Source organism: Scardinius erythrophthalmus (genome assembly GCF_964197995.2).
Source record: "Scardinius erythrophthalmus genome assembly, chromosome: 19".
Classification (NCBI taxonomy): Eukaryota; Metazoa; Chordata; class Actinopteri; order Cypriniformes; family Leuciscidae; genus Scardinius; species Scardinius erythrophthalmus.
The window spans coordinates 4,076,381-4,185,376 of NC_138239.1; the positions used below are offsets into that span (position 1 = coordinate 4,076,381).

Below are 108,996 nucleotides of genomic sequence, written 5' to 3' on the forward strand. Positions count from 1 at the left end.
AAAATGTATTTTCTCAAATGTTTAAGTGTTTTTTAAGTGTTTTTTTTTTCATATTCGTTTTCATCTCATAAACATGAAAGCACATATTGTTCAACACAGATACAAAACATATGTTTGTAAAGTCAAATGTTTATCATATGTATATAAAAATGTCACCTGGATTATGAAATTTTCTCGCATGTATCAATGTTGCAGTTTTAAACTCAAATGAAGTTGAGAGTCTTGTTTTGCATCAAGAATCAGTGATGTGATGGTTTGATATTTAAATGGTTAAATGAGTATATGAATTATATGCAGGACATTCCTCTCACCAGGTCTCTGTAATCCGTTTATTGAAATGTACTCTTTAAGGGATAGTTCACCCAAAAATGAAAATTACCCCAAGATTTACTAACCTTCAAGCCATCCTAGGTGTATATGACCTTATTCTTGGAGGACAAATTCCTGGCTCTTCCAAGCTTTATAATGGCAGTGAATGGAGGACAAGATTTTGAAGCCCAAAAAAGTGGATCCATCCATCATAAACGTACTCCACATGGCTCCGGGGGATTGATTAAGGCCTTTTAAAGCAAAGCAATGCGTTTATGTAAGAAAAATATCCATATTTAAAACTTTATAAACTAAAATAACTAGCTTCAGACAGACGGCCGTACGCATCAATTTACGCCAAAAGAGTAAACCTCCCAGCAAACATAATGTACCCAACCTTCTAACAACGTTTTAACAACATGGCCAAAAGGTTGCTATAACTACGTTGTGTGGTGAAGGTTGTTACAGCATTGTCACAATGTTGACATTGAACCACCGTTAAGGGCCATTGTGCCTAGGGTTTTAATAAAGTTGAATTAGCTAACCTTCTATGTCATTTTTACTCTTCAAAGTGTACACTTGCAGGTGTTGATTATAATGAATTTACTGTTAGGACCATAAATAATAATAAGGATAAACAATATTTAAAAAGTATATGATTATCTAACATATGACTAATTAAAAATTAACCACAAAACATAACATGCTAAATGGGGAATAGCATAAAAAAATGTCAGAACGTCGTCTCTCAGTTGCTGAATGTCACGCAGTAACGTTGCTACATCCCTGTTGCGTCTTACAATTATACGTTGTTACAATGTTGCGAGCACGTAGACAGCGACATTGCCATAGTAGAAATGCAACGTGCCACAGACGTTGCCACAACGTAAATGTGTTTGCTGGGCTTGACCTGACGTATTGACGATCGTAGAAGCGTAGAGGATAGAGCAAAACAAAACACTGGTCACAAATTAGAAGTCTAAACGAGAATATTTAAAGAGAAATGTCAGAGGATTTCAATATATAGATGAGAAGAGGAGCTTGAGTTTTTGTTGCCCAGCCGTATTTGTTTGAACCGCAAGAGGCGTCATCCATCGCGTCAGGGGTTACTCGTTTGGCGTAAGTTGACTTGCGTAGGCCATAGGCCATAGGCCATCATTAGCTTCTATGCCTCAGCAAGCGCTCTTCTGTCAGTTCTTACTGTCTGTCTTATTAATTGATGTCTGTCCTGAAATGGTTCAGCTCCAATTCAGTATTATGGCGATCAAACAATCATTCAAGTCGTGTGTTTCTTTCTGCCCTCGTTTCCGTACGGGTGGGGTTACACACAAGCTTTGTGTGATGTGGTTGTGTGAGCATCGAAACGGGGGAAGAAGATTCGCCATCTCTTTCCCCTAGATATGAGGAGCTGGTGGAGGTAGTTTCTCACGCTGTGTCAAAGTTGAACATCAGGGCACTCATCCCAAAAGAAAATTGGAAAAGTACTTTCTTACACCAAACACAATACCTCCACCACAGGGCCTTCCATTCTTTCCCGACCTCCACAGAGAGCTTTCGAGGTGTATTTAGCCCTCAAGTGCATGAATATTCAGATAATAATGGGGCTAAAGGAATATGGTTTGCCAAAATATACGATGCCAAAAGTGGAACAGACGCTCACAAGCTGGTGCATGTCTTCATACTATGTCAATACTACAGGCATATCAGGGCGACCTGCTGAGGGACCTGGACAATACTGAGGGGGTGGGGCCTGACGCGGTTCGATAACTGCATCGAGCCACAGATTTTTCTCTTCGGGCCACCAAAGAGACCACCCACGCCATTGGCCGGTCTATGGCAGCATTGGTGGCCACGGAGAGGCATTTATGGCAAAATTTGTCTGATATGAAAAAGAAAGACAGAGCCTTTCAGCTGGACGCCCCGATATCGCGTCCTGGCCTCTTCGGCGATGCTGTAAACACTGTAGTCGGGAGGTTTCAGGTTCTCGTGCCCCCCCTCAAAAGCAATGGGGTTCACTCTCAGCCGAAGACTTCCAAGCAGAAGACCGATCCGAGGAACGTTCTTCTCGCGAAGAAGTAACAAGAAGTGAAAACTAGCAAAGGAAGCTATAGAACCAGAGAGCAGCATATGTCACTGATGCCTAGTGTATTCCGGGAGTCTCTGAGCGCCACCTGGAGGAAGATTTAGTTTCTTGCTCACATGAAACAGTTCTGAGCAAGTGCTTGCTCTGTTACTATGGTAACTGAGGGTCAATTAGAGGTCATCTTCTAATCACACCTCATTACAAATCGTTAGCCTCATAGCATAATTGCCTACGTCCTATTTAAAAAAAAACGGACTTAGGCAATTATGCTATGAGGCTAATGAAATGTTAAAAGATGTGGAACTGTCTGTCTTACAATCACAGTCAAACTGATTGTCCAAATGAGTTGAAGATGTGGATCAAACTCGTGTCAGATTTAGTTTTTATAGAGACTCAATAATCAGGAGAGTTTTAAAATCTCTCATAGTTGTAGAGCTTGAAAACATTCAATGATCAGCTCGTGTCTTGAGCTCAACATTTTTATGAGCTGATATTTTATCCTAATATAAATTATATATTTTGTCCTGATGCTTCCAAATACTTACAGCCATTTAATAGAAAGTTATGATTAACATTGTCATTTTTAAATTAATGAGAAATAAAATGTATTTTGTCATAAAATGTTTATTTTTTTCTCTTCATTTATTTATCACATAAACAGACAAAATCACACATGGGTCAACACTGTTATAGTAAACAATAATGTTTGTAATGTCAAATGTTTATTATAAATATATAAAAATAATGTGTCAAATATGGATTACAACCATTTTCAAATCAAGCATTTATCAATGTGTCTGTTTTAAAATCTAATGGCAGGTGAAGTTGTGGCACTAAAGTCTGTTTGTTTTATTCTTTGTTTCTTTTGTTCAGTTTCTCGCCATTCATTTGTTCCCATGGTAACCCTCATCATTAGTTCTTTTGGTTCAGCTGTGTGTCAATTATCTTGTCAATCAGTTCCTCCCTGTCACCTGTGTCTTAATGCAACACATGAACAAAGCAACACAATTCAATATTCACATTATTTAATATTTATTCATCAAATCAAATCAAATCAAGTATATTTGTATAGCGCTTTTTACAATACAGATTGTATCAAAGCAGCTTCACAGTATTAAAATAAAATAATACAACAAAGTTTGTTTCTAGTGGAATTTATTGATTGATAGAATAAAATTAAATATCCCCAAATATCCCCAACTGAGCAAGCCAAAGGCAACAGTGGCAAGGAACCGAAAAACTCCATCAAGTGACCTAATGGTGTCCTAAAACTCCATCAGGTGACCTAATGGAGAAAAAAAAACCTTGGGAGAACCCAGGCTCAGTCGGGGGCCAGTTCTCCTCTGGCATTTATGAACTAGAGGCCGGATTGTAGTTTGAAACTGTGAGATTAACAATATTATATGAATGCCTGGCTGAAAAGATGCGTCTTTAATCTAGTTTTAAACTGGGAGAGTGAGTCCGAGTAACGAACAGTATCAGGAAGGCTATTCCAGAGTTTTGGAGCCAAATGTGAAAATGCTCTCCCTCCTTTGGTTGATCTGGATATCCTAGGTATGACCAAAAGCCTCGAATTTATTGATCTTAAAGAGCGCGATGGATTATAGGGTGATAGAAGATCCGTTAAAAAGACTGGAGCTAAGCCGTTTAGGGCTTTATAAGTCAGTAGCAATACCTTATAATTAATACGGAACTTTATAGGTAGCCAATGTAGTGATGATAAAATCGGTGTTATATGATCATATTTTCTTGATCTAGTAAGAACTCTAGCGGCTGCATTTTGGACTAACTGTAGCTTGTTTATTGAGGATGCAGGACAACCGGCTAATAAAGCATTACAGTAATCTAGTCTCGAGGTCATGAATGCATGAACTAACTTTTCTGCATCAGAAACTGATAGCATATTACGTAGCTTAGCAATGTTTCTAAGGTGGAAAAAGGCAGTTTTTGTAACATACGAAATATGATTTTCAAAAGACAGGTTACAATCGAGTATAACACCCAGGTCTTTTACTGTAGAGGATAAAGTAACAGGACATCCTACAATGTCAAAGTTGTATTGTGAGAGGTTCTGTGGGCGGTTTTTTGAACCGATAAGTATTACCTCTGTCTTGTCTGGATTTAATAAAAGAAAATTACGCGTCATCCAATCTTTTATATCTTTAACACACTCTGTCAATTTGGATAAATTAGCGTTTTCATCCGGCCGTGATGAAATATATATTTGAGTGTCATCAGCATAACAATGGAAACTAATTCCATGTTTCCTTATAATATTTCCAAGTGGCATCATATATATTGAGAATAACAGAGGGCCTAACACAGATCCCTGCGGCACTCCATAGTTTACTGGAGTTATGATCGATTTTTCTCCATTTAAATAGACAAAATGGTAGCGGTCAGATAAGTATGATCTAAACCAGCTTAATGCTTGTCCTTGAACACCAGTATAATTTTGAAGTCGATCTAAGAGTATTGTATGATCTATAGTATCGAACGCAGCACTTAGATCAAGTAAAACTAGTATTGAGATACAGCCTTGGTCAGAAGCTAAGAGTAAATCATTTGTGATTTTAACGCGCGCAGTTTCAGTGCTATGATGCGGCCTGAATCCAGACTGAAACTTTTCATAGATATCATTTTCTTGCAAGAAAGAGCCCAGTTGAGCGGACACAACTTTTTCTAGTATTTTAGACATAAAAGGTAGATTTGAAATGGGTCTATAATTTGCTAGATTATTATGATCTAATTGTGGTTTCTTAATGAGAGGTTTTATAACTGCCAGTTTAAATGTTCTTGGAACATGACCTAAAGATAAAGACGAGTTAATAATATTGAGGAGACCACCTTCCACTACAGGTAACACTTCCTTCAGTAGTTTAGTTGGTATAGGATCTAATAAACATGTTGTTGTTTTAGATGAAGTGATAAGTTTATTTAACTCTTTTTGTTCTATAGTTGTAAAGCACTGTAATTGTTCTTGCGGGGGGGAAATTGAGGCTGAATTATAAGGCGCGATTGAGGATTGAACATTTACAATTGTGGTTCTGATGTTTTCTATTTTCTCAGTGAAGAAGTTCATGAAATCATTACTACTAAACTGTAACGGGATATTTTGTTCGGGTGACGTCTGTTTATTTGTTAGTCTAGCCACGGTGTTAAATAAAAACCTAGGATTGTTTTGGTTGTTTTCTATTAGTTTGCGGAGATGCTCAGCCCTGGCCGCTTTTAGGGCCTTTTTATAACGTGACATACTGTCTTTCCACGCGATTCTAAAGACCTCTAAATTAGTTTGTTTCCATTTACGCTCTAAATTACGGGTTTCTCTCTTTAGAACATGCGTAGTATTATTGTACCATGGTGCTTTAATTTTCTCTGTAACCTTTTTTAATCTAACGGGTGCAACAACATCCAATGTTCTAGAGAGAATGGTGCTCATAGTGCTAGTTAGTTCTTCTAGTTCATCTGTTTGTTTGGGTTCAGGCAGCAGCTGAGACAGATCAGACAAGCAACTCGAGAAATTATCTATGGTGGATGGAAGGATTGTTCTGCCTGGTCGAAAACGCGGCACCGCATGACATATTACAGCAGTGCGTAATATGCAAGTTACCAAGTAATGGTCAGTGACATCATCACTTTGTGGAATGATATCTATATCGGTTGGATCGGTTCCATATGATATAATTAAATCGAGTGTGTGATTAAGACGATGAGTTGGTCCGGTGACGTTTTGCTTGACCCCAAAGGAATTTAATAAATCTATAAACGCAGCCCCTAACGCATCATTTGGATTATCTACGTGTATGTTAAAATCTCCAACAATTAATGCTTTATCTACATTGACCAATAGATCTGAGAGAAAATCTGCAAACTCTTTTAGGAAATTAGCGTAAGGCCCAGGCGGTCTATATACAGTAGCCAAGGCTAGAGATAATATGGATTTTTTTCTAACATCTAAGAGCGTAACATTTAGTACAAGTATTTCAAACGAAATAAACTTATAACCCGTTTTCTGAGTAACATTGAGAATATCTCTATAGACCGCTGCAACACCGCCGCCACGACCAATCAGACGGGGTTCGTGCTTATAGGAGTATCTTAATGGAGTAGACTCATTTAGACCGAAATAATCATTAGGTTTAAGCCAAGTTTCAGTAAGGCAAAGTACATCGAAGCTATTATCCGTGACTATTTCATTTACAATAACTGCCTTAGGTGTGAGTGATCTAATGTTTAGAAGACCTAGCTTTAGAAATTGTTTTTGGTTACTAATAGCAACATTTTCTGGTTTAATAACAATTAGATTTTTTCTAGATCCTGAAAACCTCTGTCTGTCGCAGCCTGATGTCGATTTATTATTTGATCTCACTAAACGAGGAATAGACACAGTTTCTATGCAATATTCTACACTATTTATATCAGTTAATTTGGTGCAGCAGAGACTATGATTTGAACTTTTGGTTACTAGTCAAAAGTTATTTAACATTTTAGAGATGTTATCTGACAGAAGATCCGATCCGAATCTGCTTGGGTGTAAGCCATCAGCACGGTAAAGCCTAGGACGCTCCCAAAACAGATTCCAATTATTTACAAAGAACAGTTTCTGCTCATTGCACCATGATATTAACCATTCATTTAGCGCGAATAATCTACTAAACTTTTCATGACCTAGTCGGTACGTGGGAAGCGGTCCTGACACAATGATCGTTATATCAGGCGATGTACTGCGTACCGTATCGATCAGATTCCTGAAGTCTTTCAGAAGACATCGCGTTCTGTTTCGCGAAGAGGGGAGAAGCGGTTTTGTGTGGATATCTCGAAAACCGGGAGGGTCGGAGAGAGTTTTCTTGGTCTAGACGAGTCAAGTGTATGGTGTAATTGCATATGGGTCACTTTTAAATTAAAAAAGCTGGTCCAAAAATATAAAAGAAATTCAGATATGGTCAACAAATCAGAATTGGGCATCAAGACCTGCAGTATAAATGTGGCCTTACTGAACTCAATTGAATCAACAATGAACTGTCAACTTACAGTGAAGTTGCTGAAGAACTTACTGTCTTAAGGTGGAGCAAACCCAGACAGCAAACTGACTACGAAACGCATCCGCCGCGGAGGTACAGTGAACTCCGGAACGGATCCAGAAAGCGGATCCGAAACTGCGTCCACTTGCACACCGCGCCGGATCCGCCGCGGTGGCGGCTCGCGGATCCGGTCTGACACCGCTGCGGTCCCTTTGCGTATCCGTACATAAATGGGTACATCCGCCCCGGCTTCGCTTTGGATCCGCGAATGAGCCGCATATCCGCTCCGGGTCCGTTTTGGACCCAGTCATATGCCCGGCCCCTATGCCCGGCCCGGGTCCGTTTTGGACCCGTTCATAAAATTCCGTCTACAATGCCACTTTTTCCCCACACTTGATTATCTGGCCAAAACTATAGCTACAGATATATTTAAAATCTAATGGTGGACGAACATTAGATAGACTGGACTGCTCTATAAAAGCTTGAATAGTTATTAATGTATGTGCCTTTGAATAAAACATGAATCATTAAACATTAATAATTTTTAGCCAACTAACAATAACAAAATAGGTTATTACAGACTATAAATGTATTTACTAATTTTTTAAATAGTTTTATTCATGTAAACATTGAATAGACATTACAGAAAAAAATGAAATCAACCATGAATTGTACCAAGAACATCATTTTATTTAGTGAAAAACATTACACTAAAATGATAAAGTATTTTTTTTCACTACTGTTGGGTCAAGGTTTGCTGACAGGGGCTCCGGCTCCTTGAGCTTCCCCTATCTGATGCCAGGTTGAACCACCGGATTACATGTTTTGTAATGTCGTCATCGGTGGCGGCACAGGAGACATGGCTCTTTCTCACAGCACCTGTAATACATAAGCAGATTTCCATTACATGTCATGAAATCACATTGAAGCTACCAGGTTGTTGTTTTTTAGAGGATAGACATAATTCCTTTTTTAACTTAAAATAATGTCAAGTCGTAACAGGGTGAAAGGCACTTCAGCCTCCGCTTTGCGGTCCTTTATCTGCTATAACCACGCTATGTAAGATTGCCAGATCGGGTCGCGTTTCTGTAGTTCTAATGAGACATAAGAAAACTACAGACTTTAATAGACTCCCTAAAGAATTTGGCACAAACACAAACAGAAGTTCAACTAAAATGACTAAGTGATTATAATTTTAACCATTATACAGCGTGACAAAAAAAAAAAAGTTTTCCTTGAATAAAACTTGAATGCCCATAAGTTTAGTTGACTAAAAAAAGAACTAAACAAAAACAGGATAAGGTTGACTAAATATGATAAAAGTTAAATAGTAAATTTGACACAGGACTAAGCATGCATAAAAATAAAAAAGCTGACAAAATATACTCTATTTGAGTCTTGTATCTAATGAGGTATTGCTCACCAGAGCAGGCAATACTGTCTGATCCACATCTTTCCCCCCGCCAGGTAGGTCTGTAGACCCTGCTTGCAGAAGGGGTTTGCTCTTCTGCTGGTCTCTGTGAACAGTGAGGTGGAGAAATGGGTGGAGGTGGAGCAGCTGTGCCGCTACTTAGGATAAAAGGTGGTGGTGCAAAAACAGGAGCTGATGGTTGTGTTAAAAGTTTGCCTCTTTTTATGAGCATCTTCCTCCTCGCTCTCATCAGAGTCTCCCAAGAAATGACTATAAATTAGGGTGGAAAAAAACAAGCAGTTAACATCTTATTAATTACTCTTATTAATAATAATAATAAATGTAAAGCCTTCCTGTAGTTCAAACAGTAGAGTGTTGGCGCTTGCAATGCTAAGGTCATGGGTTCAATTCCCAGGGGAAGCAAGAACTGATAAGAATGTAAATGTGTACCTTAAAATGCAATGTAAGTTGCTTTGGATAAAAACGTCTGCCAAATGCATAAATGTAAATGTAATTACATAAACATTTTCACTGGCCTAAGAACTTAAATTGTAAATCAATGTAATTGGTTGAGAATGGTTTCTCTGAGAAACCATTTATCTATATTTCAGCTGGCTTTACGTGTGGTGGTTGTCGGGTTCATCATATCCTAAACACTAAATTATGTTTTTGAGAAAATATAGAGGCCAAAAAGTTAATGTAAAATATAAAGGATAATATACGTATACTAACATCGGCTTTGGCCTTCTTTTTGGCCGAATCTCCTCCTCTTCCTCTTCAGACTGTAGATCTGATGTGTTGCAATTTAGAGCTTTCTTCAAGAGTTGTTGTGCCACAAAGTAGTCATCTATAAAATAAATAGCCTACATGTTAAACTTCAGTAGACCTTCAAATTAATAGAGTAGAACTATAGACAACAGAACAATATGAGAATGTAATTAAAAGGATTTTCTTCCCATATAACATATTGGCAAAATACTTTGATATTTGCTTACAAAAGCCATTTAGATTATTTAAAAAGAAAATAGCATACCACATGACTCTGGCATCATATTTTTTCCAGTCAGGTCCAGGTTCCTTAGAATTTTTCACTGCCCCGTTCACTCTCTCATCATTTTTGTAGTTTGGCCAATAGGTAACTCCATCACTGTACCAATTTTGTGGCACCAAACATCCTTAAACGAGAAGGAAGTAACAAACAGCACCAGATAAATTTAACTTCCTGTTTCAAGAACAGGTCAGTATGTCTACCTTGGGTTATTTCACCAAGTGTATGGTGTAATTGCATATGGGTCACTTTTAAATTAAAAAAGCTGGTCCAAAAATATAAAAGAAATTCAGATATGGTCAACAAATCAGAATTGGGCATCAAGACCTGCAGTATAAATGTGGCCTTACTGAACTCAATTGAATCAACAATGAACTGTCAACTTACAGTGAAGTTGCTGAAGAACTTACTGTCTTAAGGTGGAGCTGGAGACAGGTACAGTTTTTCTATTCATTTTATCTAAAAGAAACGTAACAGAAACACAAAATACACATTTCAACTAGTGAGTTGTGGAAAATAACCAAAATTTTGAGTGTTTTCAAAAATAATTATACAGCAGGGCTCGACAATAAGGACTGCCTGATGGCCCGGGGCCAGCGTGAAAGACACTTGGGCCAGTTGCAGGAACTTTCACCTGCCCCATTGGGCCAGTGCTGCATCTTCAAGTTGATAATTTGCAATTTTTTAAGCCTTGACAATTGAAATGCTGTAGTGTGGACCAGTGTCAGTATTTGACAACATATCTGGCTAAATCAAGTTAGAACAGTATTAAATCTTACTTTACTCTGATGTCAGGAAAAGATGAAACTCCAAAATAAGACTGGTGGCACTTGAACAAACTGTGAACTGTAAGCTGCAACAGAACACACACACACACACACACACACACACACACACACACACACACACACACACACACACACACAATCTTAATATGATATGAAATAATTATCTGAAACAACATTACATGGGGAGGTGGTGGAGAATATATTTGTCATGATGTAAACAAAAATGGACTCAAACTAACCAAACCAGTACAGTATTAAATGCTGTAGTGTGGACCAGTGTCAGTATTTGACAACAAATCCAGTTGGAACAGTATTAAATCTTACTTACTCTGATGTCAGGAAAAGATGAAACTCCAAAATAAGACTGGTGGCACTTGAACAAACTGTAAGCTGCAACAGAACACACACACACACACACACACACACACACACACACAGTATCATATAATATTAATTATTTTTTTGAAACAACATTACATGGGGAGGTGGAACTGTCAAAATGTAAACAAAAATGGACATGTTATACCAGAAATTCAGTGAAAAACGTAAGTTGGGTAACGTTAGGCCTAACATGATAATATTGCCTGACATTTTAACGTTACTGGAGGGGAGAAAATACGCGATCAGGGTGTGATAAAAATCCGGACAGCTAACGTTAATTAAATCACCTAACCTCCCAGACAGAAAGAATATACCATCCAAATAGCTTTTTACTCAAAGTTATTAATTATCAAATACATTTTTACTCAAATCTACGCTAATGACAATTTGCTAACTTCGTTTGCCACAATCATTTCAGAAATAAAATCATCGGTATGTTGAACGGTATGAACGGTAATGTTTTACAGCTAAGTAACTGTACAAATAAAGCATATTTGAACCATTCTTACCGTGTTCCGTGCTTGTCGACCTGCCGGTTAGCTTTTCCACAGAGCGGAGAATGATTCTGTGACGATGGCGACAGTTGAAATTAGGCGCGTTTGGTCAGCGGGTCCGCCCAGCGTCTGTAGCGAGTCCGCGAGGTGACAGTGCGTTAGGGGGCGGGGCACATGTTAAGGCGCGTCCGAAGTGCGGATCCGTATGTGATCCGTTCTGGGTCCGCCGATTAAAACCGCAGGCTGGGCCGATCCTGGAGGCGGGGCTGATCCTGTTAGCGCAGCGAAAACGAATCTGACAGTCAGGCGGATCTGGCGGCTTGAGGGCGGGTCCGCCACGGACTCCTTTGCTGTGTGGGTCGCGTCTTCCGCTGCGGAAATATCCAGGCTTCGTGGTGGCATGTTGGAGCCGGCGTAAACGAGACCATAGCTGATCGCGGCCTCGACGCTCGTGACCGATGCTGAGTAACGCACGGAGTAGACGAGGTCGGAGTTTGTGTTGATTTGTGTTCATCGGCTCGTGATGTTTCAAGAGCTAACCGCCGGTCTATCAGCTCGGCTTTTCTCACTAAAAGGTCGTGGATCTGTTTTTCAACAGCTTCCAGCTCAGACTGCAACGCGTGTAGCTCAAATGTATCCTCACCTGCACCAAAAGGTAGACTACTTACATCTGATATATTCGCCATTTTAACAGATGGACAGTAAGTTAAGTTAGCAACGACGCTACCAGTGATGCTATCAATATTAATACTAATTTATGGCTTAAGTCTTGGATATAATCCGTCTTTTTAGTGGTACGGGTGTGGAGTAGACGCACGATAGGCGAAAAAAAAATGTTTGTTTATAAATGAGTGCGGAGAAGACGCGTTCAGCCGTGATCCACGGACGTAACCTATAAGAGTATCCAGCGTTGGATCACTAGGCTTGAGACACGTCTGCTCAACAGTCCGCGTTGTAACTATGAGGTGAGGAAAAATAGAAAATGTTCGTTGTAAGTGAGTTTAAAGAGAAATCAAGAATTATAAATCAATCGATGGAGCTCCAAAGACAACAACTATTCATCACGTCTAGTTGTAGTATTGCTAATGTTGCAGTTTAATGTGTTAATCTATTTAGATAGCATATAAATACAGAGATACTACAAGAAGATTTATTTTATAAAAGCCTATTCCACTGTACATAAGCTATGTTTTGTAATTTCTGTTTTCCGTGATGTGATAAAACCTGTTCTACATTAGTGTTTTCTCCTTACAAACCAGTTGTTATATCTGTGCATTTCTGAATGTATAGTTCTACTTTACTTACTTACAACTTACAACATAATATCTTACAAAATGTACTAAATTTATTTAATGTAGTAGTTACGTTTATTTTTTTAACATAATAACGAAGAGGTCTTGAATTGAATATGTTGAGGATGAAAGTTAGAGGATGAAGACATGAATAAATGATAAAAAAGAACAAACCATGAGAGTTTATGACATCTGTGATGCTGCTGTTGAGAATGTATTTCATCATTATTTTGTGTCTTCATTTACATTATGTCCTCGGCTACAAGCATTGATCTGAGTTATAAAACCCTCTGTAAGTCCTTCCTTAGGGTTGTGACCTCTGACACTCTTAAGATCAGACTCTCCTGAACATTGATAAAAGCTACAACTGGACGAATATGTCAGCAGTTCACACTGAGGGTGAGTTGAACATCTGCATCTTTACAGGGTCTGAAATCTTCACAGAGAAACATTTTTTTTTTTGCTCAGGAGGTGCCGTGACGTCTCAGTGCAGGTTCATTCAAGTATCAACATTGTCTCAGATGTTTCTCCTAAAACACTTTAGGTGAAATAAATTAGACACAACCGACTCAATTTTTGACAGTTATAGTTTAGATCTATAAAATGAATGTAGATAACGGCTCAGATCATTTGGTTTTGTAATAATTTGATGAGAAATGTTTGAGATCTCTTCTGAAACTCTCCAGGAGACACAATAGATTATTGGGGGAGAGGTTATTATTCACATATTCCTATGAGATCAGTTTTCATATTTGCAATTTAAGAATGTTACTTAATTTTTTTCTCTTTATGATACAAAATTACCACGAGTGTTTAGATGAGAGATTCCTCTCCAATTTACTGCCTATTTAATTGTTAGCTTGCAGCTCGTGACATTCATAGTGACCAGCAGAGGTCGCACTAACCAAATGTACAGGAACACTAATAGATCGTTACAAATGCGGTGTATGAGATACATAAATGACAGAAAACCAAGTTTTACCATCTTTATGTGGTATATACAGTATCTCTATGAGCTCTATAACAGCAGGAGAGATCTGTCCATTAGCATTCCCATTCATCTCAAGGGGTTTCTCAGCTGGTGGATAAACACAACCTGAAGGAGACGATTTCATTGACCAACAACTTCAATTTCAACTGAAATGTCTGTCTAACCCTTTTAATGATGTAATATGGATAATAAATCCATATAATGACCTATATAATGATGGGCTCCCATAATATATGATCCGTGTTTGAACATTAAATGTGAGATCTATATAAATAAAGGTGACTTGACTGCATAAAACACAATTATTACTGCTGTAGTGCAGTTTAAATCTTTTAAAAGAGCCAATATTTCTCATTCATTTTCATGCACTGACTTGTATTGTTGGTTCACTGAAGTCTGTGCTTGACTGCTTTCCTGCAGTCTGATTGGAGCAAATATCAATCATATCAAGTGACACAAGTGCTGTCTGTCATTGCCAATGCTATTTACTGACTGATTTGTACATCTATATGTATTTATTTGGCTGACTGATTGATTTTCTTGCCAAGAAAATAGCATTCAGCTCTGACATGGCATTAAGCAATCCTTCAAGCTTACTAATAACCAAATGATCTCGCTAACAGCTCAATAGCTTTAAGATAAACTTCAACCCCAGGTCATAGATAGTAAAACAAAAACTGGATCAGTTTTGATGTTACAGATCATGTGATCTTGACTGTTCCTGTATGTGTTTGTAGATTATTATTATCTAAAGAGATTATCGTACAATAAAATGAGCAAAATGAAGCTGCAAGCTCTTTTATAGATGCTGTGGTGTCAACTAGGGCTGGTTAATTTCCCATGATGCACTGCAGTCTTCCTTCATTGTTAATTCTTCTTGATTAGTTTGTTTTTATAACAGTGCTGAGGCCTGAAATCTCAAAGTGAGCCTTGATGAAAAGGGTTTAACTCTTTTCATAAATTCATTGTAAGTATAACTGTTTAATGTTTGTATGTATTTTAGAGTTATTGATTACTTATGGACAGCACTTTGGTCCATTCTAATGGTTTTGAAAGTGCTTTATAAATAAAAGTTGAGTTGAGTTGAGTTTGCTATAGCAAATTCAATGTGCAATACTGTTTGAGCAAACATTACTGTAATTCAGTCACAAGGGTGTATGGCACTAACAACACCAAAGTCTGGGGTCGATTCCCAGGGAATGCATGAAAACATCAGTTGTATACCTTGAATGCAATGTAAGTTTATTTGGATGAAAGCATCTGCCAAATGCATTAATGTCATTTTAGTTACATATTGTGGCCACAATATTCTTCTGCATGTCATGTACGAGGCTCCGTATCTACAACCTCAACAAGTGAAAAAATAGAAATTTCAGTAAAACAGACGGGTGTCAGTTCTTTCAAGATGTAAATATTTTCTGATGATATTTTTATTATGTATAACATTATAACACACTGAGATGTGAGCCTGACCAAAACAATTATAATATAATATAATATAATATAATATAATATAATATAATATAATATAATATAATAATATTTTAAGGAAATCATTCTCTCTGTAATGATTCACTTAATTGAATTGAGTGTAAATAAACACTGAAGATTCAGGATGTGCTGATATTCTGTCAAATGCATGTGATGAACAGATAAACACAAACTAATCACACTATATTCCAGTAGAGACAACTCATGAATGCTTGATCCCTCTATTGTAACATATTGCTTACATTTATTCATTGTTTTATTATTTCTAGAGAAATGTTATTTTTAGATGCTGTAAACAGTCCTGCAATGTGATTACATTATTTTATCATATTTTCAATATTTAATAAATTGAAAATATTCCCTATTAATTTGAGGTCATACATAATTAATCTATCAGCAACATGATGTTTAAAGTTGTTTATTAATAATAATGATGAACAGTTTTTATACAGTTCTATTGATTTTTTTTTTTTGTTAATTTAAAAAGTTAAAACATTTTAAAAATAATCTGTGTTTTATATATATATTTTTTTTTACTTTTTCAATTTATTTACTTTTTCTATATAGCTTACTATACGCATACTTTATTAAAATAATGAGCTTGGATTACAAATTTGAATTTGCCTTTCAACTGTAAACACCTTTGCTGTTAAAACTTGGTGCACCTACACATTCTCTCTGTCGCGACAGGTGGCGCTGTGTGTTTAGTAATAATAGAGTTAAAGGGGCAGAGCAGAAAGAGTGTTACACACACACACACACTCTTCAAACACACACATGTCGAAGAGCCCTCCTCCTCCTCCTCCTCCTCCTCCTCCTCCTCCTCCTCCTCCTCCTCCTCCTCCTCCTCCTCCTCAGTGTGTGCACGAGCATGAAGGATTCTGTGTCCACCAGTGTTACACACACACACACACACACATACATAGACACATCGCAGGCTGCCGGTGAGCACTGACTCTTCAAACACACACATGTCGAAGAGTCCTCCTCCTCCTCAGTGTGTGCACGAGCATGAAGGATTCTGTGTTACTCATCCCAGTACTGACTCTCGCTCCTGTCCCTGGTTCTGGTTGATGGAACATCCCTTGGCCCTGATTGCTGTACTGACCTCTAGCCGTTGACCTTGCTCCTGATTTGCCCTGTTTATGTTCCTGTTCGCCTCATGGTGACCTTCTCGCCTGTCTGACTCCTCTATTGTCTTCTTCCTGGACCTGATCACTATACAGACTGTCTCTCTGGTCGGACCCTTCCCTCTCTGACACCTCTTTCAGATTTGGCTCACCTCCAGTCTTTTCTGTTTGAAGTGTCAATAAAGTCTTCGTTGAGCATCTGATTTTCAGTCCATCCTTCCAGAAAACCTGACATTTTTAGTCTTGCCATGCATGGATTCGGGAGCTTTTGTACTCGGACTTGACTCACTTCCGTTGTCTTTCTCGACTTGGACTCGATCCTACTCAGGTCTTGGCCTGGATTTAGACTTGAATGAACACTACAACACTGTTTAATGATGCTCACAGTTTATGTGAGTTTAACACCTTGACCATTTCCATCAGGGCACGCTGAGATCTGTTGCAGAGAGTTCTGTCATGTGACAACCCTGGCATTTTGCGGGTTCATTTTTCACAAGGTGCCAAGAAGCGAAAGCAAAACTGTTGTTGTTTGGTGACTTTACTGGAAGTTCTAACAAAACAACACAAGATGAGACGTGTTTTGTCTCAATTGATGAGACTGACAGACGGTTTATGACAGATGAGACTAACATTGGAGATATGCATCTCTTTAATCCTCTGTATGTTCATTTCTCTTACAGTATGATTCAACATTATGAAATGTTTTAAGTTTTGTGTTGGTGTTCTCACAAAGAGACAGAAGAGACACAAGACTAAATGAGCCGGAAATTTCATGCAAACATTGATGTTGAAGAACCTGTTTACACACACGAAAGCTCTTTGTGATGCGAGACCTTCAGTTTTCTCTTCTGCTTCACCTGTTGTGTTATGCTAACATGTTGTGAAGGCTCACGCATCATCTTGTTAGAGCTCCATACAAAGTATATAGTTGCATATATGAAGTTTTTAACACAATAGCGATTTAAAGCACTGATCCAGAAGGCATTCTAAATTATTATACATGCAGTGTAAATTATCTTTATGTCTACATTTCTTTGTCAAAACACTAATAAAATATGCATATTTGCATGTTTGCATCATGTGTTTTATCTGTGTCATAGCATTTAGAAAGTATATTACCAACAACAGCTTTTAAATTTAAGGAAGTTTTATACTTTTACATTTCTATAAATCTTGCTACAGTTTTATCTAAATAAAATTAAAAATTGTTATAAAATACAAGTGAGATTTATTAAAGTACAATACAGCTTGGGAAGTACGGAGAGTGAAGTAATTCATATTTAAAAAAAATATAAATAATCCGAAAAACTGATTCTTAAAGAAGTCAAGGAATAATATCTTGTATAACCGGTTTAAACTGCATGTCAATAAAACTCTCTGCATCACTGCATTCTAAACTCTTTGCATATAATTATAGTTGTCCATCACTACTGTAATGCATTTCATAATCCTAACATAAAGAGTTTACTTTTTTCTTTTAGTTTACCACTAAAAGAAAATAAATACAAACCAAAATTTGGAAAAAAAAAAACGAACAATGGCTATAATAGCTAGCAGACATCCATGAACTCACAAACTAATGCCCTAGTTTTTACCAATAAAGGAGGTTTGTCTGCTTACATTCTTCATAAATGTCCCTTTAAAGGGACAGAGAGAGAGAGAAATAATTTGTATATATAATGAATAAATTATGAAGTCTATCATCATGTTGATCTACCAGACCAAATTTCTCGTGATCTTGTATTTCTTATATTAAAAGTATCTTCAATTTTATTTAAAAATTGTCTCATTAAGCTGTTGAAAGCCATAACAACTTCGGGGTTTTCCTGATAACGTTTTGATATCTGCTTACGGAAACAGAGCCAAAGTAATCTGTGACGTGCGCTGTACACTTTGCCAAAGCTTTTAGGTGCATTCCATTACCTTTTATAGAAATGTTCTTTTGGAATTTTGCTGTGTTATGGACATTCTATCAGGGCCTCCCATGAAGGTGTCCTAGTCTCATGGTTATTCAGTCGGTGGAATGCAATGAAAAGCACCTGTACATAAAGCTGTCTCTTTACTTTCTTTAGATATTCGGTACAGATCTTCCTCTGCCTGAGCACAGCCCTGTCAACAAACATTTTCCTTTTCGTGTGTTTTGCATGTGATCAATCTGTGTTTTAAAGATGAAAGATATAAAACGATGATACGCCCTGAGTTATTCCCACTTCTGTGGGATTTTGGAGGGTGCTCGACTGTTTCACCCAGCATCCCAGCTGCTATTCTAACCTCAGCGAGTTCAGATTTAGCTTCGCTGGGTAGGCCGGGACATCCAGCACAGCCTCTGGCACTGGAGCCCACAGCATGCTGTTAACCACCCGAAATAAAAATAGAGAGCATTGGTTAGCAGGCCCACAGACAATGCCAACTCTCTGTCTCTCTCTCTCTCTCTCTCTCTCTCTCTCTCTCTCTCTCTCTCTCTCTCTCTCTCTCTCTCTCTCTCTCTCTCTCTCTCAGTGTTTGGGAGGAATCTGGAGGGATGGACAGAGGGCTGAAAGCAGGGGCGATAAAAAGTAATTTACTGTTTGTATACTCAGGGCCATGCAAGTGTCTGACCATAAAAAGCCTCACTATCAACTTTGACAATGCAGTGTTTCATTATTTTAAAAATACACAGTTTTTTTTTTTTCATTTCCCGAAAAGTAGCGGTTTCCGCCCGAGGCCAGCAACAAACTGTAAGCTCTAGTGCATAATAATACATTTTTAACCAGCAGAATAATACAGCATCATGAGTCTCACTATCGGGCTATGACTAAAAGCTATTAAAGTCTTTCAAAAGACACTTTAGCTATCCTCCTCCTGGGTCTCAGGAATAGACTTTTGTCCACTGAAGTGAACATTATATTTTGGTGAACTTCTTTAAGAGCAAACATGTCAGTTTTAAGTCTGGATGTCTTGTACACTGCAAAAAAAGATTTTCTTACTCAGTATTTTTGTCTTGTTTCCAGTCCAAATAACTAAAAATTCTTAAATCAAGATGGATTTACTAAAGTAGTAAAATCCTTTATTTATAAAATCCAATATTTGGACTGGTAACAAGACAAAAATACTGAGTAAGAAAATCTTTTTTTGCAGTGTAAAGAGCACATTATGCCTATCAAATGTTCATCTTAATGTTTATACTATATTTAAATCTGACTAATTTTCAAATTGTTAGTCATAAATTGTATAAATCTCAGGAAAATGTTACGGGGTTTCTAATCCAAAACAGTGCATTGATTTCATACATGTCCACTGTAGAGACACCAGGACTTAAAGCATGTTTATGAGGCATTTTGGGAGACACAACAAGTGAATATGGAAAGAAATTATATATTCCTATGAAATATTATATATTATTATTAAAATGTTGCCAAATATTACTCCCATTATTACACATATTTTTTTTATTGCATGTTGCCCCAAGAACACATTTAATATGCAAATTTGATATGTAAATATAAGTGTATACATTGTGTTGACTACCTATTTATGGCCATTTTACCCACATATTGCATAAAGTAAAATGGTATATCAATTAATTCCGTTATATCTTTCATAACATAGCTGAATATATATATATATATATATATATATATATATATATATATATATATATATATATATATATATATATATATATTTATATAAACAAATAGTTCTAAATATAATATAGTCCACACCATAATAATACAGGGGAACAATATCATTGGAATCCCTTTTTAAACAAATAATTTTTTCCAGCTTATGAATGATAAAAACATTGACAGCCAATCAGAATTCATCCTGCTTTAAAGAGCTCGAGCATTTCAAGCGCAGACAACAAATCCACAGTAAACAGACAGAACGATAATATTACTCATCGTTTTTATCAATAGGCATATCGTTCAAGGTGTGAAAGTGCCTTAGCATAAAAAATTAAATAAAAAAAAATTCAAAAATGTTTTTCTCACATGTGTTTCTTATTCTCTAAAGAATGCAATGACATGAAAAAAATACTAAATTCCAAAAACTTTTTTCTGGGACTCAGGAGGCTGTAATTACTAATTGGCTTTACATCAAGTCAGTTGTCACTTTATTTCTGCGCGAGGCCCTCGTCGGTCGCACACTTGGCACGGCCCGTAGGCACGATAGACAGGATTGCTGATGAACTGTGTCTTTAAGGGAGACCTGTAGTTAGTAGGCGTGTAGCGCTCGGACTGATGATGGTGAGACGCTCGTCGTTCACTCACTGCCACTTCTGAATGCACAGCGCTAAATTCACGGTATTAACTCAAACGGATTACAATTTGGACAACGCCTTTCTCTCAAATATGAAGATATACGGTACGTAAATAAGCGCTGCTGGTTTGTGCCAGTCGTGTAATGATTTTTAATAATGATTGCTCTGCTAACATTGCAGAGACATTGCTGACATTACATATTCACAGCATCTCGGTTATATTTGCACCTATCCGTTTCACTTATTTAGACATGAACCTTAAATAAAATCCACATTACGGCATCAGAATCTAGCTTTTTATATGATGTAGGCTAATATTAAAGGCGAACTGACATCTGTTTAACCAATTTCAGAGGATGACACTCGTTCATGCAGCCGTCATGGCAGTCAGTGTCAATGGTTGATTGTTTTTGTGAATAAGAACGATGTTCTTTAACTTACACGTCATGTCTACATTTGTGCATCAGAAATGTGATAAAACACTATGTTATTTACAGTAAGATTTCATTCAAAATCCAATTGCCGGTGTTGTATAGTGTAGTAGTCTGAGGCTGTATGTGTCTTCGCGGCGAGTAGAGGGCGCTGTTTCCCTCTTTTCACATAGGGTTAAATTACAATTAAAACACACTAAATGATCTCCACACATTGTATCTTTTATTGTATCTGAGCAAATACACTATATATAACTAATTTATGTACAATACTCATGTGATATCTTTTTGTTTGTTACCATAATGCTGACCATACGGTTGGCAACCGATGAATAAAGTGGCTGTGTAGTGTGTCAACTAAAGGGCTGCGTTTAATGGTCATGCAAAGTTTTGTGTTCACATTGGAAGTTGGTGTGTCACTTATGGCTTAGTCCATGTCAGGTATCCATAAAATGATTACAAAATACCAATGCCAAGGGCCAGCCTTGCAGCATACTTTAGTTACTCCATTTTGTGTTTATATACACCAAGACCATTCAGAGTTTTCTTTGTGTCAGTTGCCCATCAGTGGCTGTATTCTTCTGACCAAGTGAGGGTTATTTTGGGGGGAAAAAAGTCCCAGGGTGGTTAAATCAGGTCTATGCATACGAGTCGAGCACCACGCATTGCACACACATGTATGCTGACCCGGTGTGTGAGATGGAAGTCACTCAGACTCTTGTGTTGTGCTTGGCAGTAAAGTGAGAATATAGGTGTTCTGCCGGCTGCTTCTGTGGAGAGACTGCAGCTTCTGGAAACATGCAGCTGAGGCGTTTGTGTCCAGATGTGGACTGACATTAGCACCAACACGCCAAAACTAATAGAAAGTAAACATGCACTAGTTATGAAAGGGATATAGAGTATCTTTCTTCAATGGATTTTGGTACTAAGGGAACTGTTCCCTTCATTCCTTTAAAAAAGACCAGATTTTTTTATTATTTTTTTTACATCTTAAAAACAAATGAATGGTGCTTGCCTGTGCTTGCCATGATGTTGGAGTTGGCCTGACAACTTGCCCAGTTCTTGGTGGTTTGTAGGGCATTGGGTTTTGTTTTGGGTGGTTGCTAGGTGTTTCCTTACTGGCCCAAGCCAAAACAGCCCATTTTAAGTCTGATTCATGTGTCAGGTGTCAATAATGAATTCAAGTTATGAATCATATGTTTCAATTCCTTGTTTTGTTTTTTGTCATGTGATAATAATACATTTGATTTCTTAGCACGTCTCCTCAATAAGCAACACACATTTCAATGTCATCCATGTCCGGATATATGTCCATTAATTTATTCACATATCACAGTGCGGGACAGGTTACAAGTCAACATTTTAATAGGATATTAAGAGAATAATAAGTGTGAAAAACATTCTGCTGGACAGCTAACTAGTTTAGTTAAGTGTAGTGGTCCTGTGGACGCTGTTGACTCTGCTCCTCTGAGGTCTGTCAATAATTAGCAACTCAGCACAATATACAGTATCTCTACACCCCTCTCTGCCAACCGCCGGTGCCCAGCTGGTGTGTGTTAGCCAAAGAGAGTTGACTGCAGGAAAATCTGGAAGCATTTATTAATAGCATCCAAGCGTCTGTGCTAGAAACACACTGGATGCCTTTGTCTCCTCGCCACTGGTCGTCTGCTTGCTTTACAAAGGCTTGTTCTTGGGGTATTTTAGTGGTAGCCGTTCTTGGCATGTTATGGTTGCAGTGACCAAGGCGAGCAAGTGTTTGTAACTCTGACTGCCCCGTCTGGTGCCGTGTTTATATACACAGAACATGGCACTTTTTAATGTTTGCATTAGTAATAGAAATAAAGAATAAAGAAGTGCTCTCCACACCAAGACTATAAAGTCAGTCTGGTGTTTTTAACAAATTATTTGGAAAAACACTAAATGCACTTCATGAGTGTTTTATAAGAGATAATGATAAACAGTGATAGTGCATGATCTAAGAATCGAAAGTGTGTAATGTATGAATCGATTTTTACTACTAATAACAGCTTGTTGAAGCATAGTATTGCTTTTCTAAGTGATCACACCTTTGCCTATAAGATGTTAGAAAAAAATCACATAAATTTACTCTGAAGGAATGGTGCAATTCACATCCTTCCTTCCTTCCTTCCTTCCTTCCTTCCTTCCTTCCTTCCTTCCTTCCTTCCTTCCTTCCTTCCTTCCTTCCTTCCTTCCTTCCTTCCTTCCCATGCTAATATTTTGTTAAAGGTGCTCTAAGCGATGGGTTTTTTAGGCCAAAACATTTTTTTGTCACATCCATCCAGCAAACATCTCCTCACTATCCGCTAGCTGCCTGTCCCCTGAACACACTGTGAAAAAACGCGGTCTCTGTAGACACCCCAGGCTTCACAAACGGCAAACAAAAACAAACTGGCCCAGCCTGGACCACGAAACATAACAAACAGTGTTCCAGCCAATCACGGACAAGAATGATTTGGGGGTGGGGGGTTAGTGCGCGTGCATATGAAGGGGGGTGTGGAGGAGAGAGAAGCAAGAAGAGGGAAGTTAGCTAGAGGAGAGATGTCCTAGACAACGACAATGACTAACGTTAAAAATGTATATTCTTGAGCAGGGGTGCCCAATCCTGCTCCTGGCGATCGACTGTCCTGCACAGTTCACCTCCAACCCTAATCAAACACACCTGCCTTTAATTTTCAAGTGATCCTGACGTGCTCTGAAGAGCTTAATTGGTTGCTTCAGGTGTGTTTGATTAGGGTTGGAGATGAACTGTGCAGGACAGTCGATCGCCAGGAGCAGGATTGGGCACCCCTGTTCTTGAGAATTTTGATATGGCCGACACACGACTAAAGAGACGACGTTCCGATGAACAAATTACAAAGAAGAAGGAACGAGCGAAGTCCCGAATTTACATTCCCAGAATTTACAGGAAAAACGTTCAAAGGTGGCGAGAACTCCGCCGGCAGAAGGGCTTCCAATCCGACATTCAGGTAGCATCGCTTAGAGCACCTTTAAAGATGCCTGAATCTGATCAGATTCTGATCATGACCCCTAATGAGTTGGTAAAAGGTGTTGAGTCACACATGGATTGTGAGACGAGTTGGCACTAGTCATCAGGAGAGAGTGAGCGCTCCAACACACTCGATGTACTGAATGCTCAGTGGTGCGAAGTCGAACAAGCGAGGAGAATGTGGGCTGAAAACCATGAATGCTGCATTTAGCATGTTTTCATGTTTCTACATGAAATATAGATTTTTTCTGGGTTTTGGCCTGGTTGAATGGCAGAAAGTGGAGTCTAAAATGATCTAATATTTAATGTTTTTTTTTTTTTTTTATGTTTTAGATTTACTGATGTTTAGATTTGTAGCAAATGAGAAGTGATAAAATTACTGAATGTATTTTTAGACAAAGGTCTTATCATTTTCAGCTTTTTTCCCAGAGATTATCACCATATTTATAATGAAATCTGCAAATAAACCAATCTGTTGTTTTTCATACTGTATAATAAAATATCAGTTATTATTGTGGGATTTCCTTCAAAGCATTCAGAATCTTTAGATCTTTTTTAAATCTGTGGTTTCAAAATGAACACATTTTACTACAAACTTGCTTATGTGATTGTTTTGAACAAGTATTAACTTTATTCAAAACATTAAAGTGTGTGAATACTGAGTGTCTTTCCCCCATGCTGGTGAACTTGCGACCCCATGGGTAAAAGCCCCCCTCGCCACCTCATACATTTATAAGATAACAAAACAAACCACTTTTATGATTTATTTTCCCACAAAAAAAATGTGTTGCTCAATCACTGTTCAATAAAAACATATTTATGGAATCACGGGAGTTGTTCATATTGATTTTTATTTTTTTTTTGTAAAAATACAATTCAAATACAAATACAATTAATTTAATACCATGGCACATATTTGATTCAATAACTGTGTCATGGCTCCACCACCATCATTTTTTTTTTGTGTGTGTCAGGGATCAGCTGTGTTTAGGTTTTTTGTTGTTGTTGTTTTTTGTTGTTGTTTTTTGTATAGCTATGACAGTCCTCCCCCTTTGCAGAGAGGGGTTGTGGGAAAATTCCTGCTCTGTCCGTGAGAGAAACCACCCCTCTCCCAGATTTCCCAGGGGCTCAGTGTGCAAAGCCAGAGGTCCAACTTCTCCCAGTAGCTCCTTTTGGGTTGCAGGGGTTTCCAAAATTCAGCGTGTAAAAAAAAAACATACAGATATGCCAGAAGATGACTGAAAGTTTTTTCATTGCCGGACTATTCATCAATGTGGCTGAAAATGTGGATTCTTAAAGAGGTCATGAAGTGGAACAATGATTTACTGATTTAAAGATTTACTGACGCATAAACACTAATAAACCATTTTGCGACAAAGAATGTCTGACTGGATGTGAGTCCTTTTCAAATATTGCTGATCATAGATTAGGCATTAGAATTAACACAGTTCCTTACATGTTGCAGTATTACTTCATATCTTTCCGTAAAAGTCTTTGCATGCATCCATACTTGTTTGCTTGTTTGTTTCCACACATCTCTCAATTAATGCTGTAAACTATACAGGGAACCTAGACAGGTAAACAACATTAAAAACTTGATTTTCACCACAGGGGGTCTTTAAATGACCTCTTTAATTCAGTGAACATTAGAAAAGTCCTTCTCACTTGATTCTGCACACAGATTTTACATTGTACATCGTGGTAACTTCACATACAGTAGTACCACATTACCTTAAAGGGATAGTTCACCCAAAAATGAAAATTCTGTCATCATTTACTCTCCCTCAAGTTGTTACAAACCTGTATGACTTTCTTTCTTCTGCTGAACACAAAAGAAGATATTTTGAAGAAAGTCGGTAACCAAACGACTGATGGACCCCACTGACTTCCATTGTAGAAAAAAAATAAAAAATACTATGGATGCCAATGGGGACCAGCAACTGTTTAATTACCAACCTTCTTTAAAATATCGTCTTTTGTGTTTAGCAGAAGAAAGGAAATCATACAGGTTTGGAACAACTTGAGGGAGAGTAAATGATGACAGAATTCTCATTTTTGGGTGAACTATCCCTTTAAAAGCTGAGGTAGATGGCCAAACCTTTTATATTGGCTATGTTTTGTGAAGTCTTATCTTTTTTTAATCTGCTCTGTAAAGAGGTAAACTGCAGAAGAAAGAAACCAATAATCTCATTGGTTGCTCAATGGTGCATCTTCCCTTTCATTTTTGATTTGGTGTTTTCGGGATTTTCCATTTTAGCGGCAGTATTTCCTGCAAATATGAATGATTGTGACCCAGCTGGTTTTCCTTTTCAAATAGAATGGAGAAATGCAGCACTATAGATTGGATTGATCTGATAAAGCCAAGTGCACGTTATAAAATAAACTGTCAATCTGCGCAAATTTGACTTTTGTCGTCATCATGTTAATGCACATTTTACTCAACCATTGCAGACTATGTGATTGTGTGTCATTTACAAGATCATTCTACTGTAGGCTATATTGTGAGAAAGAATGGGAAAAGAACAGTGTTTTTGGGAGATGTGTGCACCTCTTGTGCTTACCTCTTTCAGTTTCATTTATCTGTTGTGATTTTGCTACAATTTTGACCTTTTTGTCTGAAGCTGAAGAAACAGCTGGTTAAACATACAAAAGAGCAGCAATGTGATGCTGTAACATCCAAAGGGACAAGTAGAGTTAACATGGTTGGATGATGCAGTTGTGTGGAAATGCCTAGTATAATGTGACTTGGTGACCAGTGATCAGATACGTTCTCGACACAGCACATCTTCTGAAGAGAAAACAGCAGTAACTGAACAATGAAAACCTTTTTCTATCTTTAGAGATGTTTTAGAATGTCTATTGGTTAGGGCTGCACAATATACCAAAATTATTGAAATATCGCAAATGTATATATCGCAATATGCATATAGCAACGGCTTGCAATAACTGTGGTCATGAACAAAAGTCAAAGAGAAAATCACTTACTGCTCTTGGCTGAATAACTTTTGTAGTTTTAATAAGAATCAGTATATATTTAATCCATAGAGTGAAAACTAAGCAGTGTTTTATTTTTACATTTGATTATTCAGTTTCTGTTGTTTAATAACCCTAATAGGATAACATGAACCCCTGAACCCCGAGGTTTACACAGATGTTAAAATAACACTTCTTATACCACAGTAAAACACTGATGTTCACTGTCAGAAGCTGTAGGGATGTTTTCTAGTCACAAAAAGAATGTGAAACACGTAGGCTATGTAGGTTATATAATTTTAAATATATTTTAAAGATAATTTAAGTTTATTTTACACACTTTAAGCATTATCGTATTGCATATCGCATATCACATTTTTCTTCAATATCGTGCAGCCCTACTATTGGTAATGAGGCTCATTACTTTCATGGTTTTTGATTTATTTTGCATTAGATTCCAAGTGGACTGTTGAATTAAAAGTACCATTTATTTGCCATGGGTTTTTCAGACAATCCTTCCTTTAAAGAGCAGTGCAATGATCCATTCCTAAAAATCGATCAAAACGTTCCAAAAACGTTCAAACGTTCAAAAACGATGGGTGTGCACATCATGTTTGCAGCATGAATCTTTATGGTTCGTTGCTTCCTCAAAAATATTCAAGTTGAATTCTGTCCAAGTACTTGTGTGACCTCTTGCATGGTACATGCCTATTGGGCCAGAGCTTCCCTGCTGCTGTTTACTTCTCTTCCAGGATGAATAAACATGGAAGGGATCTACTATCTGCATTCAGGAAGTGTAGAGCTAAACAATATTCTGGGGACAGGCATTGGACATAAATGTTCTCCTAGTTTAGGGAATGCTTCTCTCTGTTCGTTTGGGAGTGTGTGGATAAAATCAACCCTAGGCCCGTCGGAAAAATTCAAAACACCAACATTCCTTTTCATACAAATTATGATTACAGGAGCAGATAAATAAACCGATTAATACTGTGTTATATCCTCAAAACACTTTTAACATAGCGCATGATTTGTAAACATATGTATGGCTTTTCTAAGCTATACACCTGGTACAGGATTGCACTTGCGAAACACAAGTTCCCGTGAAACACGAGTCATGATATTAGAGTTAAAATGACATAGCTGCTTCAGCAAATGTGTTTAACGTTGAACGTAAACCTACATTGCAAGATTCATACTCAACTGAATGAGCTTTTAGCACCACTCACTGGAGATTTCACTAGTTTCAAAAGTGAAATCTGCAAGAAGAAACACACACACATAAATATATATATATACATAAAGGTATGTGTGTAAACACAAACTTTTATTTTGGATGCGATTAATCGCGATTAATCTTTTCACAGCCCTAATTTAATTAATTCATTAATTTCTTTTTTAAATAACTAGTTCAGAGTGTCAGTGAGTCTTTAAGACAGGCTTGCATCTCTTTTTCTCCCCAGAAACACTGTGTTCTGGTGTGAGGCCTTGATTCATCGCCAGGTTGCCAGGGTAATTTGCTGCAGTATATAAACGGTGAGATGTTTTGGGAGCTGTGGGCTTTGGAGCAGGAAGTCTTACGCATTCTTTATCTCCAAGCCTTTGGATGTCACTCAGGCACACGGAGCAAATTCAGCACGGCATTTCCTCTTTCCACTTCACCTTCAGGAGAAAGAGAGCTTTCAGGAGAAACCATTCAAATGACCTTTTACAAACCACCATATACAGTATGACTCTTTATTTGTGTTAAATCAAAGTGAGAGAGACAATTACTGGAAAAATGTTCTTTCCTAATTTTATCTGCAATAAGTATAGAGTGCCTTTATAACTGTAGATCCAAGTAACGACCATTGAATGATGAGTCCGAGCAGGATGTGATGACTGAATCTGACTCAACTTGGCTTGGTTTTTGACCGAGCCACAAAGCTAATATAATGAACTACTTGCACTGAGCTGTATGACGTACCTCCGTTTTCAAAAATTGCTGCTCGCTAGTTACCGGTTATGCATGTTATAAATGTGCTAGTAGTCACTTAGCTGAGACACCACTTAAAATAAGTGTTCTTCAGAAGATTTAAAAATCAGGACATTTTCAGAGACAGGAGAAGAGATTTTCTGATTAGGGATGCTAATACTTAATCAGTGATACATTTAATTGTCATTTAAGGGTTAGTCCACCCAAACATTTTGTCATTAATTACTCACCCTCATGTCATTCCAAACCCGTACGACTTTGCTCATCTTCGGAACACAAATGAAGATCTTTTTGAAATCTGAGAGTTTTCTGTCCCTCAATTGACAGCTACGCAACTACCACTTTCAAGCCCCAAAAAGGTAGTAAAGTCATCATAAAAGTAATCCATGTGACTCCATTGGTTTAACCTCAATTTAATGAAGTGACACAAGTTCTTTGTTTGTGCAAAAAACATAATTTACCACTTTACCGTGCATGTTGTTGTTGTTCACGCGAGAGCACACGTCGTTGTGGGAGATTAATATTTTGTAAATAAAGTGGGTAAATTGTGTATTTTTTGCACTTCTCTGTCTTCATTCTTGTCTTCATGGCTGGGATTTTATCTTGACTGATGTGGCTTGTTGTGAAGCGAGGATCTAAGAATGATGTACAGTAACATCCAGAAGATCTTGAGGGGCTGGGTCATCATATTTTTCCTTGAGGTATTGAAGGATTGTTTTATTGATTGCTCTTGTGAGATCTGTGTCATCCTGATCTTCAGCGAGAGTCTTTGTGAAGTATCGTCTTAAGATAGGAGACACTAACATATTCCTCTCCAGAAAGCACATCTGTAAACACCTGGAGTGAATGAATGTCTTGCCATGTGAGTGTTAGATGTCTTGTTTTCCAGCCTGCAGACAGTACATAATTCAAAGATTTGCATTTTGCTCCAGCACTCTTGCAATCATTTTTTCTTTGGTTCCCCGTCTTGTTGTGCACTCTGTAATCTACCATGGCCGAGAGGGTCAAAACAATTACACTTATGAAAGCAAAATAACAAAGCCAAAAACATGGCAACAAAAAAGGACCTTTAAAGCTGAAGCTGAATTATGATTGGATGAGAAAAAAAGAGTGATGTAAATTTAATGTTAGCAGGCCATCCTAAAGCCAGTGTACTGTAGAGTCACGTTGCAAGAGCCGGAGAACCCAACAGGCACAGCTGGTTTCAATCAGCACTCCCAAAAAAAGCACAAAGAGCTCCCTCATCTGCATTTGCAGTCTCTCTCACTGTTATTCACCCTCTGTGACTCTGTCTCTCTCCTCTCAACCGCTACTCGTATCCTTTACTGAAAGTTTGCTTCTGCTCAGAGATGCCAGGTCCATACACACACACACACACACACACACACGCTTCTTCATACTGAACTTTTTTCTCTACATTACAGAATCCCTCAACATTAACCTATTTGGAACTTTTAGTGCATAGCATTGGGCATAGTGGTTCCCTGTCAGTTTTTTCTAATGCCAATATCTAGAGTGTAGGGTTGCCAGTATATTTTTATAATTTAACAATTTAATAATGGAAAATAAGACACATGCAACTGTATAGGTTAACAGAACACATGCTAGTAGGATATAGGATATGGATCAAAATCTCAATTTCAACCAGCACACTCTAGGGGTTTGCAAGTGCTGTCAACAAAGACTGACTATTCGTAAACTTAGGCACTTGTCTGTTCAGCCACGTCGTCTTCTGCTTCTGTATCGCAGTATTATTGAGCTAGTCCTTACTTATGGTGCCATTTGTTTTTTTTTTCGTATGCTTACAGTTACCAACAAGAACAAATTCTTAAAGATAACTCATTTAGCAAGTAAAATTATTGGTATCCCTAGTACCCCTAATTTATCGGATAGTGTCTCGACATTCATGTTGCGAAAGGCACAAAAAATCTTAAATGATTCAGAACACCCACTTTACAAATATTTTATCCTTCTGCCTTCTGGCCGTAGGTATAGGTTACTGATGTGAAGAACGGCCAAGTTTAGTAAGAGTTTTGTTCCTGTATCTAGGCCTATATGAGCTCTAAATACATAGGAATGTTTGTATTATATGTTGTTTGTGTTAAATGTTTGTATAATACATAGTGTTTTTGTATTATGTATGCATAATGTCCTCTCGAGGAAAAATTAGATCTATCTAAAAAATATCAAACATGATGCACCTGGAGTCTTCTCAAACTGTTGCTGTTTCTGATGGTCAGCATGTCAATGGCTGTTCAAATCAAAGTGCGTTCACTGACGGTTAAGGGTTTTATTTTATACGCTGACCTTTCTACCGTGACAGTCGGACTGTCTAAAATGAGAGCAATGTGTAGCTTTGAATCGCAGAAGAGAGTTGATGGATTTCCAAGCCTCTGAGGAGCAAGAGGCATGTAAAACTGTGTGAAATATGAAACGAACTTGAGAGTTATATTTTCTAAACTACATGCATATATCACAATAGTTGAATAGTATTATAATTGTGAATGCCACAAAGCATTTTCAGTGTGGTTAACTGGTGTTATTTTAGCAGGGCTTGAAACTGAACTCTTGAATGGTTTTAATCTCTTGAGACAATGACACTGCGGAAATTTTGTTATTCTGTAAGATAAACAGGAAGTGAGGGTTTGTTTCATTTTGAAGGAAGTTGGTGCAGAGTCATGTTGGTGAATTCTGTGGAGTTTAAATGCAACGTGTTTAAAAAAAGAGTTAATGTTTGTCACGATACCAACATTTCATGAATAGGCCTACGTGATTTGGTGAGGATTTGGTCTCCTCTGGCCAAACAAACCAACATGGTGTGATTGATTTATGATTCCAGACTGCATCACGAGTCAGATTGTGGATTTATATCATTCAGAATATTTCATCCAGTTCTTTGTGCTTGAGGATTGTCCACCAGAGAGAGCCACAGGATAAGAAATCTCTTTAGGTGTCATCGATTAAAATCTGTGTAATGGTTCAACAGAGTGATTTGTAGTCATAAAATGCATAAAAATCCATTATAGTTAAATATAATCAGTTTGCAAAGATGTCAGCAATTTCCAAAAATGGTTAGAGAATGAGATCATTTAATATGTATATTTATACTTCCTAATGCTATCAAAAACTTTTGCTTAAAACTATGTTTGTATTGCCGTCTAATTAAAACAAAGAGACACAATTGTCTTTTAATAAAATACATAGACTAATACTTCTATAACGAGACACTTAAGGACTTTTATTGCATGCATTTGAAAAGAGACATGGCCATTGCATCACTGTATTGTCTACATGAGTTGTTAGTGCCGTTTGCGACTATATTTAAAATTTAGCATGGCTCTTTCCACACCCTCTTAAATGAGTGTACACATTCTTTCCTGTCAAATGTTCAGTCAGAGTGTTCTGTATGTGCCCTAAAGCGGTCAGGACACAATACACAGTGAAAATATATCTGTGCTGAACTTATTCTTAACCTCCGGGCAAATTCCAATCATAATTTAGCATCCCTATCCCCTACTCACTCCTCACTACTCACGCAGAGCCCTTGAAGTGGGGACTTTGGAGGAAGCAGGGCACTTGTGTGTCATAATGACCACGTAATTTCCTCATTAGCTTCACATGGAATGTTACCAGGACAAAACTAGGCAGCGAGTAGGAATATCTTATGATTGCTGTTAATATGATACAAATAAATGTATGTATAATGAACTTAAAACATGCTTTATGTGTGTGTGTATTCCCAATCTGCTCTTAACTTTGTAAGTTAAGCGTAAAACACATAAAGCCTTAAAATAATATGAAATGCATTACGAATATGTGTGTATATCACAATAAAACGAAACAAATGAATAGATCAGCCATGAAACTCTGTTTGCATTCAGATTGATTCATTCAATGTTGTGTTTCCAGCCAATTGATTTTACATATTCATTGTCCCAATATATCCTCGATGCATCCAAACGAATACACAATCACTGTGCGCTATGTGATTTCTCTTTCTAGCCCTCCACCTCCCCAGCACCACCTGCCTAGATCTGATTTTGGGCAGGGGGGGCTCTCCCTCCCTCTCTCTCTCTCTCTCTCTCTCTCTCTCTATGTACATTTTTTTTTTTCATTAACAAAATGTTTGCCAAGTTGTCATGACTGAACTTGAATTATTCTGTTTATATGTCAACTCCAAATCTCCTGCCATGTCTAGATTAAAATGAATTGCGAGGACTTGTCACCCTGGGTCACATGACCAGAAACGATTAAATTACTTCCTCGAAGTGACCATCGCATGTTCCCTTCGCTAAACGGACTTGTGGAAGGGCCCTTCGTGGAGGGATTCAGTTGTTCACTTTCGTTTGCAACGCCTTTTCCTGAAGGGAAACGTCGTTTGGAATTCGTCCTCTAACTCAATCACTGGCGAGTGAAATCTAACAATTTATTAGCTAATGTCTAACGATAGACATTGAGTTGCCTAGAGCGAAATTTAGTCACATAGGCTATGCAAGTGATCTACTTGCAATGTTGACATGCATAATAAGGATGAAACAGTGTGAACTTGACATGTTTAGCTGAGATTTGGTGGGTCGTGCACCCCATTTACATCAGATTTTTTTTAAATCACAGCTTTGCTATACATGAATATAGTTCCCATATCTCCAGCCTTTTTCTCTGACAGCCTGAGTTGGGAATGTGGAGATTGGAAGGTTGTAGAAAAGACTCATTCCCTCTCACTCCATCTCTTCTCATGCTGGTTTACAGATGCACTGTCATGTGCTAAACCCGGATTCCAGAGAAGGAGAAAGGGAGGGGAGTGAGTGAGCGAGAGAGTGAGTGAGAGAGGGAGAGAGAGAGAGAGGAGCGATGTGAGAGAGAGAGAGAGAGAGAGAGAGAGAGAGAGAGAGAGAGAGAGAGAGAGAGAGGAGAGCGATGTGAGAGAGGGAGGGAGCAATGTCAACAGCTTTGATTCCAGCACAGTCAGCTGAAATCCAGGCTCTGGCGGAGTAGCTCTCTGGTCGCTCTGGGTTGGAAGTATCATTTTAAAGCGCAGATTCAACAACAGTTTCAAATAAAAGAAAAGGAGAAACGTGTGTGAGAGGACTGGGATGCACAGATTTAAAGGGCACTAGGAAACATTCTGGCTTACAGTGAGTAGGGCAAGGATGGTATATCTGAAAGGGCTGGTCTCTGAAGTGGGTGAGTACTTGCATCCTTCTATTCTGGTGCATTTTATGGCTAAAGACCTTTTTACAAGATCAAATTGTCATCTTTAGTGCATTAAAGGCATTTTAAATTAAGAAGGAGGGTTATATGAGGACTGTTTAAATGGCAGATGTAAGCTGTCTGTCAAAAAAAGAAAGTGTGCGGCTGTTTCCATGCCTGTGACAGCGCCATCCATATTTGATCCGGGAAAGGTGGCATGTTTAGAAATGAAGGATGAGAATTGAAGTGTTATTCGTTTAGAATTATATAAAACTGATTCATAATTTCTCCAGCATATGATAAATCTACATGGAGCAAAATAAAACCAGACCAATGACAGACCAAGTCTTGGTGTTGGGACATGCTGCCATCCACTGGTTTCTGACTTTGGGAGAATCTCCCAAGTTCCTGGTTTCTGTTAAAGTGTCTCTGAACAGTGTCTGTTCCCTTGTGAGGGTGTTTGGTCAGTCATACATTTTTGAGATGGTAAGGACAGAGTTGTGCTCTCTCATCTGGAAAAGGCTATAACAAGCATGGTTGCACTTTATTTTACAGTACTTGCACTTTCAATGTACTTTCAGTGTACTTACCCACAAAAGTTCTGAGGGTCACATTTTTTTACGGTGTCATTGTCACAGTGTAATTATATATTTAGGTACTGAGTAATATTAATTGAGAACATGTACTTACTATAGGGTTAGGGTAGCATTAGGGTTTGGTTGAGGGTTAGTTGCATGTAATTATGCATAAGTTGCTGTTATTACTATGGTAAGTACATGTAACAAGGACACTGTAAAATAAAGTGTTACCGTACTGAGTAGTGTAAGGTAACTACATGGGTTAAGTTAAGGTTTAGGGGTAGGTTCAGGGTAGGTACCTGGGTTAGTGTCATTACTACAATAAGTACATATGTTCATGCAAAACAGGACTGTAAAATAAAGTACATCCACATGCATATATCACTACCTTGAAATCAATTAGGTGCAGTCTCCCACAAAGATGCTCCTTCCGCACTCAATCCTATCTGTTGTTCTTCAACCATGCAAATGGCTTTTCCTGGCACAGCATGTTTACAATTCACATGAGTGGAACCAAGCGACATATGGAGAGAACTGTGAATGTACATAAGGACATTAAAGGGGTCATGAACGTCATTTTCTTTTTGTCTCATGTTTCCTGAGGTTCAAAACTGTCATCATTTAGAAATTATAGGCCACTCTAACCCTGATTTAAGACTGTCTATTTTAAGACTTCAATGTATACGCACACTGGTATGTTAGTGTAATGTCTTTGTATGATATTGATAAAAGGGTCAGGACAAACATTTAAATTATTACTGCATCAAACTCCAATGGTGAAAAAAAAGCTCACTTGTTGCAAAATAAATCACACATTTGATGTCTATTTGAGAGCATGAGCAGCACCTATGGTTTAGGGGTGAGCGATTAGACTCACGATAACAACTTATATCTCAATATAGTTATTTTCTTTTGATATTAAAAATAAGAACACAAAATGCAAATTACAAATAATTGGACAAATACAATACAAGAAATATATCGGATAAAATCGACAGGGCATTCATTTATTCAGGTACAGATTTAAGAGTATTAAGAAAGACTACAGAAATTGAATAATCAAATGTGAAATATAACACTACATAGTCGTCACTGTATGAATTAAAGATACATTGATCCGTATTAAAACCATAGGTTTATTCAATCAAGAGCAGTGAGTGATTCTAGTTTTCTTTTGTTGTTTGATCAGCAGGTATATAAGGCTGCTGTCACTTTAAGCTAATGCATGTATCCAACATACTGATACACATTCAATTTTCTCTCAGCGGACTGTTTATGTGAATACTTGCCAATGCGGGCATTTAGGCCTAGAATTTATTCTGTGTGTATCTGACCGTTCAATCACTGAAGTCGCAAATCATCACATTCTGTGTTGGCTGTGTTGGCACGCATTACTTGCCTTAATGCTTTTACAGAATTGAAAGTGTGCCGTTGATGGGATTTGGACTGAATAAGAAAACAGTTTTCATGTCCACACTACAGGATGCCCAGGTGTTTGATGTGGGGCACTGTGTGATCAGGTTTCTCTCACAGCCCTAGTGACATATGGGAAATGCCCGGTACAGTCTACTGGAATGTTAAACATCTTAACAACTAACCAGTAACTCTGGGTATAAATAGTGTCCAGTTCAGATCAGCTAATGATCTATTTGTGGGAGTCTCATAAACGGCTGCTTGGGAAGAAGTGTCAGTGGGACAACATGCTTGAGAGTGTCCTGAATTCCACTTCATGCCCATATACTGTAAACATCTGCACTGTTTCTGGCAGGCTGACTTTATAAACAGCTTGTTTATTGCAAGGCGTTTAAGGACAGATACCTCCGGGAAACCTGGAGTGTGGAACGCTAAAGATCTGGAAAAGTGTTCTGGATATTATTGGAAGACTTGAGGGAATGATTAAGTCAGGTTGAATAATTTACGCCACCAGTTTTAGTTGGCAACTTTTCACTTCTAAATTTATCGAGTTAACATGCAAAACTGCTTGGAATATAATAGTCTCTTTCAACCAAGAGTATGTTTTGAATTAATTGCACAGCTCGAAATATTAAGAATTTTGTATTTTACATTTACATTTATTCATTTAGCTGACGCTTTTATCCAAAGCGACTTACAATTGCTATGTCAGAGGTTGCACGCCTCTGGAGCAACTAGGGGTTAAAGGGATAGTTCACTTTGAAATAAAATTTTGGTATGTTTTAGCTTACCTCAAGGGCATCCAAGATGTAGGTGTCTTTGTTTCCGCAGTAGTTTCAATTTTGATATTTTTAGGTCAAACCGTTCTTGTCTGTCAGTCATATAATGCAGGTCGATAGTCACTGTCTCAAAACACAAGCACAGAGTCCAAATTAAAACAATTCTCCATCATCCAAATTAAACAATTCCCCATCATAAGTACACATTGATGGCCTAAGACACGAATATATATAAATACTGTTCGTTTTCTCACATAAACCGCTCGTTTCGTGTCTTAGGCCATCAATGTGTACTTATGATGGGGAATTGTTTAATTTGGACGATGGGGAATTGTTTTAATTTGAACTCTGTGCTTGTGTTTTGAGACAGTGACTATCGACCTGCATTATATGACTGACAGACAAGAACGGTTTGACCTAAAAATATCAAAATTGAAACTACTGCGGAAACAAAGACACCTACATCTTGGATGCCCTTGAGGTAAGCTAAAACATACCAAAATTTATTTCAAAGTGAACTATCCCTTTAAGTGTCTTGCTCAGGGACACATTGGTGTCTCACAGTGGATTCGAACCCGGGTCTCTCACACCAAAGGCATGTGTCTTATCCACTGCACCACACCACCCATGGTAGACCAAAGAAGAGTATTAAAGAAGAGTGTGTACCATACTTTTTAGTCAAGTCAAGTCAAGTCCCATTTATTTATATTGCACCAGAGACAGCCTGTGTAATTCGGGGGCCTGTATCAAAGAAACCCCATCAGAAAGACATTGTGCAATGCCTAATGATTAATAGTCCATAAACACATTCTATCTACCACTATCCACACATTCTATCTCTTTTGAACTATTGCTACAATCACGACCAAACATAAAAAACAGCATTTAATCTTCGTCACTTTCTCTGCCCCCTCAGCTAAAATAAAATTATACTTTTAAATATGAAACTAAAACCACCAGTAGATGGCAGCAAATCAGTGTCTTACTGAGTAAGTCATTGAATCATTCAGTCAAAAGATTAATTCAAAATGGCTGACAAAGCAACTAGGTGTGTGTCTCATTTCTTATTTGTGCATCCTTGTTTCCTTTCTTTGCGTCTCATCTCCATACCTGTTAGTATGCGAGAAAGCGAAAGAAAATGAGGACGGAGGAATCGAAGGAAATCCTAATTCAAACTGAAATATTCTTGATCACAAAAGCGTCACTTCAAAGTGGCATCAGCTGCGCTTGAGGGATCTGCCCTTATATTGTTGAAGTTGAAGATATTCATAATAAATAATAATAAAGCAAAATTCCCTGTTGAAATATGAGATGTAAACTGCAACGGTAACATGTTGATTCAATTCAGTTCAATAACTGTGTCAATGTTGCGAGGTTCATCAGTGAGGAATTGATTTCAAAAGCAGATCATTTATCCATATCATTTCAGGTCAAGTTTTTGTTCTCATCCGATAGTGCCAGTACAGTCAGGTCAATAACATTTTCTGAATATCGTTTGTCTTTTAAGCCCCAAATGAGCAAGCCAATGCTGACAGTAGCATGGAGCCAAAACTCCATCAGTGGACAGAAGTGGGAAAAAAAGAACCTTGGGAGAAACTCTGGGGTTCAGTTCTCTTCTGGCATTAAGCAAATTCCTTCATGTGTTTTTGTGTAAACACTGCATTACTCTGCAAAAGTCTGTGTTAAAAATGGAGACCACTGTGTTTGTCATTTCACTCATTCAGACAGTGAAGCTTGGATGAATTTTCTACTCTAAATGTAAATCCATCACATCCTTGACCTCTGATTTCTATAATGCTCTCTGAAGTCTTTGTTAAAGGAGAGAAACGCGACAGCTGCATTGTAAACTGCACTGTCAAACTGACGTATTGCAATTTGTAGTCCTCTGTTTTAATCGTAAGAATTCTTGTTAAAGTGAATGAATTCACAATGACCAGAAGCAGATGTTGACATGGTTTGAAGCAAGTGGCTTTTCACATGAGTGGAACCAAGCGACATATGGAGAGAACTGTGAATGTACATAAGGACATTAAAGGGGTCATGAACGTCATTTTATTTTTGTCTCATGTTTCCTGAGGTTCAAAACTGTCATCATTTAGAAATTATAGGCCACTCTAACCCCTGATTTAAAAACTCAATGTCTATTTTAAGACTTCAATGTAAACGCACACTGGTATGTTAGTGTAACGTCTTTGTATGATATTGGTAAAAGGGACAAGACAAATATGTTAATTATTACTGCATTAAACTCCGATGGTGAAAAAAAGTCGCAAAAGTTCACTTGTCGCAAAATAAATCACACATTTGATGTCTATTTGAGAGCATGAGCAACACCTATGGTTTAGGGGTGAGCGATTAGACTCACGATAACAAAATATATCTCAATATAGTTATTTTATTTTGGTATTTAAAAATAAGAACAAAAAAATGCAAATGACAAATATTTGGACAAATATAATACAAGAAAGATATCAGATAAAATTGACAGGGTATTCATTTATTCAGGTACAGACTATTTAGGAGTAGTATGCAAGTAAGAAATACGACAGAAATTGAATAATCAAATGTGAAAAATATAACACTACATAGTCGTCACTGTATGAATTAAAGATACATTGATCCTTATTAAAACCATAGGTTTATTCAATCAAGAGCAGATTCTCGTTTTCTTTTGTTGTTTGATCAGCAGGTATATAAGGCTGCTGTCACTTTAAGCTAATGCATGTATCCAACACACTGATACACATTAAATTTTCTCTCAGCAGACTGTGTTTATGTGAATACTTGCCAATGCGGGCATTTAGGCCTAGAATTTTCCACTCTAAATGTAAAACCATCACATCCTTGACCTCTGATTTCTATAATGTTCTCTGAAGTCTTCTTTAGAGGAGAGAAACGCGACAGCTGCATTGTAAACTGCACTGTCAAACTGACGCATTGCAATTTGTAGTCCTCTGTTTTAATCGTAAGAATTCTTGTTAAAGTGAATGAATTCACAGTGACCAGAAGCAGATGTTGACATGGTTTGAATTTATGAGAGAGAATGTATGAAACAGGGTTTATCAACATTCTTTGCGGATCCTTGCTTTTCTAGTAGTTTAGCAGAATTGTTTAAACTTTCAGAAAGGCACATTCAGAAGCTCTATTAGCAAAGGGCCAGTTGTTTGTTGGGTGGTCATCATCTGCAAGAAAACAAAAGTGCAAGAGGGGTGGATGTTAATGTTGATAGTTCTGTGTGCAGTTGACAGAGTAACTGTTCACACAACTGAAAAATAGCCAAATTAATTAGTACCATATTGAGTCAAGGAACAAAATCTAGTCAGGAAATCTGTACTGATCCTCAGCCCTAAAAAGGTTATGATTCTTTAAATCTAATTAAAATGTCAATTTCCCCAATAATTGTGTTTTATGCTTTAAACAATATCAGATAACAACATGATTATTAATGTTACTCTCGGTCAGAGGAGCCGAGTCCGACGCATTTCAATTCAACAACAATGATGTCAAGTAGTTTGGATGTAAATCTGAATGTCAGAAGCTGTGAGATGTTTGCAGTGATTTAATTAGCGGCAGTGTGTTGAAGCTGCGTAAGCTAACGTACATATCACAAAAGATGCATTGATTGACACAGTGATTATAGGTGGCAAAAACATGTACACAGAATTAACTATAAAAAGAAAATGATAAAATATGAAATAAAAAAAACAATCTTTTGTCATTAACAACATTTTAAGGACCATTCACAAAGCATTCTTGCCTCTGTCTATGCTATATTCGTTAATTTATTTAAGTCATATCTAGCATGCTTGTGTATGTATTTTAGAAAGCTTCAAACAGAATTGGAAGCAGGCAACTGTTTTGGCTATGGGTAACAGCTTGGCTCAGGTTGTTACTGTGACATTTTTGATTGCTCCTTCCCCAAAGGCTGTAGTCTTTCTCTTATCTTACGAGAGGAGAGAGAGGAAGTGATTTGGAGCGAATAGAGGAGAGATAGGACGGGTTGGGTTTGCCCGGCATCATCTCTGTTGCACGTAGGCACTTAAAGGTCCTCCTTTATAGATGTGATACAACTCAGATCATGCCACTGTTCAAAGACCTTTCTGTAATCCTGTAACTCAAACAGTAAGTTAAGGTGCTGTATGCCTTCCATGCAGTATAAGTCACTTTTGTATAAAAGCGTCTGCCAAATGCATGGCATGTAAATACTCCTTCCCCTTCATAGATTTATCCTCTCCTGTCCCCTTGTTCTAAGGCTTGAAATATGGTCATCTATCAGTTTTGAATATAATCTACATAACTATGTGTAGTTTTAGTAAGACGGTTGGTGCACATGTGTTGTATTAAAATGTCTGTGTATGCATGGCAGGCATGCGATTATGTGAGTCAAAGCAGATGAGATAAATCAACCCATGTTTGCATGCAGCCAGCCAATACTTTAGCCCTGTTATTTATGCAATGCCCTCTGTCCTTCCATATTCAACTCCCCTCTGCACGCACACATACACACGTGCCAAAAGACACACAATTGACACACACCAGCAGTCAATGACCTGAATGCTATATTGACCATTTTCCCATTATAGTCCCATTGTCCCAGATGCAAACTATAAAGCAGCAAAGAAAACATGTTGGTCACATTCTTAATAAATGTTGCACCAATTAATATGTTGCTTTCTCAATATCTGGTGTTATGAATTTGACACTTTAAGATAGATTTTAACATGTTTTCACATGGTAACATTGTCATCAAACCAGGCTAATGCCATCTTGGTGGTGGTTGAGGAGATTCCGCCCTTCCATGTTAAGCGCTTTGAGTACCTAGAAAAGAGCTATATCAATGTAACAAATTATTATTATTATTATTATCTTCTGTCCCACGATCTCGCTTACAATGAAGTGATCGCTTACAGGGGTGATGTGAAACAACCTACCACTACATGTTAAAACAGTTTCCACATTAGCTGAATTTAAATCCTTGCTAAAAATGAATTTTTTCTCTGTGCTTTTAATCTACCGTAACTTTTATGTTTCTTGCTCTGTTTTGTGTTTTGTTTTTTTTTTCTCTTACTTTTCTGTACAACACTTTGGCCAACCAAGGTTGATTTTGTGCTTTTTAAATAAAATTTGATTTGATTTGATTTGATTTGATCTTAAAGCATTCACTTCAATGGAAATAAATGCATTTTATAGAACTCATTAAGACAATCATGTTTTGAAGTGAGCTGCAATGCCATTCACGTTATAAAGTAACGTAATTGCATTAATAAAATGACGTAGAAAAGATTTGCACAAAAAAAAACACAACCTCTTAAAATCTCTTTTAGTGTGTGCAAATACAGAATTGCTTTCTGTTTGAAATGTTACAGACTTAAACCAAAACGGCAGAGAAAGCCTACGTTTTTATTGCAGAAGATGTAAACATACACGTATTATCATTTCACGCATATCATTCACGTGGGTGCCGTGAAGGGACTCTATTGCTATGATATACGGATAATATGTGTGGCAGCAGAGAAAGTATCAAGGAATGAATGATAGAAAACAAGAATGGTGTACAAGATATGGAGGAGAAGACAAATACAGATTTTGTAGTTTCTCAATTAATATGAAGTTGCATGCATAATTATGCATGATTTTTTTTTAGAACAATATGTTTACATTTAAAATGCTTTACTCTCCCTTGTACAAGACAAGACTGGTTAGCATGACTTTTCCCTGTGGAAAACAAGATTTATCCTGACGTCAAAACAGCTCTTTTGCATACAATGAAAAAGCACGGTGAACACTGGCTTTCAAGTTCATTTGCCATTTTTATTGGTTTATTTAAAAATGTAAAAACATAACATCTCTTCATTGCTGCAGAAGGTTGATGCACTTACGGACACAAATTATACAAAATGCACAAGTGTAATCATCAGTTTCCACTGAAGTAATGCTGAAGTGAACTGGTTCCCTCGAGTCATGAGAGGACCAGAGATGAACTTGATTGTGAGATTCTGGGGAAGTTTGATTTATTCATTACACCATCCTCCAAATTGCCTGACATGTAAGAATGCATAATCGCGGTCGATAACACTCATGCTGAAAATGAAAGTCAATATATAAACCGACACAGTACATTAACACAGTGCATGTACAGTATGAGTGCAGTGCCCATCAAATGAAGATATGCTGTATAAATTAGCAAAGCGAACCTTCTCAGCTGAAGAAAAGTTCATTGCCGTGAACATCAGCTGTTTTTAAATGTATTGACATAAAAGTTAAGTAATGAATTTTAGTTATTATAAGTTCAGTTTAGCTGTAGTACAATTTTGTAAGACAGAGTAGGCTTTGTCCTGATGCTACTGTACTGTATTACTTTACTCAAAAATAAGCAAGAAAGCAAAGTACACACTTTTAATGTGTAGTAGGCCCTATGTGAATTGTCCCGGTTATCTTGATTGTACTTAATTAAAAACTGTTCCTATTTTTCATTCCCATAACATAATAGATGTATTCCAGTTGGGCTTTGTCTGTTGTTGCTCTGTTTTTTCCTGATATTACTTGTAAAAAACAGGGGAAGAGAAAGAGAGAAAGAGAGAGTAATAGAAAGAAAATGAAAAGATTCCATTTGGCCACTGTGACAGAGGCGGTTTGGAATGCCAAAGATTCCTCGGAGTTCCCTTGGGTTTATTGTGAGAACATTATGAAATGAATTCTGGGGGAAACGTGTGGGGTAGAGGAGTGTATTTGCATTACATAAGAGCCAGGCTCTGTCTTTATAGAGAGAACAAACAATTATGTGGAGAAGAGAGGAAATTATGTGCAGGGAGAGAGGCGTCTGCATGTGTAACTGCAGCAGAAGGAAATAGAGTTTAACATTGAGCAAAACTCATCGCCACAATGCTGTTTTTGGTACATTGCTAAGTGGTTGCTGGAGTGTATTCTGGTTGGTTGTTTAATTGCCCTAGTCAAAAGATCCTTCATCCATGTCTCTATGATATTTTTGTCTTTCAATATGGCTGAGGTCGTCTATGTATGCTTCCCTGGTTCCCTGAATAGGGAATGAGATGTTTCTTACCATAGGCTCACTCAGCGCTGCATCTTTAAAATCTTTTGCTTCGTAGCCATGAGCCACAAACAAATAATTGACTTATCCGATTTACACCACAGGCTCGTGTGGTCGTCGTAAATCTCAATCCCCTCACAGATTGAAGATTTACTCTATCTTAAGTCGCAAAAAGACACTTGCAGAGCCAGGAGCGTAATCCATACAGGATGCATTCACCAACAAGGCCTGAAAATTACAAATACAATTTAGGTATGTTAAGGCCGTCAACCAACTTTAGAGTCAGAAAGACATGTATCTAAGGGAATGACTTCAACTGCATAAACGGAGCCCGTGTGAAGCCTTCCAGGACCACAGATAGTCCCAGGAAGGAACATAAATGGGACAGAAAGTTCTCATCCATCTCATCCCACACATAAAACGGAAGACAAGTGAATGTCTCCCCAAAGAATTATCCCTTAACAAGTGTTCACTTTAAGAGTCATCAGGCCGTGCCCACTCTGACAGAGAAATGTTCTTGTAGGAACGCAAGCACTGGTCCAAATTGCAATTACACGTGATGCCGTACTTCTCCCCGAATCTGAGGTAATAGGTCGGCTCTGATCGGACTCCACAAGAGGCGCAAACACATCCCAAAACGAAAGTTCTTTGATATTTTGACAAATAAGAAGTCATTATACTATAAACAAATACTGTTAGTTTCAGACATAAAAAAATCCTCCTTACTGCAAAAAACAAAACAAAAACAAGCTGCCAGAATGACTAACATTTACGCCAAGCTAACTGCAACTTTTAAACTAGTTTTCACAACTAGTTTTCTGTAGCATAAATGGCGTAGTATAAGATATACCAAAGTTTAATACTTAGGTTGAAGGTACTAATCGAAAGAATGAACAAAAATAATAGTGATGTTACCTAAGCATATACCAATAATGGTCCCAATAATAAGTAACTGACCTGCTCTATGGAAAAAAAAAAAAAAGTTTTGATTGCACAATTGTTAAGGCACGTCAGTTTAAATCGTTATTTCACTAACTAAGTTTAGTTGAGTAGGAATATGGATGTTCAGTTTATTGGTATGTTATTGAGAGGAAAAGTTGAAAAAGGAAAAGGGAAGATTTGTGATCTGCCTGAGACCGATGCTGCTGATCAAACAAGCAAGAAAAAATAATGCAGGAGATAGAAACCAGTGGAGCAGTGTGTGTGAGAGGGATACGCTCCTCCTCCTCTCCTCCACTGACCTACTTCCAGCAGCACACAGATGATGTGGATGTAGTCATGAGCTGACTGAGAAATGCCAACCCCCCCCCCCCAACCTCATCTCCGTCTGACTCTTTCCCTATCCCTCTTTATACACCACTGCTCGAATAGTTTACCCATCATGCCCTACCTTGTGGCATAATGCATGAGACACAACGTGAACATTATTATGCGACTGCTGCTAGAGATGGTATGAGGAGAAAGACTACTCTTTGAAAAATGAATGGGGGAAAAAAAGCATTGTTTAACATGGAAGCTGTAGAAATGGAAGTCCTGTCTTTCATTTGCAAGAGCCAGTCTCCTTTTTTCTTTTGTGAGCAGCCGTTCTACTGCATATGTAGGCAGCATCTCATCTGTAGGCTAATTGAACCTCATAATGTAAATTATTTGTTTTTCCTCGCTGCACAAATATCGCTCCTCACCATCCTCATGAGCATCTGAGACTTCACATCACACTAAATTATTAAAGTTAGGTCCTAAATTTATCTCTGTGTTAAAGATAAAAGTTGTGTTTGTCTTTGCTACGTTTATATTTTCAGAATGTTGTTGCTTAAGAAAATTAAGAAAAGGGTTCATATCTTTAAAGGACATTGGCAGTACCACTCTATTAGATGTTTAACATGTTTAGAGACGGATATTCAGTCTCTGCTTCCTTTAATGTATGCAGATGAAAGCCTTTGCTGCTGTTCTATTAACTGCAGTAAAATAAGCATTTGTTTGAGAGCTGTACAAGCAAACTGCATGAAGAATTTATGTAGAAGCTAAACAAAAATAACTTTATGGTTGTGCAGTGATGTGATTTTCCATTTAAAACTGATGATACATTATTGATGGGCTTTTTTAAGGGAGCTTGATATATTTCCTAGGGATGAAATTTAATGATTTTAGATCTGATTTTACATTAAAGTTCCGGTTCCTTAATAATTACCTTAACAATTCTTTTACTACTCTTTTACTAAGGATCAGTGTGATTTGTCTTGTTGACTGATTCATTAAAAAAAAAACGTATGTTTGTTTGTTGTTGTACACTGAAAAAAAAAACTAAGTAAATTTACTTACCGGTAATTTTTCTTAGGCAAGTTTTTGCACAAATGTCACAAAATGGCAATTTACTAATCATAACAACAAAAGCAATGATAAAACAGTGTAAATACAGCTGGAAAACAGTGAAAAATCAACCTCATTAATTATTCAGGCTCAGTGCATGATGGGAACACCAGTATCAGAAAAGCTGAGTAAATTTACTTAATTTTATAACGTTGATATTTACTCTTTCATTTCTACACGCTTGAATTGAGTACTAGAATTTACTTTGTTTTTTTAATTCTTGCCTGAGCTAACTTTTTCATGTAAATTACATTTGTTTTTTTTCTGTAGTATTTACTTCACCACAAAATCATTTTTATCAGTGTGTAACCAGTGGCAGTCTAGAAGATGAGATTTTAATAATTTCATTTATTTAGCGGCTACTAGTCTTTCTTTAAGTCCTTCTCTCTCATCACATTCAAGCTACGAACTTAACTAAAACACAAACAAAAAACATACAGTATATATTTTTTTCCATGTTACCTTATTTCGCTGTGGTACTTTAGATACAAAGTAGGAAACACTATCTGAGTATATGATTAGTAGCATTCATATTAATAGTATTGCGTTCTGTCTGCATCATCCTGCTTTGGTTTACATGGTTTTTAGCCAATTTGGGCTGGTCTAGATGGTTGATCTGGTTTCAACCTGGCCGATCATCTTGGACAAGCTAGTTAGAGCTATTAGATTATGTCACACCGTTTTGGTTTTTGCAGCAGGGCCTAGACTTGCACCTGTCTTTTAGGTTTTGAGAAATAATCTGAAATAAACAAGACTGACACTTTTATTTCCTTGTCACATTTTTTTGGTAAGCTTAATGGAAACCACTACCATTCTGAATATGGTGGACGTACTTGTGAGAACAGTGAGTCTAAGAACGCTGGGCTTGTTTCCCTCTTGTGTTTTCTCCGTTCCGGTGAGTGTGATGGGTACGGCCGCCTCTTATGGCAATTACTCATGCTCTCCCTTGCTTTCCCTCTCTTTTGCCATTGGCGGTCATTGTAGCCTGGAAACAGAGAGGTCTTTGTAGCGCCCTGGGGGTTATGCCAGCACATCCAGAGAGGTGCCAGGAGGTTCCATTCTCTGTGCCCACACGGACCGAAGAAGCGTTGGAGAGGGATGAGAGTTGTTGCTTTTCAGAGTCCCAGCTCCTTTATGGCCACTCCACACAGCTGAAGGGTTTCAGCCTCTAGAACAGCTTCAGTCTTTCATTGATGTTCCCATTCTGATGTTGAGCAATTAAAGCTGCCGGACTGCTGTGAAACTGCTTTAGATTCAATATCAGTGACGTACATTAATGGAGGGAAGAACATATCGGGCAGTATGGAGGCCTGTTCTAACCTCTCAACATGCTTGAGTTGTTTTTGGGTTCCATTTCTATGGTTGAACTCTGGACACATTTATTCAGTTTCTTGATGTTTGTCTTAATATTTTTCAATGCATTTAAACAATTTGGTTTGTGGTATACAGGGCTTAACATTAACCTTTTTTGCTCACCAGCCACTGTGGCTAGTTGTTTTCCAAAGTTACTAGCCACTCAGCATTTTCACTGGCCACAAATTTGACATTGATACCATGGGGGAAAACTGCCATATAGATATTTTTAATATTATCTCATCATTTGGCAGCAGGTTTATTAGGCTGCTGTCCCTTTAAGACCTGACGCACAGATCCATTACACTGTTACACATGCATTTTCTTTCTCAACTGTTTACGTTCACTTAAAACATAACTGTGTTTACGTGAATACTCTGCAAGATCAGCATTTTGTCATTGTTTTGTGTATTTTTTACTGTTTAAGTGCAATACGCAATGAAAACAAACTCAATTTAGTACTAAGAGGTGGCACTTTGGGTGTGAGCACAAAATCTGCAGGAATGAGTAAACTTATGCGAAATACGCACAATCCCACGCTGAAATTCAAGCCCTGTAACACCAATAATATTCATGTGGAGCAAATAAAATGAGTTGAGTGAGGGGAGGCGGGTTTGTGTGTAACTCGCTGTCGGAGAGATTAGAGAGAACGCACTGTATCCTGCGGAAGAGTTTCAGATATTTCTGTATCGAAAAATCTACATTTTTACACAAACACTACATTGCACTAGTTTATTATTTCAAATGCCTTTTTAAAAGACTACAATTGTAAAATGTATATGTTAAGTATAAAATTCAAGCCGCTAAATTGGCTAGTAGGAGTGACTGCGTTACACGCCAATGCGGAAATACACCTGCATTTGGCGGGTTGGTGGGTGTTAATGTCAAGCCTTGGTGGTACTGTATATGATAACGGGTATTTCATGTAAGTTTAGATACCTTAACATGTAGTCGTTTTGCGTGGTCCTAATTAAATCCTGATTGGCTCTTTTTTTCTCTTTCAGATCATGCCCCATAGATAGCGGACTCTTGGCTCTCTGGTCGTCGGCTCCTCCTGATTGGAGAGGATGCCTCCCCGGAAGCGCACGCGGCCCGCCCTGGGCTTTCTGTGCTGCTTCAGTAGCAGCGAACCTCCTGAGATCAACCTGAAAGACAGTGTCCCGCTGCAGCTGCTGGAGTTCAGTGCACCCATGCCCCCAGAGGAAGAACTGCATGCCCGCTTCTCTGAATTAGTGGTTAGTATCTGCTGGCTAGTCTGCTGGTCGTGGTTTTTGCCATGAAATCTGTTTAATTTACTTCTAGATTCATTCAAGGAATCCATAATGCAACACATAAGTGGAAAATTTGATAGGCTAACAGGGCGCAATCTGTGTCTCAGTGACTTTGCATAGTTTCCTAAAATTTATGATCAGCTTTTTTGCAAGTGTTCCAAACTGATGTTAGAAATTGATGCTGACTTGTATTATTGAGGTTCGGGCAATCTTACAAGTTCAGTGAAGCAAATTCAATACTGATTTCCGCTGCTGCCAAACAACAGTGGTTTGGAGCATCTCGAATAATACAGTGTGATGAACAAAGTAGGGCATGTAATCTTTAAATGACTTAAACATCCAGTTATAGGGATACTTCACCCTGAAATGAAAATGAAGTCATTCTTTACTCACCCAGGTGTTGCTCTAATGCTGCATGCCCTTCTTTCTTTTATGGACCACAAAAGGAGAATTTCAAAAAAATGTCCCACTGCAAGAATAATTAATTTTCTTTTTCTGTCTGTCTGTCTTTTTCTGTCTGGTTCTTTTTCTGTCTGTCTCTCTGTCTTTCTCCACCCTGTATTTGAGCTAAAAACAGATTGTGGAAAGGGAAAAAATGAATAAATAAAGCAGCTCATCATTTGGAGTCAAAACATGCCCAACATATGGGAGCTGTTAGGAAAATGACAGCAGCCTCATGCTTGATACAGAAAGAAAAAAATATAATATAATATCATTGGTTTTACTAAAAAAAAAAAAAAAGCAGACTGCTGCCATGCACCGTTCTTTCACTATGGATTAGCCCTATCCATTTAAACAAACAAATAAACAAACAGGCCCTGCTCTGCCAGACATTTAAATGGCTGCACCACATGTGGAGCAAGACTTGTCCATGTTCTCCAAAGACCAAACAAATACCTAAGTGACAGTGTTTTCAAAATATGAGAAATATGTCACATCATGCACTTGTTGCAATAATATGATAAAAAAAAAATCTTTCACTGGAAGCTAGAAGAAACCTGACAGAACTGGGTCACCGTTGACAGGATTAACAGTTTTTTGGAATATGATATGAGTTTGAAACATGAACAGTGGCTCCGCTCTGGGATGAAGTTGTGCACTTGTGCACAGACGTGAATGTATTTTGTTTTATATTTAATATATATAAACCTGTAGGTTTGCTGATTGGTGGTAATATAAATAGGCAGTGGATATTTACACCGAGTGCAAATAGAGTTAGATGCTATTTACAATAAAGTGAAAATAACAGTATTATCTTTGCACTAAGTGTAAATAGTAGTTATATGCTGTTTACACCGCATAAATAGTGGCAGATACTGTTTGCGCATCAGTGTATTAAAGCCCTCCCCTACACCTACGCCTAACCCTACCTGTTAAACACTTTATTCCCTCTACTAAATACCCATTAGGCAATTTATTTCCACTTTTTAAAAATATTTATCAACTTAATCTCCATGCCACTGCTATCAGCAGGATTTCTTTTGTAATTTTGTCTGGCTCAGTTAGACAATGGTGGGCGGAGTTAGTGTAAAAAGTTACTTTTTGAATTTCCGATTTCAAATATGACACATCCTTATGCATCGCTTTCTGCCAGAATTTTTACGTGCTTTTCCAAAACCACTGAAGTGACCTCGACGTCCGGGTTAGCGGTAGCATGAGCCGTCAGGCAAGTATACTTATAAACTCCTGATCTACTTACAAACTTTCCAATGCCTTGTTTTATGAGTACAGAACCTATTTGTACTACTGTAGAAGTTTGGTATCATTCTGGGCATTATTAGTGGGGTAATTTACGAGATACATCATTGGATCCATTAGCGCCTGCACTTAGCCATCCGGCTGATATCTCTAAATAAGCTCTAACTTTAATAATGTTCAACCAAGGGAATAAAGGCTTCTGGGGGGTGTTTGGCTCGAGGTCATGGTGCAAAGGACCCTAGGTTGATTTTACTACGAACCATCCCTTTAAAGCAGCAACACGAACCTTTTGCCTCTCTATCGCCATCTCTGTTTGAAACATAAAATTGCAAGTTACTTGGAGAGTTATTTTTACACGGGTTGTGCTTTGACACTGCTCCGATGTGCGATGAATGTGTGATCAACACAACAGAGAGGATCTGTCATTGTACATCAACATGAGAATAAGAAGTAAAACCTACTACTTGGTAACATATCTGCTTTCTTTGTTCGAACCAAATGAAAATATAAATAATTTTTTGTTTGTTTTTTAAATCTAAGGATTTGCTCAGTCATATTAATCCCTTCAGATCTCAGAGTTGTCGCCACCTCTGAAAAGCCATGCCAATATTTACTGTATTCTCATTTTAGCATGGGCTCTGTCACTTTCCCTTTTTGACTGCATGCTCTTAGCAGTTTGAGGTTTCTTAGTTTTGTCAACAGGTGATTTCCCCAGATATCGACTTTTTAAATTAAAAGCAGCCATCTAGATGATACGTTTTAAATTCTAAGCTACTGTATCTTCAGTATATGCCATATCATTGCCGGGTCGTCTTCTTTATGTATACGGACGTGTCGTAATGAAATAAACTCAAACGAACATTTCCCGTGAAATCGGACCCGACTGCTCAAATTATAAATCAATTTTATAAGTTTACCGTGTGAATCAGGGTATAAGAAAGGGAGACAGTTTTGAACAATGATCACTGTCTTATACTTTCTCTAAACAGATTTTTTATTTTATTTGTTTAACCAAAAAAGTTACATGCTGCAGCTAAATAGCAAACATAGCTGACTTGTATATCTGTTGTCTATTTTCACAATAGCTCTCTAATCTGAGGATTTGAGAGCCATTTGCTGCAGAATCAGGTTTGAAAAGAAGAAAATCTTCCAACTGTTAACAGCTTTGGTCAATTCAAACAGTCATTGTCTCTGACTGCACGCATGCCTATAGAGTAAACGTGTAAGCAACCCTTCCATGCCGATACGAGCTATAAGCGAGACTGGAGTAATTAGCTCCTTTTGATTGATTGTTTCATGATGGTGATAGATCATACGACAGGCTTGAGTGGAAGCAATCAATCAGCAACTCGTGCAACACAAAACCTCACATCCGTTTGCAGTTGTGTGTCTTTTGTAATTTAGTTTTTTCTTGACACGTGGCTGTGTGCGGTCAGAAAAATGTGATAATGATCATGTTTTAGACTTCAGTAAATGGCTTACACATTTGGATACAACAGCCTCTTTGCAAACACCTGGAATTTATCAGAAACTTGTATGTTGTGGTTGTATCTTGTATCTGTTTGTGTGGTGGTTCTGTCACTGGCACATTGCACTGTGCTTGTGTGCATATATGTGTTTAATCACTCATGTGTATGCGTGTTTACTGTTAAAAGAAATGGGCACGTGGGCCAGCTGTAGTAATGAGTTTTGTGAGGACATGACACAGGTCGGCTGATCCCTGAGGTGGACTGACATTAAAGCTGAAGGCAGGAATGAGCAGATGAATGAACAGATGAAGTGTGTCTCTGCCATCAGAGAAAAAGAAAAACCTGAGAAGCCACAAAGTTTTGAGGGAGAAAAAAACATGAAACACAAATCAATGCACAGAGAAAGATTATATATGTGTAGTCTGAAGAGGCTGTCAATAACAAGATGCAGTAACTTGATGCATTAAAGGATTAGTTCACTTTCAAATAATAATTTCCTGATAATTTACTCACCCCCATGTCATCTAAGATGTCCATGTATTTCTTTCTTTCTTCAGTCGAAAAGAAATTAAGGTTTTTGAGGAAAACATTCCAGGATTTTTCTCCATATAATGGACTTCAATGGCAATCAATGGTTTGAAGGTTCAAATGTCAGTCTCAATGCAGCTTCAAAGTCTCTACACGATCCCAGCCGAGAAATAAGGGTCTTATCTAGCGAAACGATCGGTCATTTTCTATAAAAAATAAATACAAAAATAAAATACTTTTTAACTAAAAATGCCCTTCTTGTACTGCGCCACACATTACGTCATCACTTCGCTTGTCTGTGTTTGTCGTGTTCCAGACAGGCTGTCATTCTGTAGTTTAGTTGTAAGGATTTTTTGTGTGTGTGTGTGTGTGTGTGTGTGTGTGTGTGTGTGTGTGTGTGTTATGAGTGTCACTGAATCATCTGGGTTGTTCAAAAACACATTAATAAAACATACCTACTGTGTGCTGCTCAAAGACATGCTTCAGTTAATCCTGCTTTGGTTTTGTTTGGACAAATAGTAATGTAATATCACATTTGTGCTTTTTATGACGATGGTCCGAATATCAGCACGACCACATTACTTGTTGCCACGCGCTGCAGGGCGAATCACAGCCGTGCTGGTATTCGGAACAACAGAGCCCTAATTAATATTGTGTAACAAAGTTTGTTGATGAGGGAAGGAGATGGCGGGAACCGTGAACGATCAACGTAAAGTTTAAATAAACAACAAAACGAAAGTAAAGCGACAGCCCCTCATGGACGACTGACGCATAAAAATCAAGTGTAGCGTCAGTTCTGGCAGGTCACGTTAGTCAAGCTCGCATCAGTGACTCTCAGCTGATCCACGTCTACCTATAGACCCTTTTACAGTTGGTAAACATGGTGACGTATTTGTGTGGGCGGGGCTTAGCTGGAGGCAGAAAGATCCCTCTGGCCGCTTCACTAACGTTAGTTTGCCAGTTTTGTTAGCTTGTTTTTTAACAATTTTCTCTTAATGTGAAAGGTCACTCACTGTCCAGGGCCGCGATTGTTATTTGCAAAAGTTCATTTTAACGGACGGAACCAGATTGGCCAACCCGTACACTCAGTTAATGGATGGACGATCTGACAGGATTAACGTTAACGCTACCGCCGGTTGAGTGGCCTGATCTACACCTGCCCGATAGAAAAACTGAGCGTAAAGAGAAACTGAGGGCATATACATCTTTAGATGCCTATGTGCTGAATGGTCACGTACAAGACGTGTGGTACGATCCGCAGTTCTGCCTAGCCAGCGCCAAGGCCAGACAGAAGACGACAATGTAAAGAGTTACATTACGGTGCAATTGTAATTATGTGAATATTTTCTTGACATAAAAATTCCAGATACAGCATATTCATTTTTTAACTATGTATTTGATTACCCTTTCTTACCAGGTTCTTCAAAAAGTCTGGTCCCAATCAATCAAAACAACAATCATAGATGATTCACAAATAATCACAATCATTTAGAAAACATTATGCGATAAAATGTAAAATTGGAGCCTGTACTCCGTCGAATCTAGAACCCAACAACACAACAAGATGACATTTAATAATAATAATAGTAATTTAAGCTCCTTATTATGTAGTCGAATCTGTGCTGGTTTGTATTGGCCGCCTCCAGTTTTCACTCTATTTTGCCTCCAGCTAGCGCCGTGACGTAACTGTGACGTCGGCGCAAAAGGGGTCTATAGGAATATGATGCCTATCACTGTATACATATATAAGCTCCTTCAGTATTATCAGCAGCTATCGCGTTTCTCAGGCGCTAATTACCCTCCTCCCTCCCCAGCTCCACCTCTCTTCAGTCAGGATTTGGCATTCTGATTCCCCTTGAATCAGAATAAATTCTTGAATCATGTTGTACTTTAAAATCTTGAATTAATGATATCTGCAATACATAGTTCTGTTCTGTTTACCCTAAGGTGGGTTATGGCTGCTCCCTATCCATGCTAGGCTGCATTGATGCGTAGGGAGTTCTTGCCCAGAACAGAACCATAACGCCAATCCAAACTGTATGCTAATTGTCAAGTGTATTTGACGATAGTGGTCCTGACAGAAACATAATAAAACACAACATAAAGTCCAGGCCTTGTCCTCTTTCAGCATTGAACTGTCATCACTCCTCCTTTTATTCTTCCGGAGCTCCTCCGTGAGACTCGAGACCGGTGTGGTGTGCTCATCAGCACTCGCGTCATCGGCCTCGCTCCATTCCCACGGCTCTCGGCCCCACCCTGCATGCCACTAGTTAATTTCTTAAATAAACAGCCTTTGCTGATGCCTGATTAGTCAGACAGTTTTTTTTTTCTAATAAATAATGTGTGAAGATTACAGATCATGGCATAATAACGGCACAGCCCTTTCCCTCCTTTCGGCTGCCTAGCCTTCCTGGAGTGGTGAGGTCAGAGATGTGTTTCTTCCTCATTTCCGTGGCTGAGAGCTCTGGGTGTGGTGGTATCGGCCAATGAGCTTCCTGACTAATGCTGCCACCTCAGTGTCCTCAGTCAACCTTTCTGTCCTCGCATCGTGAATCACCTGATTAGATCTGGATGAGAAGGGAGTGGGTCAGTAGAGGAAATGTGCGACGAATTTGGTTTGTGCTGTCATTGTGAGAGATTGATTCTGCCAGTTTAGAAACGACTCATTCTTAATGGAGTATTAATTTAGAGGCAAAATTGCATATTATTGAGGGTGTTTCAGTTGGAATTACACATTTTTATTGCCCTTAATAGTGTAACCAAAAATACCAAAATCCATCATCACTAACCCTTGTGTTGTCCAAACCCTGAATCACTGATTATTTTTTTATAAAACATAGAAGATATCTTTTGAATTTCCAGAGTGCTCATTTTCATAATGTGGACTGCGGCTGTCGACGTCCTACAAGGACAAAAAGAAAAAAACCTTGACGTAGAAACCCATTCACTGTATTGCTACTCTTCAAAAGCCATATGCTATACTTCGTCATAGCCTGTCATGTAATATAATTATTGTACAGATACGATTATAGTTTTGTTGTCAAAAATGAGACACACATGAAAAAATTAGGTTTAACATCAGGCCTGCTTTTACGGTACATTTTACTCTACGTTTTCATATTCAGACGAACTATTCCTCTAAGTAGTTCTTTCTTCATTTTTTTTGTCTTGCTTTTTTATGATGCATGATGCTCTCTGCTTGGTCACTGCTGGCTGACACAGTTTCCTGTCAGTCCTCTGTGGGCCACATATGACTTCCTTCCATTTTGACCATCTCTAAATGTTTCCCTCACGAAGTCTTTCCTGCACCTCCCTCATTTTAACCCTGCCTTTTTTCCTTGTTCCTTCTCTCACTATTATTGTATGCCCATGGCTCTATAGAGAACTTCCACAATTGTGAATTGAATTGTCAGTTCCTTTTAAACTCAATTCCTGAAACAATCTAGAGTTCTATTGAAAAATGAAATGAATAGAATAATAGAATATCATGCAGTGTATAATTATTAACAATACATCTAATTTTCAGTATAAATCACCCATTATTGTGATCATATTTAACATTATATTATTGAATTTATAATATTTAAATTATATTATACATTTCACAGAGTGTTTGGCATGGTAATGGAAATGAGAATGTTGATATGTGCTTGCAGATGCTGAGCTGCAAGCTCATTGGCTACTGATACAGTACAGCAGGAACTTTCTTAGCTTGTGCTGACTTTTACTTCATTAATATGATTAGATATTTTTTTATTCTAATTTAATGACATTCACACACTTAAGGCTATGTGAGTTTCACAGTATTTAAAACTTAACCCAGGGATCACTGAATTGGAAATAGTTGGAAAATCTACGGCAAGTGACATGAGATCTAATCCTGTGGTTTGTTACAATATGTAAAGTTGAGGTCGTTACACGCTTTCTATTTATACACACTCTACACACACACCTGAATGTACCTCAAATACACATGAACTACACTGTTTTATTTTTATGCTGTAACGATTACAACACACACAGTCACAAATTAATGGGGCTGGCATTATATCAATCAACATGCTTTTTAAGATGTATGTGGTTATGTGTGGCTCAGTTGTCGTGTCTTTTCCTTTCTTCAGGATGAATTGGATCTCACAGACAAGAACAGGGAAGCCATGTTTGCTTTGCCTGACGAGAAGAAATGGCAGATCTACTGCAGCAAGAAAAAGGTAAGTCCTTCACTATGTAAATCATTTTTCAATCAATCAATGTTTTTAGTAGATGGCTAAAAAGACTAAATGTCTCTGGCTGCTATTTTCTTTCGTTAGTCACTGACTAAAGAAAGGTTTAGCATTCTTTGCAAGGAAGTGCTTTATTTTGTCATAGATTCAGAATTGTAAACATTTCATTGTGAGACAAAGCCTTTGAAATGGAAGTTGGAAAACTACAGCTTCTTTGAATCCTCCAGCCAACAAGTCTACCACACTTATCACACACACACACACAGCCTCTCCCTTCCTCCTCTAGACACCATCCTTTTGAAACTCATGTCTGTGGTCAGCCACTTTCAGGATATTACTCCCTTTCTCCCTGATTACAGAGAGAAAGAGAAGACATTGACTGCTTTCAGAAGCCTCAGTGGAATACAGATTTAAATGAATTGGCTTTAGCCATTTCCAGGTTATGTTTTTATGGAAGTGCTATTGTTTTGGAAGGGCCTGCGGAGTGAACGACAACCACTGTAGCTCCGGTCTGGCAATGTGGTCTTCATTGACTGTTACAGTTTAGTTTCCATTGTATCTACAAAGCCTTGTAGAAAGTTTGGATCCATGCTTGCACCTGGAGCTCTGGACACTTGGCCTGGGTTTGGGAGGTGGAATTACAGTATTGGTAAAGTGGGATGTGGCTATGTGAGGATTTGTAGTTATTGTAACAAAGTTTCTGGAACAAAGTTGTCAGCAATTGAGGTTCTCGCAATGCTGCTGCGCTCAAAAATTACTTCCTCTCAGAGCTGAAGGTTAGAAGAGGGGAAAGAAATGCTCAAACCAAATCCAGGAAACAGGAACCAGAACCAAGCAACAGACGTCTTGGAAAACAAGTTGTGAGATCAAACAAAAAGCTCATTCATGTCTGCAGTAATGGAGAATTGCCATAGAAGCCCACCACATGGCCTGCTTAAAATGCACAGCAATGTAAATGGAACAAGCAAGGCTATGTGTTTAGAGAAATCACTCGAAAGAGAGACTTGAATGAATCAAGATGGGAGAGAGAAGTTGAAGCTGTTCCTCTGAGGTTCCCTGCACTTAAAAACTATCAAGTAAATATCTGTGCACACTGGAAACAATTCCTTGTGTAATTACACAAAGTTGCCTAGCAAGCTGCTGTATTTTTGCTTACAGTAAATGTACTGTAATGCAATTTACAGTATACAGAACAGTAATTTATAACTATTGTATTATACTGTATTGTACTATAATATCTATATTACTGGTAAATATTACTAATTAGAATAAACACTATTAATGATAATATTATATATTATAATTATAGTTAGTGTAGTATATAATTCTATAGTATTGTAATACTATTATAATTAAGAAAAACATTACAAATTCAAAGGCAATCTAAAAAATGTTCTTGTCAAAGCTATTTTTATTCAGTCAATTCATTTAAACAATCAAAAACTCAAAAACATTTAAAAATATTTTAGTACTGTGTTTGTTACTTAGAGTACAATCAGCATCAGCAATTTACAGACATGAAAGTATTTTAAGTGTGCAAGAATATATATATGAAACAAAAACATGTAAGAGAGGAAAGATTGAGGACTGGGTTAAGAATCATTGTCCTAAGAGTGAACTTGACTTATCTTAAAAATTATACTAACTGTAGGGCATATGGGTGGTGGAAAACAGTTCATTGGCCCTTAGTTTGAAGTTTTCCATTCAAACTCCATCAAGGACTGAATGAAGCTGTTGACATGTGGGTTAACGATCATCATCTTCCTCTACACCACCCTCCTGGTCTTCCTGCTCACTCCCTGTCTGGCAGTACAACCTGTTCGGACAAGCTCGGACCCCTTACTAATGACCGAAACTGAACAGCAATGGTGAAACTGGTACCAATAGACAAGCTCTCTAACCCCAAATCACCCATTTACACTGTAAGGGAAACTTCTGTTTTTTTCAACCTGGACATTGTTTTCCCATGTTTTTATATCTAACGATTAATTGAAATTGGTCCAGTATTGACCGCATCCACTGCAGTCGTCATTTGAGCCTTTGTGCACCGTCAATGTATGTCTACGCAAAGTGCTTGTTTTTGCCACTGACAGGCTCGGATTGGACACCATTATGAAAAGGATCCCTACAGAGATAGACCTTTTTGTTAATCATAAGATAATTTTTGTTAAAACACAAACGGCATTTTATCGCTCTCCTCAAACCCACCAGACTCCAATGACAAGTACAGTAACTCTACCATCGTAAAACACAATAAAACCCGACAGAAACAAAATAAAACTCATCAAAACCATCTTGGTTTGTCTTTTCACTGTTCTGGTTTGGTTGAAATAAACCCTTAGATAATTTACTTGTTGAGTTGTATAATAAAAGTGATAAAAGTAACTGGTAATAATGATACCGAACTTCCAGAAATCCACCAGCAAGTCTACAGGAACATTAAAATATACTGTCAAATAATCTCGCTCAATCAAAATGACCCAGAATGCCATTTAAACTAAGGTATTTTACTGTAATGTGGAAATGTGGTATTGTACTGTAGGTTTTTACAGTACCGTGCTAAATCTACAGCAACATCTAACTCTAACCCTGGATTTCCACCAGCTGCGGAACGGCTGCGGATCGGCTCCGTGCTCCGCCGTCCTTCAATACTCACCAGGTCCGGATTTGTTGCGGAACGGCTGCGGCCATGACTGACAGCTGAAGTCACGAGGACCCACGAGATCTCGCGAATTCACGAATGGTCGCACGATATAACAGGATGCCCTGTGCTGAATTGCTGCGGAGCTCTCCGGCATCCGGCAAAAATAGAATCTCTGCGTATCTGCTCCGGAGGGCTACGGATTGCCGGAGTCGGAACGCAGCCGTTTCGTAGTCAATGAAAATACACACATTGACTTTAATGGAAACCTATTGACTCCGCCGCCGTTCCGGAGCGAATCCGCAGCCATTCCACAGTTGGTGGAAATTAGGGGTTAGCCTAACAGTGCAGCCTTGAGAAATCACACTGTTCTCACCACCAAGATGTCTAATTCTGCTGTTTGTCAAGAGCCCTGTACGTTCACTCATGCCATTCATGCAGATAGCTAATGCACCCTTTAGTTTCTTTATTGCAACACGGTCAGTAAGTCCACTGCTTTCAATGAGAAATATCTCAGTTGCGTATAGGTCACCTTGGTTCCCTGAGTAGGGAACGAGATACTGTGTCAGTAGCTGACGCTTTGGGAACACTATACCATACCACACCACTGTGCCATAATATGAAGTGACTGCCAGTTTATCAGCCTGTGAAAAGTATATTTGCACAGACTGACAAAAAATGAAGAACCAGGAGTTAGATAAACATCCAGATTGTAAATTCTAATAAAAGTATCCGAAAAAGCTCAGACTGCTGCCACACAAATATCTTTCAAAGATGCACACTTAAGCCCTATTCGCACTGGAATAGTATTTTCTGGGGACCACGTGTGATTTATGAAATGCATTCGCACGGGATAAGCAAAGCCTGTGATTTTACTCGTATTTACTGACTTATCTCCGAGATATGATGTCAATAGGCTATTGCTTGGAAATGTCTTGTTATTATAGGTCTAGCTGTATGATATATCATAAACAGAAGAATGTTCCTCACCGCATGCTTCTATACATGCCATCCATCTCCAGCTAATCATTCTTTTGTTTTTCCTCTTCTGATGGTTTCCATCTTTCCCTTTCTGCAAATTGTTTAGTCATATGGTGTATAGCGATATGATCCAGCACCCAAAATACTATCAAAACACTCCAACGCAGCCTCCATTCTTCGCGAAAGATGGATAAAAAAGCGCACAGGAAACAAAAACCTTGAAAAAATGATATAGACCCCACCAAATCACAGAGATGCCGATTCGCACGGGACTAATATTATCACAGGACCTCGGTGTTCGGTGAAATATGGTAGGTCATTTGCGGGGGAATTTTTACTTTACAAATTACAGACCTGGCAGATTCGCACTGGATTAAGATCACAGACGACCTCCGCAATTATTACAAATGACTAGAGGTCACCAGGTAATACTAATCCAGTGTGAATAGGGCTTTAGATAACACCTGTGAAGCAGCAACACCTCTAGTAAAGTGTGCTTGCATACCAATACCAGCAGCCATGCAGCAACCACCATAACAACTAACCAGGCAAAGCCTATACAACCTCTCATTCCCCTGTGACTCAAAGTGCGGAGGAGAAAGACTGCAACACAACAACTTTGAAGTGGAAGCAACCTTCGTTATATCCTGGTCCAATAAGATTAAAAAAAAAAAGCTCACAGATAAGGCCTGCAAATCTCCAATCTTTTTGAAAGATGTCCGGGCCAATAACAAAATGTTTTTAAGAGTCAGTATTCCTCAGAGGCTAAAACGAGGAACATGTTAAACCTTGTGTAGAAGGTAGTCTTCTATAGAAGACTGCACTGTAAAATCTAATTAGTTAACCTTACTTATATAAAAAAAACATTCAAACTGATTGCCTTAAAAAAGAAAAAAAGTGTTTCACAATATACAGTCAGTCACAACATTAGTTTTAGGTTGACTTTAAATATCCTTGACTGGAATTTAACTTAAGAGAAGCAGATCTGGATAAATCATTCTAAAATACAACAAATTATTTTTGCATTGGAAATTAAATCTCTGTATATATTGGCAGGGTAGAAAAGAGGACAACCCATCGAGATTCTGGAAAGATGTTTGTCTAGATCTAAAAAACAAGGCCAATTACTGCGCTGGCTTTGGGACAGGCAGAAGTCTGTTTGCTAATGTGATTTAGCTGGAAGATTCTGGAGAGGCAAACTGTTATTGAAGGAACAGATACTTGTTTGGCCCACAAATATAGTTCTGTTCTCAAGTCACATAACATACTGTTGAGCTTGTGCAGACTGTTTGAATTGTGTCAGAGCTCTGTGTCAGTATAGCGGATCAAATACACATCGCAAAATTACAACTTCATTAATGCACAACCTCGCTTAACTTATATGTAAGGGATAATGTGTACATCCAGCTGGTTACGTCTGTATTGCAAACGCCTTCATGTTGTGTTTGTTGTTTTTGGAGTAGGCATACCAACACAACATCATTGCCATAGAAACCAATGCAGATATTCCGGAAAACGAAAGAGCGGCATGGACACAGAAATCAGATCTGAACCGTTGCGATAAACAATGTGGACTTCAGTTATTTTAGATCAGATTCCAATAGGATACACAAATAAACGGATTTTGACTGACAGTGTGAACTAAAATGGGAACTAAAATGGAACTTAATGAGGTAGAACCTTTATAAGAAATTGTCTGCATAAGCAACTCTCTTCATGCCACACAAATAGAATTGCCATGGTAGAATTGACTTTTCAGTTGATCTCAGTGGTTTTATGTTATTTTGTTGCTAAGCATTCAATAAGGCATAGAATGCATAGCCCAAACAAATATTTGGTTAAAGATCATTTTTGTCTAGACTGAACAGTCAAAAATTTCCATCATTATAATTAAATTTAAGTATAGCCTAGTTATAATCTCCTTGCTCTGGGATCCGACTATAAAGAAATCCGATTCCGATTCAAAGTGAAATCTGTGATTGTCTTATTAATGAAGGATACAGATTTTAGTAATATACTGAAAATTGAATTGATATATTATCTACCTCCAGGGTTTACCCTGACTTACAGTGGATATAAAAAGTCTACACACAACAGGTTTTTTTTTGTGTTTTTTTTGTGATGTGAAAAATGACAAAGATAAATCATATCAGAACGTTTGTATCTTTAATCTATGCAATGCCATTAAAAACCAAAATGACACTTTTTAGAGAAAAAAAGATAAAAATAAAACTCAAAATAACCCTTTTATACTCGGGTAGGCAGCTGTGTTCAAAACCGATCATCAAGCTCATGTGAAATAGTTCCTGTCTTCACCTGAAGTGAATCTGACATCTTCTTGTTGCATGTGTAACGAAGGCCAGCTAATAAAGAGTTGTGCGAGTAAACCTCAATCCCGTCCTCAACAGGCGCGCTAGTGTCTGGCACTGGAGGCTGCAGTCTTCTTGTTAGCACGTCCGCCTCCCATGCCAGAGACGCCTGTTCAAATCAAGGGGGTAATCCAGTACCCGGAAAGCACACCTTCCCCGGGGGCCGCCATTGGTTAGCAAGCCATCACCTGCTGTTAGCATTCCAATGACTCCCATTCATTTTGGCGTCACTTTGACAGCGAATAACTTTACATCTGAGGCGTTTAAAGACTCTATCTATCCATTGTTTATTTCTAAAGAAACACAACAATGTATAAAAGGCTCCATTACCTTGTATCTTACGTTATGGCCCTGTAGAAGCAGTTTTTGTAAAAATAGGCTAACAATTGCGTCATAACCACGCAACTCTTTGTCGCACAGTAGAGATATTACTGTATGGACAGGAGGAAAAGCTTGCGGGCAATCGGGGGGACGTGGAGGCATAAAGTCCAATAAAGTCAAGGGAGAAGCCCATAGAGAGTCATAAAATTGCTCCTACTCCTAGCTCATGGACAGCTCCTACTCACGCTCTCTGTCTCTGCAAGATTCGGAAGGAAATGATTCAGATTTCTCTTGGCACAGCTACTAGAAGACAGACAGCTCACGTCGCATCTACGTAGTCAAGCTCAGTTTGAGTCTGCGCAGTACGCTCGACCCCCAGGAAGTAAGAGCTCCTAATTGACTTCACTTGTCTCCGTTGAAGTCTATGGGGTCGCTGTGTCCATTTCTTATACTGTCTATGGTTCAAATGGGTTGAGTATGGCTGGTTACACATGCTACTACAAGAGCCATGGTTCGCAAAGAGCTTACAAAGCATAAACGGGATTGTTGAACGGTATATGTAGGTGAGAGCTAAAAAAAAATAAAGATTTCCAAGGCATTAGATAAACAATGGAACACAGTGAAGACATTCATCATTGAGTTGAATACAAGAAAGTATGGCACAACTGTGACATTATCAAGAACTCCAAAATTGACAAAGAGAAAACCAGTAAGGGAGGCTGGCAAATACTGTAGGCTTCCCATTTCCAGGACACGCATATTTCATCACTGATATACCACGACACAAATCGGCACACTGCCAAATGATTTTGTCTCGTTATAACAGCGGAAACTACTTAAAATACTCTGTAATTTATGGTCATATAGATAAGAGTAAGACTGCCATTTATTGGAGGGACAGAAAGCTCTCAGATTTCATCAAAAAGATCTTTATTTGTGTTCTGAAGATGAACGAAAGTCTCACGGGTTTGAAACAACATGAGGGTGAGTAATTAATGACAGAATTTTCATTTCTGGGTGAACTATCCCTTTAACAGGTCTGGAATGTTTTTGCAAAGAAGAGTGGGAAAATATTCAGGAGTCAAGATGTGCCTAATGCAATCAATGGGTGCTTCAACTAAGTATTAGTTTACACTTATTATTTTCTTTCTCTGAAATTTGACATGTTGGTTTTCAGGGACATTCCATATGTTGTAATTATTACATTACATTAAACATGCAAAAAAAAATTGACATGACTTATCTTTGTTTAATTTTTTACATCACAAAAACCAGCTGTTTTAACAGGGATGTGAAGTTTTTTTATATCCACTGTTAATGTATTATATGTAGGCTATTATTATTATTTGGAGACCGCTAGAACGGCCAATGCTGTGCCTGCCTGAGGTTCCAAGGAAAGCATTTGCAAATGTCCATTTCATCTCTACATCTTTTTGAGCTCCTGCCCTGAGCTGTCACTCTACTGAGGTAATAAGGAACAGATCCACCCAATAATATAGCTAATATCGTTGGCATGCCAATAAAAGTTTAAAGGTTAAACATGTGTTTGCATTGTTCTCAAACTCACATAATCTTTTCTACCTTAAGGATACATTCCGATTATGCAATCTACAAAAATTCAATATCCTGTAGCCGACTTTTTTTTCCACCCGACTTGGAGGCTTCTTTTCCACACTATTAAAGGGACCTTAGTGCAAAAGCCATCCTTTTAGATCCAATGCACTAACCATAGATGTATCTATAGAAGTATCTGTCCTCTGTTTCTTTGATTCGTCATGAAGCACTTCTTATTTGCTTGAAATTACAACTAAACTTTCTGATTTGTACAGAAATGTCAGGTTTACATTCAATCTGGCAGTATAACAGACACGCAAGAACAGATTTATAAAAGAAAAAAAATTGTGATGTCTTTTACATGGCAATTTGGCACAAAGTCAACCCTTTTGAGAGTGATGATTTGTAAACGGCATACCAGTTGTTTGTGTATAAGGTTGCAGAGTGCACACCCTTCACAAACATTTATCTGTTTCCTGTTTGGATAACTGTGTCATCATATTCGCATTTTGACAGCTGGACCCTCAAAGAAGTCTTTGAGTTCAGCCAGAAATGCTCCAAATCTCCATAAACACTCATGAGCGCAATCTGAAAGATGAAACTGTGTTCAAACAAAACCACAGAAATCTGAGAGATGGAGAAACATGTCAGTGAACGCACAACCCCAGAGGTCACCCTGGTCATGGTGGGATTGAATTGTACACTGAGAGAATGAGCTTCTTGAGTAAAGGCAGCCAAACGTATCCATTATTCCAATGGAACACTGTGTGGAAACAAATTCCAGTGATGCTGATTAACAAAACAAAAGAAAATGATTCTAGACTTTGTATTTGGGTTTCTTCTCTAAACTGTGTTTGACCCATACTGGGAATCTGCTGGCAAAAATAATGTTTATTATCGTTACCTCCTCTATTGCTCCTTTTTATTGATAGTGCAAATATTGACACATAAGAGGAGCAGTTCACTACTGTGCTGACCTTAAGCCAAGAATGCCCCATCTACCGCTTTTTATTTGTACCAGAGAGGGAAATAAGGGTGTTCTGATAACCTTCGTGAGCTGGTCAGGGTAAATGTTCGGAGCAACGTGACATGATTGAGACTGTGAGTGATAAGAAATTGAGGGGTGAAGAATGTGAAAACTCATTACACTGTATAATCTATTTGTCACAATCAGTTTGGCTGCAACTGACATCTCTGTACAAATCGGAAAAACAACACATGATCGAGCTCCAGGCCAAGCTGTAGTGCTGCGTTCCAGCATTGTTTCGCTCTGATGTTGAACACTTACCGCTGAGAGGAAAGAAGCGAGTTGCTTAAATCTAATTGCAAGTTATACATCCTAGGTTGTTGTTGTTTTGTCTGGCTTGACTGTGTGTTGTGTAGTGTAGTGCACAAATCTCTGTTCTTCAAATAATTCTGATAATTGCCATCTTACACCGTGTCCTAACTACATGCGACGCGACGCCGCGACGCACGATAAACGGTAATTTTCCATGTTACAGTTTTTTTCAATCGCTAACAAGCGCTTACCCATACTTAAGATACTTTTTCTAAACTCTTAACACAGACTCACACCTACAAAACACAATTGGCCAAATGGTTAATTGTCTTCTCAAAAACACATTTTGTTAAATATATACTAACTCTTCATTTCAAAACAGAAAACATGTTTCTCTGCGCACACACTAACTTTACCAAAACACTGGAAATCTGACTCAAAATTAAATTTTTCTGTCAAAGAATAACACTTGTTTTCACTTCACAAGGTACATGCACTCAATCAAAGTACACCAGGTTTCAAAATCCTGGCTATTGTTGACATTACTAAAACTGCATAGACTTTTATGTTTCAGTTTTACAGGTATTTGCATGCAAAACGTGCAATCCACTATTTTACACTAAATTCTTGGTTGGGAACTGTCCACATGTACAGTACTGTTCACATTCATAATCATTCCAGTAAAAAGCAAATCAGTTTTTATTCCTTTACTGTTTACTACAGGAGGTACAGTAGAAACACGGGTTGATAGAACAGAAAAAGGTTTACAGTATTGCTTACAGTGAACAAAATATCCATGAAACACACAAGAGCATTCTGAACAAAAAAACAACAGCAAAAAAAAACATAAAATTACTGTATCTAATCTCTGCGATCTTCAGGGTTAGGCCACATGTTTTCATCAAGATCACATCTGATATCATCCAAGGCGATGCACCTGGGATAAAACTGCTTGGTATGTCGGATCCACCCTTGGAGCCAGCATCCATGGCTTCAAGGAGGGACATCTGGTCATGTGGCTGATGGTCATAAACCTTCCACCTCCACATTACATTTCGTCCAGGTTGATACCTTTTGGCCAGATTGAATCCTGCCTCATCTATGTATATGAATTCATGAGGGGCCTGTTGGCCTCCAATTCCATAATTCTCAAAACAAAGTTTATGTAAATCATGTCATTTACTGTATACCATACTGTACTGTAACCTATTGCTGTGTAGGTTACCTACTTGCAAAGTGCAAAGCTTATAGAACTGGACATTGAATTGAATATACACTATACCTGGACATATTGTCATTGTAGCTCCTTGACTCTCTCACTGATATATTGTTTTTGAACTGATATCATTGCAGAAGCAGAGGTTTTTATAAACTTTCATATTGTGAAATATTACAGTAGTACAATTTGAAATAACTGATTTCTGTTTAAAAATATGTATGTCATGTAATAAATTGTGTAAAATGTAATTTATTCCTGTGACGAAAAGCTGAATTTTCAGCATCATTACTCCAGGAAGAAAAGCTTGTTTCTTCATGACATTGTTCAAAAGCAACACATTTTGCTAGCAATCGAAATCACATTTTTCTAAAATCATGAAATTTACAAAAATGGGAAAAGTTTCATGTAAATGGTAAATAAATAAATGCAGTCCATACTGTATCTAAGGTTTGGAATATTGTTTTTGCTATTGTGGGATGTTGTGTGTTAACATTTGTAAATACTACAAAAACAATCCATAATTTTGTTGGGAGGTATAGCTTGTCTGTTAAGAAAATGTAAGCATTATGGAAATGTGTTCACTGACTGCATATTGTGTGAAAACGACAAGAAATGTGTGAATGGTATGGCCACAAAAGACCGATGCTGTGCTAATTGTGTTTAGAGTTTTGAAAATGTGACAACTGATTGGTCAAACGCTTGTTAGCGACTGAAAAAAACTGTAATCAGAGTTTTTGTCCTAACCAGCCGCGACGGTGACACGCACCGATTCGCACGCAAGTGTGGCAATGATAATCTCAGGTACTGTTTATGTGCTTTATTTAATGTTAAAAGCGTGTAATGTGACTTTGAATATCATTTAGTGCTCCAGCTTTGTGGCTGTAAAAGCAACAATGGATAATTCACCTCAGATCTTGAAATTAAACAAATGGAAACAAGAACGTTCAAACTGTGAACAAACAAGTGTATTCTTTGACAAAGATTGTTTTAGTAACTCAGTAGCCTATATGTATTTTAATAATGTTTAAATGGTGTAATATTTGTGAATTTGATTATGTAGCTACTCATCCATTTACTTGCGAGTGCCGTCAAGATTACTCTCTGGTGCTGTTCACACACCGCGAGACTCCGCCCATACGCTGTTTTGATTGGCTGTGAGTTTTGATTGATTTTGATGCATCTCGTAGTCGCACCGCGTCGCGAGTGTGGACAAATTATTTGTCGCTGGAATCTTGTTGCATTGCGTCTGGTTAGGACACGGTGTTAGTATCGTATCGTATCCCTCTGTTGTACAAGACATCACATTTTGTGTGAAATTTAAAAGGTTAAAAGGTAAAACTCCTGCAAGATACAAACAAGCAGCATAATGGTTGGAAACTTTAATTTAAAAATAATACTTTTGCAGCCAACCATCACAGAATACAACCCACAGTTAGGAAGGCAGCAGGGAAAGTCAGTCCATGTTCAGCATAGAAATTATATTACCTGATAAACATATACCAAGATAAGATGGGCTCAGATTAACCCTTATATTAGAACCTGAACTGTTTGATATGATCTGGGGTGATTAAAACTAAAATGTTTTAACTAAAAACAACTAGAGCATCATGCACAACAAGTCAGAAGAAAACCAAAACTAATCCCAGACCTCAGGCTCCAAAGCACCATGACTCCATTTCATTACAGTTTTTCAGTCTTCTTTGTAATCACTGATCTAGTCATTTTACTTGTTTGGGAATAAACAATTTCAGTTATCATAGGCTGGTTCATATTGACATAAGTAAGAGACATCCTCTGAGGGGGAATGCAATGCCAAGTTGTTGTTTTTTTCTCCCCCGTAGTTAGCTAATGAATACAATGTGGAATCTACTATATTATAACTCTCTCTGGTGTTCTTGCCTTAGGAACAAGAGGACCCCAACAAGCTTGCTACCAGTTGGCCTGATTACTACATAGACCGCATCAACTCCATGGCAGCTGTAAGTATTTACTCTATTACCTTTACATTTCTTACATGCACAGAAACATTTGCACCCTTTGTGATAAAAGCCGATTTTGACACCAGTTGAGGTGGGGAAAACTTATCCTCGATAAAGTTCTAATGATTTAAGGTTCATGTGGAATAACGTGGAGATTAGCTACTAAAATGTGAGCTTTTTCCTTACATTTTGTCTACACAGAAATAACAACAGTGTGCTTTGGTTGGACACGCTGCAGTCAAAGCTTCATCTGATTTCATTGAGTTTGACGAGTTTAATGATTCTAGTGATTCTGATCTACTGCTGGTAATTTGTCTGGCATTTGTCTTGTGTTGGGCATATATAGTACCTGAGTTTGCAGTCCAAATTAATTCACTAAATAAGACAATTATTCTGAGTGTTCCTCATTCAGCATAGAACACAACCAGTTATTTTAATTAAAATGACCAAAAAGATTCACAACAAGCCCACAAGTTATCCATTTGAATTAGTCTACAGAATTTGGAAACCTAAATTATGTCTGAGAATTCTGCCAAGAATGTTCCACCACTGTAAAAAACAGTGTAGAAAACACTGTGTTGACTGTTTGTGACCATCACCCAAGACTACCGTTTTTTCAGTGGATTCATGGTAGCAAAATAGACTGCCAAAATGCAATCAACCTTATGTTCTTTATAGCACTGTAATATGTTATTAAGCAGCCTTTCAGATGTAAAAGCTTCCCCTGATAGCACATGTTATTTACAGGTCTACTGATTTTGCAGAATTTCAGAAAATAATACAGTGAAGTCCCAGTCTGCTTTGGAATTTAAATATCAAAATGCATATTTCCTTAATTATTGTCTTCTTAATGCTTTAGTAATAAAGGCTTTGAGAGAGATGGAGCTGTTTTTTTTTTTTGCAAATACTTGCATATATCTCTGCGTATCTATACTTTAATCTTGATAGATTCTGTCTGACTTTGCACCATGACTTCATTTTATGTGGATGAGTGCAGCTGAATTGTGGGATGAATCTGGTAGCTCTTAGTTATTAGATGAGCTCATTTTAGTAGTGCTGAGTGAGTCGACACGTTGAAATTGCACTCGCTCCCAATAGCCATTCATAAAACACTGTTAAGACTGTCACATGCGATTGGGCAACTGAGCTTTCCCTCTGCGCTCAATTTGAAATTGTTACTGTCAGAGATCAGAACGGATATATCACTATGAACAGTCAAACTAAATAAGGCTTTACCAAGCCGATGATGCACAGATGTACAGAAGCATCAGAACTTGGAATTAAAGTTAATGAGATCTTGAACTATGAGAGCTTAAACTAAGCCTAATTAATTGATGCTTAATCTTAATATCCTAATCTAACTTAATATCTTAATATATTAATAAGAATCTTAATATCTCATACATCTATGTTCATGTATGAATACTAACAATGTATGATCACCATGCTAAAATAAAGTTGTTGTTGGACTGGACATTGTTTGAAGCTTTTTTGAGGCGTACTTGTTCTGCTATGATTTTTTATCAGTGTCGTTGTCGAAAACCAAAGTAAAAGTTTGACAAAAATCACCTGTATTTCAGATGCAGACACTTTTTGCCTTTGATGAAGAGGAAATGGAAATGAGAAACAAAGTGGTAGAGGATCTAAAGACAGCCCTCCGCACTCAGCCAATGAGGTAAGAGAACTGTGACTCTTGTCATTATGTTAATTCATAATTCTGCTCTCCAGTCCAAGGAGTCAGGAGTAAATACCTTGAATTAAGAGCGCTGCTCACAGCAGGCAGTTTTCCATGTGGCAACTAATTTAGCCTTGGATTATGTGGGATCCACGGATCAAGAAGCCTCAGGGTACCTGCCATCTGTGAGGATTGGAGTGGATGTGAACTTGACTGCATCCCTACTCGTCTGTGACTGTCTGGCGTGGGCGGATCACTATGTTTGAACACACTCAATTGCTGTGTATCATTCATTCAGCTGAAACAGTCACTAGCTATGCTTCCATCCACCTATTTTTTATGCACATTTTGGGATATCGCATCCCAAAAAAACTGCTAAGATGCGCATAAATTCTAAAAATGCACATAAAAACGTATGCGCTCATTTGAGTCAGATACATTTTTTTATCCAATAACAAAACATGTGCATAAACTATGATGGAAACACATTTACTGAATAAATTCCTTGATGTGTATAAAAAAATAATAAAATCATGTGACTTTGCAAGATTGGATGGCATAATTGGATTAACCAGCGGTTTTGGTTGTTCTGAAATGCCTGAGCAAAGTCTGTCATCAAAGTGGTCTTACACGACTGTGTTCCCAAACAGCAGCATCTGCCTCCGAAAGCAAGTTAACAGGACAGATTTATTGCTCTGCAGTTAAAGCTAAATGAGTTTAGTTTCGTCTGCGTGCTTTCAGGCGCAAATCATTTATTATATACAGTGTCAATGTCACTTTATTTCTAAAGCACTAAAACAACAACTGTTGACCAATGTGCTGTACATAGCATAAACGTAAATACAATAAAAACAAATAACAGACAATATAACCGATAACATGACACTGTATAATCAATTAAAAGCTATTTCAAACAAATAAGGCTTCAGTTTTGATTTAAAATGTCATGTCTTAAAGTACTCGCAGTCCTAATACTAACCGGCAGACTATTGCACAGTTTTGACGCAGATACTGGTCACTAGTTTTAATTTTGTCCTTGGAACCACTAATAGTCCCTGATTTGAGGATCTCAAAGACCTCCCTCTGAGTCATGTTCCGATAAAGATCGGTGAGGTAAGAAGGTGCTAAGCCATTTACAGATTTATAAACCATTAAGAGGGCAATCTATTCTATCGCTGACCGGCAACCAGAGTAATGACATTAACGTGGGTGTGATATGTTAATATTTCTTAACCCCAGTCAGTCAGGAGCTGCATTTTAAAACACTTGAAGTCTAGAGAGAGTAGCTAGATTTATCCATATATAGAGTGCGTTACAGTAATCAAGCCTTGAAGTAATGAATAGCCTTCTCAAAGTTCTTAAAAGACTTGACCACAGAACTGATCTGTATATCAAACTTCAAGGCACTTTCCAAATGGACTCAGGTTTTTTACACAAGGTTTTGTATATTGTAAAAGAGTGCCTAGCTTAAAATTTGAATACCAAATGCATCAATTTCTGTCTTATTTTCGTTTAAATTGAAAATATTTACAGCCATATGCACCTTTAAAACAGCTAGGCAAGCTAGTAGAGAATCTAGATCATTTTTATCTTGTTTTAGGGGCACATAAATTTGCGTAGCAATGATAGGAAATGTCATATTTTTTAAAAAGTGAACCTAATGGACTTATATAAATGGAGAATAACAGTGGCTTCTCCGAATTTTCTTATCAGGAAATTACAATTTTGTTTTCTTTGACTCACTGGATGGAAATTATTTGCCAATGTTTTATACGATTTCCAATTTTGGGCATAAGTTAAATTTGCAACTTTGGATGGAAACTACCACTGACTGCATCTAGTCTTCTGCACTGGTCCCTCTTGTACAGTCAGAATCCTTAAATAAAACAACATCATTTTTTGAATCCTTGAAAATGATTGATCTTTTACACAGAAGTTTCAGATTTAGACCGGGAGTCTGGAGTCTCTTTCATCATTGCAGGGAAACAGAAACAGAGCTGCTTCTCTGAGTCACAAAGCAAAAAGTCTGAGCTGCCAATCATGCAGGACTCTGTTCTCTAGACATGACTTTAATGGGACTGTTACATTTCAGGGAAGAACAAAGCGGTAAAATAAAGCATAAACAAGCGGCCTTTCTGCCGACTGCCGCCTATAACATAATAAACCAACAACGTAATGTCCCAGGCCCGGTCCTCTCTCACCCCTCACAGTCACCACTCCTCCTTATATCCCTGCAGTATTCCTCAGTGAGACTCGAGGCCGGTGTGTCACACAGGTGTCTTTCATTAGCATTCGCTCCACGGCTCTCGGTCCCGCTCTGCTTCACACCACAGGGACTGAACTGTTGAGTTCTCTCAAGAGTCACCGCTCTCACATTGCCATATATTAGGAACTGTCTGGACTATGTCTATATTTTGTGGTCAGTTTTATCAGTTTTGTTTAATGTTAGATGGTTTTTTTTTTTTTTTTGTCTTGGTTTGAAAAGTGATTTAACTAGTTTTTGTCTATAAATAGTTGTAATTCATGAATTGAGTTCTTTGAGAGCAGTGGATGTAATCTGCTAATGGTTGCTTTTTTAAGGTCTTTTTTTTACCTCCTTAATGCCAGTGCAGGGATTACTTTAAATGAGCTGAAGGAAATTAAAATATTGAATATCCAATTTAGTGTAGTAAAATGTGTCGAATACCTACAGTTCTTTTAAAGAAAAAGCAAAACTTCCAACTCAGCACATTCATTGGCTGTGGTGTTCTGATGGGCCAGAAAAGGGTTTACAAGCCCGTCTGAGTGCTTTTTAAAAACTAGCATAACTTCCTTTTCATACATTCTGTGTGATCTTTATTTCAGTAATGCTATTTTTGCAGTTGCAGATTTATAATAATCAGTTATTGCTCTAAGAGTCATTTTAGACTATTAAAAAATCCAACCAGTGCCACAATTAGATGATGTAACATCCACAGCAGTCATACAGTAACTAGCTTGTATAGAAAGCGGTGCACACACTGCCCACTGCTTTTCTATGAAGAATAATTACAGCCTTATTGAAAAACAGATTTCTTACAGCAATCTGATGTTCAGTATCTCACAGTAGTGAAGAGAGTTGAACGCTGTCTTTGCCGATCTGAGTCACAGGTAGAAAAAGATTACTTTGGTCAAACCTGGTTACTTTTGTCAAATAATTTTCTGCTTTGGATCTCCTCAAATATCTATTGAAATGTTCTCAATCTTATCAAAATTAATGCACATTGTCTCTTGGGTATTATTTGGTTTCTGGACTGAGTAATATTTGCATCATCAACATGAGTATGTGCAATAAATACTCTTAAATACTGTAGCTATACTGTAGGTAACGACTTAATAATGTCAGCTTCTCTGAATATTAATTGTTTTTAAGCCCTTATTTAATCCCTTATTTTGGCAGGTCTGCATGCGTAGAAGTTGTTGGTGGAGAAATTCGAACACAATTTTATGTACAAAGTGTTTCATTGCAGTGTTTCTCAAACTCTGATGTAAACTAAAGGCTATTTTTTAAAACAATAAAAATGTATAAAAATGTTCAGTTTAGGATCCAATTCTCACTATTAACTAGTTGCTTATTAGAATGCATATTACTAATGATTTTGGCTGTTTATTATAAAGCCTTACTCTGCTTGACCACATCCCTTAATCCTACCCAATACCTAAACTTAACAACTACTGTAACTTAATAACTATTACTAAGCAGTAATTAAGAGTATTTTGAGGCAAGAGTCATAGTTAATAGTTAAGTGATAGTGAGAAACCGATCCTAATCTAAAGTGTGACCTAAAATTCTAGCCCTGTTTCAACAGAAATACATCAACACAGGGAAGAAAAAGACATGCCAGTGTCTGTGCTAATGCATGTTTACACTATTCCGCGTGTCTCAGTTTATCATTGATTAATGATCCAGCAGTGTTCCTCTATACACTTGCTGTCTTTGACGGTTAGCCTACTGAGAACCACTCATTATTCAGTGCAAACAATCTGCCGCCCCTTGTTAACACTGGAAGCAGGAAATTAAATGTGCCATCATGATGTTTTGGCTCTGACAGCGCAGTACTGTAAAGTATGATTAAGTTTAGAATAGAGTTTAGAACGTCTATATAAGCAAAATTCTTATATAAAGAACCATCACTTCAAAAGAATTACACTTGAAAGAAATGCCTTTCAGACGAGGCTCATGTTTATAACAGTAATCTTGGGGGGTGGACTCATTTAAAGTAATGTAATGATCTGTTTTTAGGTTTCTGTCAAACACAGCACATCTAGTATATGATCTGTGATCATATCGTTTACAAAAAGTGTTTTTGTAGAAATGGATTGCAGCAAGCAAACCTTTATCATTTGTTCATCTGTATTATATATATTTTAAATTTGTTGGACATTTAATTAAATGATTAACCTCAAATGGGTTTGGGAGTTTTATGTCTTTACTACTTCTAGGAACAGACCAAAATTGGTAAAGGTTTTGGCACTTGCTATGTGAACACACACAAATTCATGGACATGATTCGAAAAGGTTAAATGGTCCTGAAAAATAGTCACATTTAGTATATATACTATATATACTGTATAGTACAGATATTATCCGAATTGGGATGTAGCCAAAATCTGCATTTAAGATATTCAATTTGATTGTTAATTTTCTGATTCTAGAACACTTTCCTCGTCTAGGGTGGCTCAATGGGTAGCAATGTCAGCAAGAAGGTCCTCCTTTTTTTGGATACTGTCTTCAAGTTTCATGTGCTCCACCCTCTCTCTTTTTTAGTCCACATTCTGGAAGGGCGTGCAGATGACAAGCCTTTCTTAATTTGGTATTTTTAATATAAACTGTGCAGCCACGACACAAGGCCTCTGTCTTCACACTGCTGGTCAACCCACACAAAATGTCACTCCGAAGCGAGAGAGGTTTCGCAACATCCTCCCAAGCAACCCGAATCTCTCACCACCACAATGATGGGCTCAGATCGGCAACAGTACTTGTGTCAAGTCGGTGAGGGAGATGGAGGCAACATGTTTATTGACCTTCTGAATTACTGAGGTAGTTTTTTCTGTGGTTTTAAGGGAATGATTAAAATCTTTCAATTTGTTTCGACATGGAAAATATGATGCGCTCTGACTCGAAGTAGACAAACACGCTGCGGTTCAGTTTAGGTCACTGGAAAGTATGTCCATCTTTTGTTTAAGGAATGTTTTCCCTGATGTTTGGACAAAGCTGCCCTATTATTCTAAGGAGGAATTGTCAATAGGGTCTCAATAACAGCGATCTCTTCTCCCCCCTATTATGCTTCAAAATACTGATGACCTCAAAGAGGTTCAAATATATTGAACTCAACCTCTGTGTTTTCACATTTGTCAAATGCCTCCAAGGAAATGATACCCCGCATGCTTTAAGCGTTTGGACGGGTTTGTGTTTTTCTCCCCGTGCTGTGTGAAGTGTAGTAGCTAGATCCAGTGAGCGTCAGTGACTGAAGGAAAATAGAGTAAATTGCAGGAGAGGTAGCTTCAGGCATTGCTTGTGTTGGCCATGGCTTAATGGGACAATGTGCTACCCCACCTGTGCCCCCCACATGCTCGGCTTCCAGTGTAATTTACACACTCCCAGCTGCTCTTTCCTGCCAGGTCAACGGTAACTGATATGCAATACTGCACACATGCACGATTTTGTTCACGTTTAGTCTGGCTGAGTGTGACTGTGAACAAGTCAGACAGCTCTTTATCAAAGCTCAGCTGGCTTCATTTTACTGCTCATGTTATGACTTTCCCAAATGATCACTAAAGTCTTTACAATCGCTTTTTAAGACCAGTTAAATCACCCTGAATAGCTTTAACCTTTTAAACAACCAGATCTAGTGTTTCATGTGACATCTTTCCATTCTAAGAGTTTAAAAAATAAGGAGAACACATGTGCTAGAACCTTCAGCAGTCAAGGGGTCTCAGGCTCAGGTGACACACCTGGACCATGTTTCGAATCGGCTTGTGTATATAAAAAAAAGCATATTTGATTTGTAGTGTCCCAGTTGTTCCCCCTGACACTTTCTACAACCTAAATATGTTTGTTTGTTTTAAAAGACCATAAAAGGCATCTATTGTGGCTTACAAGTGTTGCTGAAACCCTTGGAAGCAGTAAGTCCTGCTTCACTGGCATCTGCACCTTCACAGCAGAAGGAAAAGCCAATGATGACAAGGTCATGAGACTGTGTTTATAATGTGATTATCAGATGTGGGACTGGAACCAGCTCTTTAAGGAATCCAAAAACAGCGCCTTAGTAAACAAACATGTTTTTTGTTAGGCAAAGGATACTGTTCCACAAAAGTTGAGACCGAGTATTTAAGTATAAGCATCAGAACAGATCACACTTCTTAAGACTTAGCGCCCAAACTTTTTTATGTAAGCAGCCTTGCTTGCCACCATGGATGTATAATTCAAAACCTGTTCCGGAATGTGAGTTTCTTGGCTGAATAGGAGTTTCAGTTCAGAAGAGAATACTTTCCACATTGGAATAATATAAATAAAAGTTCATATGAAATTTAAAACTAGAATCATGAAGAGAAAGAACAATGAAACGGGCAATGGCATCATCAGGTTTTTCATTATGCGTAAATAATGAAAGCGTGCTTTTGTGCTTGAATGATCTCTGAGAGAATCACATTAACAGATTCATGCAAATCCAAACATCACGTCTGACTGTGGGGAGCCTGTACATTTCAAATGACTCTCTTAAGTTCTGTGGGGCAGTAGTTGAATCAGATCGTAATACCATGGTACTACTAAATAAATAGCATAATCATACTGTATATACCTTGCTTTTTACTTAGTACTCCAAGGTATGTATACAGTAATACAAAAAAAACATAGAAGTACATTGGTTCTGGAATAAGGTGACATATAAATGAAGTGTTTATATAAGTGTTTACATATAAGTGAATATGTTTATGACAAGCTCCTACAGTATATACTGTAAGAAAGCTGGAGTATCAAAATACAGCTAGACCATGAAACGGTCCATGAACACTTAGCATAGATTTGATGTTGAAATTAGATAAGGGGCTAATCCAGGCAGTAGAAGTGAGGAGAAGCCAAACGACCATGGGCCAGCTATGATCTCATGTGTACATCGCTCCCGGAAATTTTCAAGATTACAGGTCGCCCAGAAGATCGCTGAGCCATGGCCAGGTGAGCCACGTCTGCTAATGTTAGATCGCGGTTGCAGGAAATACAGAGCCACACTATATGGGATAATAACGGACTGATTTACTCCAGTTGGAGGACGATGCATGTTTTTCCGTTGCCAGCGGGTGCTAAGAAATCCATGCTGTGGCTTGAACTTGGCAAGCTTTGTGAAGTCAATGCATCTATTATGATTACAGGAACACTGCTGCCCCTCAACCCCCCCTCCATCTCCCACTGTTGTCAGTATCGTCTTCCATTAGGGCACAACCGTGCTGCACCCTAGTGTTTGGTTAACATGCAATGTGAGTCACCTAAGTTGAGTTGGTAGAAACTCTGTTTATAGCAAATAGTGGTGATGACATAAAGTCTCTGTAAGTATTAAAGGATTTGTTCACCCAACAGTGAGATTTCTGTCATTAATTACTCACCCTTGTGTTGTTTTCAAACCTGTAAGACTTTCGTTCATCTTCCAAACACAAATGAAGATCTTTTTGATGAAATCTGAGAGCTTTGTGTGTCCCTTCATTGACAGCTACACAACTGCCACTCTCAAGCGCCAGAAAGGTAATCCATTTGACTCGAAGATGTGATTTCATTAAAAAGATCTTCATTTGTGTTCTGAAGATGAATGAATTATGAGGGTTGAAATGACATGAGGGTTTGTAATTAATGACAGAATTTTTATTTTTGAGTGAACTATCCTTTTAACCCTTGATCGGCAGCTCTTAAGGAGGGGGTAGTGACATCATGTATGACCTTAATTAACTGATTAATGAGTCCTGGGTTTAGCTCAACATGATGAATGTGAAGATACATGCCCATTCCACACTGAAGGGTTTTCATGGCTGACTTGTTTATTTATGCAGCTGAGTATATACAGAAGCCATCTGGGATTTTTTCCAAGACTTCTGCAGATCAGAATGTTTTCACAAGCGATGCTTTAAAGATAGTGCCTCTTGGTTTTTAGCAAATATGTCCTTGGATCATTTACATCCAAATGGCACTGAATTATATTTATATAATTATGTGTGTCAATATTTGTTATTCTCCTTGGGTAAAAGCCAATGACCATGGGATTTTCATAATTTTGGCCCTGTTCTAAAGGCACTGCCCCAACAAACACCAACTTTTTGGCTGGTTTTGTTGGATCAGTCTGTTGTTATTTTTTTTTTTGGGCAGTGTGGCAATGATAGTTACGTTCCCTAACATTCTTGGCACTGGAAAAAATAACCTCACAAACCCTTGGTGTCTCTCCCTTCAGGTTTGTGACGCGATTCATAGAGTTGGATGGCTTGACGTGTCTTCTGAACTTCCTGAGGAGCATGGACTTCGAAACCTCAGAGAGCCGCATACATACCTCCATCATCGGCTGCATCAAAGCCTTGATGAACAACTCCCAGGGCCGAGCCCATGTACTGGCCCACCCCATGAGCATCAACACTATCTCCCAGAGCCTCCGCCAGGACAACATCAAGACCAAAGTGGCTGTGTTGGAGATCCTGGGCGCTGTTTGCTTGGTGCCCGACGGGCATAAGAAAGTGCTACAGGCCATGGCACACTACCAGAAGTATGCTGCAGAAAGGACTCGCTTCCAGGTAATGTTGCCTTTAATGAGTGTTTTGTAACAGAATCAAACAACTGTAATCTTGTTTGGGCAATTCCAGCTCTATAATCTGTCTGGATATGTAAAATAATTCATATGCGTACACATGTGACCACACATCAATCGAATTTGTCAATTGTTGCACCATTCATAGAGTGTTATCCTTGATTGTCATGTTGAATGAGAACTATAAGCCTGTTGTTATGCTAGTGAACTATATTTCTGTGTGGAAGGGTTTGATTATTACATTTTTAACCATTTTATATCATATTGGCTGTTGCCAACATTTTATAGGAGCACTCAAGGTCATGCATTATAGGTATTTTCCGACATTCTTACAATGTGTTTTACAGTAACTGGTAAAATCAGTAATGCTCACCTCTTTTGTGGCTTATTGTTTCATCAACTCTTTCCCCGCCATTGGAAGACATTTTCTTGAAAATTATAAATAATGCTGTCCAGTGGCTGGCAACTTTTTCAAAAAAAGCTGGCGGAGAAAGAGTTAATACATTTTCTAGGATTTTAATCTGTTAAATCGGAAAAATAATAAATATCAGAAATAGGAGTGTGTCAAATTGTGGGCAGGATTTAGTGTAGTCTTTTTAGACATTTCAGTACTTGGGGGGGGGGGGGGGTATTGTCTGCATTTCTTAACATACCCCATGGGAGACACAGTCATTTTAACCACAGAGAAGAAAAATACACTCGTGGAGACCTTATCTAATGCAGCTTAAACATATGTAGAGCGATTTGTCTTTACTGTGTGTTTAGTCTGTGTTTGAAACATTAGCCGGTTAAGCATGTCTGGTTTCTAGTGACCCAACAGCTCTCTGAACACACTTGACACAATAAGCAACATTAGCAGACATTAGAAACCCATTCCAGAGAAATAACATTCCCACCAGCCATTACCCATTAGATATAAAAGCATAAATCGACCATCCATAAACACCCCAGATGGGAAAACAATTAAACAAATTTATTGTTCATCAGTCGGCATTTTCACATCAGCTTGCTTGTCTACGGAAGCAGCATCCTAAACTCCATGGAAACTCATGTGACTTCTATTAAAACACATTACATAGGCAACTTTCAAATTACATAGTCACTCACACACATCACACAAAGAGTGCTTTTAAGGGGAAGTGCATCTAACATTCACAGTAATGTTTACTCCTAGCTTAGCTTACCAAGCTAACAATGCTATTCTAGAACAAAAAACAAATATTTCGTGAAAAAAAATCCATTTTAATTAGATTAATTTGTATTTAATTAGATATCTTTGTATTTGTTACTCAGTCTCTCTTGAACGAGCTGGACAGAAGCTCAGGACGCTACAGGGACGAAGTAAATCTGAAGACAGCCATCATGTCATTCATCAACGCTATGCTGAACGCTGGGGTTGGAGAGGTCAGCAGATAACAGAACAGTTTACATGGTGTTCAGATGTGTGCGTGTGTCTGTGTATATATATATATATAATTTTGTAATTGGGGCAGTATGGCTATTAAAGCGGGCATAAGGTGTGAGAGTCCTTTCTTCCCTATTGTGAGGTACAGTGGTTGGACAATGAAACTGAAACATCTGGTTTTAGACCACAATTATTTATTAGTATGGTGTAGGGGCCCGTTTGCAGCCATCTTAGGAATGATAGATACGAGTCCTGCACAGTGGCCAGAGGGATTTTGAGCCATTCCTCTTGCAGAACAGTGGCCAGGTCATTACGGCCCTGTTTACACCTGGAAGATGATCGGCTCACAACTGGATGACGCTAAATACAGGTGTAAATGGGGTCTAAACATTTTTGAGCTTGTCCACTTTCGACTACTTCTAGAGGTAGTTAAAAATACATTTGAACATAGATTGCTTTCATAGTGTAGATGCTCATGTAGTCGAATGCGTTCAAACAAAAGCGTCTACTCTCCGCCTTCTGACCTGATGCGTGAACGTTATGGGAAGCACGCTAGCCAGATGGGAGTTAATCTTTGTCGGCTGGAGAACCAAGTTTGGTTTGAAGACGATAAACATACCAAGCACAATGTTCTCTCACCATTCCTGATTTCTAAAACGTACTCATCGCGTTCTGCGTGGTCTTGCGGCTGTCAGAGCTTCTGCTCTCCGTGTGTTTTTCCATTGTCTCCGGGGTGCGTTCATATGTAAATTTCATGAGCTTACTTCGTCCGTTAGATTGAAAGATCAGAAAAAGTCCATACATTTACCCATCCATAGACCCTCCCCTTGAAGAAATCCGGACAGAAGTGGTTGAAAGCGGACAAAAGAGACGGATTAAAACACCAGGTGTAAGAGGGAATGTGTGTTTCCTGACTCGCTTATCCACAACATGTAGCACAAGTAGTTGGCCTTGGGAATGCCATGATATTGCAGCCTAAACCGTCACAGATCCCCATGCTTTACTCTGGGCACGCAACAGTCCAGGTGGTAAGCCTCCTTGGGGCTTCTACACACTGTAATTCTCTTGGATGTGGGAAAGAAAATTGTGGAACAATACATGCTCCACAAATCCACTTTGTCCACAGCCCAATATTTCTGCTGAAAACCAATATTTGGCACTGGCACGAGTGACCAACGGTTTGGCTATAGCAACCCGACCATCAATATTGACCCTGTGGAACTTCCAACGAACAGTTTTGGTGAAAACAGAAAAGTCGAGGTGTGCATTTAATTCTGCAGTGTGTTGGGCATCCTTTTCAGACAGCTTCTTCGAGTCGACAGTTGCAGTCGAAATTATTGAAGATGGGCCGCCAGGCCATGCATATATAGATGAGAAACCTTCATCACTATATTGGCCAGACTTTCAGTTTCATTGTCCAACCCCTGTATATCCAGTTCAATGGTTTCTTGAACAAGAAAAAAAAAAAAAGTAGGACGGGACTTGATTTTTTTCCATTTTGGAATTAATTGAATCGTTGTCATTTGCTATTGTTGCAATCTCATGTGAGTGAGGCCCTGTCCCAAATGGAAACCTAAGCCCTCGTAATCTTCCTCCGAGTCCACACTTTCTTGACATAACGCCACTTTGACTGTCATGTAGAACTCAGCCGCAAAGGGCTGAAACCTAAAATGACAATTGGGACACCGTAGTGGCCTTGTGGACTTAACGGACACGCATATGCGGCGGCCATTGTAAGTCCACAAGACCGCAACTGCACATGAAGTGTGTCACCTGACCGGTTGTCACTGACAGGTTGTCCTGACACATAATCAGAGAACAGTAGATGTTGTTGAAAGAGGGATTGGAAGTTATTATGATTAAAGATTATGAGGGCACATGAATGACAAAAAAAGTGATGTGCACGGATGAGTCTTTTAGAATGAATACTCCCAATATTCCATTCAAAAATAAGAATTGTTCATTTTGATTTCATGATGACTTTAACGATTATTCCCCCTGTTTCTCTCAAAGGACAGTCTAGAGTTTCGCCTTCATCTTAGGTATGAGTTTCTGATGTTAGGAATTCAGCCTGTCATCGAGAAGCTGAGAACACATGATAATGTCACGCTTGACAGGTAAGAACACTAGTTAAAATTGAGCTCATTTCCTTGCTAACAATCAATATATGCATTAGCCCAGGAGTGTCAAACTCAAATCCTGGAAAGTTTAGTTTCAGGCAAACATACCCGTAGATTTCAAATAAGGGTGCTTTCACACTGTGTTGGTTTGCTGCGGTCCGAGCGCGAGCGTGATTGTTCCCGGCGCCCCCCCCCCCCCCCCCGCAGCGCTGGTCTGGTTTCACACTCAACTTGATTCTGTCAAAGCCTGGTGCGTGTGCGTGCATATTACGTCATCGCAAACGTGCACGGCGCATGATAGAAAACAGAACGCGGTTCAATATATTATGTTTTTTTATTAATTTGGTGCTATTATGCGCAGCTTGCAAACTTGAGGAGGAGACAGTGGATTTCCATTAATTTGTTGCCCTGATTCCACACGCTATGTGTGAATACACTGCAGGCTCACTTTCGCTCGCATCCAAGGTAAATCATCAACACTGTCATCCCTTACATGTGTTTTATTTAACTAAATACATCATAATCAGCTAAAACTCATGCGCAAGTTACTTAACTTCCTGAAAAAAGCACAGTTTGAGTGCATCCGAACTCAGACCACCTCCTTCAGGTGGTCTCGGGTTCGGTACCCCAGTGCGCATGACAGTGTTCACATTAGCTATCTTTCATGCGAACCGTGCCCCGTTCCGAACTAAACTGCCAGTGAAGGGTTTGATTAGCTGGATCAGGTGTGATTAATTAAGCTAAATTCTGCAGGTCTGTGGCCCTCCAGAAACTGAGTTCGACACCACTGCATTAGCCCAATGTTGCTAACAGAAAGGTCATGTGTGTGTGTTTCAGACATCTGGATTTCTTCGAAATGGTGCGGAATGAGGATGAGTCAGAACTGGCCAAACGCTTTGACATTGTGAGATCTGTTATTTATATGCACAAGTCTTCTGCCATATCATGTCCTTAAAGAGTGCTTATTATGCACAGAACAGCATGCTTTTTTTAGATTTGTTTACAAGACACATTTGTGTTCTAATTGAGAAAATGAATGGACTTTTTGTGTTCAGACACACGTGGACACCAAGAGTGCTGGCCAGATGTTTGAGCTGATCAAGAAGAAACTGAGCCTCACAGATGCCTACCCTCACCTTCTATCTGTCTTACAGCACTGCCTCCAAATGCCATGTGAGGACCTGAACTCTTCCATATAAACCATTCAAAACATCCCTCTCCCTACACAAGCACACTCCACCGTTTATGTAGATTTAATAAACGTAGCTAATGATCTTCACTATTAATCTCCCTTCTCTTCCCAAACCTTGTGAGCTCGCTCAGTATCTGCTGTCTACACATGCCATATTTGGGTACTTTACTTTTTCTCCACTTTGTGTGTAATCTTGGGTGAAAACTTTAGGTTTGCCTTATTCATGAAGGATAAATTTTATGCTGCTATAGAATTTGAAAATGAGGTATATTGTGTTATTATATATATATTGTATATATATTATATATCGTCGCTGTCCGATGAAAACCGCGTATGTCCATTTTGCCGATTTTGAGATTTTTCGACGGATAGAATGTCCAGGGTCATTTCCGTATACAGTATGCTTCACATATCTAAATGACCAATGAAAAGTTGTGAAATCATGTCATCTGATTTTCACGTATATCCATTTGGTGTCAAAGCTGTCAATCACGCCGCGTATCTCCCGCCCAGTGGAGGCATCGCGCGGTCTAAGCGTCTCTGGAAGCTCAGCATTGGATAGCCGAATAACTCTGTGAGGTAAAGTATCAGCAAACGTTTGTTTTGACAACTGTTTAAGTTTATTATATATTCGCAATATATTTACAACTGTTATTTACCGGTAAATAGACGAAGTAGGCTAATTGTCACTGTTTATTGTGGAGATGTAAACGCATGGGCCTGTTAACTCAAGCAATACTTTTAAGGTAGTCTAATATTTTTCTGACTAATAAATTACTGACACAGTAAAGGGTAGATTTAAATAAACAATAACGAATTTTAAATAAAGAAAAACAAAATTTAAATGAAAAAACTAAATTTAAAAAAAGAACAAATTAAATTTAAATAAAGAAAAATGACATTTAAAGAAAGAAAAAAACGAAAATTAAATAAAGAAAAAAACTAAATTTAAATAAAGAAAAACGAAATTTAAATAAAGAAAAACGAAATTAAGTTAAATTAAAAACGAGATTAATTTAGACTGATAACGGGTAAAAAGGCTAATAGCCTACATGTTGGGTCCGTGTACTTTTTCGTTCATTCATTATTCTATTTCGGAATGAAAGATGAAATGTAAAAAAAAAGGGTGCAGCTTGTTTTTTTTTTTTTTTTAAAGAAAAATCTTTGTTATGATTTTAGTATCATAATGATTAATAAATGCAAGCACAATTATCCGTGAACTTGATTTGAAGCCTTTCAACTTGTGTGTGCAAAATTCAGAATTAAATGAATGTGCAGCAATTTGTACAAATAGAGTCTGTAGGTCTACTATATTGTTGAAAGTATGAAAAGTGAACAGCACGAGTAATAGGATTCACAATTTGAGACGGATCAGACATGATTTTGACCACTTCATTAAGTCTGGTTTTGTAGAAAGCCTTTCTTTAAAGTGAATTTCGTTTTGTATAAATTGTATCTTAATTTTAATAAATTGCCTGGAGTGGATTTAATAAATAAGAGGCAAATATATAGCAGACAATATAATCATGGAGGCGCCCGTGCGGTCACTTGCATTGCACGTTAACTGGAGCTCATCTCATCCTAACTTAACGAAACTCAGTGTATGCCTCACACAGACATGAGAAAGACATCAAATACACAAAGCTTGAAAAGTCTTTTAACTAAATAATTCAAAACGAAAAGAAAAAGGCTACTCTCTGATTATGTATGATTATATGATCATATAGCCTAGCCTATTTTGTGAATTGTTCATTCCCGGTTGGCACACATTTTGCCTTTACAAAAGTGCCGCTCTAGGCAATTGCCTAGTTCACCTATATGGACGCGCCGGCCCTGGGGTCAGCAATGAGTGTATTGATTCATTGTCCCTTCATAGTTTGCAAGAGACATTTAATAAACTGAGCGTATTTAATAAACTGAGACGTAGGCCATTTAATAAACTGAGCGTAGCCTATTCATCTGTCAATATGAAACGCGACTTGGCCATTCTAATTAATGATTGGAAGAACGCGTATCGACCACCGTTACTGTAAAATATGCACGTATGTCCATTTAAACTCGATTTTGGTCAAATGTCGATTATATCATTACACTGGCAAGAATATGGTTACATTTAAAGATGCCGTAACAAGTATGACAACGCTACGTTCAACTGATTTTGAAATTAGCTGTTTTTTTCACTTCCTGAAAAGTAACCGTTTTGGACATACGTGAGTTTCATCGGGCAGCGACGATATGTGTTTGGAGCATGCCTGTGATGCCTTACAATGCTGTCTGGGTTGGCAGCTTAGGTTGTAGGTTTGGAACAGAGCCTATTATGTTTGCGTTTTTGTATGATTTTCTCTTTATTTAGTTACTTCCTCCCTTCCCAGCATTCCACAACTAATTTTTGCGCGCGCACACACAAACACACTCACACACACACACACACACACACACACACACACACACACACACACACACACACACACACACACACACACACACACACACACACACACACACACACACACACACACACATACTGCTTGCATATAAATCACTGTCATCCTAAGCTCGTCTAAAGCCAGGGTTTTATCATTTCTCAGTTAATTGCTCTGTGTGAAGCTAATTAATTGCATGGAATTTTTATCAGAGTGTAGATTTATAATTTTTCTAATATTTAACTTCCCCACATAATTGTTAAGTGTAGCTATTAGCTCTATAAATAGAATTATGGTTCACATGAAATTATTTGGTAAGCCTATAGTCATTACAATATATTGCTTGTTCTGTTCAAGAAAAACAAACACAGAATTCAGTGCCGAAATGATATTGTTAATGACTTGCCCATAATTAAAAGTGTAATACAGATAATAATACAGTAGTACTTTGAAATATGCCATGGTACTGAAAAATTTTCATATTCATGTATCATGATATTTACATGCTTAAAGAATACCATTTAATTACCATGTTACATGTCCAAAAAAGCATGGCATTACCATGCCACCATATCCTAAAAACATGGAAATATTATAGAGCTTTTATTTTTAACGGTGTGAAAAGCAGTGGAAGCATGTTTATGACACTTGTAAAATGTTTTCAGATAAACGTGGTGCTGGCAGCATACAGCAATGGCAACTTTTAGACCGCATCCTTCAGCAAATCGTTCTACAAGATGAGAAGGGAGAAAATCCAGATGTTTCACCCCTGGACAATTTCAACGTTAGGAACATCATTAGAATGTAAGTGCTCAATTCAGAACGCTTTCAATTCAAAACACATTGTGCACATGGTTTTAACCATCCAGATAGCACATATTATGCTCTTTAATAATCCTGATCATGAAAAGTTAATCATAACTTTGAGTTCACTTGTGTGGTGTAATATTTTTGAGGCCAGGAAGCTCGATAAGGTAATTGATCCTCTCTAGATCTTTTGAATGTCAGTGTTCTCCCTGCTGTATCTCACTGCCCACTGTAGGGATACTGAAATGTTTTGTGCTCAATGAACCAAAGCTATATTTTGTCACACTGCTGCGATCTGATAGTGTTAACTTGCTGGAAGATGATTCACAATGCTATTAATGCATCATGAAACTGTAAACCAAAATGGAAGTTGGTAACAAACAACTTTAAACCATTGGGAAATTTTAAAGGAAGACTACAGTAATCAACCCTGGTAAATCTGTCATTAATGTTTGCAATATGTATGTGAATTTCCAGCCATCTGCTTACCACAAGTGTCCAACAGTTCTCTGGACAAAAAAAAAAAAGTATTTTCTCTTTGAAACATTTATTACCTAAGTTGTGCTCTCGCCATCTTTCACCCAACTTTCCACACATTTTACTATCACAGGACAAGCATTCTTTGCTCCTTTCTTTTCATCTTTGCTCCTTAATACCTGGTCCTCAAATTTGCTAGTTGTCAAGTTGACTATTTCCACCAGTGCGCCAGAAGAGGTTAAAGGTGACATTGGAAAGAGTAAGAATAAGAAAACCTTGGCTAATGTTTGCCATACTACTAGCAAACATAATTTTATCTTCTCATGCTCATCCATAATGTGGAACTCTTGGCCTATTATATTTCTTTAACCAGTTTAGGAACAAGTTGTCCAAAAGAAAAGCTAAAATAATGAAAGTTTCAATTTCCAGTGTTGGCTTGTAGCTAACAATTTATGGTTATAACCCAACAATGTCAGTCTGCCTACAAAAGAATCAAAATTGTTTTTTGAGGTCAAAACCTTTTTAAATAAGTAAAGTGCAATAAATCAGTTATATGTTGCCGGCTTGTGTGGAAACTGCAACTTTATCATCTTTTTCTAATTTCATGTTAGTCATGTATATCTTTCATTCCCTTTGTCAAGTACTGGCAGTACATGTGTATCTGTTTCACTTCTCTCCTTCTGTAGCTATGGAAAGCAGCGCATGTCAAGGTGTCACTTTAGATTTCTTTACTAAATCCTGATCCTCACATAAATCTCCAACAGTATCCACTTACAATAAGATTCACAACCAGACTAAACTAATACCTTTTGTGTGTGTGTATATATATATATATATATATATATATATATATATATATATATATATATATATATATATAATGTTTTATCCAATGTTTTGTTAAAGAAATCTTCCCCAACTGTTCGTCATTGCTTTGGTTTAACAGTGGCTCCTTTGGTTTAAAGACCCCGTGAAATGGTTTGACGAACAGTTTTCTTTGGTGTGTTGCCATCTGTGTTACAACCAAACTACAAACCACATAGCAAAACCATACTTGACAGTTTGTACCATGGATGCAACCAGTGAAGACAACTTCAAAATTAATCAATTCTAACCACTTGCTTCGTAACCAGTTGATGTTTTGGAAAGGAAACTGACGAACCATAATTTGGCACTTCCTATTACTATTGAAAGAAGGTGGTATATGTAATTAAGGGTGTGGGGACATTCTCATTCTTGAGAGTATTTTAATGGGAAAAATATTATATACACAGAAGATTAATCCGTCTGTTTGATCTGCTAAAACTTTATGACTACACTCATTAAAGCTAGAAGACATTTATTAAACACAGAAAACTCCAATTTTGCTCTCATGGGGTCTTTAATATTGGCTTCCACTTTTGCTAACACTGCTGATAAATAACAATAAGCAGTTAAAACAGATAAATGATTGAGGTAAGTGTGGGCTAAATGAATTTTATAACCCTATGCATTTGAGTGCAACATAATGACACTTGTTGTTGTTTTTTCCGTCTACAGGCTTGTCAATGAGAATGAAGTCAAACAGTGGCGAGACCAAGCAGAAAAGTTCAGAAAAGGTATCAGTGCAACACTGACTTGCATAGCTGAGCCTGAGTTAACTTATGTAACGATAATGCATGTCTGTTTTTTAGAGCATGTAGAGCTGGTGGCTCGGCTGGAGAGGAAAGAAAGGGAGTGTGAAACCAAGACACAAGAGAAGGAGGATATGATGAAGACACTCAACAAGATGAAGGACAAACTGCAGAAGGAAGGAGTGGAGTTGCGCTCTGCCAGGGAGCAAGTATTAGACCTGTCCTCCCGCATTAGCGACATTTCAGTGAGTTCACCATCTGTTACTTCCTTCTAGTGTGTCGTATGCATTTGTAAGTATAGCCGTTGCACATTAACATTAGAACTTCCATGTTGATGTTGCTTCTTACGTTGTTTAGTTAGAGATGCTTGAGAAGTTGGTTAAGCATGAGTTAGGTGTGATGGTTTATACTTTCCAGCAAATTTGTCTAACATTTTATTCAAATGATTTGATTATCTTTTAGAGTGACGTTCCTTTTCCTGCTCCTCCTCTGCTCCCTGGGAGTCCAATTGCTCCGCCTCCACCACCTATGATGATGGGTGGCTTCCCTCCTCCTCCTCCTCCACCTATTGCTTTCTCCTGCCCCCCACCACCACCTCCTCCACCTCCTCCAGGGGGTCCTCCACCCCCGCCCGGAGCCCCGCCAATCTTATCTGGGATTCTGCCTCCACCTGGACCTCCTTCCATTAGTTCCACAACCAGTCTGCAGACAAAGAGCATCCCCCAACCTTCACAACCACTCAAATCCTTTAACTGGTCCAAACTGGGAGAGGTGAGTCAGTCATGAAGCATTTGATTGTTTTGGTACTTGCACTATTACCATTCCTCATACTTAGGGTTAATGATGCATAATAGGGGTGTAAACGGTACACAGAACTCACGGTTTGGTACGTACTTCGGTTTTGGGGTCACGGATCAATATGAGTTTGGTAAACAGTAAAAATCAACAAATCCCCAATGCTAGGTTTCTTTTCATTTATTTTGAACAGACAGCAGTGCAGATTACAGTTCGTTCCACCTAAAGGCATTTAGTCCCCCCTGAGGTAGTTGGTACTGTACACCTTTAGTGTATTAATTAAATAGGTTATACTTTTTGTAGGGTTGATAAAAAACAAAAGGTATTTGGTCACAATCAGCTACAAAACTGAAAAGCATCTCTTGTGTTATAAAAGTACAAAATAAATTGAATAATGAAAAATAAAACTTGTGCAGAGAGTTCATTAACATGCGGTGACAATGGCGGATGCAGTTCAATATTACTCTTTTTCAAGAAAATCACAGAAACATGAGCAAGAAGGAGAAAAAGAGACATCTAGCAAGTGAACTGCGCCTTCCCTTTTCCAGGACACACATATTTCATCACTGGACTGTAGTGAGACTTCAACGACACAAATCCGCACAATGCCGAAAGATTGTGTCTCATTATAACATCGGAAACAACTTCAAATACTTCATCATCTATGGCATAAATTTTGGTCATGCAGATAAGAGTAAGACATCCTTCGAAACTGTAGGGTCTATTTTTATGTGTGTACACTCACAATAAAAACAAAACATTGTGCTCTGTAAAATAAAGAAAACAAACAGGATGCCGTCCTGGTTTTCTATCCGTGAAGTTTGTGGAGCTTCTAACAAGCTCTTGCGTGGGTTAGCAAACAGCATTGCATTAGTGTGTGCGCCCACTTCTGGATTGGAGTGTGGATCACCTCAGACCAACTGTATTCATCGTCTGACTGTATGCACTGAACCGTGACGGTTCGGGACGAATACATATACCCTTACACCCCTAATACAAAATATTTTAAACTTTATTTAAAATAACTTAAATTATCTGAGACTAACGCTCCTTTGCTGATTATCTTCCTATGTTTGCAGAACAAGATCACTGGTACCATCTGGTATGAGATTGATGACAGAAGGCCCTTTAAGGTTCTTGACCTGAAGGACATTGAGAAGATGTTTTCAGCTTATCAGAGGCAGCAAGTATGCAAGAGTTGCATCTCATATTTATGGAATGATCTTCCGGAATGACAGCTTTTTGGAACCTCAGGCTTTACAGCAGTTGTTCTTTGCTGGATGGCATGTAATAGATGCCTTAGTGCTTTAAGCATGAAGTAGCGTTTTAGTGCATTTAGAGCAAAAATGCTGCAGATATGCTCTCAGGCCGAATATCAACTAAATCAAAGAGTGATTTGAAACACGATAATCATGATTTCTTCAATGTTTTGATGTTTTGTGAGCGATTCTGAGGCCTGTGAGAATGTTTGCTGTAGTCAGCTCTGGCTGATTCTTCTGCTGCTTGAGTTGTTAACTTCTGCATGTGTTCCCGATGTTTTTGTTCTTTCTCTGTTGCTGTACCTCTGCCTGGCCAGGAGCTGCTCACTAACCAATCCTTCAAGCAGGTGAGTGGTTGCTCTGATTAAACCTACTTTACTGCCAGAACCTTTAGCCCAGCACACTGCGCACCTTTGCTGTTTACACCTGGTATTAAGATGCGTTTTGGTCAATCGGATCACAAGTGAATGACGCTAAATACATGTGTAAACAGGGTTTAAAATAGTTTGAGCTTGTCCATTTTCGACCACTTCCAGAGGTAGTCAAAAACGCATTCGACCGGATTGCTTTCGTAGTGTAAATGCTCATGTGGTTGAATGTGTTCGAACAGCCGCAAAAAAGTCCGTCTACTGACCTAATGCGTGAACATTATGGGAAGCGTGCTAGCCAGACGGGATATAAACTTTGTCAGCTGAAGACCAAAGTTTGGTTTTAAAAACATACCAAGCACAATGTTCTCTCACCATTCCTGATTTCTAACACACACTCACAGTGTTCAGCTGGTCTTGCGGCTGTCAGAGCAGAAACGAAAGCTGATTCTCTCTGTATGTTTTTTCGTTGTCTCCTTTCACGTTCATATGTAAATTGAGTCCTTTAGATTTAAAGATTTGAAAAAGCCCATACATTTACCCACCCATAGACCCTCCCCTTGAAGAAATCAGAACAGAAGTGGTTGAAAGTGGACAAAAAAGACGGATTAAAACACACTCTGTGTCTCCCTCGTCTACTTGTGATTCGATCGACCAAAACGTATCTTAAAGGAATACTTCACCGATTAGCATTACGCTTTGTATCAGTAGAAACCCGGTAGTATTTTCGAATGACCGTGCTTCCCTCCCTCATGTCCCCCTGAGACGAGAGATTTCTGTATTTTTTTGTCTGGAAAAAAACCCTCAGATGACGCAAAAATCGTCATTTAGCTCATCAGAGCTTTTGTCCAGAGGCGAGAGACTCCAGCCAGTAGGAGGAGCTCGTCCCGCATGTCTTCAACCCGCCCATAGGGGGATCTCACGATAAAACGGCGTCTTTTCAGTTGCGAGTCAACTAGTAGCCTAGCTGTATCATTTCTCCCGACACTGCCCTCTGTAACCGGTAGGCGTGGCTTGGGAGTGTCCTCGTAGGGCAGCGAAGCAAGTGCATTCTGGGAGTTGTTGTCTTTCATCCACATGAGCCAAAAATACATTTTCTTTTCTAGAAGGCACCAACTTCTAAAGTAATTTCTACTACATAAATGACCCAATTTAAATACACATTCATCTTATCAGCGGTGAAATATCCCTTTAATACCAGGTGTAAAAAGAGCTCATCGCATTACATGTATCTTTTACATCTATCTTGGCCACTGTCGCCAGATGAAATCTGTATTAATATGACAGTTGGTTGAAAACTCGTAATTAAATTCTTAAAGGAATAGGGACTTTGACGGCCTCTGATCACTGTATAATTTGGATGTATGGAAATAAGCATGAACATTCTTCTGAAGTTTGGAACAACATGAGGTCAGAAAATGAATTTTTGATCGAGCTTTTCCTTTAAGTCTTTCAGAGATCTTGCAATAGTAAAATCGTTCTTCTTGAACGCCTAGAGTGAATAATTGGTGCATAATTATGAGAATCAGCTAAACTACTATGATAGCACAGTGTAATTGGCTCAATGACTGTAATTAGCACAATAAGCTAATTATTGAACATTATTACACAGATGTCAAAACTGTAGATGAGGCATGTTTTGGGCAGAAATGACCTTCCACCTAGCCTGCATTCTTCATGTAACTGCTTAGAGAGAATTGTGTGTTAGAAGTGTGCTTTCTTTGGACCACTGTGGAGTTACATGACCCGTGTAACCTCATCGAACATTCACAGCACAGGAAACGGTCTGGACCTATAAATAGATGTAAATGTTCTCGCTGAAACAGCCAAGCTTCTTTCAAGCATCTGTGGTTCTTCAGCTGCATGATCATTTCTGCCACACTGTTCTGAATACTGGCCTTTTGAGAGACAAATGGAAAGTTATGCATATATATTGTATAAAGTTTTGAAAGACCAAAAATATAATTGTTTATTAAAAACAGCATTGTCTTGCTTGAAGTTTTGTTTTTAATCGTTGATATCTGTTTATTACATTTTTCAATCAAGAATTATTTGATATATTTCATTATTATAAAGAGGATCCAAACAGCCATGATGATTGTGGGTTTTCTCCTCTTCTGCAGAAAGAGACGGGATCAATGGATGACCTTTATCTAAGCTCACGCAAAGTCAAAGAGCTGTCAGTCATCGACGGCCGGAGGGCCCAGAACTGTGTCATCCTGCTTTCCAAGTACGTACTTGTCTCTGATTTAGCACGGTTAGCATTTTGTTAATGGCTAACAGATGCAATGCTTATTACACTCTGAAAAGTAATTCAGAGGATGTATTGGCTGCAAGTTGAAGAATTTCTAGGTCTAGTTTCACAGACAGGGTTTAGATTAAGCCAGGATTAGGCTTTAGTTCAATTTGGACATTTATGTAGCTTTTATAAACGTACCTTAGAAAAAAACATTAGCGCAATATTGAATCTTGATACAAAACAATGGCACTGGCATTTAAAGATATGCAAGTACAAGATGCTTTAAGTTAAAACGGCTCAAACATGCATTTTAGTCTGTGACTAGATTTAAGCCTTGTCTGAGAAACCGTGAGACTACAATACAAATTGTTTGAGCAACTTAATTTTTTAGATTAATCAACTTAAAATTTTAACTTTGAATTCAAAAATTCAACTTTGTGTTTGTTACCAATTATTAAGTTCTTTTAACTCAATAGTTTGTTAGTTGAACATAATTTAATTTGAAGTTGTCATAACTTAAAAAAAGATGCAAATAGTAAAAAAAATGGTTGAGCCAACACATTATTTGTATGTTGTTTGAATGCTGTTGAGATGTTACTTTATAGTAGGAGATGGTGTGCTGATATGTTCTGTGACCCATTGCATAAAATGTTTAGACTAGTCTTACTAGTCGTTTTTGATAAAACTGGTCATAACTTATTTTAGTTGCATAAAAAAAAATAGATTTTTCTAAGACAGATTGCCACTTGGCTAACTGATAGTTGATCAGACTAGTTCTTAAATTCATTATAAAATCAAAATTGACAATTCTTAATGGAATACTGGATTAGTGTTTATTATAAATGATTTATTCGTGAACAAAGGTTTTCTTTTTCAATGAACGTACCCTCATAATCTTACTTCAAAGAAAAGGTTAATTAATGAAGCCAAATCCAGGAGTTGATTTTAAAAAATGAAAGATTATTGACTGAACATTTAACTTTTTTCAGCAAAGACTTTCAGAGCTTTTCTTTGAGCTTAAAGAAAAAAACAAATGTGAGTTTTGAATTGTGCCAGTGCAATGGAGAAACAAGCTTGCTAATGCAATTCATAATGACGTAATGAGGCCAGGAATATATTGATCGTGTTCTGTGATGTGGACTGATTTTTATTGATTACAACTAAGGGGAGAGAAGATTGATAGTACATTGATTGTTAGGCCATACCTAACCTTTTATGTCACAGCATAGGATGATTTGACATACTGTTGGTGTTTTTACTTTCTTATGTTAAATATTAACAATTTACAGAATTAAGAAAGCCCTTTCTGTTCATACAGGTTAAAAATGAGCAATGAAGAGATAAAAAGAGCCATTCTAGAGATGGATGAGAGGGAAGAGCTGGCTAAAGACATGTTAGAACAGGTGAGTGCTTTGTTGGATTTGTCATTAAGAAAAATCGTTTTTGATTAGTACATTTAATGCTTGTGAGTAAACACTCTGTATGTGTAAATGTATTGTACATTCACAGCTGCTGAAGTTTATTCCTGAGAAAAGTGATATTGATCTTCTGGAGGAACACAAACATGAGCTTGAGCGAATGGCCCGGGCCGACCGCTTCCTGTTTGAGATGAGCAGGTACTGCTAAATGATTGAAGCTTAGATGATAAATGAGCACAATGGTTTTACAAAAAAAAGTGATTTTTAGTGATTTTAGAATAATACAAATGTAAGTTCTTTATCAGAAGATTTATTATTGAATTGCATAAATGACAAAGCAGGCAACAACCCAAGTTTATCAGTGATTTTTAGTTGATTTTGTGATTTATTTATTTTTTTTAGTGATTTTTTTTTCCAGCATATTTTACCTCCAAAAAAACAGGCCACTACAAAAATCTGTAATGTCTAGAATTCCCCAAATTCTCTGTTCAATCTCACATCACATCATACCATGGGAGATCCGTAATTTATCAGAAAATCTATGCAACATGCAAATCCAGAAAAAAATGAATAAGGCCACACACACATACTTTACGCAAGTACATGAATGCAGCCATGATTGAACAGCATGTGTACTTGTATAAACGACATTGACATTTTGCAAAGCAACAACCTGCAAAGTCGTATATGTTTCCTACATAAGTTAAGGTAACTTGGACTTACATACATACAGCAAAAACAAGTGATAGAAGCATTGCTTATGCACATGTAAAATAATGCGATCATCAAACATTAATATATGGAGCTTTCTTTAAATGGTAAGGAAAGAGTTAAGAACCTCACCCCATCCCCATATCTCCTTACTGTAATGTGGACACAAATCTAAGTCTCATTACCGTATTGCCAAAACACAAGCTATATTATACAATAATAATAATAATAATAATAGATTTTATTTATAACACAATTTTAATTCCGAAGAATCTCAAAGTGCTACACAGGAGAACGACAGTAACTACAAAATAATAAAAACGATCAGCACATAAAAGCCTTTCTGAATAAAAAAATAATAATATGATTATTTATCATTGTATTGCATTATTTTTAAACTTGATCTTTAATGTAATACAATTAAATGCCATTGATGATAATGGGAATTCAAAATTTTTTTGTTTCCATTTTGGGATGAAATGTGACCCTGTATGGGATTCACCCGAGTGGCTGAAGCTGAATGATTTTGACTATTTTCTCTCCACCAGAATCGACCACTATCAACAGAGGCTCCAGTCTCTTTTCTTCAAAAAGAAGTTTGCCGAGCGTCTAGCGGAGACAAAGCCCAAGGTTGAAGGTTGGTAGGTTTAGTTGTGATGCTACTGGAGGTGTTTCTTTGCACATTAACGCAGACTCACATTCAACGGATAGAGGCCAGAAACTGTCCTGCAAATATGGGAGAAGTGAATATGAGAGCATGAGTCAGGTCTGGTGTGTTTGTGAGTGTGTGGCTCTTCTACTTGAATTTATCTCCAGTTCAAATAAAGAGCACTGTTTCCACGGAGGCTGTTTTGGAAAGCTGGCACATGTTGAGAGGGGAGAGTCGTTCTCATAAATACTGCTTTTTTTCTTCAAAGAGTTTCAAGCTTTTCATGAAAGAGTCGTGGCGTGCATGTGCTTACAAAGTACTTTGGATGAACATAAGCCAGCCCAAATTCTGGTTCAAGACCTCTCTCTTTTAGCTATCCTTAAAGGGACATTTCACCCCAAAACAAATATATTGTCCTCATTTAACCACCATCACGTCATTCCCTGTGGAACACAGGAGATGTTTTGAAAAATGTTCACGGATTCCATATTGTGATTGACAGCCATAAAATGAACGAAATTTAAATTGAATTGATATTTACTGAAAAGATCACTTGACATATTGATTATCCTCAAATTTATCAGTACACACACTCACCTCTGATATTGACAAATAAAAACTTTGACTTATACTGATTTACACAACCTCAAAGGGAAAAGATAAAGGATGCTAAAATCCCATAGGATGACAAATGTCATGCCATGTCTACAAAACACAAGCAACAAGACTAAGTTGATAGCAGTGTCTAATTAAGCTTTATAGAGAGGAGAGTTTGGGCACCAACCACACAGACAAAACAAATCAACCACTCTGGCCCATCCTTGCACATTAAAATGTGTCAACAGGAAGGCATTTTGAATGTTTTAACATCCAGGCAAAGGAAGTCTAACTTTGGCTAAGATCCTCCGGGAAAACTTTTTTTTTTTTGTGGGAAACTGGCGGCGGGAAAATTGTGGAGAAGCATCAAAGTTGCATGCTCTTTCTTGTTCCCGCTGGAGCGACTGCTGTTATGTAGCTCTGTAATGGGAATTGTGCGGCAAAACTGGAGTTGAGACTAGTTCACACACTCACAAAAACATAGTGAGGTTAAACATCAAGTTTAGTACCAGTATTGTTCAATAATTTCACACTGGGCTGCGAATGGATTCAGTTGTGTAAACCAGAACTGAGAAAAGCAAGAGATAGAGTTCGATTTTCTTCAAAAACGTCTTTGTTGATTCATTTTGACATTACTTTGGGTTCTGATCTTATATAATGAATCGCACTGAATCTTAGATGATTCCGTCATCCAGCTCATTACTAGACCCAGACTAAACCTGCTGACTTATTCCACATTTTCTGCACTTTCTGTGGAATGGAATTACATGAGGTAAAATGAGTTGAAGGTACTACATTCTTATTGGTAGTTGAAAGCATAATCAAATTAGCCAAAATATTTCAGAAACAACATATATGTTGGGGAATGTGTACAAATTTTCTGAACGAAACGTTCCAATTATGCATGAATCTGCTGAACTTTCATGTGGGCCTGTTTATAACTTAAAGGAAAACTTAATTCACCCAAAAATGAATATTCTGTCATCATTTACTTGTCCTCATATCATTCCAAAATCGTATGGCTTATTATGTCAGTAACCAAACAGTTGATTGGCCCATTTTTTTTTTTTTTTTTTTTTTTTTTATAATATGGAAGTCAATGGGGTCCATCAACTGTAAGGTTACCCATATTCTTGTGTTCAGCAATATGTTTCAGTAATATGTAGACATCAGTTACATTTTTGATACATTTCCTCATTTCTTTTCTAGCTATTCTGTGTGCGTCACGTGAGGTGATGAGAAGCAAGCGTCTGACGCAGGTTCTGGAAGTGGTTTTGGCATTCGGGAACTTCATGAACAAAGGACAGAGGGGCAATGCATATGGTTTCAAAGTGTCCAGCCTCAACAAGATCGTGGACACAAAGTCAAGTATAGACAGGTCAGAGGTCAATGAAGAGGTTCTATTTTTAGCTTGTTCAACTTTTTCAATCAAAGCATCTTTTGGCCTTTTCACTGTTATGAATGGATTAATAACACTGGTATATTTGTTTCTTATTTCATTGCTTTAATCTTGAAATAAATCATTATTCTATTTGCATTTTCAACAGGAACATCACCATGTTGCATTACCTGATCATGATCTTTGAGAAGAATTACCCTGACGTCCTCAATATTCAACAGGACTTGTTCAGTGTACCAGAAGCTGCCAAAGTCAAGTGAGTCCCAGCTTGCATATGCACTCACTGTTATCATTATATTGTTTGTGGTGTGCTTAGGCTGTTTTGTGGATCAGTGCATGGTTCGAGTTTTTGTCTTACTGTTACTTTCCCACAGTCTGGCTGAGCTGGAGAAGGAAGTGTTCAGCATCAGGAACGGCCTGAAAGCTCTGGAGGCGGTGAGGCATCCATCATTTATTAAAAAACGTTCTCATCAGAGACACCCCTCAAACATAGCTGACATACTCTTTATTTAATATTTGACTATTAGCTACCTAATGTTTTTCTGATAGCGAAGAATCTTCTAGACATGGAAAAATATGATGCTCAAAACTAGTGGTTGACCGATATTGATTTTTTTGATTGCCGATATCTTAGAGAGCAGGGTGGCTGATATAAAGCCGAAATATTTATCATTTATATTTATTTTACTTAATATTTAATAAACTAGGAATAAATAATTTGAAAATGAAATCAATGAAAAAATATTGCCTACTGAATAAGTAGGAATTACCCAGGAGGAAAGTTTATCAGTAAAAACAAATATTCTGTTGTAAAATGTATTTAGGAGGAGCAAAAAATGAAAAAGATATATATAATAATTTTTCTGTTTACATCAGGAGTTACGATACCAGCAGAGCCAAGCGTGTGATCGGGGAGACAAGTTTGTCCCAGTGGTCAGTGACTTCATCACAGTCGCTAGCTTCAGCTTCTCTGAACTCGAGGAACTACTCAATGAAGCCAAAGATAAGGTAACATCTTCTCTTAATAATTCAGTCACAATAACCTCCAACCTTAAATGTCCAACCTAATAATGCTTTTCCTCATCTCCATTCCAAAAGAAAGGGATTCATTTTAGCCAGATACAATCGCACAAAGGAGTTCCTTGGCAGAGAGAGAGAGAGAAAACAAAAGGCCTGGATTTTCCTTCAGTGCCTAGGGCTGAAAATGTTTTCTCCAACATGAGCTCAGAGTTATTGTTGAGAGCAGAACAGGGTCTTTGAGTGGGTCACAGGAGAGGATTGTAGAGTGGAGCTTGGCGTTTTCAGGATGGGCCCAGCAGGCCTTCCCAACCCCCTTCTCCATCGTTTAGAGCCCTGCCAACCCTGTGCATGGACCGGGGCCTGATATCTTAGAAGGATGAAGGGAGTGGGAGAGAAAGAAAGAAAAAGACTGAGAGAAAAGAGAAGGCTTTGTATACTCTTCCTGGCTCGGCATGATGACTTAAACATCCCGGGGAATCCCGGCAGCCGGTCCTAAATTTCTCAGGGCTTTTTCTCCAGGGGTTTGAGGAGATTTATTTCTTTTGAAATGTGGCTTGGTCTTATCCCCACCCCCACTATGGTATGTCCCCAACTCTCAAGTACATGAAAGAGAAGCATTCTGACAGCCATTGGGAACACTTTAAAGATGTGTGCATGTGAGTGTGTTAGCAATCTATTTTGTGGTGGTGGAAAGTGTGAGTAGGGATGTGTTTTGGTCATCGGGCAGACTGACTTCCGAACTCCATTCCCCATAACTGAACCGTTGCTTTAACCCTTTCCACCATTTTTCAAGTTATTTATTTAGTAATGCCATAAAAGTTTGGAGAGACTTCATGAGAAATGGCTGACCCTGAAGCTCTATGAGCTGTGAGGACACAAAGGCCTCCCTGTGCTTTCCAGACAGATCTACCTCTTCCTGCTTCACTCCAAGGGTCAGAATTCAGTCTCCTGTAAGAAATCCTGTCCCCTGAGGTGGGTTAAAATTAACACAAACACTACGGCTGAGAACAAGGGAGGAGTATTGTCAACACTAGAATGCTGAAGATCTCTGCACTGATAACTTGTGCAGGAGTTGTTGGGACTATCACCACCTGAAGCTACCAGTTATTACTACAAGTTTCTTTCCATAGTCTGCAGATGCAGATCGACAGCTAAATGCTGTGGTGTGACTTGCCGGCTAAAGCTCAGTGGTGGGAAACCAGAATTATTGATTCAGTTTCACGATTAAGTTAAGTCGTCACATTTATTTATATATTGCTTTATACAAAACAGATTGTTTCAAAGCAGGTCTTAATGTTGTAAAATGAATAAATTATGTCACAAAGCAGTTCTAATAGAGTCATTAATTCTGCTCAGTTCTGTTGTCAATTCAGATAAAAAAAATGTCAGTTGCTAAGTTCAATGAATATGAAACAAGTTCAATTTAGCTCAAAACGGCTCTGCAGAAGGCAACAGTGTCATTATTCAGCTCTGTCCAGTTCAATTTTGATTCAATTCAGTTTAATAACAGTCAGTGTTGCAAAGTTAGTGTCATTATCCAGCTCAGTTCGGTTCAAATTTACTTATCATTCAGTGCCAGTGCAGTTAAATCAATAATACTACTATACATTAACTGTTCCCATAAAGGTTGACTCGTTTTGACTTCACATGGAGTATCACTTCTCGTAAGATAATTAGTGGCTTCATTGAGCTGAGAAGACGGAGACAAAGACCTTGGCCAGAATCACAATGAGAGAGATGACAGTTAGAACTGAGATTAATGAGTTCCCCATGGCAAATCTACTGTGGATGAAGACTTGGTATATGCTCTCTTGGCAGACAGATCTTCAAATGGCTTTTGGATCAAGGGTCTTTGACACCTTGATATGCCAAACCACACTAAAAGTGGATTGCCTTTTTGGGTATGTACATTTAGTTCTCCACAAAAGTTCAGCCACAGCATCTGTGTGCAATTCAGTTATGTAGCTCAGGCAGTAACTTATTAAGTCAAGATCGAAACAGCTTTGGAATGTTTGTTCCAAAACTTTAAGCATCCTAATGAGTGCTGTATCAGTTCTAAACAATCATTGCAAGCTTGTGGCCCAATGCAATGATTTTGTCATTTCTGGGCACTCACAGTGAACAGGATTTATCTCCCTGTCTTGGCATCCATGTATATGTTTTGATGGCAAATGTAGCTGGGATTGACAATGCATGGAATATGTAGGATGGAGGAGTATAGAGCCTATAAGATGTCTATGAGATGTCTTTGAGATGTTTAACAGATGTCTTTGAGATGTCTAAAAGATGTCCATGAGATGTCTATGAAATGTCCATGAGATGTCTTGGAGATGTCCATGATATGTCCATGATATGTCCATGAGATGTCCATGAGATGTCCATGAGATGTCCATAAGATGTCTTGGAGATGTCCATGAGATGTCCATAAGATGTCTTGGAGATGTCTTGGAGATGTCCATGAGATGTCTAGGAGATGTCTTGGAGATGTCTATGAAATGTCCATGAGATGTCCATGAGATGTCTTGGAGATGTATATGATATGTCCATGAGATGTCTAGCAGATGTTTTGGAGATGTCCGGGAGATGTCTGGGAGATGTATATGAGATGTCTAGCAGATGTCTTGGAGATGTCTGGGAGATGTATATGAGATGTCTATGAGATGTCTAGGAGATGTTTTAGAGATGTATATGAGATGTCTAGGAGATGTTTAAGAGGTGTATATAAAATGACTAAGTGATGTCTAAGAGATGTCTATGGTACAAAAGCTGTTACTGGGCAGGTACCCTTTCAAAAGTTACCAACATGTACCAGTTAGGGATTAATATGTATATGTGTACATTTTTGAAAGGGTAGCCCCAGTTTTTTTGAGAGTGTGTATTACCCAGCCGTAGCCAATAGCTACCTTCTCAAGCATGCTACACAATAAAATATCCAATTCACAGGTTGCCCCATATTTTGCATTTTTTTTCCTCTTCATTCCTTTCCACTCATTTGAGTTTCTTTGCTTTTTCTCAGCCTAAGTACACACTTATCCTCATTAGGTTTTCACTCTCCTCTCTTTCCTCTTCACTCCAGTTCTCCAAGTCTCTGAAGCATTTTGGAGAGGAGGAAGGTCGCATGCAGCCAGATGAGTTCTTTGGAATCTTTGACATCTTCCTGCAGTCGTTCAGCGAGGCCCGACACGACCTGGAGAACATGCAGCGACGCAAGGAGGAGGAAGAGAGGAGAATACGCATGGAGGCCATGGTACAATACACATTTACTGAAATAACAATACTCAAAATACACACAGAGATGTTTACAGAATCCAGAGATAAAGTTCATCTGGATAATTTAACACTAGCTAAGAGGCTCTTCTGTCTTTGCAGCCTCTAATCTTTAACAGCTGGTTTTCTTGAGCTGTAACATGCCTTTTTTATTATTTTATGTTCCTTAAGGTTTACTTATATTGTTGGTAAAGATTTTTGCACAAAAATGGGGCTTTCACCTTTAAGGCTTCTCAGTAAACGGCCACTGGATCGCTGACGTCAATGCCTAGAAAAAAGTATCAATGACTGTCCCATCCAGTACAGTTACCCTTGCTTCACCTTTCAACAGTTTCTTTGTGAACCCTACAAAACAATGTGCAGTGAAATGCTCCAATCACACACATAATCCTCTGACACAATCCAGGACGTTGTTAACTCTTTCCCCACCAATGACTGCATTTTTTGTCATTTATGAGACCATGCTTCCCAGCAATTGACGCCATGTTTTCACTGTAATATGGTAGGGGGCGCTATTACGCATCTTCTGAAAGAGTGCAGAATCTCTGGATCAAAACTAGGGGAAAAAAGCAGAAACAAATGATAAAAGCATTGCTTATGCATGTTGTAGTCTTTGAAAAAAAGCGATTGTCTCAGATTTTTGTTCAAAATGTTGCTTTTTTTAATAAAAATATCCGTATTCAAGTGTTGAGCAGAGATGCAAAAACTGTCTAAACTGGATGTGTGAAAGCCAATGTTCCAAAAAAATTGCAACCACATCCATTGACATGACCAGTGGTGCAAAGATGTAAATTGGTCTCTTGCTTCAGAGGCAGTCGTATCCAGATATACTTGCCATTGTGATGTCAAACAAGCGGCTTTTGGAACTTGGTTTAAATAAATGTTTTTTTTTTTGTTTTTTTTTTTTTTTTCATTTTAAGCTAGGATGTTTTAATGGTTCAATAATATCCTTCATGTCATGATGACACCTTAAAAAAATTGCTGCAATTAAATAACATAATATTATGCATGGCTTTTCTACAGGGTTCTTTCTCCTTTCCCCCAACTTCTCAATTTTCAGCCTCATGTGAAACAACACACAAATCCATCTAGATTATCTAATAAATCATAACTGTTAGGACATGAAAATGCACAGCTTTGTTACTTTTACCATGTACATGAAGTTTCATGCATGCACTTCAACAAACACATTTCTCACACATGCTGTATGATGGAAACCATTACATACGTGATGACAGCAGCGATGTAGTCGATAAGCCCTGGAGTGATTGGTAGCAGGACCCAGATGCAGATTTATTTGTAGTAGTCACTCATGAGACCATGAATCACCTCAGAACAGCTCTGCCATATTACAATAGCAAATTTTTCGAGATTGACCGCTATCATATGAATAGGATATCCACTGATTAGTGTTAATATGCACTATATGATGCTGATATCCTGTATGATCACAGCTATTTGACATTGTCTCTGTTCATTTATCCATCCCAGCTGAAGGACCAGCGGGAACGAGAGAGACGAGTGAAGAAAAGCACGGGCGGCAGTGTGTCAGAGGAGGTGGGAGAGTTCGATGATCTTGTGTCGGCGCTTCGCTCAGGTGAAGTCTTTGACAAGGACTCGAAACTTAAACGCAACCGCAAGCGCTCTGTCAACCAGCTGGTGGATGGAGGCGGTCGTGAAAGACCAGTCACCAAGGTGAACTATTGACCCCAGTGAATACAGTCAAAAGGAGACCAGACTTTCTATATTCACAGACTGACGGGGAACTCTCCTGAAATGTTGTACACTGCCCTATATTTTTAATTTTGCTCAGACCAGTAATAAGTGACAAGCTCAAAGATGGACAGGCTCACTGTAAAATAGTCTGGACCTATGTGAAGGATAGCCTGCGATCTCTCTCTCTCTCCTCTTGTTTCTGCTTCTCTGTCTTCCTTCCTCAAACTGACATCTTACTATTGGTTTTTGTGGCCAAATGCACAACCTGATGTCCAACAAGTTCAAGAAGAGCAGTCTGGCGCTGCGAGGTCTCACAATACAAGAAGGATCACTTGTCGAGTCCATTCTGTTCATTCTAATAACCAGCCAGGGTTATTGTCCTTTCTCAGCCGCCCGTTCCCTTGCTCTAACTTTGGGAGATTGAAAGAAAGTCCCATTTTTGGAAATCTGGTAACTCTAAACTTCGGATCCAACTGTGCTTTTTGATTTAAAGGATGCAGCTGGTGCTTATTAAACATGAAAACGGAGATAAAAAAGGAAATATTGATCAAAGCTAGATGTTGGGATTACCGCATATGAAATGTAACACTGTGGATGCAGCCTTACAGGTTGGGATACTCATTCCTCAAGTGCCTCTACACATTAACAGCATCCGAGGACCTCCTGGATGGAGATTCAGACGAGAGAACAACACTTACAGAGAGACACAGAGAATAATACAAAACCGGAAGAATTATGACATTATGAATGCAGAAATTCGAGCTCCTTTACATACATTGTGTCAAACAGTTAAAAGAGCCCATAGGATTGTCATGGCATTTATGTATTTAAATGTAGAAGCAGACCCACTCTCATATTTCATGTTTATTTGTGTTTTGCGCTTCTTTTTTTTAACGCTTCAAGGTACACCAAAGAAACACAATAATACATCTCCATCAGGTTGTTACTGGAATACTTTTGTGGCCTTGAATTGGTCATAAATGCTCTTATCTGTCCTCTACAACCGCAGCTTTTATCCAAAATGCTCTTAGGTTGCATTCTAGGAAGGAAGGGACAATGACGTTTTGTTTAAAGAAGTGGTTAGCAATGAGCAGGTACACCATGTGTCTTTTTCAGGTTAACATACTGAACCTTTGGGCCTTGATTATATTACACAGAATGATGCCTCACATATATCTAAATGTTTATTAAGAAACACTAGGTACACATACTGCTATTTTCCAGGTCAGAAAAAAAAAAGAAAAAAAAAAGTTGTCTCCTAAATCTCAGAGATTTCCAGCGAGCTCCACTGAATTTCAGACTTAGACCTTTTAACTCGAGGACAACATTATGTAACCCACTTTGGTTTTCTTGTTTATTATATATTGTGCATATTTTTTAAACATGTATATTAAGTAGCTGTAGTCAGGACAAAGGTTGCAGATGTACACAGAATGACCTTGTAGTTGGCATGATATGGCAGAGAGAAGACACCAGACGAAGGCCACTGATTTGGATACAGACACACATGTGAAGGAGTGCAAACATCTAAAGAAGGGATGTAGAGTCCACTGAGATGGTCATTATGCATTGAAAGCTTCTTTTTTTCTCAAGAGGCATCCTACTGTTTTCAGTACAGCATGCGACAGGCCTCCTGTCATCGGTCCATACGGGGTCACAGCGGGCGTTCTGTATAAGTTGATTGTGTTGATCTTTTAAGAGACGGTTAAATATGGACACAAATGGTGCTAATTTTCCATTTTTGTGGGTACAGCTCTGCGCCCCCTGACCCTGCTTAAGAAACAAGATGGGTGTCTGTATGAGAGAATGTCCATATTTCGTTGAGCCAGTGGGATAATTTATTAACAGTCCACAAAAACACAAGTTTCAACGCTAAGCTTGCAAGTGCCATTACAAAGGGCCAGTGCTGTCATTCTCTCTTTTCTCACTTGCATCAGCTCATTATGTGTACTTATTTAGATTTAATAGTTGAAAGGTGTATATTTATGTATATTTTGTCAATGGTGTACCTATATACCAAACTGCAGTCCCATCTGTTTTAGGTCACATGTTTCGTGACTAATGACTTGATCACTTATTACGAGTCCGTATGATTTGTACAACAGTTGTGTGCTTAAAATCGTTTTGGTTTGAGTTGAAAAGAGCACAGAGGGTTGTCTAGGACATTTAGAAAAAGACAATTATTGCCTATTTAAATCTGAACGTTTCAGTTAGCTTAACTGTAATTAGTTTGATTGCACTTCTTAAGGGTTCCCCATGGAGATCTTACGGCAAAGTCCTAAAGCTTGAGCCGATTCATTTGAGATCACGCACAATTAGGAATGTGGGTTTGCACAATTTACTGTTCAGGGCGCACCGAAATGAATACGAAGGCATGTACTTTGTTGGACAATTTTATAATCTTACATCTGATTAATTATCTAAAAAAAGATGATCCCCTTGCCAAATTAATATCGGGGTGTCTTGGGCTATTTTATTTCCTTTACGTCTTTATTGTTCACGAGAGGACTGGTTTTGCAGACACCTTGGTGTTCTGTCTTTCCAGATCCACGGAGTATTCGAATCTTCAGTATTATTATTATTTTGTATTATTATTATTTTTTTGTATGGATGTATGTATATTTGGTCATTGATTGTCCAAAAACAGAAAGGAAAAGATGTAGCTATAGTTGCTTGATGCACTTTTTTGTAGGACAAACTTTTCCTGCACCACAAACCTGAGGAGCCAAAGGCTGATAAAAAAAAAAATATATTAAAATTTAAGTATATTTTTGTAGTTAAGAAATCAGGCCTTCGTAAATAGGTGTAAATGTATCCAATAATCCAAGTTCCATTTTTTTTTTTTTATAACACTAAACCTTTTGTTGGATTGAATATTGATAGATATGATATGGGCCGTGATATGAAGGGTAAAGAAAATTGATTGTTTATCTTCTATACATGTTATAACAAAGTAATAATAAGACAGTCATTGTAATTAAACTGCATCTGAGTACAGCAAGAAAAACTGCCTAAATGTATCACTCACTTTTATATCTAGATATTTTTGAAAGAGAATGTTTTGCCTCACACTTCTGCTTGGTCCAATAATGCACTTGATGTTTTCCCTATTGGCTCGAGTTGTGCATAGGTGTTTCTTTGATAATACCGGTGTATTATTATTATTATTATTATTATCTGTGACATGAAACGCTCCACCCCTGATTTTGAGGTTGTATCGGTGCCAAATGCACACTTTTAAAGGCTGATTTGACACAATAGATGTATAGTTCTCAAATCTTTTGTACACCATCATAGAAAGAAGAAAAGGTCAAATTAAAGTCTGAAGAATGTGGAAATTACTTTTTTCCCTGTAAATTGAAGCTCTATTTATTTAGTTTGCTATATTTTGTATGTATACACAACATTATGACAGAAGTGGTATAAATATAACTATATAGTGATTGATATTTGTCAGATAGTTTGTATGAGAATGGCAAGCCAGGAATGGGCAACTTCAGTCCTGAACGTCCAGTCGAGTTCAGATCCAACCCAATCCAGTCTGTGGCTTTCTAGTGATCGTGCAGAGCTTGGTTGGCTTGTTCAGGAGTGTTTCGGTGAAGTCTTCAAGACATCAGAAGTTGCCCATCCCTGATTTATATATTATGGTTCGACCCTCAAACCCTCCTGACCCCCTTTCCATGTGACATTTTGTAGAGTAAAAATAAACTTGTTTCACTG

General features: G+C 38.1%; 1 protein-coding gene and 1 long non-coding RNA gene across 5 annotated transcripts; one reads left to right on the top strand and one right to left on the bottom strand.

Annotated features, from left to right (window-relative positions):
- Positions 1 to 8,084: 8,084 nt before the first annotated feature.
- LOC308680034 lies at positions 8,085 to 11,650 on the bottom strand. Its single transcript, XR_014028870.1, has 8 exons — positions 11,551 to 11,650; positions 10,989 to 11,050; positions 10,652 to 10,725; positions 10,283 to 10,331; positions 9,858 to 9,999; positions 9,557 to 9,671; positions 8,837 to 9,094; positions 8,085 to 8,292 (listed from the first exon to the last, which is right to left on the bottom strand). It is a non-coding gene; the product is annotated as an uncharacterized lncRNA (long non-coding RNA).
- An 8,995-nt stretch (positions 11,651 to 20,645) lies between these two features.
- Positions 20,646 to 106,505, top strand: daam2 (dishevelled associated activator of morphogenesis 2). 4 transcript variants are annotated; one of them, XM_081393817.1, is made up of 26 exons: positions 20,646 to 20,786; positions 48,798 to 49,028; positions 56,881 to 56,970; positions 69,251 to 69,325; positions 70,906 to 71,000; positions 79,454 to 79,787; positions 81,095 to 81,205; positions 83,220 to 83,323; positions 84,164 to 84,230; positions 84,382 to 84,499; positions 87,607 to 87,745; positions 89,765 to 89,823; positions 89,899 to 90,083; positions 90,301 to 90,609; positions 91,713 to 91,820; positions 92,210 to 92,239; positions 94,384 to 94,490; positions 95,818 to 95,902; positions 96,009 to 96,115; positions 97,177 to 97,265; positions 99,084 to 99,252; positions 99,422 to 99,529; positions 99,648 to 99,708; positions 100,150 to 100,281; positions 103,370 to 103,540; positions 105,052 to 106,505. In XM_081393817.1, the coding sequence occupies exons 2-26, from the start codon at positions 48,861 to 48,863 to the stop codon at positions 105,265 to 105,267; spliced, it is 3,237 nt and encodes a 1,078-aa protein (XP_081249943.1). In that variant the 5' UTR covers positions 20,646 to 20,786; positions 48,798 to 48,860; the 3' UTR covers positions 105,268 to 106,505. The 4 variants fall into 4 exon arrangements, with proteins under 4 accessions (XP_081249943.1, XP_081249945.1, XP_081249942.1 ...); XM_081393816.1 differs by lacking the exon at positions 20,646 to 20,786 and adding an exon at positions 33,987 to 34,249; XM_081393819.1 differs by lacking the exon at positions 92,210 to 92,239.
- The last annotated feature ends 2,491 nt before the right edge of the window (positions 106,506 to 108,996 follow it).

Excerpts from the sequence above, each read along its gene's own strand:
- daam2 (XM_081393817.1), top strand. The coding sequence starts at position 48,861 with ATGCCTCCCCGGAAGCGCACGCGGCCCGCCCTGGGCTTTCTGTGCTGC. Across the intron at positions 84,231-84,381 it reads TGGCCAAACGCTTTGACATT|ACACACGTGGACACCAAGAG; the intron begins GTGAGATCTGTT and ends TTTTGTGTTCAG. Across the intron at positions 94,491-95,817 it reads TGTGTCATCCTGCTTTCCAA|GTTAAAAATGAGCAATGAAG; the intron begins GTACGTACTTGT and ends CTGTTCATACAG.